Raw genomic sequence first — 144,179 nt, 5'->3', positions numbered from 1 at the left:
GATGAAGTCTAAGACTTTCTGCATTACCTCAAAAAAACATTACAATAAATGACAGGTCATAATTGAAACTTCTCTATCTCTCTATTTTTGTCTCTTCCAACAAAATTGAAACCACGGTAAAGCCTGAGGTGACAGTGGAGCTTATCTCACAGAGCAAGAGGAAAAAGAAACGACACCAGGAAAGGAAAACGTCAAGCAACTTTATTAAGCCCACAAATACATGTCACATTGAGCTTAGCTCAAAGCTAAACCGTCTGTATGCATTTTGTCCACTGCTTCCTCTTGATCTTTACAAACGTGTTTAAGCTTTTGTTCGAGGTGCTTTGGATGGAGGCGATTAGACAGTCTAAGAAAGAGAAAGACGGCTGTTCCTTGAAGAGGTAAACTTGGAAATAATACCAGAAGACTTGTAGGCACATGTATTATTTTTGCAAACTAGACGTCAAATAGCCCTTTTTAATACTTGTTCTATTATTTTATTTCATTTTATTTTATTATTTATTTTATTTTGGTTGTATATTTAGCATCAGTGTTTCATATTATTGGCTGATTCTCACAAAGAAATTTCTGGGTTATTTTTTACTCCAATATCAGAAGAAAAAAATAAGCTTATTTCAGAATCATTAAGAATTGTTTTACTACTTAACAATATTTTCATGACAGTTAAGCAAATGTTCACCCAAAATTGTCATGACTGAGATGCAATAAAATCAATGATGGATTTTTTTGTTTTGTTTTGTTGTTGTTTTTTTGTTTTTGTGTGTTTTTATTGTTGTTGTTTTTTTCAAAATCAGCATGAATTAAATTCATTACAACAAATTACAAATTGTACATTTCAACATGTAACTTTACATTTGTTATACATATGCTGTCAAATTGATTAATCACGATCAATTTGAGACTCATTAAACTCCATAAAAGTTTATAAACTTTTGTTAAATGTGATTAATCGCGATTAATCGTGATTAATCGTTTGACAAGACTAATTTAAATGACAAAATTGGTGCTGTCGAATCGATTGATCGCGAATAACTGCATATAACACAAAAGTTTGTAAACTTTTATGGAGTCTCATGAGTCTCAAATTGATTAATCGTGATTAATTGCATCTAACATAAAAGAGTGTGTACATATATATATATATACACACACACACACACACTATATATATATTTACAAACTTTTATGTTAGATGCGATTAATCACGATTAATTGATTTGACAGCACTAATTGAAATGACAAAATTAGTGCTGTCAAATCGATTAATCGCGATTAATCACATCGAACATAAAGGTTTGTAAACATATATAATGTGTGTGTACAAACTTTAGTTTAGACATGTTTAATCACATAAATTTGAAAGCACTAATTTAAATGTATATCATAATTATCTTTTGCATTACAGTAATGAGAATGAGATATTCATGTGTGTTAGGGTAATGACAATTGAAGCAAGGTGCTACGACATATCATATATCATATCATATATGACCCAGACATTTATTGACAGTTTCCATGAGATTCACCCTACTATTTGTTATGTGTCTTATTCTAAAAGACTTTTCCCCTGGATCCTCATCCAACCCCCTTCTCCCATTTCCTCATGGACCCCATTGACAATGTGTGACCAAGGGAATCTGGGCGTTCTTGGGCAATGGGAGTCCCCATTACCAGGCACAAAGCCCCCTGTCAGTTACCTTTTCACCTTTGGCTGGTGAAAAGGAGGCCCCGAACAATAGGGGCCGCTCGGCTGGAGATGGTGGAGTCTCATGGGTTTGGGAACTCGCTCACTCTCTGCTCGTTTCCTCTTTGACTCTCCATGTTCATTTGAGGCCACCTCAAGGTGCATTTGTTCACCCCCTCCTTCTGATAACACAGAAGCAGCCTTGCCTGTTATTGCTTTGCAGCCTTTTAAAAGAAAAGTTGCTAGAGAGACAGACAGACAATGTGTCAAGGGGGGTACTTGAAGAAGCCTACATTCTCCTGTGGGAGTACTTCCTATTAGCCCACAATGGTCCATACATTAGAAAGTGTCTTTGTATGGAAGCTATTTCCATGCTAAGTAAACTTGTTGTATTGGTGTCTTTCATCCACTATCACTACTAGATCGGATTTAACTGTGGATCAAACATCTTTTTTCTCTCTCTTGTGTATTAACTTTGTGAATCATACTGTATTTTCCATTATAGTTAATAATTAAACAATATTTCATTTCTATTTTCCAGCCTGACATAAATGGAATTTGGATATGATTTTATATTTACTATATGTAAACTAAACTGGTGCTGCAGGCCAGCTGTTCTTTGTGTGTCATGCCACTAGAGAGCAGTAATAGACCCAATGATATTTTTTCCATTGAGTTAAATTTATTATAAAATATTGCTTTTATTATTATTATTTAGTTATTTGGTTGGTTACACTTTATTTTGATATTCCCCTTTAGACATTCTGTTGACTATATGTTTCACCTACATGTCAACTAACTCTCATTAGAGTATTAGTAGAGTATTACTAGACTGTTAGAGGTAGAATAAGTTGAAATATATTTGCAATAATACTAATACTTTACTAATACTCTAATGAGAGACATGTAGGTGCAGTGTTACTTATAGTCAACAGAATGTCTACAGGGGACAATCAAAATAATGTGTTACCATTTGGTTATTTAGATTTTAGTTTAAGGCATTATATATAATTAAGAATCAGGCTAAACATGTGCACTCTGTAATATTGTTTAAGGGTAAGAAAATACAAGTCTAAAAACTTTGAAACTCGTGATGACCAGTGAACAACTCAGAAAGTTAGACTATATGTTTTGCACAGAAAAAGTTGAACCCATTGCAACATTAAGCTTCATTAGGTAGCCTACTTTTAAAAAGTCTTCAAAAAGAGAAGAAAGTGTTAAAGTCATAAACATAAGTGTGCATAGTAATATAACTCTAGTTGAGCAACAGTAAATATTTAGGCCGTGAAAGATGGAGATAGTGTTTACAGCTGTAGCGATATCTGATTCGCGAATGAATCTTTTGAATGAATAGATTCATTTGAATGATTCTGTTGAGCCGATTAGTACACTCTACTGTAAGAAAATATTTTGTTTAGGAGGAAAACTGTGGAATAGGAGCTAATGTTCACAATGTCGAAAACAATTAATATTAACAATATTAATTAACATTAGTTGGAACAATATTGCTTAAAAGGCTACTGTTGTTAGGATTCAACAGTTTTCAATTTTTCAGTGACCACAAAAATTTGATTAAAAGTGATTCAGAGTGCAAAAGTTTGACTGAGGCGGTAACAGACTTCTCAGTTTCCGTTAGGATTAGCATTAGCAAAACACAAGTATTGTTGTCCTTATCACTTTAATTTCTGTCATTATTGATTTGTTTAAAACGTTTTAATACAGTTGACGTTTAGCTCACTGTAAATAGAATTTTGATTTCATGAAACTTACCTGACAGAATCTTCTTTTAAAAGTCAACCTCACCTAAAAAGTAGCCTAATTAGTCAACCTCACCTAAAAAGTAGGCTACTAATTAAATCATTTGCATAAACAACAACAACAACAGTGGGCACAGTCTATATAAAATGTAGGGTAAACAGCTATTTTACTGTAAAAAGTACACGTAATTGTTACAATGAGACGTAGAAACACCTTTGAAGAATAACTCAAGGGAATCGGTGAGTCGGCTCTTTGAATTGTTTCATTGAACTAAAACGTTCGAGTGAACCGAGTCGCTAAAATGAATCGGACGTCCGTGTGCTAATGTTCTGACACACACACGCACAAACACACACACACAGGGAGTGAATGTTGAGTCCTGTAGAGCCAATGAGCTGGGACCGGATACGATATATCCTCTGGGACAACAGCTACTCTGTTCACCCCCTTCACTTCCACATGACGCCATTTACAGCATAAACCCGACCTCCTCTCCGGAAAGAAGAAAAAAACAAGAGCTGAAAAACTTGAAAGCAGCACAGTGTGTGCCATGCAGCCAAACATTCAACTTGGGAACCGCAACGCTTCTTCTTGAAAAAGTCTTCAGCGTTTTCATTTTTATTTCTCTATAAATTCAGCTCATTTTGTTGGATTCTGGAACTTATTTTCTTTTTGGCATAATTTGCGGTTTAACAACATAAGTTAAACTACACTACGTTCTACCTGGAATTAAATTCTGACGTTATTGTTTCGCGCGAGTTGCGCGAGAAAAATACGAGAATAAGAGGACGCGCGAGTGTTTGCTATCATCTGGATTTTTGTGAATGAATCTTCCAATGAACTGAGGAATAACCAAAGAGAAATTCCTACTAGTAGGATATACTCTTCACAACACAAATAGGGGGTTGAGGTGGTGAGATCACGGTAAGTGACCTATATCAACTTTTTGCAGAGGACTTTGACACGATTTTATTTTAGTTTAATTTATTTGCGTGTGGTTTATTTAGTCGCCCATATATATTATATGACTTTTTCCAGCGCTCATGCTCCGCGCCATTCGTGCAGCTGTGCAAATAGTTGCCATACGGATCTGTACCCTGCGTAGGCTACTTACTTTGACTTACTTTTCATTTAGATAAGTTGCGAATCGCTATTGAAAAACGTCACCTACAGCTGCACGTTTATTATTTTAATTACATATGAAGACCCACTAAACATTATAAAAACTTTACACATTTACTTTGCCTCATTTAAATTTGCGAATAAACATTGATAAACGTAATTTATATGGTTTAAAAAATAACAAATAAGTAAATAAAGTCATATGAAGGTCCACTAAATGTTTTAATAAAAACTTTGGCTGCTGTTTCAAAGAAAAAAGTTTCTCTGCTCAATGCAAGGTCCAACCAAGTTAAGTATCGTTATAAAGTTAGTATGCATGCTGATAACCCAGATCAGAAGTTTAAATAGCATTGAGGAGATAAACAGATGTTTAACAGACATTTTGCTGATGGGGCCTCTCCGTGGAAAGGGAGATTGTGCATTGATATGGTAATTTGGGGTAGTGTTATTTAGATTGAACTCAACTGGTGCTGAGGGTCCCGACTGAGATGTATGCTTTCATATATATATATCTCAACATGTGGATATTTTATTTTAAGTATTTGTGTAAAGAGCTCCGCCCCCCGCCATTGACAGCGTCATAATGCATTTGTGGATGTCACGTTATTGCTCCTGTGTCAACTATTAGATATTAAATTTGGCGATTCGAAACAATAACAATATGACACAAACAATATGAAAACGAATTTGGGCCATTGCAAACTTTTTATATTTAATGGAATGCTTTCCGCAAACATTATCCAAGTACAAAGCCAACATTGATATTTTTCCCCCTGTACGTTAGGCTACTTGCCTTTTCAATCTCTTCAAACAATTGCATTTTGGTTCCTTATGATTAAAATAATCACAAAGCAAAGTGAAGTTGGTGTGCTTTTATTTATTTTTCCTATAGGGTCAATTCAGGGTGATTGAGACACTTTCTGCCATTGAGATGACTTGGAAAAAGTGTCGAATCAACCTGAATTCACCCCTACTAGCTTTGACAACAAGTTCTAAAATGCTCTGCAAGGAATGAGCAATGATAATGGTGTTTGCAATGTTAAAATCAACACAACTGCTAAACAAAATCAACACAAAAGAATAGTTATTCAGTTATTTGTATAGCACCTTTCACAATACACACAGTGCCAAAGGCAATAACGGCAAGGAAAAACTTCCTGAGACTTTGTATAAATGTGCAGACAAGTTAAGAAAAAGGCTGTCATTTGTAGGGTATATATAGGAAGGAACATGTCTCAATCTCTCCATCACTCGTTGAGGAAGATGCTTGTGGACAAGACTTGTGGTAGATATTACTCTGCAAAGAGATCCTTCTTTATTTTTGATCGGGTAATATGCAGCACCTGAGACATTGTAGAGCAAAAATGGTTTTGAGCCTACTAAGATGTTCCTTATGAACTTGATAGCTGCAGGTGGTAAAGGCCTGTCCCATTGATGGCCAGCCTTCCAGGGCTGTAGAGGTGGGGTGTAGTTGGGAGATTTGCATGAAGGAGCCTGCCATCTGCCTTTTCTTTTTGCCTATTTGATATAATTTACATATGGTTAGTTTATGGGATTTTACTTCCCTGTACGCTCTCGTTTAACTGTCTGCCTTTCCCATAGGACTTCAGATGTGTTCAATGCCAGCCGGAGGGTTCCCACTTCAGTGTAAAGATGGAGACGAGAGCTCAAAATGGCGGCGGCAGCGGCTCCTCTGGCTTGCTGCGAGCTTTGCGTGACAGTGGCAGACCCCAAACTGGGGACTCAGAGCCTTGGGAAGGTCAGGTGCTCTCCCTGGACCAGATCAGGACCATCCGCAGCAGCAATGAGTACACGGAGGGCCCGACGGTGGTACCCCGGCCGCCAGACTCCCAGCAGAAAGTGGACTCGCAACCTTCCAGCCTGAATTCCAACTCCTCCATTGAGCTCTCCGAGCATAGAAGCTCCCCAGGAGCCCAACGAGCTGGACAGCAGACTCCTCCACAAGCCCCTCATTCGCCGAGGAGTGACGTGAGCAGATCTAACAGTGGCCCCAGCGATGGCTCACATGGTACGGCTAGGGCGAGCACAGGCAGCACCTCATCGGAGCAAAGACTTTTGGGAAACACAGCCGGGATGGTCGATCGGGTGGTGAGGGTGCAGCCTAAACGCTCAGAGCCGAAGCAGGACGAACTGAAACCCTTTGCGCCGGCCGGAGGCCAGGCCACCGACGGAAAGCACTCGAATCGCTGTGAGGACTGCGGCCGCTGCAAGTGCAAAGCGTGCACCTGCCCTCGGACCCTGCCCTCCTGTTGGATGTGCGGGCGCAGGTGCGTTTGCTCTGCGACGACGACGATGGACTATGTCACCTGTGTCTGCTGCGTCAAAGGTCTCTTCTACCACTGCTCCAACGACGATGAGGATGTGTGCGCGGACAAGCCCTTCTCTTGCAGCCAGTCGCATTGCTGCATGCGGTGGTCGGCCATAAGCGTCCTGACACTTTTCTTGCCCTGCCTGCTTTGCTACCTCCCAGCGAAGGGCTGCGTGGCACTGTGCCAGGCGTGCTATGACTGCACCAGTCGGCCAGGATGCCGCTGCAAGAACAAAGGAGTTGACGAGGCTCGGTTCCTGGAGTAGCCCTGGGAAGATAACCATATCTGGGACTATCTCCAGAGCAGTGGAACAATTTTCACAAATTGTTGTAGTTTTGGCACTGTAGACCGTGAGGTGACATTGGATTGGCAAAAACTGGTTTGAAGTGGTTTGTTTGTTTGTTTGTTTGTGTTTTGCTTTTCTCTTATCCACTTTTTCTCTCTCTCTCTCTCTCTCTCTCTCTCTCTCTCTCTCTCTCTCTCTCTTTCACTCTTTAAGGGGGGATAACGTTTGTTGCAACAACCTTCCCTGTCCTTTGTTTTAAACTGAAGTCCAGAATGTTAGCCTTATTGACATTCAGTAATATGACTGATAAAGGTGACAGACTCTCCTAACTAACTGTTTGTGAATAGTATCTGCAAAGTATGTAAATTAGCAAATGAGCTCTTTTTCTGAGAGATTTTATTTTTGTACATATAATATTTCAACTGTGAAACGCATTGTGCCAAACCAGAGGCACCTTGACAGATCCATATATATGATGCATATAAAACGTGTATAGTGTTGTACATTCGTTTCGAATGTACGTCAATCACTCTTTTGATATTTTGCCTTATAGAAGAGAAACCTTACATGAATTATCCCTACAGCTATACTTGTAAATTGTACAGTGACCCTAAGAAAAACTTTATTTTCTAATTTCAACACATTGTTTAGTGTAAAAATATTTATTTGAAGTTTTATTATTTTATAAAGTAATATTTATTTTGAGAGGCATCTTTATAGGCATCACCCCAACTTTGAGAAACAAAACCTCCTCTGTTGTTGCTGCAAAAAAAAGGGTGACAAGGGTGTCAAATCTGATGCATATGTTCACTATAAAATAGAAAATATATTAACGTTTTGAAATTAAACAATGCCTTTTCTGTGTTCTTTCTGGCCTGCTGTTGGCCTTGTTTTTAGCCTTTGTGCACAAAGACCCGTTTCAGGAAATCTACTGTGCTTTCAATTGCCTTTGTTTACCCTATGGATCTTCTGTCAGGGTCGCATTTCACTTTGCGTTTATGATGACAGCCGTGATGTTCGCAGAGCTTCGATTTCGAGGTCATCTGAAAATAAGGCGATGAAAGCGATAGTGTACGTTGACAAATCAGCAAAATAGGTGCGTTACTGAGAGATTCTATCGATGAGATCTTCCTGCACAAAAGAGATCAAGTGAAGCTTAATATAGCTCACTATAACTGCAACATTGAGTATTGAATGGTGTTGACTGTTATTTCATGAATGATCTTGCTGTAGCCATGACCACGTGGAGACATAATCTTGACTGGGAAAGTGCACAACTGTATTAGTTTGTGTTGTTCTGGTAACCAGGAATCACAACAGATCTTTAGTTATGTAATAGTCACACTGAATTAAGACAGCCAGTTACCAATTAATTAACACCAATGCATGAAACTCCAAATGGTTTGTCTTATAAAACCACCCAAACAAACTGATCTCAGATTCCTTACAAAGAAGCCCTGATCTTGGGCCAGACCTTCAGGGGTAACTTCCAGCCTCCCCTGCCAGCAGCGGATACTGGCTACATTTACTTCCATGGGAAACATCTGGCACTAGTTTAATCATTGAAGTATGCAAACCACTAGTTGACATCAGGAGGATCAGAGATTGTTTCTGTTGGCAAGCCGTAGTTTGCTACGCTCCCTCCAATCCACATTTGTGTTATGGAAACTGCCCTGTGGGAATATTAGGAGTAGATATGGTATACGCAAGATGCTTCATCAATTCTGCTTTTGAGGAAGTTTTTGCTCCCTGGATGCTCTGCAAATTGCATTGCATGCAGCTGTGTAAGGTGTGATCTCTACCCTTTTTGTATTAAAATACTCAGAAAGGGAATTTTAATTGCTAAAACATCAATGATATTGATTTATTTGAATATGGCAAAATCGCTTTAACTAAATTTGATTTTAAAGTATGGTTCTCAAGATTTGACATTCCAAATAAAGTGACATGAATTTGCACCAAAATTGGTCTACAACAACTAGGGTTGCAAAATTCCAGGAATTTTCAAAGTTGGAAACTTTCCATGGGAATTAATGTGAATAAACTTAGAAATTGCAGGTTAGCAGGGAACTTAATGCTACAAGATGAACTACATTTATCTTGGTTAAAACAACCAGATTTAATGCAAATTCAGAATTTCTATCCTGCGCATTCCTCAATCACAGGTTTTTAATGGGACTTTTTTTGGGGGGTGGGGGATATGTATGGGGAATATGTTTTTTCAACATGCATTTTTTGTTGTTCAATGAAAGAATTAAAGTTCTACTCAAATCAAAAATGTCATTTTTAAAATTTGTAATAGTTTGCATGCATATCTGCTTATGACCAAACAAAATGTTTATATGTATGATACAGTTTGTGTAAATTACCCCAAATTTCCAATCAATTCACGTAAATTCTCGTCAAGTTTCCAACTCTCATTAAGTTTCTGGAAATTTACCAGAAACTTTCCACCCTATACGCGATTATATGGTTAGTTGCATTATTAGTTGCATTATTAGTGCTGCAACCCATTTTTGGGGTATGAACCATCATTTGGAAACCACTCTTCTAAACTAAAGCAGCTTAAAAATGTCAAGGTCATGACATTGCTGCTAGAATTTTTTTTTTAGTATTATTTATGGCAAATGTGTTTAAAATAATATATTGCGATCTTGCAATGCATGCACACATTTATGAAGCTGCGTCTTGTATAGTCACAATGTAAAAGGCTGTGCCTTTTTCCCATTTTCTTCCCTGTGACATGATATGCACTACTGGCATTCGCACTGTTGGTTCAGCGTGTTGGCGCATGTTTGTTATTTTGCCGAGGGTTTGAGTGACAGGCAGCCAGCTTTCACCCCTCGCTAGGGATGAGCCCCCTTCCCCATTTACGCGGCAAAAGGTAGAGAAACAAAACCGTCCCCATCGCTCGAGTGCGTCGTTTTCCGGCTTGCCTCCCACCCATTGTTTTAAGCTGTGAATGGCAGGGCAGCGACAGGGGGTTGGTTTGTCCAAGAAAGCCCCACAAAGGGTTAAAGACATTACTTTAAATGACAATGGGCCAACAGTTTACCCCCACATTCGAACCCTTGTGTATTCACCATCTTTTCAATGGCCCTCAGTTATTTCACTGCCTCTTAAGCCTCTTCAACTACCTGCTTGGTATTCTCACAGGGCAGCCTTTGAGTGTGTGTGTGTGTGTGTGTACCAGCACGCACGCGCATGTTTCCTACTTTGCGTGCGAGTGTTTAGCAGCCGCTAAATGTGTTGTTATGGGTGCAGGCAGCACAAAAGAAGGATAGATGGGAAAAATGACACCCTTTTGAAAGAGCTGCAATTGCATGCCAAGTTCAAGAGAAATGGAGAAATATAGATTTCTCCATTGAGCAGAGAAATGGGTCAGATAAAGGCTGGGAGGGCTGACCTCAATAAACAGACAACAGACGGAACGGAACTTACTTTGTCCCAAAAATTAACACTAGTATTAAGTGCTCGGCTAGGCCGGAACGTCTAGTTATCGTCAAAAGGAGTGGATTAGACTAATGGGAAGTTGCTTCATTTTCTCATTCAAGACGTTATGTACCCCTCTATTGATGTTTGGTATGGTTTGAAAGGGTATTGATTACTTCCATCCTCATTCTAAATTTAACAATGTCAATGAGGACAAGCTACACAAGCAAAGAGAGATAGCTTTGACTGGTTACCACAGGACTAAATGTTGGGTTTGAGGTTTAACTGCAAAAAATAAAGGTTAGAAAATGAAGAAGAAAAAAAAAAACTTTGAGGTTAATAACTGAAATAAAAACATCTAATAGAACAAGATACTTGAAAATTAGTCTTAATATCTTTTGTAAGACAAGTTACTGATTAAAAAAATTGTTCACCCAAAAACAAATTCTGTCATCATTTATTCATTTTACTCAAGTTGCTTTTTTTCATGGTAAACGAGGAGAGGTTCTGAAGAATCTTCATGCAACTCAAATCCACATTCATAAATGATTTTTAATGATTCAATTTATTTTTGTGTGAGCTATTTCTTTGAGAATGGGATTTTTTGCAGTGCATTACATAATGAAGAGTCAACAGGCTGTCAAAATACATTGCATGATATGGAATATAATTAATTCACGTTTAAAGATAACACCACAAAAAAAGCTTGAAAAAGTTTTTAAGAAGTTGTTGAACTCTACAAAATCCAAACTGAAACAAAAATATCAGCTCTGGAGAGACACCCCTATTAAGCAAGAGAATCTGAAAAAAGCGAGTGCATTTGTGCAGAGAAAGAACGAGAGAGAGAGAGAGAGAGAGAGAGAGTAGGCAGCAGAGCAATTGGAAAAGCCCCCAGAGCGTCTCTTTGTTGGTTTTAGCTGGGTCCCGGCGCTCATGCCCCGTTCTGAAGCCCAGATCTATTCAGTCTGCTCATCAAGGCAGAATACTCAACAGGAAGGAAGGAAGCGGTCCATTCTTTATACGCCCATTGTCTGACCACCGGGCTTAAGCAATCAAACAGCAATGTGCCGAGAGAAAGAGAGAGAGAGCGAGAGAGCGAGCAGGATGAGGTGCTCGGTGGGGGCAGGGAACAAGAGAGCCCATGTCTGTGTTCCATCCTGAAGTTTTTATCTGTGTCTCTGGCAGTCAGAGGCTTCCCCGTTTCTTCACGGTCACAATCTGTATGCATTTTAAAACTTGATTCTTATTAAAATCAACGTTGGCTTCGTGCACAACGAAATCATTTTGTTCTTTATTTGAACTTTAGGATGAACATGCGAGCATGCAGATAATTACATGTGTTCTCAAGATAGAGCGTTTGATTAAAGTTACTATCAAGTGTGCACAAAAATGTTATTAAGCTATAAAGTGTTGACTGTTTTTCTTGCTTTAATCTGCTATGGTTCTCTTCAAACTGTCTTTGATCTGAAAGAGAAAACTGATTGTAGAATAAGACAATTTATGCTAATGTCTGCTATAGTGCCCCTTGTGGCAACGCTGGGAATACAATGCGTATGTGTGTTCTGACACAATATATTTCAGACTTTTTTGTTGAATGAAAGACAAAATTCGATATTTGCCATAAAGTCATAAATAATAAAAGTTTTTGAGTGCTACAATCTTGCGTGTGTTAATTTGCTTCCCCCATTGTAAACTTATACCGTGAAATTCTGCAGCATTCTCTCTCTCTCTCTCTTTCTCTCTCTCTCTCGCTCTGCAAACTCAAACTACATTCTAAAACTCGTCCTGACATTCCTGCCTGAATGAGCCTTCGGCTTTACCCAAAGGCAGGGGAAGATTAAGTTTCCGAGAGAAAGAGGGATGAAATTCCATAATTGCATGGTCCTTTCTCTTCCACCCTCCTTCTGCACCTTCCCACCCTTTCTCATTTCAGCAACAAGCACTTCAACAACAACAAGCACAGATCTTTCCACAACTTACATGAAATAAATTCATCATGAAATACAATCCCTGATAGTATTTTTTTTTTTTTTTTATGTTAAGGTTTACACTATACAACAATTATACTATGAATATTTAGACTAAAATTTGTATACACTAAAAAACAATTGTTGGTTTAACTTAAAAAAGTAAGTTACCTGGTTGCCTTAAAAATTTGAGTTCATTGAAATTAAAAAATTTGAGTTAATACAATGAAGGCGATTGGTTTAATCAACAGAAACTCAAAATATTATGTTATCTGAAACACATTATCTATTAAGTAGATTTAATAAAAGAAAAAGTGTTGTGATAAATCATGAAAATAATTTTTTACAGTGTATGAAAATAACTTTTGTAGCTTATTCTCATTATCTCATTATGTGGAATTTCATTTAAATATTTGATTTGAAGTCATTATTTTATTTTTATTTTTTTATGTATATAATCATTTCAAAAGAGTCCGCACACTCCACCAAAGAAGAAAAAACTTAGAAAAAACTGCTTAGTTCAGGGCTGCGTTCAGCCCCGACAAAACGCTGCAAAACGTTTTTTAAACGGAAACGGTGGTGCGTTGAACACCCTGTTCTGATGACGCATGAGTTGCAACTATGGCAGCTGAAAAGGCCATTCTTTGTGTTCTTTTTGAATAATTTTTGGAGCCTGATGAAATCGGTATAAATACGTGTTTAATACTGCAAAATACACTCGATGTTACAGTCACTGCTCTTGCCGTCCAGAATAAAAGAGAACATCCCAATCGAGTGAAGGGATTTGTGGAAACTTCTAATTATTGTGATCCAACATTTGCCTCGCATTTCAGGTGAAGGATAATCCACTTCTTACCTTCGAGACTGTGTTGATCTATATTATTTTTATTGTGAGTATTAGGCTTATCATTATTGCTGATCACTGTTGTTGTGCTATGATATTGTAATATTTACCATTATATAATCAGAGGAGTATAGAAAGTTTATGAAAGTGTCACTTCACAATACAATAGCAAAATATATAAATATGTACAGTATTTTTATGTTACATTCATACCCATTGTGCTAGCTGTCTCTTTAATACCACGTGGTTTATATACATGTTGTCGCTGACTGGGCTGACATTTCTGACACACCCACCAAACAAGAGAAAACGTATGTCAAACCCGTTGCACACCGTTTCCAAGAAACATGTCGTTCAACCCGGAAACCGTAGCAAAACGTTGCGGACCGGTTTGAGCTTGAACGTGCCCCAGGAGTCATCTTAATTTAAAGAATCACATGGTTGCATAGATCACATGATCAGTTGAACCAAACTATAACAAATAATCCAAACAAATTATTTACACATGATCTATGCAACCATGTGACTCCTTAAATTAAGATGACTCCTGAACTAAGCATTGTAAGTTTGTCATTGACTAAGGTCACATATGACCGAAACGTTTGCTCTTTTTTTCAGTAAATTTTGTTTTTTGTCTCACATTTGAGGTTTTGTCTTCTTTGGTGAAGTGGACTCTTTTGAAATGATTCATCATTTGGATATTTTTGTCTATGCACCTCATATGGACTTTTTTGAAGGTGCGGTGAGTTCCTGACTACTCTTTATGTATATATATAAAAGTTAGACAAATTTTAATATTTAGTCATGGTTGTTGAGGAAATACTATAAATTGTGCAGTTTGTTGAGGAGAATTGTACTGCTTTTGTACAAGCTTACACATTTCATTGGCTGACTGATAAAAATGGATGGGGGGAGGATAAATAAATAAATATTTACATACATACATATAATATACTTTGGTGGGACAGGAGCCATATTTAAGTTGCGCCCCAAATGACACACTTATACATTATGTACTTATGTACCCAACCGTGTAGAGTATGAATTTTATATGGTTATTTTTGTCATTCAGCACTGGTGTCTGTTAGCCCCTCCCCTCCAGTATATAATTAAACCTGCGACAGTTGAGTGCATAAAGTGTCCAACATTCCACACTTCATTTTTTCGGTTAATTACATGCATCATCCTGGTATTTAAAATGCACTTTTTCTTTTTGGAATTTTCAGTTTGAACACTCAGAATAACCCTGACAACAGTATTTTGGCAGAGACTTTTGCATGGTCAGGCATCAAAAACATTTTCTTGCACAATTGTCAACTACATTACATAATATAGCCCTAATGGGAAATCCAAGCTTCAAAGTGTGCAGCTTAACCTCAAGCTTAAAAACTGTTTCAAATCATGACTGGCGTGGAGGTACATTCACATTCTCACACACACAGGATATGGACATGATTCTCTGTCAGCGACAAGAAAGCACCTCACAAGTGTGTTTCTGAGAAACTTTAGCTTGTCTGCCATTTCCTGTGGAAACTAACCACACAATCCATCCACAGACAAACACAGCAATGAATAGACCACACATCGCATCACGTTCAGTGGCCTCCGAAAGTATTTGGACACTTTGATGCTAAAGTCACACTTCAAAATGTCATAGCATTAGATCAAAGCAAGATGCATGTCTAAACTTTATATTCTGAATTTTGGTCTCAATGTGGTTTTAAGTGAATGTATGAAGTCAATTCTCCTCGAGCTCACACAGGTGAAGTTCATTGTTAACTACGTTTCACAACCACAAAGTGTACAATGACATTTCAAACAGTGTATCTATTGTTTAATTGTTTGAAACCTGACAAAAGTGTCCTTGAGCAAACACGTTGCAAAGCCATTCACACATTTTCAGTCTAAGAGTACAAATACTTTTTTGGGCCACTGTATAAATCAACAGTTAAACTGTCCCTGAAAATTGGCTTTTAAACAAATGCAATGCAATAAAAATTGCAAATGCATGTGACATGTTAAAACTTAAATGCTAAACTTTTGGAAGAAAAATGCAAGGGGAAGTAAGCAATTATTATGCATTTATTTTTCATTTTGCTTTAATCTTGTTTTCACCCGAGAAGGTTCATCATTGCACATGCACTTACTTGCATTCATATTTCTGCACATAAAAAAGCTAGCACTCACAAAGAAAACCTCAAAATGAGCATGCACGGACACATGGCCGCGCACCGGAATCGTTGTGAATCCAGGGCATATCAATTATCTCTCTTTAAAAGAGAAAAGAGCGGAACCAGCCCGGGAAAAAAAAGGTGAACGCTGGGACAGCGGGAGAAGAAATGAAAGAAGTCTCTTTAACTTATGTAATAGGCGTCACCGCGCATTAGGATTGGAGAGAACTTCCTAAATGAACAATCCAGCCTGGAGGCAAAAGGAAGGAGGGATGGGGGAAGAAAAGAGGGATAGAAGGGCAGTGGTCTTGCCTTCGGGTTAATTGAGTTAGAGGACACGAAGGAGCCCTGGAAAAGGCCCGCGTGGTCGTTAGGGTTGGTGGGGGTACAGGACTAATTAGAGAGGAACACAGGCAGACAGAGACTGGAAGCCCAGCAGGCTTTTGGAGAGCGGGATCGTGAACTGAGAAACTTCTGGAAAGAGGGAGTCGAGGAATTTGTGTTTGCTGGTCTGTTTAGATGCTCTTAAATGAGGTCAAGTTGCATTTCATTTGAGAGATCTGATTATAAAACACTCAACATTTTGCATTTTGGTAATTCATTCTGTTAGCTGTTCTCATTACACTATCTGCATGTTCTCATGCACACTAAAAAACACTCTGATCCCCTTTAGCAACTACACTCTCAGAAAAAAAAAAAAAAAAAAAAAAAAAAAGGTACAAAAGCTGTCACTGAGACGGTATACTAGCAACATCCTAGTATCCACCCAAAACACCCTAGCAACTCCTTAGTAACCACCAAAATCCCACTTTAAAGGCCCAACCAACTACCCAGAACACCCTAGAAATGTGCGAAACCACCCAGAACACTTTAGAAACACCCTAGCAACTGCATCGCAATGGACTAAAAAACACATTAGCAACCACCTAGCAACAACCAAGAAACCACCAAAAACACCCTAGCAACTCCATATTACCCATCAAAATCCCACTTTAAACACCCAACCAACTACCGAAAACTCCAGCAACTACCCAGAAGACCCTAGCAACGTGCTAAAACCACCCAGAACATCTTAGAAGCACCCTAGCAACTGCATAGCAATGAGCTAAAAACACCTTAGCAACTACCTAGCAAGCACCCAGGACTGGTAACAATTCAAAACAACCCAGAATAGAAATGTGCTAAGACACTCAAAAAAAAAAAAAAAAAAACTTTACCAACCACTTAGCAACATCCTAGTAACCACCCAAACACCCTAGCAACTTCATAGTAACTATCAAAATCCCATTTTAAATGCCCAACCAACTACCCAAAACCCCAGCAACTACCCAGAACACCCTAGCAACTTGCTAAAGCAAACCACCTTAGAAACACCATAGTAACTGCATAGCAATGGGCTAAAAACACCTTAACAACTACCTAGCAAGCACCCAGAACAGGAAACAATTCAAGAAAACCCAGAATAGAAATGTGCTAAAACACTCAAAACACCCTAGCAACCACCTAGCAACATCCTGGTATCCATCCATAACCATAGCAACTCCTTAGTAACTATCAAAGTCCCACTTTAAATGTCCCAGCAACTACCCAGAACACCTAAGCAATGTGCTAAAACCACCCAGAGCACCTTAGAAACACCCTAGCAACTGCATAGCAATGGACTAAAACACCTTAGCAACTACCTAGTGAGCACCCAGAACAGGGAACAATTCAAAACAACCTAGAATAGAAATGTGCTAAAACAGTCAAAACACCTTAGCAACCACCTAGCAACATCCTAGTAACCACCCAAAACACCCTAACAATTCCAAAGTCCCACTTTAAATGCCAACCAACTACCCAAAACCTCAGCAACTACCCAGAACACCATAGCAATGTGCTAAAAAACACCTTAGAAACACCCTAGCAACTGCATAGCAATGGGCTAAAACACTCAGATCCCCTTAGAAACTAGCAACCACCCAAAACAGAACAGTAACCACTCATCAACAACCCGGCAACTGAATAGCAGTGTGCTAAAACACTCACACATCTCAGCAACCACCTAGTAACCACATAAAACACCATAGCGACAACTCTATAGCGACAGGCAAAAGCCCAGTTTAAATTCCCACACAGCAATGTTCTGAAGAACACCCAGAAACACACTAGAAATTGCATAGCAATAGCTAGCAACCACTCAACACATGTTAACATCCACAGGAATCTTTCTAGCATCATAGTGGTCAGTATTGCGCTGAAAAACATTTATCATATTTTCTTCAGAATTTACCATTTCTACAGAGTTTACAAATGTAGTTTTGTATGTAGTCTAGGGATGAAAATGAAGAGAAGGTCATATAAATTATACGAAAAGCTCATCGGCAGGACCTCTAGATCATGTAAACAGTGTACTGGGCATGTAGCCCACACGTCTACTGGATGTATGAGGTTGTCAGCCAAAGTGTAATCACAGTACAACACCAACACAACAGGAAAGGCAAAAGCTACACATGACTCCACTCAGAAACATCAAATGTTTGTCTCAACTACAAACACGACAAACGTTAACAAGCCCCGCCGACCTGCAACATGTCAACGTGACACAATTCCACATGTCAAATCACAACAAATTATAATGTGTCAATTGTATTGACAAATTTCTCTGAACATGCCCAAAGGAATTTTGCTCAGGGGTTGCTCTATCATCACACAGGAGATGTGAATCATGTTTCAGGTAAGTGTCAAATTCATGTATCAGATGTTCCTTATTAAAAAATTAAGAAAAGGTTTTATAAATTTGTTTTTATAAATAAATGATAAAGATTTTTATTTTTTTAATGATCACAATTTATAATGATTATTAGTTATATTATTATACTTACAATAATTATCTCATTAATTATTCTGAAATTATAAAAATGATATATATACACGTCATCAAATCGATTAATCGCGATTAATTGCATCAAACATAAAAGTTTGTAAACGCACACACACACACACACACACACACACATATATATATATATATATATTAGTGCTATCAAAGCGAATAATTGCATCTAACATAGGTGATTATATATATATATATATATATATATATATATATAAACACATTAAATATATTAGTGCTGTTGAATCAATTAATTGCGATGAATCGATTTGACAGCACTAATATATATATATATATACACACACACAGACACATATTGTATATACAGTGCTCAGCGTAAATGAGTACACCCCCTTTGAAAAGTACATTTTAAACAATATCTCAATAAACACAAAATCAATTTCTAAAATGTTGACAAGACTAAGTTTTATATAACATCTGTTTAACTTATAACATGAAAGTAAGGTTAATAATATAACTCTGAGAACAAAATTTTCAGTTTTACTCAAATTAGGGTGATGCAAAAATGAGTACACCCCACTGAAAGTCTCTGGAGCAAAGCTAAATTTTAGACTACAAATGTCTAATTTAACAAGAATTCAACCACAGGTGAGTCTAATTATTCATTACACAGGTGACCAGCAGACAGTTGACTATAAAAGGGTGTTAAAAACCCTTCCCATTTCATGCTGTCAGCAATGGCACCACATGGAAAAGAAATGTCACAAGACCTGAGAAAAAAATAATTTCTTTACACCAGAAAGGTGAAGGCTACAAGAAGATTAGCAAAGCTTTACTTATCAGTCAGAACACTGTTGCAAAAGTGGTACAAAAATTTCACTGTTCACAAGTTCACTGCAGTTATCTAAAGAAGTAGAAAGCCAAACTGGGGTGATTATTTCCCATGACACAATATGGCGTACACTGCAGAGGAATGGCATGCATGGGTGTCGTCCACGAAAGAAGCCTCTCCTAAAGCCCAGGCACAAAAACGCCCACCTAGAGTTTGGCAGGGCCCATGCTGACAAAGATGAAGACTACTGGGACTCTATACTCTGGAGTGATGAGACCAAGATAAATGTTTTTGGAATTGTTGGCTTCAAAACTGTATGGTGTCGCAAAGGTGAGGAATACAAAGAAAAATGCTTGGTGCTGACAGTGAAACATGGTGGTGGCAGTGTCCTTATGTGGGGCTGCATGAGTGCTGCTGCTGTCGGGGAGCTGCATTTCATTGATGGCATCATGAATTCACAGATGTACTGCTCTACACTGAAAGAGAAGATGCTACCATCACTCCATGCCCTTGGTCGTCGTGCACTTTTCCAACATGGCAATGATCCTAAACACACATCTAAGGCCACTGTTGTATTTCTGAAGAAGAACAGGGTAAAAGTGATTCAGTGGCTCCTGATCTGAGCCCAATCGAACACCTATGGGGAATTCTGAAGAGACAAGTTGAGCATCACTCTCCATCCAGCATCCAGTCTCTAAAAGAGGTCATTCTTGAAGAATGGAAAAAGATAGATGTTGCAAAATGTCGCCAACTTGTTCATTCCATGCCTAGAAGTCCTGTCAACATTTTGGAAATTGTTTTTGTGTTCATTGATATATTGTTTAAAATGTTACTTTTCAAAGGGGTTGTACTCATTTATGCTGAGCACTGTATATATATATATATATATATATATATATATATATATATATATATATATATATATATATATATATATATACATATACATATATACACACACACACACGTTATCAAATCGAAAAAGATCGCATCTAACATGAAAGTGCATATATATATATATATATATATATATATATATATATATATATAATTTGTCAAATATATGCTGTCAAATCACTTAATCGCGATTAATTGCAATTAATCGATTTGACAGCGCGTGTGTGTGTATATATATATATATAGTATATACTCTATATGTATGTATAGAGCGAGAGAGAGAGCAATGAATCAACTGCGATTAATACTCGCTCATCCTATGAATGAGTGAGTATTACAGTCTACAAAGGGATCATTTACAGTGGGTTGTCCATATTATGAGGTGAATTGACTGCAGAAAATCTCAAGCCCCTGACTGATACATCGTATAATTAATGACTGACTGTAAATACCACCTCCCATCCGTACCCATTCACTCTCTCCCAACAACCAGCCAGTAATACACAATGGCGTCCACAAGAGCAGGACTAACAACAGCATTTAACATAAACCCTTAAGCAGGAACAGAGCTCTTTAGCTTTGGCAAATCATTAACCAGCCCGCCACCATCGTGGCGACACCGGGACTACATGTCTTCTGCAGCTTTAGGGCTCTACGGGTGTTCTGAATCTGAAAGCACTAGCGATCCCTTTTGCATGCAAGCACACTTCCTCGCTATCTACCCCTCTCCCTCCCCCATTTCAGGCCATGTGAAGTAAGCAAATGGGACGGTCAGCAGTGGTTTAGCATGATGGTGTTTGAACCCAGGAGCTGATTGCTGTTGACTCACGCCTCACTGGAGTGTGTGCACGTCTCGGCACTGATTAGCACAGTCTCCATCTGTTTCTAAGCAGCAGCGACAGTTTTTTGATCCCATTTCCTAACTAAATGCGTGCCTTTTTATACATTAATTTGGGCCAGACATAATTTGACCGACTCGCTGATGAACAAAGTTGTTGGTGGGGTGTCGCATCTAAACTTTTTATTGGCACTTTAAAGTGTTAAAGTAGTCTTGCATGCGCCTTTCTACCAACTTTTCATGTTTGTCCTTATCTTCACAAGGGGAAAGGGGCTCTGATGTTTAAACAAGGTTGTTAAGTTTATAGGTTCAGTCTCGAGAGCCAGGGCGCCAACTGCTTCATAAACGACCACTTTATCTCAGACAAAAAAATGTTGCTAAATAATTTCTTCTTTTATGTGAGACACAGTAACTTGAGAGTAATGATGCCCACAGGAAAACACACACACACACACACACACACACACACATGAGAGTGTCTCAAACTGAACTCAGATCTTAATATGAACTCAAGAAAGACCAAATGATCTGAGCTATACCTTCACATTCATTTTACACCTCTATACACTTACTGTATTGCAACAATTATCTCATTTGTTTAAATTTAAATTAAAAATTGTATTATTATTACTTAAATTACAATTTTTTTTTTTTGTAAACCATGGAAAAAATTGTAAGTTAGGAATGTAATAACACACAAAAAGCTGCATTAGGATTCATGTCCATAGCATAAACACAGAATTTAATAGGTTTTGTATAAAACACTGACCATGAGCAACAGTAATAATGACGTTTGGCGTGCCACCAACCATAAACTGTAACTCGAAATACTATCACTTATGATATCTGAACAAAGCATAATTCAGGTGCTACAAACATGCTCAGCTTGCTAAAAATTTTTGCATATATGCAAATCTAGTAGCTATGAAATCCGTTAGAGATGTAGGACACATGATGTGATATGCAAACATAACCTCAGAGCATAAAACCACTCTTTCATTTTGAGATCACTGTTCTATCTCTTCCAAACCGTGCGTAAGTCATGGCTCCCGGCATACGAGTTCCCCTTTGAAAAGACCCATTGAGACACGAGTTATAAACTCGAGGTACACAAACCTGCAAGCCAAACACGGTCACATAACCACTACGGTAAAAAATTACCTTTTTAAAGCAATGCTGAGTGAGTTGCTCAAACTAAGAGGAGGAGTATGTTCAGTATAAAACAGGTTGTGTTAAATACAAGTTGGGCAGCTACGATAATGAAAATATCCTTCGTCACAAGGGCAATAAAAATGGGTCAGGCCACATTTCTTTGACAAACACTGAGACGGACAGCCACCCAGTCATTCAGCAAGTAATACACACAGACTTTCTTCAAAATGTTTCCCCATACAGAGTTACTTTCCATAAAGTATTGCACCACGCTTGTTTCTTAAACGGATTTCCCATGATCTGCAACTAAATTCAATTAAAGCTTCATAAATCTCGGAAACTGGGATTAAACTCAAGCACATGATTAATGGACCTGTTTTATTAGTGGTTTCTCCGTACAGCTGTGGATCCCTCTGTCAGCCAAAGTTTAATAATTGTGTTTGCTAAGGCAAGCATCACTATTACTATTGCTCATAGGGTCAGGGATTTGAACAAACCCTTAAGTATTATGTAATCCTAAGTATTAAACTTCAACCTGTATCTCGTTCCATTCCATGTATGCTGTGGACATGAATGATATATTGTGAATCTTCTTGAGGAGGTGTGCTATTACTTCTATAAACAATCAAACCTGGCAGAAAAATTAAAAATATTGCAACATGCTTAAACCACTCAGAACACCTTTATCAAAAGCATAGCAACACCCTGGCAACCCCCTAGTAATTCTCAGATCATGCTAGTAACTGCATAACACTGCACTAATAATCACTCAGAACACCTTAGTAACACCCTAGCAACTGCATATGTTCTAAAAACAATTAGAACACCTGAACAATCACCTAGCAACACCCTAGCAACCTCCCAGCAACTGCATAGCAATGTGCTATAAAACAGTCTAGTTAATTCAATGCAATTTTTAAAGATCCAATACAGTCCTTTAAAGGAATAGTTCACACCAAAATGAAAATTATCCCATAATTTACTAACCCTTAAGCCATCCTAGGTGTTTATGACTTTCTTCTTTCAGCCAGGCACAATCAGAGTTATATTAAAAAATATCCTGGCTCTTCTCAGATTTGTAATGACACTGAATAGTGCCGAGTTTTTGAAGCTCCAAAAAGCGCATCCATCCATCATAAAAGTAATCCATACAACTCCAGAGGGTTAATAAAAGGCCAGTGGCTATTTGAAAATAGCGATATATTCTATTTACACTATATAAAAGTAGCAGTTATTTGCAATAAGTGCAAATAGTTGTCAGATGCAATTTATTCTCAGTATTGTTGTACATTAACAGGATGCAATAATAACAGTGACAAATGACTATATTTATTAAAATTATAAAATGGATGCCACCTTATTGGGACAATAAAGCCCTCCCTACACCTACATCTACCCCTAGCCCTACCCAATAAATACTTTATTATTAAACGCTCGTTAGGTGCTTTATTTCCACTTTTCAAATATTTTCTTGATTTTTATTGAAAATAAAAATCAAGTTAGTGTAAATAACCATTGTCATGAAGACAGGATATTTACACTTAGTGTAAATAGACACTCCATAATAAATGCCTTCTAAAGCAAAGCAATTGTTTTTTGTAAGAAAAATGTCCATATTTAAAACTTTATAAACTTTATAAACTGTAATCACTGGCTTCCGGTAACGGATGTACACACATTCAAAACAGAGTAGAGTTTCGGTGGAAGGGTGACCTCTGACCCGACCCACTGCTTCGCTTTAGAAGGCATTTATTAACCCACACTAAAAACCCGAATAAGTTGGCAAAACTCAAAAAATAAAATTTTTAGTTAAGAAATTCAAAGTTTAAGTAAGCAGAACTGGCAGATTTTTATTTTGTACTCATACATTTTAATTGTTCTTAACTTGATTTGTTTGAGTACACTCATACATTTAACTTAAAATTTCCATGTAACCTCAATGTGAACATTTTTTTTAGTGTAAACGTAGCTGGCTATAACAAGCTACACTGTAAAACCCGTTCAGAGTACTCGAAATTATTGTAGACACTGATTCACTGAAGTAAAGCTACTCAAATCTTTTAAGTAAAGAATAATTATAAATAACAATTAAGTCAAACTGATTTTTTTTTTAATTTTAGTTTTATTTAAAGTTTAAGTCCACTGTACTTAAAACTATTGTACTTTCTTATTTTTCAATTATTTTGATGCAGTGGTTGTGTAAACAACAAGTAAACAACTCAAAGATTATTTTATACTACCCAAATTCAGTAATTATAATTTAATTAAAATATTGAATAAACTAACACCTAATCTTTACAGTTAAGTTAGCAACAGCGCACCAGCATGTACTAACCATCAAAGAGACTATCACTATTTACTTGCATGACCTACTAATCACCACGCAGTATATATAGCCTTGATGTTTCACAGCCCATTTTCGACCTAACCACAGGCACTATTCTTCACCACGATGGTAACCCTAAAAAACTTCAACATCACAGAAATGCCTTTAAATACCAAAATAACAGAACATTAAACAATAACACATCTTTCCCTGTATAAATCTTGTGAAAAAACACACAAAATAACACTCAATTTCAACACTTACAGAGTGTGACGCAAAGCATACTGGGAACTTGAAATCTGCTACAATTCAGTTTAATGTTGAATGGATTCTTCTGATAACATCAGTTACGTCGGTAACATCGGTAACGACGTGATATGGATGACGTCACTTTATATCGTTCAGTAAACTTAAAAATAATAATTTAAGTATAAGCGTTTACTCAAAAATGTCGAGCTACACAAAAATAAAACTAAACTCCTTGTTCAGAAAATGTAATTGTTTTAAGTTGCATCAATTACTTAACATTAATTGCAGCGTACTCAATCTTTATAAGTTAGTAGTACTGTTCGGGTTTACAGTGTAATTCATAAAATGCTAACATGCTAATTTGGTAACATGTTAACAATAGCATGGTATGGCACTTGCTGAATGAGTACAACAATATAAAGCATTTAACATACTTGCTCTCAAACCAAGCTGCATGCACCACTTGATACCATGATAGTAACTCTCCAAAAACCCACATTAACAGACACTCTTCCAAATTAGCATAACAAAACATTAATCACTCTCCCACTTAACATTAATCTTGCACAAAAACATTATATAACACTTAATTTTAGCATTTACTCTCCCTTTCGAGTGCCATGGGCAAAGCATGCTGGGAAATAGAAAACCCAGCCCATTTTCAGTTAAACTTTAGTTCGTCAAAATTAAAAAGAAAGGTTCCTAAAACTCAAAACAATGAAACAGTTCAGTTAACTTAAAATATATCAGTTCTGTGAACTTGAAAGAAAAAGAAAGTGCTAAATACTCATAAAAGTTTATTTGACTGAACTAATTTGTTTAATTTAAGTTTGTCCTACTCAAACTAATAAATTATTTTGAGCATTAGGGTTTACAGATTACTTTTATGATGGATGGATGCACTTTTTGGAGCTTAAAAACTCATTACAAAGCTAGGAAGAGTCAGGATGTTAGTTAATATTACTCCAATTGTGTTCGGCTGAAAGAAGAAAGTCATTATACACCTAGGATGGCTTGAGGGTGAGTAAATTATGGAATAATTTTCATTTGTGGGTGAACTATCCCTTTAAGAGTCTCGTATGTGTTAGCATTTCACCCTATAGTGGACACAAAATAAATTGTCAGGAAAAAAAATAAGTTAAACCCCTCTTGCACTGTTCTTGTACGGCTCTGACATGACAAAAAAAAAAAAAAAAACAGCTTCTCTAGTCTACAGGGAGGGTGTAACAGAAAACAGATGCAGCAGCCAGAGCAGTCCGGGATAAGGGATTTGTGAGTGTCACACCATTCACCTTCGCTGCAAGAGAGAACCTGTTAGTGGATAGGAAACATGTCCTCAATGAATAGGTGGAAGGATACAGGGTGGAGACAGATAGGTTGGGGGTTTATAGACAGTTAAAACCAGGCCCTCAATTCAAAATAAAGCTTAAAACAATTATAAAATAAAAAAAATAAAAAAATAAAAAAAGACTTTATTATTATCGTTATGAACTCACTTATGTGGCTCTATTAGTGCCTACATATTGCCAAGCTACTTCTAACAAGCACAAAACAAACACAGCACACAAAAAGTGGATAAAAAAGTACATTTTAATAATAATTTTGATTTACAATTTTAGGTATTGAATGAAACATACAGTAAGTATGTTTATAAATGATCCTGTCTGCCTTTTTTCCCCACTGAGCTTGTTTACAACTTTGTAGCTTTGTACTGTCACCTATAATGTTTATGTACGCAACATCTAAGCAAGTTAACTTGAATGTTCAAAAAGATTATTAAAATTACAGCTTCAACTATAGATGTAAAAACTGTGACAAAGAAAGAAACAGAGAGAGAAATAAATGGTAATTTTGAATTTAATTTAATCTGAAATGTAAATGCATTACAGATTTCTTCATTTGGCTGAAGTGAGTAGTTACCGACTGACATGAAATTACAAGCAAAAAAAAAAAAAAATGGTTGCGACTATAAAAAACAAGGTTCCTACCTGCATTTCCGACCTGTAGCAAATTTACCTGCATCAAGTTCTGTGATATACACTTAGTAGTTTATATACACTTAGTAGTGTATTTCCACACTTCTAGAAGAAATCTGGTCTTAATGAAAATGATTGCACGTTTACTGTATGCCATGGGCTCTACAAATCAAGCAAGTAATAAACAACCCTAAATGTTGATGTTGTGTAGATCTGCTAAACCTCATCATCTCATCACAGGAAACTTACACAACCCACGCATGGTAAAACTGCACATGCTTAAGGGTACGGCATTGTCTTTTCACATGATAGTGTCAAACAATTGTTTTACATAAAATGCATGCATTTTAGAATCAAACTGTGGTAAATATATAACCCCCTAAAATATTTGGACACTTAAGCCACACATTTAAAAATGTCTGAATGTCATTGTATTACATTTCACTGCATATTTGGTATTTTTAATCTAACACAAGCACATTCAAGCTAAACATTTCACAAAATTTGTAGAGCTTAACTAGCTAAAACTAACAAATTTAAAGTATTTGTACACTTTGTGGTAGTCGAAGGTTAGTAGGAGATTACACTGTGGTGAACATGATCCTGGAACAACATTGCAATCAACCAATCAGATTTGAGTTTTGGCTTACAGCCACACTATAAAAAAGAATTGTTGGTTTAACTTAAAAAAGTAGGTTATCTGGTTGCCTTAAAATTTTGAGTTCAATGAAGGCGGTTGGTTTAATCAACAGAAACTCAAAATATTATGTTATCTGAACCATGTTATCTGACTTGAGAAAAGAAGAAATGTTATGATAACAAATCATTAAAATAATTTTTTACAGTGCCGGGTTAGGTGCTTCTGCATCCTCTGATTTTAGGGAAAAGTTAGGTTAGGTTAAGTTAAATTAGGTAGGTTTAGGTTTAGGGTTAGGGATAGGGTTATGACTAAATTTTCAGACAGAAATGTTGTTCCAGGATCAACAAAATATGTTCAGGAACATGTCTTACTTGGCAAAATCACGGTGACCGATTACACTGCTAGGGCAGCTGTCTTAATGTATTTATTAGCTATCGCAAAACACACCAATTGATTAAAAGTCAGTGCAAAAATAGCGAGAAAAGGCAGTGCTTTCTTCATTTGTTTCCAGGTAACACATAGAATTCTATAAATAAATAAACGTAAAGAGAAATGTCATTTATATAATCACCAGAGGTGCAATTTGTGACTGAGCACATTCATACGCAGCACAAAAAAGTGACGTTTCGAGTGGTTTCCTGTGATGTTATTATATCAAACCAGCAATTTCCGAGAGGATTTGGGGCTGCTTCTCCAGGTCCTCAGGCACCAGGGAGGTCCAACCCATCCTGCCAAGATGGTCTGCGGGGAAAGCTGGTCCCAATATCTGCACACATGAAAACATTCCTCTGTTGATTTATTTTTAGACCTAATCTCAAACAGATTTCCACGTTGAGCAAGTCGGCTGGGACCGAGAGAGGTTGCGCCCAATCCGTGGAAGCACGGCCCCTCTGAAAATGAATGTTATTCTGTTTTTCTGCTGGGGATTTGAATTCTGTCACTTTCCACTCGTTTGGTGGTAAGCCAGCTAAGCCAGAAAAAGCTGTAGTTTAAAGGACAAGCAAGCAAAAGATTTGTTTGTGACACTGGGAAAAGAGGACTGGCGTGTTGGAATGTGTAAAGTACTTTATTATTCCCACATCCCCATGAAATATCCTTTCACAGCTTTGTGTTGGATTGTTTAAGGCACTGAACAGTACATTTCTTTAGACATAATAACTACATTTTATAAAGTGGTTTGTGCTTGAGCAAAATGCACTGCCACAGTTCTAGGCTGTTCTGGGTGGTCTCACTCTCCCTGTTTACACCTGGTATTAAGATTTGGTTTACACCTGGTATTTGCTGTTTTGGTCGATCGGATCATAAGTAGATGAGGGAGACACATTCCTGTTTACACCTGGTGTTTTAATCCATCACTTTTGTCCACTTTCAACCACTTCTGTCCTGATTTCTTTGAGGGGAGGGTCTAGGGGAGGGCAAATGTATGAGTTTCTGCTCTGATAGCAGCAAGACCAGCTGAACTTTGTGAGTGTGTGTTAGAAATTAGTAATGGTGAAAGAACATTGTGCTTGGTACGTTTTTCATCTTTAAACCAGACTTGGGTCTTCAGCCAACAAAGTTTAAATCCTATCTGGCTAGTGCGCTTCCCATAATGTTTACGCATTAGGTCAGTAAGCGGAGAGTAGGCAGACTTTTGTGGCTGTTCGAACACATTCGTTCACATGAGCGTCAACGAAAGCAATCCGGTCGAATGTGTTTTTGACTACCTCTGGAAGTGGTCAAAAGTGGACAAGCTCGAAACGTTTTAGACCCCGTTTACACCTGTATTTAGCGTCGTCCACTTTTGATATGATCGACCAAAATGCATCTTAATACCAGGTGTAAACAGAGCCTTAGTGGTTCCTTACTAGTCCAAGTCTAAAGAGCCAATCTTCAGTTCACTGTGATATTCTAATCCTAGATACGCCTTGGGTCCCTGCTTCAAAGAAAAGCTAGACTTTTTGCTTGTTTTATTATCCACCAAATTATCAAATCATAATAAAAATCTTCAACAAACCACAAGATTTGAGGTGTCATCCATCCCCATAGCTCAAACCCATAACTCGGACAAGTTACGCACCAAAATTTAGTCCTTGGGGCTAGAGGTTTGTTGAAATAAGTTTGAGCAAGCACCATTAATAATAATTTGCAGTCAGAGGTGCTAAATATGACCCCAGGTACCCCATGTCCTTTGTCCCTCCAGGCTCACCTTGTCAGCCTCCCAGACTTTGAGGCAAAGCCGTGTCAGAACAGCACTCGTGCCTCCAACTAGAGGAAATTGATCTCTCAAGTCTGTCACACAACTATGAAGGGGCCAGGGGCTCAAGAGTCAGGTTACCGGAGGCAGGTGCAAACCCACCATTGGGGCCACGAATGGCAAGTGAGGTGAGGAAGCGTGACTTTCCTGCTTAACATTCCCCGCTAAGTGTCCTAAAACCTGGTCAAACCCCTTAAACCTTACCACAACTGGTGCAGACTACACATAATAATGTCTATGCAGAGTATTCCCATTGGGTTGGCCCTGCAAAAAGAAACTCGCAAATAGTATGAAAGATGGCCAACATGCTTTAAATTTCTCCATCTCCGGTATACCTGAAGAAGGGAAAAAAAGGACCCTCTCCTGCCAAAGGTATCGTCTGCGAAATTAGCACAGGTGCAAGGTTTCGCACAACAAAGGACTCTTTGTAAGTAGCCGTGATCATGTTTTGTGACTGGGTTTCAATTTGGGAAAGAAAATGTAATATCTTAGAGAACAAACATGGTTAGTTTGAAAAGCATGATTGCATTATCTCGACAGTGATAGTCTACAATTAACACTGGTTGTTAAGAAATAAGTCCCGGCTTACAATATCATCTGCACATCGGGAACAGAAGCATGGACTTTTCTGGAGAGAGGCCAATCCAAACAGAATTCCTTGCGCTTGGCATTCCAGCTTGATTAATATGGAAGGTAGGGTCAGACGGTAAGGTTTACTGCACAAATATAGTTACACAAATGGCAAGACATTATTTCAAGTGCATAAGTGTGGTTCTTTCCCCAACAAATGGTGCCTGTCAGCATTAGTTTTGGGCTTTTAACAGGACTCTCTTTGATTTCTGTTGTTTTTACACTATGTTACGATCAATAGACCTGCAGCTAATTCAGCCAACAAGTGGTAAGTGTTCAGTGTTTCTCCTCATTGACACACATGGACCGGAGTTCCACGATGTGGCTGCTTGCAGCCAAAATAGGAAGTCCCTGTGGCGAGACAGCCCCATGCGCTCAGGCTGGAAAACCTCTCAACAACATCCTGTGGTCACCTGGACACTATGACCCAGAAGAAAGGACTCCTTAGAAAGCGGCCCTAGCAGTGGAGTCTTGCCCGAGGGCCCCTAAGGAGGAGAAGACATGCCATTTGGTGCGTGGAAAGGGAGGAAGGCTTTGTAAATAACGTCCCTGGAATCCCAGAGCCTGCATGCTTTAGAGTGCACTCCTCCTCCCTGAAAAGGCTGAAGGGGAAGAATCGGATCACAGGCAGCCTTGGGTTGTCACCTGTCTGGGATGTAAGGGGGATGAATGAAGACTTAACAGCAAATTAAAGAGAAGGAAGAGAGAGCGGGACAAAGAGAGAGAGAGAGAGTCAGAGATGGAGAGATAGAGAGAGAAAACCTCCCAGGTACTCTGGTACTTAATTACTTCTCAGAGGATAAATATTTCTTTAGTTACAGGGGTAGAGAGACAAAGAATGAAGAGCTGTTCCAGGAGTGATTATCTCTCCGTTTCAGGTGTTTTTGAACATATTAAGAGTTCTCGTGTTACTGCTGGATAGCTCCCAGAAAAAAACACACTACTGTATGTTAAGTGGAGATTAGAATAACAAGCTGGCCAAATGACGATATAGAACCCTTTGAGGCTTAATTTTCAAGGAATTTCTCACCCAAAAATTCAAACTCCTCTACTCACCCTCATGTCATTACAAACCCTTTTTTTCTTACTTTTTTTGCAGAATGCTGACTGACGCTGTTTCCAAACAGCGGAAGTGAATGGAGCAAGCAGCTGTTGAGCACAATAAAACTGCCAGAATATACATTTGCAAGAAAAAGTATGTGAACCACTTGCAGAATCTGTGAAAATGTTAAAAAATTTAACAAAATAAGGGAGATAATACAAAATGCTATTTTTTATTTAGTACTGTCCTGAGTAAGATATTTTACATAAAAGATGTTTACATATAATCCACAAGACAAAAAAAAAAAAAGCTGAATTTATTAAAATAAACCCATTCATAAGTATGTGAACCATTGATTCTTAATACTGTGTGTGGTTACCTGGATGATCTACGACTGTTTTTTTGTTTTGTGATGGTTGTTCATGAGTCCCTTGTTTGTCCTGAGCAGTTAAACTGAGCTCTGTTCTTTAGAAAAATCCTCCAGGTCCTAAAGATTCTTCCGTTTTCCAGCATTTTTTGCATATTTGAACCCTTTACAGCAGTGACTGAATGATTTTGAAATCCGTCTTTTCACACTGAGGACAACTGAGGGACTCAAACACAACTTTTAAAAAAGGTTCAAATATTCACTGATGCTCCAGAAAAAAACATGATGAATTAATAGATGGGGGGTGAAAACATTTGGAATTTAAAGATCAAGGTAAATTGTATTTAATTTGTCTTTCAGGAAATATACAAGTATTTTCTGTTGCTTCCGAAGGGCAGTACTAAATGAAAAAAAAAAAAAGATATTCAAGCAAAATAAGAAAAATTTGTACATCTTCATCCTGTTCAAAAGTTTTCACCCCCCGACTCTTTATGCATCGTGTTTCCTTCTGGAGCATCAGTGAATGTTTGAACCTTTTTTAATAGTTGTGTTTGAGTCCCTCAGTTGTCCTCAGTGTGAAAAGATGGATCTCAAAATCATTCAGTCACTGTTGTAAAGGGTTCAAATATGCAAAAGATGGTGGAAAACTGAAGAATTTTTGGGACCTGGAGATTTTTTCTGAAGAACAGAGCTCAGTTTAACTGCTCAGGACAAACAAGGGACTCATGAACAACCATCACACAACAAAAAAACAGTCATAGATCATCAAGGTAACCACACACAGTATTAAGAATCAGTGGTTCACAAACTTTTGAACTGGGTCATTTTAATAAATACAGCTATTTTTTTTGTCTTGTGGATTATATGTAAACATCTTTTATGTAAAATATCTTACTCAGGACAGTACTAAATAAAAAATAACATGCATTTTGTATGATCTCTCTCATTTTGTTAAAATTTTGCACATTTTCACAGATTCTGCAAGTGGTTCGCATACTTTTTCTTGCAACTGTATTTAAAGGAGACCTATTACGCAAAATTCACTTTTACATGGTGTTTGAACCTAAATATGTGTCGGCAGTGTGTGTACACAACCACCCTAATGGTAAATCCACCCACTCCTCTTATTTTAATCCCCATAAATCATAAGCAGTGTCTCTGAAGCTTTTGTGGTGTCATATGTATATTACGCTGCTTTCACTTTATTTCACGTGAGCGTAACCGTGATAAAGATGATAATCAAAACCAAACAGATGTTTTGTTAGTTTTTGGCAGAGTATCCGATGCATGAGCTGTACAAGCTCCGCCCTCTTCTGGAAAGCGGGTGGGGAGCAGCAGCTCATTTGCATTTAAAGACACATGCATTAAAACAGCATGTATTTCCTTCCACTCAAAAATGGGCATTTACAACATGGTATAGTGTTGTATTTTGAGCTGAAACTTCACAGACACATTCTGGGGACACCTGAGACTTATATCTCGTAATAGGTCACCTTTAATATATATTTAAAATCTGCAAGCAGTCTTAATAAACAACATCTGAAAATAAAATATGGTATATATATATTATATTATATTTTGGTAACACTTTACAATGAGGTTCATTAGTTAAACATTAGTTAATGTATTAACTAACATGAATTAACCATGGGCAATACACTTGTTACTGTATTTACTAATCTTCGTTAACGTTAATGAAAATACAATTGTTCATTGTTTGTTCATGTTAGTTCACAGTGCATTAACTAATGTTAACAAGATTTTAATAATGTATTAGTAAATGTTGAAATTAACATTAACAAAGATTAATAAATGCTGTAGAAGTGCAAGTTCATTATTAGTTCATGTTGTTAATTAATGGACCTTATTGTAAAGTGTTGCCTATATTTTTATGTATTTATATTTTTATATATGTGGTATATTATATTGTGTGTATTGCTGGTTAAAGCGTGATTCAACCAAGACCCCATCTGACTGTCCATGAGAATGAAATCATAATGCCTGGTGGTCCTGTCTGTTTAGCATCGCCACAAAGCAAGTGAATGTCTATGATTAAACTTTAAGAACAACATTTTCATCATCTGTTCATGGTAGCAGGCCCCGTGAGGGACAGGCATTCATATGGAAACTGTACGCAATTATTTACAATCCAAAGCCATTCAGACTTGGGTGGAAACCATGTGTTGGCCCCCCATGGTTTAAAGCTTCCCCTTCCTGTCCACACTAATAGCCTATTCATGGCAATGTGCACCTCTGAGACTGTTGGCTGAGCTGTTATTGGCCTTTATGAAAGTAAAATGAATAAGGCGCATAGGAAACTATAGTGGGCTGCCGATTTGCAGAAGTCCAACCTCATTGTGGTTTGTCTGTGCAGGGTGGAAACATTACACTGTGCGAGAGGTTCCACGTTTTGCCGTTTCATTTGTTACAGTGCAAACTTCATTTGTGATAGTCAGCAATCTCTGCAGGCCTTATTGCTAAGTTGCATATTTTAAAGAAAACAAGATTTTTATTTTTTTTGACAAATTGCAAGCAGTGCTTACCCGTGCAAAGTCACCCGAAAAAGTCGATGCAAGGGAGTTGTGGGTGGTTGCCAGGGCTTGCTTTGCAATTAATAAGGCATTCTTGTTGGTTGTTCCCTGGTTGCTAAGGTGTTTTTTTTTAGAATTTGCTATGTAGTTTCAAGGGTGTTATGGTTGCCAGAACAATGCTAGATGGTTGCTAATATGTTCTCTGGGGTTTTTGGTGCATTGCCATGCAGTTGCTAGCAGGGTTATGAAGCATTCGAAATTGAATTGAGAGGGCCTTTAAAATTCCAGTTCAAATCCTGAGTTTGAATCAATGTAACAAACAGAATGGAAAATTGTGAATATAAGAAAGCAAAATTATGACTAACTACAAAAATCCAAAGAAATAGAAAGTAGAAAAACCAAGTTTGTCAAAAACAATCAATAGTGATTTTTGCCTTAGAAAATTAACTGATTTACAGATTTCCAATCACAAGTAGAAGGAAAAAAAAAAAAAAAAAAAACATAATTCTAGAAAGACTACACTGTAAAAAAGAATTGTTGGTTTAACTTAAAAAAGTAAATGTGTTGAAAGCGGTGTTGAGAATGACCTCTTTGTGACAAACGTTTATTGCTGTCAGTGCAGTTAACTTGACATTTCTCTGTGCTGTGAGCCAACACAAGGTCCTCAGAAAGCAGAACGTCTGCTGAACCATCTTTACAGGACAAAAGCCATTCAGAATTGTTAAGAAACCGGACCAGAGCAAACCTTTTCTCTTCTCTTCAACTCCCTGAACTTTTTTGGACGTTCTGAAGCGGCTGCCCTAAAACGGGGACACCAGATGCTGGAACAAACCGGCCGCTTCATTCTCACAATGCCACAGATTGTTGGTGCCCATTGCTTCAGAGGAGGAGGAAAGGGATAGGGAGAGGGGGAGCGTTGGGTGGCAGAGATGAGACTCTGCCAAGTGGCAAGGCTGCCAAGTGTTGGTCTGGTGATGGGCGGAGCCCGCCCACAAAAGGTGGGCGGGGGACATGTTGCAATGTGAAGAATAAATTGATTTAGAGGACTGTAGAGACCATTGGTGGCATTTGGGAGCATCTTATAATAATGTCCATAACAATGTAGGGACATGCAAGCTTTTGCTATAACTTCTATTAGATATTGGTTACTAATAGAAATAATTAGTGGTGTTCGCTAATGCAAGCATCAATATTTCTATATTTGCAACAGTCGGGCTCCAGAAGTAAAAACTCCATTCATTTTCTCCATAGGGAAACTGATTTTTAACGATAACTTACAAACTTTTCAACACAGCCTTACTGTGTGCTATGAGGTTGTTAATTGATACTATTTGCTTCTGTTGAAGCTGTCGTCCCACAATATTTCAACTTAGTTTTATAATAACCATGTTTAATATCGGAGTTTCACTGAATGTTAGTTCACTACTAACATTCGTAGTGAAAAACTACATTACCCATGATGCTATACAGAACATTCCACCAATCAGAGAATCAAAACAAGGAAAATGCATCAAAAGATCTATTTAGCCCCGCCCACTCCCATGAAGCACTGCGAATGACATAAAAATATTTAAATATATAAACATATTTTAAAATAAACTTAAACTATGTTGTTTATAGAAAATTTGGACTACAAGGCTCAATTCATATGGATTGTTTTTACAATCTCTTTATGAACTTTTTGAAGCGTCAAAGTGTCAGTTGCGTAGCTGTCAATGGAGGGACGGAAATCTCTCAAATTTCATCAAAAATATCTTTATTTGTATTCCGAAGATGAATGAAAGTCTTACAGATTTGGAACGACATGAGGGTGAGTAATTAATGAAATAATTTTCTTTTTTTTCTTTTTTTTTTGGTGAATTAACCCTTTAAGGGTGAGCTCTTTTGACCTATTTTGTGTTTGCAAACTGCAATGACGTTTTTTGTGGGCGGAGCCTACCTGGTTGTACCGGCTACAACCCAAGTTGAGATAAAAAAGGACAAACCCAGCAACTGGGTTGTTTTAACTCAGTAAATGGGTTGTTTTAACCCAGCGGTTGGTGTTAAATAAAACTGTCCAGCACACATTTTACCCAACCACTGGGTCAAAACAACCCAATCGCTGGGTTTGTTAATTTTCAACCCAACTTAGGTTGTTTTTAACCCAGCATTTTTAGAGTGTATAATACATTTTTCTATGAACCACTTTTCATTTAAAGATTTAAAAATGACTGCTAAAAAATAGTTGCAAGATAACTAGCCAAACAGAAACATCAGGTTAAAATGTTAAAGAACTCTGCCTTCATACATTACAGCAATGGTGCATAACACGAAAGCTAATTCCTCATCTAAATCCTCTGAGTGGATCTGAAAGGCGTAAGCCCAGACCTGCGGTACAGTGGGACTTATGCAAACGGAGGCTGTTCTCTTCCACCCTGCCCTCCCTCCCTTACCCCCCCTCCCCCCCAGCAGCCGTTCAAACCTCTCCATGCTTAGGAAGTTACTTATTAAGAACCAGCGTCAGCATGCAGTGCCAAGCTCCTTTTTTCTCCTCCGCTGCTTTGGCTTCTTTTCCCGTTTCAATACCCACTGTCGTTGCCTTGTGTTTTTTGGGTTAGGAGGGGCGGTTGAGGGGGGAGTGCATGCTTGGAATGTTAGCAAGCGTCCTATTCACTCTAGGGGAGTGTTGTAGAGCAAAAAAGAAAACGAATGGAAAAAAGCAAGAGAGAGTGGGAGAAAGACAGAGCGAGGGAGGACAAAATGCCCACAACAGACTTGATGTTGATCGCATTAATGCATTGGAGTGCTGGGTATGGTGTAAATGATTGAAAGTGCTTCCAGAACTTTTGCCGTTGGCGTTGACAAAGCCGGCTCTGTTTCCTCCCGCTGCACTGCAACCCCCTCCCCCCGAACGCACATACACACACTCACACTTGATGGTTGTTTTCTCTCAATGTTTTTTTCAGGAGGGAATGGATGCGGTGCACGGAGAGGGAATAGAGCCAGGGTCTGTCCGCCAGGGATCGAGCCAGGGGCCTCAGTCAGGGGAGGGTGTGTTGGGGGGACCTTTTCGAGATGCTGAAGAGTGAGCAAATGAGGCATGGATGGGTCAGATGGGTTGAGAGAGGAACCGGGTTTGACGAGAAGGAGGGGAGATTACAGGTCAGGGCAAAGAGTTGGAATAAATTAAGTTCTACCGCGGTACAGAATGGTACATTGTTAGCGCCAACAGACAGACAGCGGATGAACAATCCTAGCTTTGTGTCCGGTACTGGCAGAAGGCAACCTCTCTCTTTTTCCCCTGATTTCTCTCTGGATGAATCCACTTTGGGATCCTGCTATCTGTGGCTGCATTGCAGCGTTTATAGAACCAGCTGAACAGAGAAGAGAGAGAAGTCAAATGACATGCAATAAAGGAATAGTTCACCCAAAAAATAATTTAACCATCATCAGGAATATTGGAGTCCACTGACTTTCCAAAAAAAAAAAAAAAAAAACTTGTTAAAAACCTAAAAACATTATTCAAAATATCTTCACACTTTAGCAACTGTATAGCAATGCCCTGGCAACCACACAAAACACCCTATTCCATAGTGACCAGACAAAGCTACTACCCGAACACCCTAGTGATGCCATAGTAACCAAACAGAACACCTTAGCTGGGTGTTTTTATTGTAACACCATAAAAACACCCAGAACACCTTAGCAATTGCATAGCAACGCCCTGACAACTACTTAGAACAACCAAGCATAGCATGGCATAGCAACCACTCTGAACACCTGAGCCCCCTCTTTAGCAACTGCATAGCAACACCCTGGCAACCACCCACAGCATTTGCCACAGTGGCAAACAACCCACAACCATAGTGGCCAGATAGAACACCTTAGCAAAACACATAGCAACTATCTAAAAACGTCTTAGAATACTTTAGCAGCCACATAGCAACACCCTGGCAACTAACCAGAACACCCTAAAAACAACATAACAACCTGTTAGAACACTTAAAGGGATAGTTCACCCAAAAATGAACTCATTTACTCATCCTCATGTTGTTCCAAACCTGTATGAGTTTCTTTGTTCTGTTGAACACACAAAAAATTTCTTTTAGCAGACAGTTAACGGTAGCCATTGTCTTCCTCATTCTAAAAACAACTCAGTACACCTTAGAAATGATTGCAACATCCTGACAACTATTTAGAACAATACCACAACTACTTAGAATAATGCCACAGCAACCACTCTAAACATCTAGTAACCACAGAGCAACACCCTGGCAACAACCCAGAACTCTGTTGCATTTTTGTGAGTTTTACACTGGAAATGCATTGAAAATGTATAAAAAATCAAGTGCTATGTCTATAAACACTATGCAGTGAAGTATCTTGTTTACATATCATTTGATTTGCATGGTGTCTGAATGCAGACCACAGTTTTGGTTGCTGACAGCTGAAAATGATAGCAAACTACAACCCGTTATTGTATGCAGTCATTTTTTCCATCTTTCCAGAATGATAACCATCACCACCGCAGCTGTTTTTGCATATCCTATGCAAAATGCATACCAACTGTTGCTGCGCACGTTGCTTTCTCAACCTAAAGACAGTACCTTTGATACACCAATTCATTTGCATTATGGAAAATAACTTGTGGATTCAGGCTCTACAAACAAATGTCACTTCAAGGCTGTAGTATGTGTGTGTACACTACGCTACCCCTTCTGTATAAACACATTGTGTCCTTGGACGCAGAATACATGCTGTGTCTAGGTTCGGGGCAAATGGATTCACCACGTGGAGTCAATATAATTTACTTGGGACTGTTACTCAAGGGAGTGGGGATCCATATTAGAGAGTTTAAAAGCTGGAACAACATTACTATCTAAATGTGCACCAAAGACGGACAACTTTTATGCGATATTGTTCCATGGCCTTTTCTGTTCAGAGAGATGTTGTAATCATGGAGAGAAAGGAAACAAAAGTTAGGGATATTATTTTGTACACAGTTCTTAAGAATCTGCGCAAATAGTGGATTTATTTTTTTATCTGTGGGCTTATGAACTCCAAATTTCGTAAAATTGACTTGGACGAACAATGTGCAAATGGAGTCTTGACAGTGATATTCCAAACAACTCTTCATAATATTTTTTTTTACTTTTTTGAAATGCACATCTGGTTAACACATATGTTCCATGTTCATTTGTTGCACAGATGAGGCCCTCTGTGTAGCACGTGACAGATGCAAGTCTGAACGCAAATCACAGTTCACACATTATTTATTGCAACCAGCCGCTGGCATACTTTTGCACTGAAATCACTCACATGTGCTTAACATGCATGAATATGGCACACGCAGTTCCCACACTGATTATAGAAAATCTACGATTGAAATGTCCAAATGAGAAAATCGCACTGTAATAAGCATAATAGCAGGAATTCTGTGTTACTAAAAGGGATTTTCAAGTCTGAAAATCACAAGATTTGGCCCAGATAGCAAAGTCTTTAGAGAACTGCCCATCAGACAGTAATGAGGAGAAAACGCTCTCAAAAAAACAACTGTGATGAATATTTCTAAATACTATTAAATGTCTAAATATATCATTTATTGTGAAATTAATTTAATTATTTATCCACCCTGATATCATTGTCTGTATAACACAAAAAGAGATATTTAGCAAAATGTTCAAGGTGCGCTTTTCTATACTTTGCATACAATAACCAGTCAAGTTTCAAATATTTATATATTTCTGATATAATAAATAAATTCATACAATAAACAACTGCAAAATCTGATGGTTATTACAGACTCATAGGCCTGGTTTCATAGACAGGGTTTAGATTAAGCCAGGATTAGGCTTAGTTTAATTAGGACATTTAAAGGGTTAATTCACCCAAAGATGAAAATTCTGTCATTAATTACTCACCTTAATGTTGTTCCAAACCTGTAAGACTTTAGTTCATCTTTGGAACACAAATGAAGATCTTTTTGATGAAATCTGAGAGCTTTCTATCCCTCAGACAGCTACGCAACGACCATTTTGACGCTTCAAAAAGTTCAAAAAGAGATCGTAAAACTAATCCATATGAATTGAGTGGTTCAGTCCAAACTTTCTGAAGAGACTCGATCGCTTTATACACTGAACAGACACGTTTGAGCTTCCGCAAGAAATAATGAGGTTCATTCTCGTGTTACGCATCACGTTTGAGCTTCCGGAAGAGGTTTGTTCTTACACGTCAAGCAGGTTCGGATGAGCTTCTGTTTATGTTCGTTAATCAATGTTTATATGTGAATAAAACCCTAAATTCAATCTGTTCATCATATAAAGTGATCATGTCTCTTCAGAAATCTTGGACTAAACTGCTCAATTCATATGGGTTAGTTTTTAAAATGTCAAAGTGCCATTTGTGTAGACTGTCAATGGAGGGACAGAAATCTCCCAGATCTTCATTTGTGTTCCGAAGATGAACGAAAGTGTTACTGGTTTGGAACGACAAGAGGGCAAGTAATTAATCATATCATTTTCATTTTTGGGTGAACTATCCCTTTAAGTAGCTTTTATTAATGTGCCTTAGAAAAAAAAAATACTGTTGTGTATCTTGAGAAAAAACAATGGCACTGACATATTTCAAGATATGTCAGTGCAAGTTGTTTTCAGTTAAATCAGCTCAAACATGCATTTTAGTCTGGGACATAGGCTTAAGTGGGAAAACCAGGGGTTAAAGTTATTTCAACATAAACTTTGTAGCCTATTTCCTTGCCATTAATCTCTTTGGAAGTAATTCATCTGAACAATATGCTTCTTTTATCTTGACTTTGGTGGAGATGCTGTTATAAAACTGATAACCCTTTAGCCTTTTTAGTGCATTTCCCTTGTCTATTGTCCTAGGCTTGTGTAGCCCAAGGGAATGCCATTGTTTAAGTGAATACTACAAAGAAAAATCCTGCTGTTAACCTTATTTCAACCCCAGTGTGATGAGCATTCTAAGGTCATCGCTGGTGTGTGACTAACCTCTGAGCTAAACAGGCAGATTTTATCAAAAACAACTTGTGACCGATGTCTTGCACCTCTTCCTTGACTTAGTGAAATAACTTCCATTGATCATCTGATAAGCATGTGGTTGTGTTTCCAAATTAGACGCTACAAGCTTTTCTTCATTAAGGGCTGTTAACCTTTTGACCTCAGCAGTACATATGCTGATGCCTTTCTCACCAAAAACATATGTTGTACCAGAGCCCATCCTCAAGATGCTTTGGGTTTCTCAAGAAACAACAAAACTAGAGGGTTTGTAATCTCGTGGCCCACAAAGACTTACAAGTGATTGAATGTTGGAATCATTAATATAGGCAAAAATGGTTGATCAATATGGGTTTTTATGTTGTAAAAATATAGTACACACTACCATTCAACCATTTGGGTTTTTTTTTTTTTTTTTGCTTTGTTTTTTTAAAGGAATTAATACATTTATTCAGCAATGAGGCATTAAATTGGTCAAAAGTGAGAGTAAAGACATTTATAATGTTACAAAAGATTTCTATTTCAAATAAATGCTGTTCTTTTAAACTTCCTATTCTTCAAATAATCCTGAAAAAAAGAAAATGCATCATGGTTTCCACAAAAACAAAATTAAGCGCAACTGTTTTCAGCATTGATGATGATAGTACTTTTTTTTTTCTTGAGCAGCAAATCAGCATATTACAATGGTTTCTGAAGGATCATGTGACCATTATTTTAAAATATATTCAAATAGAAAACAGTTGTTTTAAATTGAAATAATATTTCACAAAATATCTGTTTTATTATTTTTGATCAAAAACATTTAAAAATCTCACATGCCCCTTAATTACAGACAGCAGCTGTAGATGGGGGAGGAACAGGGGAGGAGGAGTCAAAAACCATGGGAAGGCAGAGGGAGGAAGTTGAGAATGGAATTCCTCAGGTGTATGGCTGAGCCTGGAGCTTTAACAAACATGCAAACTATACAGTGAAAGAAAAAGGTCATATATATATATATATATATATATATATATGCACCAAGTTACGTCATGAAACTCTAGATGGCGCAGGCTGATGGGTCCTTAACGCAAACAGTGCTTGAAGTGGGAAAAAAAGTGCCGGTACTCCTGAGGGTTGAAATGTAAGAAGTGCCGGTATGCAAGAAAGACTGAGGGTACGCTACAGTTTAAAATATAGAAGTGCAGGTACTGTGTACCGGTGCGTACCAGCCCACCTTGAGCACTGAACGCAACCTGCTGGCATTTACATCATTAACTACACGGCACAAGCTGATTGGTTCCTGTTGCATCTACAGCCAATGAGCTTGCTGCTCAACATTTAAATAGTTGGTCAGCGTTTGCTGTAGCAGTGCAGTGCACTTTCTAAAGAAACAGTCATTGTTCACGTGCCGTGAGGACTGCACATGAGCATTGGCTGGTCCAGCCTGAAAAATAACACTATTTGAGCATAAGAAACAACATTTATGAGACAATTGTTGTCAGATTTCATTGGTGATTTCAAACTGGTGAACAGCTTTTGGAGAATTTGATGTTTCCCCTTTCAAAGAGATAGGAGCTGCACTTGACTGAAATAGCTGCCCGAGAGCCATTTCAAAGATGGCCGCTGAGTGAAATGACTTGTCATAAAGAGACTTTGCTTTCTCTGCAGCAGTAGCAGCAGCAGCAGCAGCAGCGTAGCAGATATATTCCACCAACGCCTAATACATTAACACTGTCATATCCATTTCCATGCTAAACTCCTCCAAGAGTTGTAATAATGACAGCAATATTTACTCAAAATTCTCTCAGTATACACTCTAAAAAATGCTGGGCTGTTCCAATTTGTGTTTTTGAAGTAAAAAAAAAAAAAAAAAAAAAAAAAAATCATTTCTGATTTCTGATCGTCAAAATAACTTTTAAATCAGTCTATATCTACACTCTAAAAGATGCTGGGTTAAAAACATCCCAAGTTGGGTTGAAAATGGACAAACCCAGCAGTTGGGTTAAATGCTTGCCCTGTGTGTTGGGCAGTTTTATTTAACCCATATATTATTTAAAAATTACTATATGTTTGGCTTAAAATGAACCCAAAATATGTTGAAAATTAAAAATCAGACACATAGGCTAATTATTAGAGGCAACAATAATAATCAAGAGGTGAACATTTATTAATAAGCAATGTAATAAATGTTTATTGTTTAATTATTATTAATTAAACTTATTAATAAATGTTCATTATTAAACATATTAATAAATGTTCATTTCCAACATACTTTGGGTCCATTTTAAGCAAGCAATACAGTCATTTTAAACAATAGTTGGGTTAAATAAAACTACCCAGCAGGTTGGGCAAACATTTAACCCAACTGCTGGGTTTGTCCATTTTCAACCCAACTTCGGTTGTTTTTAATCCAGCATTTTTGAGAGTGTAGTTTTAATGTTTGAATAATAATATATTACAAAATGTAATGATCAAAACACTCTAAAAAAAAACTGGGTTGTTTCAACCCAAATTTGGGTCAAATATGGACAAACCCAACCGATGGGTTAAAAATGTAATTAAAAAATTTAACCCAACAGTTGGGTTTGTCTATTTTTGACTCAAATTTGGGTTGAAACAACCCAGCATTTTTTAGAGTGTACTAAAAGCTAAAACAACCCTGCAGTATGCATTTGCATGCTTTAATAACTCTCAAGATTAGGTATTCCCATTTATCAATATATAATTTCATGTTAGGTCCAGCTCAACTCTCTTACCAAACAATACAAATCTTTGGAGGAAGCTGCGGTGCGTATAGCTCAGTGACAACAGGCTGTGCGTGTCTGTGTGTTCGAAGGGTCACAGAGACCCCTCTATGACCAGTCAGCCTGGAGAGCAGGTGGTCCTTATCATCGTCTTTCCAGTTTGACTGGGACACTCGCCACATTGTGCTCCGCCAAGTTTTTAAGCAGCACCTGTGGGATCGCTGGCCCCCCGGCTCAAACATGTGGCGGTGGAGTAGACCGAAGGGGAAGTTTGACAAAAATGTTTTGGAGCAGTTGTGCTTCAGCTGAACGGTAACTGGACAAAATACAATAACAAAAGTCATGTATCATTAACTGGAATCAGCCGTGTCTTATTTTTTTTAGTTTAAATGTATTTATTTATTTACTTACATGTTCTTTTATTGACTTTATTTTTAATTTAGATTTAGAAATGAATTTATATATTTAATTTATTTATTTAACTATATTCATTTATTGATTTATCTTGGCCCCTAGTAACTGCTTTTTGTATTCATGTCTCGCACACAGGTTTGGAAGCATCATTAACAGTGTTTGCACACCTTTGCATAATTACATAATTTGCATATGACACCCCTATGATGCTACGAGTTCTTTGTATTACCAGCACAGACCAGCTATTTTATTATAACACGGAACAGATTTGTGGTATAACTGTTATTACCACATGTAAATACACACTGTCACTCAAAGATTCAATAGAGCATAACATCCAGTATATCTGCAAGCGAAACATGAAAGAAATACTGGTTCACATTTGATTATCTTCATCATTTCATTGTACTGATTCTTAGTTAAAGGGTTAGCTCACCCTCATGTGTTCCACACCCATAAAACCTTTGTTCATCTTCAGAACACAAATTAAGATATTTTTGATAAAATTCGATGGCTCAGTGAGGCCTGCACTGCCAGCAAGACAATTAACACTTTCAATGCCCAGAAAGCTACTAAAGATGTATTTAAAACAGTTCGTGTGACTACAGTGGTTGAACCTTAATGTTTTAAGTGAAGAGAATACTTATTGTGCGCCCAAAAAAACAAAATAACGACTTTATTCAACAATATCTAGTGATGGGCGATTTCAAAATACTGCTTCATGAAGCTTCGAAGCTTTACGAATCTTTTGTTTCGAATCAGTGGTTTGAAGCGTGTATCAAACTGCCAAAGTCACGCCCCCCCAGTGGTGAACCACTGAAATTTCGAAACACTTATGACGTAAGGAAGCCTTGTTTACTGAAATCACGTGACTTTGGCAGTTTGATACACGCTCTGAAACAAAAGATTCGTAAAGCTTCGAAGCTTCATGAAGCAGTGTTTTGAAATCACCCATCGCTAGATATAGTTGAATAAAGTCGTTATTTTGTTTTTTTGGCGCACAAAAAGTATTCTTGTCGCTTCATAACATTAAGGTTGAACCACTGTAGTCACATGAACTGTTTTAATTATGCCTTTAGTACCTTTCTGGGCATTGAAAGTGTTAATTATCTTGCTGGCAATGCAGGCCTCACTGAGCCATCAGATTTTATCAAAAATATCTTAATTTGTGTTCTGAAGATGAACAAAGGTCTTACGGGTGTGGAACGACGTGATGGTGAGCAATTAATGACAGAATTTTCATTTTTGGGTGAACTAACCCTTTAACCTGCAAGGAAAACTGATTCTGTTTCCGCTAATGCCTGGTAACATGCAATGTTGCATTGCATTACAAATTGTGTTGACACATCTCAGAATGCAAAGACATGTGGAATTGCATAGTTATTAAATGCATCTTGCATTCACTCCTAAAAAGAAAGGTTCCAAAAGGGGGGTTTTGCAGCAGTGCCATAGAAGAACCATTTTTGGTTCCCCAAAGAACCTTTAAGTCAACGGTTCTTAAAAGAACATTTTTTTTGATGCTGTTGTTCTGAAGAACATTTTGATCATCTAAAGAAACTTTTTCCACTATAAAGAACCTTTTGTGCAATGGAAAAGTTCAATGGATGTCACAGGTTCTTCATGGAACCATCAATGCCAATAAAGAACTTTTATGTAGAGTTTAGCAAGAATCTCTCGCATGCGCATATTTGCACAGAGTATGTTTTGGGTATGAAATGTTCAAAAGCGAATTTTAGCACAAATGTAAAGTTATATTCATTTTAGAAAATTCGACTTTGGTCCCTAAAGGTTGTCAGCAGAGATCTAGGGTATCTTCACTCTTGTAGTTCGGTTCTTTTGGTCTGGACCAATAAAGAAAGAAAGAAAATGAAAAAAAAAAAAAAAAACACAGTCCATTTATTATATATTCACCCGCCAACCTGGTCAAAAAAAGCATGGGCTAGTTTTGGACTAGTTTTGAGCAGCAATTAGGCGGGTTTTGTTGTGAAAACCTGGCGACCCTGGTCATTCCTATGATTTTGTGCTCACATCCAAAGTGTGGCACATAAAGCCGCCTCTCAGTGCTGAATTGAGTTCTTTTTCGCTGCTTATTGCGCTTAAACAGTCAAATACACACAAAATAATGTCAAAATGCCGGTCTTGATGAGTATTCACGTAAACACAGTTATGTTTGTGAACATAAACAGTTGAGAAAGAAAACGCATGTGTAACAGTATAATGGATCCGTGCGTCAGGTCTTAAAGTGACAGCAGCCTAATATACCTGCTGCCAAATTATGAGATAATATTAAAAAATATCTATATGGCAGTTTTTCCCCATGGTATTAATGTCAAAGCTTTGGCCAGTGAAAATGCTGAGTGGCTAGTAACTTTGAAAAACCACTAGCCACAGTGGCTGGAGAGCCCTGTATATTTCTGCCTTTGTAGATACTTGCCACTCAGATATGCTAAATAATCATCTTAAAGTGTTGAGATGTTAGGTAGCTCATTTTCTCCTGAAAGTATCATGCATTCTTCATATCATCGCTACACTTCTGTTAAACATCACACTGTACGGAGACTCTAATGTTGGTCCAAACGTGCCTCGCTCCTTCACCTCAGTCCTCTGATAAGTGGAAAATTGAGTTGAGGAAATGAAGCCCAAGTTGATTTTGGGTAGTTTAGCACCACTGTAAAATTGGTGTTCATTTGGTACCATAATTATGCTCAGGAAAGGACAAAAATAGCCTTACTTGTCAAATTATTAATGGCCCTATAAGTGCGAAGATAAAAGTTCCCCTGTTCAGACTGTGTTTATTAAGAAAACACAGAGGTGGGTTGTGAAGGGTTTAGCCACCAACACCATGGCGGTACAAGCAAGCCTTTGCCACGTGTTATGTTCTGCCTCATAAATATTGTTACAAGCCAATGATCAGCATTCAACTTTTAAGTTTCCTGTGTTATTTCAAAACTTAAAAATAAGTTAAATTCAGAAGAGTGTAAAACTGACATTCATAAAATCAGTAAACCACTAGGGCTAGACAATATTTTGACTATTATAACATATATATCAGAATCAGAAACACTTTTATTGCCAAGTGTGCTTGCATATACGTATATATATACATATATATGATAAGCCGCTGGTAAAACTGTTGGTTCAAATGAATCAGTTTAACACCCATTTAATGATTTAACTAATAAAAATGTTCCTGGAAGTCTCAGTGTGGCAAAAAAAAAAAAAAAAAAAACATCACTATCACACATCACACATTATAGGTCCTCTTTAAAAAAGCAACTAATTCCTTTACTTGGTTACTTTTTATAGAAAGTTATGCATTCCGTTACTTTTGCATTGGGCTTGGCTTGCTTGTTTTTTAATAACAAAAATAAGTTCTACTTTTGGCAAATGTAAAGGCCCTTTGAAATGAATAAGCCTCAGACTGAAGGAAATGCAAAGTCAAATGGGAAAACCAAGTAACTTGCGGTACTCCAAAACTAAACAGTAATGCCTTACTTTACTAGTTACTTGGAAAAAGTAATCTGATTATGTAACTCATGCTACTTGTAATGGGTTACCCCAACACTGCTACTTTATGATGAGACTTTTATTACAACTTTGGACATCTTTAAACAGATCTTCATTTGAAATAACGCTATACATCTGAAGTTGCATGATCATTATCACCATGCAATCTAAGATAAGTTTTAAAGATGCAAGGGCTGTAACACAGAATGAACATGAAAACGTTTCCTGGCTTTCTGGCACAAAGTCAGTATAAGAGAACGACTACACAAAAAGCCGCCAGTGACTGATCTATGGTCAGTATTTACTTTCACACTACTCACACAGTCTTTTTTGTCCCTCTATAAAGTCACATGCTGAGTTGTGGTGAAGTGTGAGTCAATAAATGGGGTAAACGGAACGGTTTTCATGTGTGTTTGTGAAATATCACACCCGATAAAAAAGCAATTCATAAACTTTCTGGGAACTAAAAGCGGATGTTGGTCATAAAGCTGATTCATCTGTTTAACTGATTCATCATTCACGTCATTGGCCATAGGCTACCATGTTCTCTAGATATCATTGAAAATCATCAATAATTAATACTTGCATTCTATGTAATTATCTTTCATGTGACTCTTATAAGTCTTTAAATATTTAAGCTATTATATGTGTCTTATTATATAAACAGGCTTCTAAAGCAAGAAATAAAAAGGAATATTTAGCACTACTATCTTTAGAAGCCTGTATATATTGCATTCTAAATATATTCATAGAAAAACAACAAATTCATCATGACTTCTAATACATTTTACATTTTTAACTTGTATGTTCCCTAAACAAAGACCTATTCATAATTATGCTTTACATTTCATGTGTTAAATATAATATTGTATCATAATTGTGTACAATTATTTATGAAACCATCTAATGCATTACAATGTCCAATATCTTCATATATACAGGCTTTTACCAGTATGTTTTGAACTACTCAGTTAATTGGATATATGAATGTTATGCCCTGAAAGTGTGAAAATTTAGTCCTCATTATATTCCCCCCAAAATGTTTAGTCAATACTATGCCCATTAAATTTTGCACCTTTTCCTTTAATGAATAACAGTACCTTAAACTTTACGTATAAAGTACAACAGCATAAACGTATGTTAACTCTTTTTGCATACCGCGTGTGCTGAACCAACCAAACTGTAGCCATTACACTGCTTACAAACAAAGAAACCATGTTGAATGAGCTACAGGACTGTGGTTTTTACTGTGGATTTGGCCTCCACCGATGATTCATTGTTTCTGTTAACATATACCGCACCGCTAAGTTGTTATACAGCCTTAGACACATTACACAATGATGTCAAACAATAATCATTTGTCCTCTTTGTCAATACCACAATGCCTGGCGAGTGGGAGGTTTGTGGCAAAGGTTAGCCAGGTGGCGTCTTCTAAACAGAGTGTAAATGTTTACAGACGTTACGGCCTGTTCGCTTAGCATTATTAGGGCATGTACGCTAAACAACACGCAGCTGAAACATTATTCCATTTTCGGTTTATTTCACTATTTTATGTCACTATTTTGTCCTAAAGATGACCCAGCTCGACCCAAGCGCGTCTGTATCCCCAGAAGTCAGAAAGAACTAATTGAAGAGAGACAGGGAAAGTTGTTTTTCTTGGGACAGCTGCACCGAGCTGGTCTGCACTGTCTGTATCAGATGTCCCCCCACACATCCTAATACAAATATTGTGCGGCAGTTGCCATGGTCACGACCAGGCAACAGCTGGCGGGATTCAGTTCACCTAGAACCTGTTCCTGTTGGCGTGAATCCAGGCGCTCCGAGCTGGAGCTTCTTACCACTGAATAGGAGATTCCACGGAATATTTGTTTTGCGTTTTAATTTTTTTCCATGTTTTTCTCGTATGCCGTCTGTAGATGCCTGCTGCTAATGTAGCTGTATATATATATATAGATATATATATATATATATTGTACATTGATTATTAAAATATTGTTATAATATAATAGTATTATATATATATATATATACACACAAACATATTATTATAGATAAATATATATAAATACATACATGCATATATTACTTAATGAACTACTACATATATGCACTATTATAGCTATATTATAATCAATGTACTGTATGTGTATATATAGGCCTATATATATATATATATGCACATATTACTTAATAAACTAATGTGTATATATATATATATATATATGCACATATTACTTGCAAAGTTTTACTGCTTACATTTAGCTCAAAAAACCTCAATAGTTTGTTTAATGGCAGCTTACACTGTGACATTTGTGACAACATGCCCCACTACATGTGTAAAATGAATATCCAGAGAGATTATTAATTTCTTTCTTTTTATCAGTCAAGACTTTAATGTGGGTTTAGCTACAGAAAGTGACTTTTAAGCAAAGGGTTAAAAAAAAAAAAGTATATAATATTTTTAGTGGAGTAAAAGGTGTGACAGCTAGCCCTGGACTATAAGATACAGGACCAAAAAAAAAAAAAAAAAACTATTCAGCCTAAAGTTGCAAATAGACCCAATAGTTGCAAATGCACAACTTACATCCATTCTTTAACTATAGGCAACTAACAACACTGTTAGATCTGAACTAACCACATACACTGTCTTCACCAGATACTCATCATTCCCTCGCTGAAAAGAGTCCAAGTAATAAATACATTTGAGGAGGTGCGCAAGTTCCTCACCGCAGAGCCGTCTGCTCCTATCGCGCGCGCAGGGTTCAGGTTACGGTTATCGGAAGGAATCTACGAAAAAAGCGGAGCCAAGCGCAACTGCTCATCATCAGGACAGATTAACCTTGTCAAGCGGGGGTGTACCAGGAAGCGAAGGAGAGAGAGGGAGACGGAGAACGAGAGAGAGAGAATGGCTGGCAGGCAGGCAAGCTGGCTCCACTGCTAACTCAACACCACTGAGGCCTTTCCTCACTCCTGAGGGAGTGCAAACACGCGTCTCCTTTTACAGCCTCTCCTGTGCCATTACACGCGCATATATCCTCCCAGAAAAACATGCGAGCATTACACCCTCCTCTCATTCGGCCCGTCTTTATTTTCACACTGCTGTCATGGCGTAATATTTAGTTACGTTTTTGTTGCTGTGATGTTATCGCTGAATGAGTACATATCCTAAAGTCGCAAGTCATGAATCAACAGCTCGCATTTGAGGGGGAAAACAGTCTGGATTAGTTTAATTTAGAGTTTTAAAAAACTGTTTTTTTGTGTGACATATTTGTGACCCTGGGCCACAAAACCAGTCATAAGGGTCAATTTTTTGAAATTGAGATTTATACATCATCTGAAAGCTTTCCATTGATGTATGGTTTGTTAGGTTATTTGGCTGAGAGACAACTATTAGAAAATCTGGAATCTGAGGGTGCAAAAAAAATCTAAATATTGAGAAAATTGCCTTTAAAGTTGTCCAAATGAAGTCCTTAACGATGCATATCCACTCAGAAAAATATACATTTTTGATATATTTACTGTAAGAAATTTACAAAATATCTTCATGGAACATGGTCTTTACTTAATATCCTAACGATTTTTGGCATAAAAGAAAAATCGACAATTTTGACCCATACAATGTATTGTTGGCTATTGCTACAAATGCAACTTATGACTGGTTTTGTGCTCCAGGGTCACATTTGTGTAAATTGTCAATAAAGTGATAATCAAATCAGTCATTTTACAAAAGTAACTACTAGCAAAAAGTGATTATTTCTCAAAAGAAAGTGACTTCTTTTGCAAATATCTAATTAGCGAAAATACTCAATTATATCTTAAGTTTTGTGGTTATGATGTTGTTGAAAGTGCTGTCACTGCTATTAGTGAACTAAACTTCATTTACAGTGTTTATCCAATTGATTTGTCCAATGTATTTGAATTGACCAAATTAAAAAGTAATCTCAACTTTTGGGAGTAAGTAACACTCAATTTAACTCACTGATCAATTTAATGCATCCTTGCTGAATAAAAGTATAAATTTAAAAAAAAAGCAAAAAAGAATCTGACCTCAAACAGACTAACTACCAGGAACCATTTCATTTTTGATCACATTTCACACCAAACTGCAGAAATCTTGCTGAAGTGACAGGACGACCCTCAGGTCAGAGTAGTAAAAGCTTTGGCGCTGCGAAGTGACCTCTACAGTCCCTTGTAAGCATTCAAAGCTTAGAAACGCACATTAGCAAAGCTTTACATAGCAACAAGACAAATCTTTATCGTTAGCAAAGCTGAGGCGATTTATTAAATCCAACAGCTGCATTGCCTGTGATGTCGGCCTCATCAGATGTGTCCAAAAATCGTAAAACAATAAATTTTATTTGTTTGCCAAATAGCACAATCCTCAATAGCTTTGAAAATAGCACTGGTAAAACATATGGCCGGCGTATTTTTAGACATATGTCGGACAGAGCACATTATGACACTATTGTAAACATGGACTTTGAGGCACAAGTGTAACAAATTTGGAAGGAAATATGATTCATAATAAGTGATGAGTCCAAAACTCCTTGTACACTTGTTGTTTCAACAGCCAAAGACTTTGGGTTTTTCAAGTGCTTTTTTTTTTTTTTTTTTTTTTTTTCAATCTCCCATAAAGGGGACCTATTGTACAAGATGTACAATAAATCTCTGGTGTCCCCAGAATATGTCTGTGAAGTTTTAAATTAAAAATACCCCACAGATCATTTATTATAGCTTGTCAAATTTGCCCCTATTTGGGTGTGAGCAAAAACACACGTCGTTTTTGTGTGTGTCCCTTTAAATGCAAATGAGCTGCTGCTCCCAGCCCCCTTTCCAGAAGAGGGCGGAGCTTTAACAGCTCATGCTTCGGTTGCTCAACAACAACAAAGCTGGAGAATCTCACGCAGCCAAAATGAGGATTGTCAGTAACAGTTTTCAGCCTTACATTGTTCAAATCGGAGTTGACACTGATGGAGAGACTCAGGAAGAAGTTACAACTTTTAGAATGAAACTGGACGTTTCTGAATGGTTAGTGGATAAATTTATGTAGTTGCTGTGGAGTTGATTCAACTCATCGACTAGCATGTGCCGTCATGTTAATCTTTTGTGCAAATCCAGCATTGAATTGACCCTCATTTGTGAAGCAGTCCGGCGTAAAATGACGGCATGGTAACAACACTCTACTACAACAACTCTTCCTCTTCTCTAAAGCAGCCCAACATGACCTCACCCCCTTTGTTGTGTGTTCTCGGGGGCAGGGGTTTATGTAAATTTTAGGGTTTGTGATGTCACCAACCCGGGAAGAAGCTCGTTGTAGTCCCTACCAGCCGTTTGTTGTAGTCCTTAAAAAGTGAATTCTGTAAAAGAAAATATCTCCCTTTGCATTAAACTTTGAGCGTTGTAACTTTGCAGATGTTGTTTATGATCAAACAGCAACATTACACACTAACTAAAGTTAAAAAAAGTGAAATCATAATCAACCACCCCTTTAACGGATGTCAGGAGATCCTTGGAGTAAAACTGAACTTTGCTGATCTCTTATTTGCACTGAAAGCAGGCATACGGCCAAACAGTTTGCGGTTTTCTGTCAATGATCTAGAAAAGGCACGGTCGTCCTTGCCAGAAAAACAAGTGAAAGCCAAGCCACTGTGGTGCTTTTCTTGCCCACTTGAAAGGCAGTGGATGTGCTCTTCATTCCCACCCCGGTGTTCCCTGAAGGTCCAAGAAGGCATAGGGATGTCAGGGTTTATTCGCGAGAAGAAAACTACAACTAAATAGCAACATGTATAACATGCTTTACTATTACATTTGTTCTTAAGCCTATGCGTTCTGTTCTTCGTCAAGATGATAGGTTTTGTTTTCAGCCTGTTTTTCATCGAATGTGCTGTTGAATGAGACTCAACGAAAGCCTCTTGCGAGAAGCGTGTTGAAAAACACAGGTGGAAGTTTTTCGAAGCATCTGACAGGCTGTTGACAACGTACAAGAGAGGTGTGGCACCGTGCCATGCTGGCCCCGGGCGGCACTTACCCTCAACCCATCAACTGTGGGCAAACGCCTCACGCTCTAATCAACACACACACACACACACACACAGAGAAAGAGAGAGAGAGAGACTTGTGTTAAAGGGATAGTTCATTCAAAAATGAAAATTGTGAACATTTTTAGGTGAGCTATGCCTTTAAAGAAAAAATGTCTGGTAACACTATTTTGATGGTCTCCTTTAGACATTCTGTTGACTATAAGTAACATTTCACTAACCCTCATGTCAACTAACCCTCATTAGTAGATTGCTTAATATCTGCTAACACTTAAAGGGATAGTTCACCCAAAAATGAAAATTTACTCACCCACAAGTTGTTCCAAACCTGTATAAATTTCTTGTAACACTATATTATATTAATAGAATATTGGCTATTTATTAGTACATATTAAGCACATAATGCCTTATTCTATTCTTAATCCTACCAATACCTAAACTTAACAACTACCTTACTAAATATTAATAAGCAGTAAATTAGGAGTTTATTGAGGGAAAAGTCTTAGTTAATAGTTTATATGTGTTCCCTATACTAAAGTGTTACCAAATTTCTTTGTTCTGCTGTACACAAAGGAAGATATTTGGAAGAATGTTTGTAGCCAAGCAGATCTCACCCCCCATTGACTACCATAGTATTATTTTTCCTACTATGGTAGTCAATGGGGGACGAGATCTGCTAAAATAAAAGATGTGTATGATTTGCAGCAACAACAACAACAAAAACATGCAACCAAAAAAAAAAAAAAAAAGAGAGAGAGTTTGAGGAGACATGATAGCGATTATTAGCGATTAGAGGTGTAAAGATACACTCATGTCATGATACAATACTATCACGATACTGAAATCACGATCCGATGTTCGTGACACTTTAAGCCAAATCTCTCAGGTATCATAAAAAAATATCTACATTTGTGTTTGAAAGATAAATGAAAACCTTATAGGTTGAAAGCATCATGAGGGTGAGTACATGATGACAATTTTTGCTTTTGGGTGAACAATACCTTATAAATACATCAAGCTGAGTCTTGGATAAAACTAACTCTATTTCGCGTTACATATCGTTCACATCACCGATATCATCACATTTTTACATGGTGATATTTCGATATAACAATATATCGTTACACCCCTATTAGCATCTATTCGATCTGCATAATTCTGTTGGTTGTTGGCTGTACATTCAACATCAAATTGTATATGTAATATAAAAATATGTAATATTTTGCACATTTTATGCAAGAACAACAAAAATAATGAATATAATAAAATAAATTTATATATATATATATATAAAATTTTATTTGGAATATTTATAATTAATATTTTTTATATTTTTATATATATATATATATATATATATATATATATATATATAAAGGAATAATTTTAAAAAAAAATGTAATTTTTGGTGTCATTTGTTTTTAATTTTTAAACAAACACATTGTGTGTTTTCCTCTTATTTAAATAAAGTCTCAACCTGCATAATTCTATATCTTTAACTAATTTTGTGAAATACTGTATGCATTGTTTTGCATATTTTATGGAAAAACAAAAACAATAAGTAATCAAATAAATAAGCATTATGTAAAAGGAATTAATTAAAAAAAAAATACTCTATGCAAATTACGATTACATAACCATGCAGTGACTACCAATGAGAGCAAGTTATGCTTACTGGCAACCAATATTATAACCACTGTCTTGGCCAAGGGGGAGAGATGTGACCAAACTAAATGAAAATGAATGACTTCTGGTTGCTTTTGTTAGAGTAGGTCACTATGAACGTCCCTTAACCCTGTCATTACAAACAATAGCGTGTGTAAAAATTTTATTTATTTTTTGGATGCAAAGAGATTGCTCCTTGATAATCAATGAATCTGTCTACATTGCAATAGCAGGAGACATTCAAGCCATCGTTTCTTTACATTCAGTGCAACAAAACTAGATCACTGGAGCAATGCTATTTGGTTGCAACGCTAGTTTGCAGTGTCATTCCTTACAATGAATCTACACTGCAAATGAAGAGTGCAATATGACCAAACTAGATGTGCTGATTTCATGTGGTTGTATCGTGCCACAGTGTGAAGGCCCAGCAATTCAGACTGAATGGGGGGAAAAAAACAGGCAGGCTGTGAGTGCAGGTTGAGACCCAGCCCCTGACATTCCTATCTGTACCTGTGCATGCTGCGGAGTGACTGGAGGTGTGCCGGAGCTTAAGAGAGCCACTATTTACCCGCTGGGCCGGAAAGCCTCGAGGAGGAGGAGGAGGAGAGGCCAGTGGGTGCATTACTCTGTTTAGACGTGGCCAGGAACAAAAAAAGGCTCTGAAAATGCTGCCGACAGCAATTGTCAGCATGGCCCTTGCGCTTTCTCTGACACACACACACACTGCAGTTCACATTCATTCTCTCTTTTCTTAATGGATACATGTGACAGGATTCGCTTTGTATCGCTCCTGCTAGAAACAAACAAAGACATCAATTTAATATAATAAATAAATAGCATGATACTAATTTTGGATGTGGCACCATGGTGATACATTTCTTTAAACAGCGTAGTTCCATGATATTTTTTGACCTACCTTCGAGAAATTAACTTTTTATTAAGGGACAATATTTCTAACCATTTAAACACTTCGTATGACTTGCTTTTATTTAAAATGCATCCTTTAAATGAAGTCATCTGCATAATTATATTGGTTGTTGCCTATAAAATCAACATCAAATAATGTTATGCATTAGGTAATATTTTACATTTATTTATGCAAGAACAACAAAAAATAATAAATCAAACCACTAAATATAAATAATTAGAAAAAAAAATTATATATATATATATATATATAAATTTTTTTTTTTTTTTTCATTAAAAATAATTAAAATACATATAAAAAACATTTTTGATGGCAATTTTGGTCTGAGCATTTTTTAATTTCTGACTCTGCCTTGGAGTACTGTAAATATAACAATGGCATATGAATATAGTAATCTTTCAGTACCATGGTGTGTGTGTGTGTATTGTGAATGATTGTGAGCAGGGAGCCATCCATTCAGAAGAAAGGACCGGAAAAATGCAGTGCCGACCGGAAAGGCGTTATGTAAATGGGTCACTCATTAAAAGTTTGTGTGTATGTGTGTGTTAACTATATTTTTCTCTACAAAATATGATAGTTTGTGTTACGGTTTTTGTAACTTGGTTTTCACCAGCATTGCCATTAAAAATAAATCAATTAATATGTTTCTTAAGCTTCTCACGTGGTTTGAAGGACAATAAACTATTATTGTTTTAGAGTAGTAACAAAAGCATTTTTGGTAGAAACTATGCTTTGTAAGTAATTACAGTGGCATTGTATAATTTTAAATAAAAGTAATGAGAGCAATATCAACATGAAATGGCATATGCAACCAATGTTAATTCTGTAACGTGACATGTGAAATGGAATATTCAATTTTGGAGGGAAAAAAGATGACTACTAGGCTTTTGGATCAGTATGTGAAGCATAATTTGGCTATAAGTTACATTATTTTCCCCACCCACATGACCTAGATGATATCAGCTGAAAAGAAAGAGTTTCAGACATGGAGCAAGTGCATTTTGATGATTTTGAGATTAAAAACAATAAGCAAACAAGGTCCATTTTGGCCACATTTACATTACATGGTTAAAGTGACCGAATTCTGATTTTTATATAATTTTATATAACTGCTTTCAAAGGAAAGTAGCTAAAACTGGTCGCTAAATGTCGCTAGATGTCGTCATAATGGCGAATCCACTGGTCTACTTAAATACAAATAATAGAGCCTTGGAATTTAGATAAGGTTTGTCCAAGAAGTTGCTAGATTTGTCGCTAGGCTTTTGGAAAAAAGGGCAGGGAAGTTGCGAAATCTAGCGACAAAAATCACTAAATTGGCAACGCTGCAGATCGGATATGAGCCACAAACATGTAAACATGGAAAAAGCACATGGATTCTGAAATTCTCAGATCGATTTCAAGCCTCATTCACATGTGGAAATAAATCTGATATGAATCTGATAAATGTGCATCTGCGTCTGCCATGTAAGCTGACAGATCGGATATTGTGGCGAATAACGTCAACTCAGATGGGCGCCAACCGCGATCACATGACACAATGGCGCAATGGAGGACGAAGGCTCAACCCAATGTTTTGCTGACCTTTAAAGATGATACGAAAAGCAAAAGCTTGCATTATCATTTTGTCTACGTCCATTGCAAACCGCGCCGTTTTTACTTCCTTTTCGGCCTAAGCTTTTCCGGGTCAGTATATCTGCTGGGTTTGTCCATTTTCAACCCAACTTGGGTTGTTTTTAACCCAGCATTTTTTAGAGTGAGCAATTTAATAAATGTTTATTGTATTGTATTGTATTGCATTGCATTTATTATTATTCATTAAACTTATTAATAAATGTTCATTTCTAACATACTTTGGGTTCATTTTAAGTGAGCAATACAGTAATTTTTAAACAATATTTGGGTTAAATAAAACTACCCAGCATGTTGGGCAAACATTTAACCCAGTCGCTGGGTTTGTCCATTTTCAACCCAACTTGGGTTGTTTTTAACCCAGCATTTTTTTGGGTGTACCTTGGGTTGTTTCACAAAATGTATAGTGTAAATGCAGATATCGGATATGGGTAACTTTTAAAAGAAGATGTAAGCTAGTAAGTCATCAAAAAAAAAAAATCAGATCAATTGGGCATTAAGACCTGCGGTGTAAATGCAGCCTAAGATTTCATGTTGACATTAAACAACAGGCCCAAATAAATGTACCCGGGAGTATTTTTGAATTTTATTGTCATTATGCAAGACAAGAGAATAAACATAGCACACAATGATCTCTGTCATTCAGAGAATATCCAAAATCATTATTCCAACAAAAATAGTTTGGTTGTTTTACATACATTTAATAAATGTAAGTAGATTTTTTTTGTTTACTGGATTAGTCATTTGTAACCAAGTTAACCATGCATTTCTTTTAATATCTGATATTGCTGAAGAGGCTTGTGATTAATAGAAACAAATGACAGTAGCATTCAGCCATTCAAGTAACTAAAATCATCTAGGCAGATCACAGCTTGAGCAAAGTCACAACTTAAACAATAACAATAACCATAAAAAAGGGGGGAAATGAAGGTGCAAAAGGCAAATATATATTTCAGGATAAGTACAAATTCCATTTCCAGTCTGAAACACATCAATGAAGTTACTTAATCATTTACTATAAAGTTAAGCGAGAGAAAACTTAAGAAGAAGAGAAACGGTGCAATTATACATCACCATTAGCTTGACCGTTTAGCTAAATTCTATCTAAACTTGGTATATTAATACTGCAATGCAATCAAATTTGCCAAGGCCTTGGATGCAACAAAGCAATGAGAATCAAACTAGTCTAGTTTTATCATCATCTAAGACTGCTAACCCATTTTGGTAAAAGACATTGCATAGGATGTCTTGGCTGCATATTTCTAGTGATCTTTTGCAGTTTGTTCGACCCAAGTACACAAATCCAATACTCTGCATGCAATGTGTGGGAATATTAACCATTAAAAGACTTTTTTTTTGTCTTCTTGAAGTAATCTAGTAGTAAACCAGCAGTTTATGGGCTGAGGCCAACTGGGAAGTAATGATGTGAAACTCATTCAAAGTTCAGAAAAACCTTCCATTTTCACCAAGTTCAGTTCAGAACATTTGGCAGAGATACTCGCTTTATTTTTTTTTCTCTTCTTCCTCTTCCCCTCAGTGGGATCCAGTCCAGTTCATTTGACGGGTTGCAAATCATCAAGGAATTTCACATTAGGGAGGAATGTTTTGGTGAGGCGACCTTGAAAGAGACAGAGTGAATGAGAGTGAAGCTTGTTTTTTGGAGGTTTGCCACGACGGCCTTCATTGTGCAAACTGCATATAAGCAAGGTTATGAGAGCCATTATCAATGAAGCAAATTACATCCGGCTTGCATGTCCAAGTTAACAAAAGCATAATCACTTCTTGTGTTGTTCTGGAACAAATTCAAGCTGAAAATGTGTTTAACATGCTGAGTTACTTCAATAAAAGGCACTTTTGCAATAGGGTAAAACGACACAAATCATGTTATTTTGCTGTGAGACTTATAAGATATATTAGATAAACTACTTGCTGATATAAAATGAACCTAGCATGAAAATAGGGCCCTATGATTTCTGCAATGCAGAAAACGTGGATGGAGTCGCGGAATCCGGAATTTACCGTATAACGTAGAACATCACGGAATTTGTCAATTTTTTGTTGAATAAATAAAAAGTAGGCCAGTACACTTAAATGAAATCACAAAACAGACTAGTGTCTGTGAATATTAAACCGCAAAAAGATTATTTAAATATGAATCCTGCATGTTCCGTGTCTGTGTGAATGAATGGCGCAGACGTGCGGTTTAATTTATCACACACATTGAGACGCACGTGACACAGTGTTTTCATCCTCTGCCGACTATATGAGGACATGAATGCATGAACTTCATCTCCAGAGCTGCCCTGAGAGTCACTTCATCAGCATTTTACCGTTTCATTTGAGAAAAACTATCGCTATATTATAAACACACAGAAACTCAAATGTCTTCAGGGCAACCTGTCAAAATAAAAGTTCGGTTTAACTTTAAGAAATTGTGACAAATATATTACTGTTGTACAGTAGAATTTAGCACCGTCTCTCAATGTAATAATACTAACACTTATAAAAATAATAATAATAATAAATTATTATTAAAACTTTATTTAAATTTCCTTCCATGTTTTAATTTTAACAGTAAAGCTATGTTGTGCAAAATGTGGTATCAAATTTGTCATGGGGGGAAAAAAAAGTAATTTTTGTTGAACTTTTAATAAATTGTTGTTAAATTGTATAAATTTCATGATTTCAATTAATTACACATGCTTTTTGATTACTAAAATTTAATTTAATCATTAAAATGAAGTCCAAAAAAATTAAAATGGGACAAAAACGGAATTCAGAAAAATTTAAACGGAAAAACTAAAACAGAATTTGGGAAGAAATTACACAGATTTCATAGTAACTATTTTTAAACAAATGCATCCTGACATAAAATGGACATTTTGGTCTGTCCCAACTTTAACATTCTCAACTCTTTTCTAAAGCTTAAAATCAGACAACAATGCCATTATTACATAACCTGTTGAATTTATATTCAATTATTTGTACAAAGAAGTATTTGTAATTATTATCTCATTTTAAATAACTAAAAACATTTATCTGCATCTCACATTTTGCATGCAACTCTTGCACAATTTCCCCACACTGAAGAAATGAAACATTTCATAAAATTGCAACATTGCGATAATATTTGTAGTAAATGATCATAATTTATCATAATAATCTTAGCAAATTTTACATAAATTGTAGTGTTGACTGTATTCGTCAAGCTCAAACAGAAAGTTATTGTAAAAATGATCTAACAAATATTTTTGTTTTGTTTATGAGAAATATAGATTCGGCAATAATTACACTACTAGTTTAATTTAGGCTAAATCTGCCTGTCAACTTGTTGCACCAAACACATAATGTGTTGCTGTCAAACAAAATCAAGCCAAGTCAGATTGTTAATGCATAAATCAGCCTAAAGGCACATTTCAGAAAGACAGACTAAACAAGACGGAAAATATATATCGTTTTATTTTTATATTTATATATTTATTTTTTATATTTTTTTAAGACCAAGTACATATACATACACATTGATAGAACATATCGGAGATATCTCAAACATCAAAAGGTCTTTATTGTCCAGTTCTAGTCGCGTGCAATTTCCCAGAATGTTTTAAATACACTGCTGCTATTTCCATGCTCGGTTATTATGCATATTAGGTCATTCCTGACTAAAGAGGAAGTGTTCCTTCTCAAGGCAACATTCAACAAACAACATAACAACCATAGTAATTAGGCTCACCACAAAAAAAAAAAAAAAAAAAAAACTGCATCAGTTTTGGGTGTCGAATTAAAGTCTCGAGTAACAGCAGCCAAATATTTAACCAAAAAAAAAAAAAAAAAACACAGGAGCGCATGCTCGTTTGTCCCTTTACACCACAATTAAACAAATCTATAGACTGATATCAAATAGTAGAAAAGTCTTGCATTAAAGTATAATAGAATCCTCAAACATTTTCAAAACTAAACAATCTTTTAATGCATGCACAAAATTTGTTTAATTGATGAAAACTTAAATGTTCTTAATTGGGGTAAAATATATATATTTTTTGTAAATTCTGACTAGTTTTGTTGAACGAACAATGGCAAATGGGGTAAAGACAAGGCTTGAAATTGCGACCATTTTAGTTGCATATGCTCCCTAAATTTAATGTTTGCGACCTCAAAATACATTTGGGAGCATTTGTGTGAGTGCAAATAATTGTTGAAGTGCGACCGGTTTTCATCTCTCTACAAAACGTTCGCTGTATTACTGCACAGTATGTTCCTGCTGTGAGCTGATGCAGTAACCGGTCCACCGTTGTGTCACATAACCAATTAAACTTCATCTTTACGTTCTTAAGTTTAAAGCAGATTTTAGTTTGGTTAATATTAGCAGTCATTCACTCCCTTTCACGGCGCTCCGTTGTCACGTGACAGGGAGCGAACTATCGCGCAAAATACAAAGAGCTGAAAAGAACACTGTTACACAGGGCTCGACATTAACACTTTAGTTTTTATATTTAAAACATATGATACAGTTAAGCAACATTACACAACCAAGAGTAGGCCTACAGTTTTCCTGAATAAAACCATCACGATTGAAAATGTATCATACAACAGTTCAATAAACCGTAAAAAGTAGTTCCAAACAAAGATCACAGCAGAACCATCTCGCATTTCATGACAACACAATCATGTTTTCATTACTGAATGATTCAGCATTTTGAACGAATCGGTTCAGTCAAATTCAATGACCCATTCATAAACAACTGCCTCATTCCTGAATGAATCATTCGTTTGAATGAATGACTCAATGACTCACTCCTTCAAATGGTCACCTGCTGCCACCTACTGGCGGTTTAGTTTCTTCTTTAAAAGTATCATTCTTTCCAACATTTCTTATTTGTATTTTATTTTCAAAAAAAATTAAAACAATCTCATAACATTATTAATTCCGTTGTAATTTTTCAGTGTAAATTATTTAAATTATTTGACTGTAACAGCCCTATAGTGTCTTATTATTCTAATTGAATTTACTGATCAAATTTAAGAATTTAAAATAAAAGATGAAGCAATAAGATTAAAGGAAAATCCCTTTATAGAGGTAAAAAAAAAAAAAAAAAAAGTTAATAAGTAAATATCACAAATATGCAGATTTAAATGTCAAAGCTGAATGAACACTGATGAGAATATTGCTTCAGAATAAATTATTACAACACAAGAATCCTATTTTTTCCAGTGCTCCTAAATTTTTGCTGGTGCTCCTAACTTTTTGAAGTTGGGAGCACCAGTGCTACCAAGTAAAAAAGTTAATTTCGAGCCCTGGGTAAAGAGTTTGAGAAACTTGTTAAAAATTGTTCTTTTTGCTTTAATAATCAATCATAATGAATAAAATCAAATCTAAATAAATAGTCATTTGTGTGTGTATATGTGTATGTGTTTGTTTAACAATATCCTCACCTTTAATAGAGGAGGAAGAAGCGAGTTCGGAGTGAAGACACCATGCTTTCTGACATGTTACGCACTTTTAGGTAGTTCACAAACCCTCTGAAGAACAGCAGGAGTCCTGGAGTGGATGCAAGACAGGTCAAAGGTCAATAATGGGATGTTCTAAAGAAAAATGTGAGGGCTGCTTGCTACTCACATCCACCAGACAGAAAAACCTAATTGCTTACAGAAGAAACAGCATGCCTATCTGCTTTTAGCAAACACCACTACTTGCATATCCACAAAGAGAATATAAGAGGGCAATGCAACCTTATTTCACACAAATACAGAATTCACAAAGGAATCCATTACAGCCTCATCACAGCAGCAAGGACACCAACGCAAAGATAATTGCTTGTTAAAGGGTTAGTTCACCCAAAAATGAAAATAATGTCATTTATTACTCATCCTCATGCCGTTCCACACCCGTAAGACCTTTGTTAATCTTTGGAACACAAATTAAGATATTTTTGTTGAAATCTGATGGCTCAGTGAGGCCTGCATAGCCAGCAATGACATTTCCTCTCTCAAGATCCATTAATGGACTAAAAACATATTTAAATCAGTTCATGTGAGTACAGTGGTTCAATATTAATATTATAAAGAGACGAGAATATTTTTGGTGCGCCAAAAAAACAAAATAACGACTTATTTAGTGATAGCCGATTTCAAAACACTGCTTCAGGAAGCTTCAGAGCGTTATGAATCAGCGTGTCGAATCATGATTCGGAAATCATGATCAATCATGATGAAGGAAATGTCATTGCTGGCTATGCAGGCCTCACTAAGCCATCGGATTTCAACAAAAATATCTTAATTTGTGTTCCGAAGATTAACGAAGGTCTTACGGGTGTGGAACGACATGAGGGTGAGTAATAAATTACATTATTTTCATTTTTGGGTGAACTAACCCTTTAATATTATGTACTCTGTGTGTTGTCTTGTAGTCAGTCAACCAGCAGATGGTGCTAGAGTACTGTAGAAAATATGGCTGGTGACTGAATCAAACCACCTCAGTAACTAACACAGATATGATCAGATCTTCAAACTGTTAAAGTCCTGTTTAAGGTCTTACCAAGAACGAGGAAAATCCACCAGAGCCAGTACTGCCCATTGAAGTATCCAGTAAAGTAATCTGAAAACTGAAAAGAAGAAAAATACCATCAAGTTTAATGCTGATTGAATTCACACTCATAACGCATCATGTTTGATTCAGTCATTTTCACTTAAAGTTTTCCACTGAACTTATTGAGAGTTTCTTATCCTCCTATGTGGGTTTTGAGATAATCGATAACAAAAAAACAAAACAAACAAACAAAAAAAAATAATTAAAGACTCACCCTCACAATGAGGATCCACTTAATGAGAGAGAGGCCAAAGCCGCAGATGGCACCATATCGGCCAGCAATGGTGTTGGTCAAACAGAAAGACAAGCAAAACCCGATCCAGTTGAAAAGAAAAGCCACTGGTTACAGAAACAGAGAGAGAAAGAGAGTTGCGTTAATGAAGAATTACATGAAATATATACTGTATACACACAAGTATCCTAAAGTACTCGGGAAAAACCTTTGTTTTTAAATGCTGAAAAATACAACTTGAAAAACTTCTTAATATATTACAAAAATGGTGATGCTTTGTTAATGAAAGAGTGACTAATCATTAAATTAAACATGACTGGACTGCCCAACTGATCATGCTTTACTGTGTACGGAATAACGTGACGTGCAATACACCACAACACCACCAGATGGCGCGCAAGGAGCACTAATGGTGCACAACCACACACAGAGGCTGGCTGCATCAGAAATCACATACTCGCTTGAGAAGGTACTTATTTTGAATAAGTTATTACTTTGTGAGCACCAATAGTAGGTATGTTCTATATTATATGAATGTGTGAATGTAACCCGGACGTACTACATCCACCATGTTGTCAATGTCACGTTGCATCGCTTCACTGCCATTCACAAATCCTCTCCCGTGGCCTAAAGCATCCATCGTACGCACACTTCAGGATCTCGCCGGAAGTAGTAGGTCATCCTGATACTTTTTGCCTATGCTTTTGTGAATATGAGCATACTTCTTTTGTCACATACTGTTTTTCACCTACTAAATAGTAGGGAATAATGCGATTTCGGATGCAGCCTCTGTGTTCTTAAAGGATTAGTTCACTTTCAAATGAAAATTAGCCCAAGCTTTACTCACCCTCAAGCCATCCTAGGTGTATATGACTTTCTTTTTCTGATGAACACAATCGGAGATATTTTAATAAATATCCTGACGCATCCGAACTTTATAATGGCATTGAGCGGGACCGAGCATGAGCTGAAGAACATGCTTCCATCCACATCCATCCATCATACACGTACTTCACACGGCTCCGGGGGTTAATAAAGGCCTTCTGAAGCGAAGCGATGCGTTTGTGTAAAAATAAAAATATCCATATTTAACAAGCTATGAAGTAAAATATGTAGCTTCCGCCAGACCGCCTTCTGTATTCAACGTACAAAGAAAGTGTAAAACTCTTGCAGTTCAAAAAGCCTATGCTACGTCCTACGCCTTCCCTATTTAACTTACGGAAAAAGGTTAACTGACGTGACGCCAGTTTACACTTTCTTCATAACTTGAATACAGTAGGCGGTCTGGTGGAAGCTAGATATTTTACTTCTTAACTTGTTAAATATGGATATTTTTTTTACACAAACGCATCGCTTCGCTTCAGAAGGCCTTTATTAACCCCCGGAGCTGTGTGGAGTACACGTTTATGATGGATGGATGTGGATGGAAGCATTTTCTTCAGCTCATACTGGTATGAGCTGAAGTATTGGTATTGCTCACTGCCATTATAAAGCTTGGATGCATCAGGATATTTATTAAAATATCTCAAGATTGTGTTCATCAAAAAGAATAAAGTCATATACCCCTAGGATGGCTTGAGGGTGAGTAAAGCCTGGGCTAATTTTCATTTGAAGGTGAACTAATCCTTTAATGGCATACTACACAGTATATACTGTGATCTGCATATTTTTTAACAAAAAAAGTATGCGAAGCAGTATGCATTATGAAATGATAAATGCTTTAACCTGTCATACACTAAAAGGTTGACAAAACCTTACTAAACTGCATGTTTGATTCAATCCAGTCATCATTTGTTATTATGCATTAATGAAATTTAGAGAATGCTATTCCAATCATGAACGTGTGGGTACCATAAACAGTCTGCATGACTTACTGAAGAAGGCCAGCATGAAGATTCCATCATTTCCCACCCTCAGCTGATCAGCGTCACTGAAGTCATCCCGAACCGGAAAATCCTCATCCTTTTCAAGTAGATGGATAAAGAGAAACATTTACAAGTGTTTTAGAAGCATATTAGAAGGCAAAAGTGGTTCAGAAATCATCATGGTTGTAATGTGACCACAATGTTTACATATTAGCAACTGGACCAATCTTGATAAACAACCGTGTATTAAAATGGTATGTAGATGTTAGCCAATCACAACAGAGGTCATTAACATATAGAAGGTACAGAAGCAAAAACAGTATTTAAGTGTTTAAGGGTCAAAGAGAAGGTGGAAAATATGTATGAAGGACTGAATAAAGGTCTTAATGCATGAAAACCTTGACAAAGCATTGCAATTTCCTCTATTGAATTCACTGAAAAAAGTCACTTTAATAAAAATTAAGACAACGACGTGGTGATGTAACTCTTAATTCCATAGCTTTTTCAAAGCTTGATTACTTTCATTTCATCAAACACTTTCATCCAAGGACAGGGACAGTCCCTTCACAGCAACTCTGAGGTTAAGCATTTAGTTCAAGGGCACGTGTCCACAGATTTTCTGTGAAATTCTTTTTTGTTTTGCTTTTAGAGGAGAAGTTCACCAGAAAATAAAAGATCTGTCTTTTACTCAACCTCATGTTGTTCCAAATCCCAAATGACCACAAAATGAGTTCTTTTGTATAATGTCTCTGCTCTTTTCTGTGCTGTGAAAGTGAATAGTGATCAGCTGTTTAAGATCCAAAGAAACAAAACAAAAAACGCCATAAACATATCATGAAAGTGGTCTATACAGTGCACAGCATAAATGAGTACACCCCCTCTGAAATTACTCAATTACTTAGAAGACATGTTAGGGTTCTTTAGAGATATATTGTTCCAGTAAGTCTGCTTAATCAATTACCAAAGAAGCTTGTCAAAATTATTCAGGAAAATAAGATTTTCTTATCAAGGTGAAAAAATGTTGTGTAGCAAAAATGAGTACACCCTTCTAAAAGTTACTAAATAAAACAAAATAAAAATTTTCTGGTGTAAGTTTAAGGCAATGTTTGATCAACAGGTAAGTATGTTGAACCAAAACATTTAAAGAGAAGTAATTTCTTGACAATTAAAAGTGTTATATAGCCCACTGAATCATTCTCAGACTTAATGCTGACAACAATGGAACCACTTGGGAGAGAACTGTCAGGAGACTTATTTCTTAGCACAAAAGAGGACAGTGGTACAAGAGGATTACCAAATCATTGTTTTAAGTGTGAAAATATAGCAAAAGTAACACAGAAATTCAAAAACAATGAACTTGTGACAAGGCCCCTGAAATAATCAGGCCTTCATTTTAAGCTTTCATTTAGTGATGAGGGATTTTTTTGCTAGACAAAGAGCAGGAGAAATACCAAGCGAGTGTCTCAGAGCCAGCAAAAGCTATGAAAAGAGTGACTGTTTATCTCACTGAGTAAGATTCAGCCTGCAGAAGCGACATGACAGGTTGTTGTCCATGCTGGAACTACCTACTGTAGCCAAAGCACAATAAGTCAGTTAGCAATTTCCAAAGCCCATATTTACAAAATATAGATTCTGGGAATAAATACTCTGGTCTCATGAGACCAAATCAATCATTTTGGATCTAACAGCATCCAAAATGTTATGGTGTTGCTAGAGGAGGAGTACAGTGAGAAGTGCCTGGTTCCCACAGTAAAGTTCAGTGGTAGTAAAGCTCTTATTTAGGGATGTATGAGTGCTGAAGGTGTGAAGGAGTTGTGCTTTATCAATGATGTCATGAATTCCCACACCACTGTGTAATTTAATACACAAACTTGAAACGGAATATGTTACCCTTTCCTCATTCCCTGCATTGTTGGGCATTTTTTCAACATGACAATGAGGATATGCATTCTCCCAAGGTGAAAAACCTTCTGTGGACATGCATTGCACTCAGTCTTAACAATCTTGAGCGCCTGTGGGGGATTCTGTAGAGACGAGTTGAGCAACACTCCCCATTAAAGATCAGGGCATTTAAGGAGCTCATCATCCAGGAGTTAAACAGGACAGATGTGACAATTTGTCATGAACTTGTACACTCCGTGCCAAGAAGAGTCAGAGCAGTATATTCAAAGTTATGGAGGGCATACTAAGTACTAGAATATTATACATTTGTTGAATTAAATCTAGGGTGTACTCATTTCTGCAATCCTTAATTTAAACAAAATTGACTAATTTACTTATTTTATGGCTATTAATGACATATATTTCTGTTTTTATTATGTATATGTTTCATACATTTTAGTTTTGCCATCTTTCCATGAATTGTATTAGTGATCATAAAGAAAATGCATCTTTTTTATTTGTTCAGAGGGAGTGTACTCATTTATGCTGTGCACTGTACCAGTGGAGACATTTTAATTATTTATTAATAAACTAGTGTTTTCTGAGTCAGTATCGGCTGCAAAGATGAAGTTGACGATGCTGACCCGTCATCTCCGCAGTATAGTGAACACGCCTATGGAGAGAAATACACCTTTCATTAGGAGTATTTCTTTTCAATTTGAATTGATTCATTTAAAAGTAGACATTTCAAGCTTTCTATAGATATATTTATCATGTCTGTGAGGCAAGTAGCCGATATTCTGAGTTTCGGTTCATTTTTGTGATGCACTCAATTTCACAGAGACCGAAATGGCAGAAAGCGCATCCTGATTGTTTTCTGTATTTTACAAAAGCACAGCATTTTCTTGTTATTGTGAGTTTAAACAAATAAAAGTAGAAACTTTACAGTTTCGAATGCTGTATTACTCTTATCTGCATGACCAAAAATGATGGGAGTATTTTAAATTGTTTCCACTGGTATCAGGAAAAATTCAAGTGATACTTCAGCTTCCTCCTTCCGCACAAACACTTGGATATGCGCCTAATAATAGTGCACATTTATCTAGGTTAACATTAGAGCGTGATTTCACCACAAGATTTTTTTTCTGTGACTAACCGACTAATAAAATTTTGGTCAACTAAGCCTCTCCTAGTCAACTATTAGGGGGCAGTCCTAGTATGAATGACCTTTTGCACAGCATCAAGATTCTCCACAACGTCTCTATTTGTGTTCCACAGGGATTGGAATGAAATGAGGGTGAGTAAATGGCCAAATCTTTGTTCTTGTGTGAAGTTCTCCTTTATGATTCAGCCTACGCCTTTGGTAGCGCCCAGCCCAGCTCCACATTGCTACCGCAGCTCAAAACAGAGCTGCTGCGGTTGTATAACAAGCAAAAGTCTTGAATAATGCTCTAATTCATTCTTTGTTTCTGTAGTGGTTTCATAACCGGGCTCGAGCACTTGGGTGCTTGCTCTCTCCCTCTTTCTGCATGTCCTCATTTTGCATTTACAAAATAATAATAATACATTTTTCTTGAGCACCAAATCAGCATATTAGAATGATTTCTGAAGGATCATGTGAGGATCATCTTTTGTAATATTACAAATGTCTTTACAGTCACTTTTGATCAATTTGATGCATTCTTGCTGAATAAAAGTATCACTTTCTTAAAAAAAAAAAAAAAAAAAAAAAATCTTAAGGATCCCAAACTTGTCAATGGTAGTGGATGTTTAGTGCTACATAAATTAGGACTTCATTCAAACATAACATGGACATCACCTTGGGACTTGCTGTGTGGAAGTCATAGCAAAAAAAAGTTAGTTCTGAGAAAAGCATCATTTGTCTGCAGATGTCAGTTGGTTTGACATTCAGTTATCTAATGCAATGACATTCTTAAGACTGCCCAAATAATACATTTTGGGGCCACATTACATAACACTTCTTGATCTGAGCTCAGAGAAATCAGAGTATCTGATGGATTTAGGTCATGGTTTTCACGGCACACCACATCCTCAAAACGATTCTCCTTATGTTACTGCTAAAAGCAAATCAGACACGATTTTAAATAAAAATCAAGAGACGCCCCATTTAATTTTGGTCATCATCAAATCATACCAGCACTACTACAGCATCTTTCCTTTGAGGGAATGATTTGGACTCTACCAAAGCTGCAGTGGAAAGTTGTGCGAATCGAGGACTTGGAGTTTTGTTCTGCAGAACATGTGGGCGCGTAGGTGGATGAGATACTCACTCGTGGAATGACCTCCACCGCCGAGGCAGCCATGGCTGCTGCTTTAGCCTTCTCTGCCTCATCGTAAGTGGGCAGAGACGTGGCAACGCTGTATGGTGGAGGAACGGGAAATTCCCCCGGAAATGTGCTTTCTGAAAAGCGATAAAAACACAGGTCAAGTCATAGATAAGCCACACATTTCTAGCTATGAGTATTCTGCGGGAGCAGTATTTCAAAGGAGTGCTGTATTGATGTTGCTTAGTCAAGAATCACTGTTACTATTACTCATACTTGGAGATCAGAATAAAACCTATAATAACACAGCAGCATAACGAGCTCTGCAGTGATCAGGCTTACAAGTTTCTCCTTGCGGATGATAAAACAACTAAGAGTTATGCTGAGAATTTCATTAGACTATCTTCAAAACCTGGAGGCTCTTTAGACTTAGGCAAATAACTAGCCACCTAGCAACCATCCAGAAAACCCTAGCAACCGCACAGCGTGGTACGGTTTGAAAATTTCCCACTGGGATCGGTAAGATTTTTTTAAAATGTTTTTGAAAGAAGTCTCATGTTCACCAAGGCTGCATTTGTTTGATTAAAAATACAGTAAAAACAGCAATACTGTGAAATATTATTAGAACTTAAAATTTAGTTTTCTATTTGAATATATTGTAAAACGTAATTTATTCCTGTGATCAAAGCTGAATTTTCAGCATCATTACTCCAGTCTTCAGTGTCACATGATCCTTCAGAAATCATTCTAATATGCTGATTTTTGTGGAAACTTAGATAAATTATTTTCAGGATTCTTTTATGAATAGAAAGTTACAGCATTTATTTAAAATAGAAATCTTTTTATTATAAATGTCTTTACAGTCACTTTTGATCCATCCTTACTAAAAACAATTATTAATTAAAAAATAAATATATTAGTGACCCCAAACTTTTGAACACAATAGAATGCGTCTAAACTGTAACCAACAATGATGACGACGTAATATTTGCATACTGAATTGTGATTGGTCTTCTATTTCAATGTTTAAGGTGCACAGAATCCACATTGTGTTTATTTTTCATTCACAGCAACAAGCTGAGCGTCATAACGGCAAGTGATGCATCATTTCATTTATGCACACTGAAAACTTTTCTATCCTATTGCCGTCTTGCATACACTATAGCCTAAATTTAGTCTAGAATTGCTAATCTAGTAGATTCCTGCTTCACTTCTGTATTCTGGAAATAATAAGGTGTCTGTACCTGGTGCAGCGGTAGCTCCGAGCGCCACACTAGCATAAGGAGGAGGCGGAGCTTCTGTATCCACCACGGGGTTGCTGATGCCTAACACAGCGGCAGTGGCCTGGGAGGATGTGGACGGCTCGGCGCCGGCGGCCCCTTCGGAGGGGTCGTCCTCATTGTGCAACTGAGGAAGGACAGAATCAAATGTTCAAATTAAGTGTTAAGTTCAAAATAAAGTCACCTAGGATGGGCAATAAACGATATCATATCAAAATTGCAATAAAATTTCGCATAAATATTAAATTAAAACACCAGGTGTAAACAGTGCCTTTGAGATACTGTAAACTAAAATGTACTTCTCAATGTAATAATAATATTATTTCTAACTAATATCAATGCAACCAAAATATTTTTTAATTCAGGTTTTAAATTTATACAGTTCTGTTGTGCAGCATATTTGAAAAAAATAAATAAATAAATAAAATAAAAATACAATGCTTTGTTAACACAGAATCAAAAAAAATTAAAATAAAATGAAAAACACAGAATTTAGGGAAAATAAAATGGATTTCATGGAGCCCTAAATTAAAAGGTAGCTACTCTGTGGAGTTTAATTGTGAACAAACAAGTTTACATGTTTACATTCATTCTCAATGTCTAGGCTAACAAATATGTGGAAAGCTTTTCCTTCCACAATAATGGTAAATGATTAAAGTGATAAATATTGATATCGTATGATATGGAAAAAAATATTGTGATAATATTTTTGGCCATATCACCCAGCCCTAAAGTCACCATGAAACCAAAACTGACAATTTAATTTTTTTTAATGAAATTTTGCAGTGTTTATTTTAAATCATTTATCAATGTACATCATTATTTAATTTTTTTTTAAATTCATATGCCTCATCCTCTACACCAAAATAACTTCCACTCCCTCTTGCAGTGACATCTCTTCTCTTCTCTGATGACTTGTTTACTGGCAGGGCAACATGTCACTCACATGAGCTCAACCAATAGCAAACCACAACCATCCAATCAATTCCAATTGGACAAAATCAAGTCCCGCCCTACATTTTTCTCCTTCAAGAAGCCGTTTCACTAAGATATACGTGTTAGCTGAGTTGACACCATGATGTACTCAACGAAGGGAGGATATCATCTAACACTTCAAGGAACTCGTCAACAACTTGAGTAAACCACTTAGCCTCTTGGGTTGCATAATCTTACTGCCCTCGCCCTACAATTAACAAAATAATTTGTAAAGCTAAACTTCAAGAAAGAGGTGTTGAAACAAATAAAACATTTAGCGTCCAAACAGAGCCTTAAATCTAAATCCACATGAAGTAACCTGAAAACGTCTTCCAAGCATTGAGGACTCGTGGTAATACGACAGTTCAAGATTGCAAGGGGACGTATTTGGCATATCAGAGTGCAGTAGGATGCACACTTGTCTGCCAACAAAGTTAGGAAACAGCGAGATTCACACAGTAACAGGAGAGCGACAGTAATGAAAACCACGAGACTGAGGCACAAGGCTGTCCCTTCAGCTGCACCTGTTTGATGTGACGTTAAGAAGCAATCGTCCAAACGGGGATTCGGCCTGGTGAAAGTAGTCTGTTTCACATTCGTGGCAGTAATTCAGTGCACTTACTAGGACAATCCTCTTAGGTTGAGTTGATGACTCAACCAGAGGCCCCCGGCTCAATGTTTTAAATTTGATAATATATTTTTTTTTTTTTTCTGAAGAAAGACAAACATAAATAGTAAATGAAAGGCAAAATATTAAATTCCATGGATAAATATTTACTGATTAACCCACTATTTTGTAGAGGGAGGTCAAAATTACAATTTTTTTCAAAATAATTATCATACCTGTCTGTAGGGATGCACAGATCATGATTTTTCATGGCCGATTCTGATTTTTTTAAAGCAAATTTGCCGATTCGGATAGCTGTTTTTTTTTGTTTTTTGTTTTTTTCTTCGTATGTTTGTTTAAGCAAATATATTTGAGCAATTTTATTTGAATTTATTTTATTTTCTTCTCCCACCCCAAACTGAACGATGGCTGAAACTTTGTATTACTAGCACTTCTTGTGTTTATTGCCTCTTTAAGATGAATTCCTTAATTGTAAGTTCTTTGGATAAAAGCGTCTGCTAAACGAATAAATGTACTGGCAACAGAAAAACCTCAAAATGTAATTAGTCTGACTCTTGTTCAAACTCTATTGGTCACATGCTGCTAAGTGCTAATAAACAATAAATGTGGTAAATGCAGAAAATAACTTCAACTAGTGTTTACAACTCATATATTATCCTACAAGACTCAGCAAAATAAAATAAAAAAAGCAAGCTGCGGACTGTACAGATCTGCTTGGATCAAGTTGTGACACAATCTTTCACTATGCCACACACTACCTGATAATATCCAAGGCCTCCCGACACGGCTGAGAGCCACAAAGTCTTTGCAAAGGTCAACGCTCTAAGGTTCAACTCTGCTATCCTCTACGAAATGGCATCAGAAACGGGATTAGAGATCCAATGAGGGATGAAGTGAAGAGAATGATTATACCATGAAGCCACATCAAGGACAGTGAGCACACCAATGGTGAATGGGCTTTCTTACTCTGCACTGAGGACAACCAAAAGACAAACTGAATTCCCAATACAAAAACACAACAACTGACCAGGGACAAAGCAAGCATCTCAAGTGGTTTGCAATGGTCTGTTAGAAGAACTATATCAGACTGGAGATAAATGGTACATCTTATCTGTGTTATGACTAAGACTGCAAAGAATCAGCGTTCACTGAAAACTCTGAAAAGTGCTGACTTGATGTCAATTGAAATATCTGGACCAACTTATTAAGTATGTCACTTTTGTTAACATGGAATGAAGCAGCAAATAACAAAACTAAAGGGATGCACTGGCATATCCTTGTACAATACATGCCAATAATTTAAAGATGACCTACTATGCTTATATATATATATATATATATATATATATATATATATATATATATATATATATATATATTTTAGGGATGCACTGATGTATAGGCCACCGATATTTATCGGCCGATTTTTGCGCTGCTGTCTGCGCTTTAAAGTTCATGAAATAACAAAAGATCACACACTATTCTTGACTAAATAACTTCTGTAACTTTCATAAGTGTAGCGGACCCCATCGGAATGATGACTAAAACTTTACTGATGTTTTATTAAGTTTTTTTGCGTCCGTTTCACTCCAAAAAAAAAAAATCACCACAAAAGCTAACCAATACAGAGCACAAGAAGAGCGCATTAAAGGGTTAGTTCACCCAAAAATGAAAATAATGTCATTTATTACTCACCCTCATGCCGTTCCACACCCGTAAGACCTTCGTTCATCTTCGGAACACAAATTAAGATATTTTTTGTTGAATCAGCGGTTCGGAGCGCCAAAGTCACGTGATTTCAGCAGTTTGGCGGTTTGACACGCGATCTGAATCATGATTCAATACGCTGATTCATAACGCTCTGAAGCTTCCTGAAGCAGTTTTTGAAATCGGCCATCACTATATAAGTCGTTATTATGTTTTTTTTGGCGCACCAAAAATATTCTCGTTGCTTTATAATATTAATATTGAACCACTGTACTCACATGAACTGATTTAAATATGTTTTTAGTACATTAATGGATCTTGAGAGAGGAAATGTCATTCCTGGCTATGGAGGCCTCACTGAGCCATCGGATTTCAACAAAAATATCTTAATTTGTGTTCCAAAGATTAACGAAGGTCTTACGGGTGTGGAACGGCATGAGGGTGAGTAATAAATGACATTATTTTCAATTTTGGATGAACTAACCCTATAAACTCTCTCTCTCCATTGCATTATCATCAACATACAGCGAATTACTCAAAACACTTATTACAACTAACAGTAAATAAATACATACAGATCTTATGCCTTTTCGGGGGTGCTTAATAAACTGACAAACTTTAAATCTGCAAAATATCTCATAAGAACTGCGTGCTCTCCATTACCCTTATAGCCCCGTAGACTAGAAAACCCGTCAAAATAAGAGTCCTGCCTTAGTAAAGGAGGTCTCATACATATTTAAAACTTACAAAAAAATATTAAAATGTATACAAAAACAAATTAGAAGATTAATCACAATAAAGTCTGTTACAATAAAGAGGGATTAATATGTATATAATTTATACAGTAAAGAATATGCAGTGTTATTTTACATTTGTTTACTTTATTTCTGTACCTAAAAACTATTAAACCTACCTAAAAAGCACTGTTTATTTCATATGTATCTTTGTTCTGTTGTCTTTATGTAGGCCTGCTGAATGTTAAATGGATCCAATCCACGTTCATTAAAATTATTTGATGATGCAGCAATAAACCTGCTAGTATATTTTAATGCAGGTTTTTTTGAACTTTGCTGATTTAAAACATGAACAAAATACTATCTATTTTAATGACAAAATTTCAAATAAGAGAGGAAGTGACAAATATCGGTATCGGTCGGGCAATAATTGTTTGTTAAAATCAGTATATATAATATATATATATATATATATTCAACTTTCTTTAGTGTGTAACGTTGCTGTTTGAGCATGAAAACTGTCTGCAGAGTTACAAAGAGACTCCAAAGGGAGTTATTCTCTATATCAGTGTCACTGTTTCTGAACTCCCTGAAATGCCTTGATTGTGGCCTTGAGTTTTCCTCTTGGAACATACACATCACAATATTCCTCATTTAAAGGGATAGTTCACCCAAAAATGAAAATGATGTTATTATTTATTCACTCTCACATAGTTTCGAATGAAAGTCTTAGGGATTTATCTTTGGATCACAAATTATGATCTTTTTGATGAAATCTGACTGATTTCTGTCCCTCCATTGACACTCTGACGCTTCAAAAAGTTCATCGAGAGATCGTAAAACTAATCCATATGAACTGAGCAGTTTAATCCAAATTTTCTGAAAAGACACAATGTCTTTATATGATAGACAGTTGCATAATTGCAATTCTGCAGTGTGCTGACTAATGAAGAGTTCAAAGATAAAGTGGGAGACAGTGATATCATGGTACAAGTATAATAAACTGGATAAAGATTAAGAAGAACTCGTGCAGCAAAGGTTGAGCTATATGAAATATTGCAGGAAGCTACTTCTGAGAATGGCTGTACCACACGAACCACCAGCACCTAAATATCGACGTACCTTAAAATGGAAAGACCAGCAACGCCTATTTGTTGACACATCTAAGAAGTGCTATTATGCGGTGGTTGCTATAGCAACATTCTAACATGCAGCAAGATCAAAAAAGTTTGTGACTAAAGCAAACCGCTTTTTTTTCCTTCCTAGAAATGATGAAAAGACTTTGAAAACATACAGAGGCCTGCTGGATGAATTACTCAACGCTCCAGGAATTGAGTTTCAGTTGCTGTGCTCTTCTCTGTAAATGAAAATATATCAGAAAGCTCTCCTCGTTATATACAAAGACTTTAAAAACAGAAAATGATTTTTTGATGAAGCATAAAATAACATTAAGTTAAGACTGTAATACATTAGCCTTTTTCCCTGGTAATTAAGCGTATACCAAGAACCAGATGTATACTCTGAATCCAAAGTCTACAATTTGTGTGGTCAGCACACAACAACTCTGTACATGTTTACCTAGCATATATATAAACACACACTCAAAATACTATAGTCCAAATTACCATGGTAATTTTTGTAAGGTGCATATCTTAATAATGTTTGTATTGTATGTTTATAAAAGATATTATTTTCTGGGACTCTTCACAGAACCCTTTCCAGCTGAGCAGTGAGTCACCAGATTTCCAAAATAAACAAAACGCACTGGATCCAGATTACCAGGCCAGTGCTCTATTGTTCAGGGTGGAAAATACACACAAACTTGTGATTATAATGCACTTTTGTTCTGTATGATACAGTAGAAGGTTGTAACTCCTTGAAAACCGAGTGAACTGTCCACCAATAGGGCATTATATTTGCATTTTGCACCCAATGTCTCAAAACACAGTCATGACCCCTCAAAATGCACTGAAATGCTTTAAAATGTGTTTAGCCTAAAAATCCCAGACACCTATGTCTCGGCGAGTATCCTAGTGAACATAGTCGGTTATGTCTTCAGTTGAGAAAGAAAATGCATGATCCATGCGTCGATTCACATCCTAATAATCCTGCTGCTGTGCCATCTGTGTTTTTAATGTTAACCAAACAACAAAGGAAAATAAAAATCACTCACTGCTCTTGAAATTTAAAAAGATATGAAGACTATGCAGTGTTATTTATTTGATTAGACTACTTTTTTACTTTTCTGTACCTGGAAACTACGGTTAGGCCTCCCTGAAAAGCACTGTTTATTTCATTTGTGTCTTTGTTGTATTATATATTTATTATTTGTGCTAATTTGATTATTTGTTCTTATTTTATTACTGACTGTTTACTTGTCTTTAAAAACATAGGCTATTTAAATTATATTAGTTAAGTTAGTAGTTTTAACCGTAGTATCAAAATTGGAATAGAGGATTGTGAATTTTCATTAGTATTTAAAATATTGGTGTCATAACTGCCTGTTTTTGTTTCATGGCTGGTAAAATATTGTTTTGGTCAGTACATTTTCTTAAGTCACCAGCCACTGGCAAAAAGTTAGTGTTAGGCCCTGAAGAACAATTTAAACGTGCGTACAATGCATTTTAGGGCCCCAAAACATGCCTATAATGACTAAAAAGTGCCTATGTGGCTTTAAATGTTTCAAGTTAACCTGTGACAACTCAAACTGCATTGGAACACACCAGTTGTATGTTTCAATCCACCAACTTATTTAAAGCAATCATGTCTCTTCAGAAAATGCGGACTAAACCACTCGATTCATACGGATTTGTTTTACGATCTCTTTATGAACTTTTTGAAGCATCAAAGTTTCAATTGCGTGGCTGTCAATGGAGGGACAGAAATCACTCAGATTTCATTAAAAATATCTTCATTTGTTTTGAAAATGAACGAAAGTCTTATGGGTTTGGAACAACATGAAGGTGAGTAAATGATGACAGAATTTTCATTTTTAAGTGAATGAACCTTTAAATAATTCCCGCCCAAGGTATATGCAAAAATGCCCTCCATTGACAGCTATGCAATTGAAACTTTGATGCTTTAAAAAGTTCAATCCACCAACTTATGATGGAAACACATCTACCGAATAAATCTCTTGTAACAAAAAAGTCATGTGACTTGGCAGCTAGTGAGAGGTATGACTGAATTGATGAGGGCCAAAACATAAACAACTTCATAACTGGACTAACCAGTGAACCGGTTTCATTACAGAGCATCTCAAATGTTGGTTTAGTTATTCTGAAATCCTTGAACCAAAGTCATCATCATGACCTGCAGAACGATCTCACACGACTGCGTTCCCAAACACCAGGCATCCACCTCCAAACCCAAGATAACATGACAGTGTTTATTGCGTTTCATCAGTTATGATGTATGAAAAAAGAGCCATAGTGGCTTCCCAAATTGCAGCAACGCCCATTTTTATTACAGATATTTTGCTCCAATTTCCCAGGAATTGACTTTTTTTTTTTTTTTTACTATTTTAACACATGCTAACGTTCCATTTACACTTACATCACCTTAAACATTCCAAGTTACAACTGTGCCAACTCTAACTGAATTGGAACACATTGGGATTGGAACGACATTGGAATGCAAGGCATCAAAACTGAATGATAAAATGCACCCAATGTCCCATACATGTTTCAAAATGCGTTTGAACGGCCCAAACATTTAAAAGGTTCAGAGTGCACCTGTGAAAACTCAAACTGAGTTGGAACGCACCAGTGGTGCTTCAAAATTGAATGTAAAATGCACTCAATATGTCTGTGAGCTTCCAAATGCATTTGAATGAATGCCCCCAAAACCATCTATAATGGCTTAGTATGTACTTGAACATTCCTCAACGCACGTATGATGCCAGAGAACCTTTTTACAGGGACAAAACATGTTGTCTCACAATGTTTTGAGATTTTTTTTTCTTTACTATGGTAAAACTGTAGTATCCATTTTTTAAAGATTTATTATTTTTGTTTCGATGGTTTTATTACAAATTTCATGCTTAAAATATGGCAGAGTAAAAAGATGGTAAATTTGTGGTTTTACTACAAAACAGCATGAACTACGGTTACTATAGCCACTGTATCCTATCTCCAGCTGGGATAGGAGCCGTTCAAACAGGACGCGTTCTTGACCCTGCGTTAATATAGGGCGACAATATTAAAGTAGTTCAAGTTTGCAAACGCGTCCATTCAGTTGAAGACCGTTTTGCGGATTTGAACGCAAAAAAGCGTCTTGTGTGACTGCCTCGGTGAAGGTGTGTGTGATGATGCGGAAGTCACGTACGATTAAAGGTAGGCGGATAAAATGACAGTAATCATCAGCTCGGACAAGTCAGTGTATTGTATAACATGGCATGTTTGATCGACTTATATAACGACGGGCCATTTAGACTTACCACTTGGTAGCGGCTCGCCGCCTGGTCCATTTTCATATACGGCCAGCCCAGCCAGCGGCGAATAAAACCAGTAAATCCTTGATTAATTCAAATTAAAGGCAGCTCCCGATCTTACTTGCGACCATATGACACGAATAAGTCATACACAGAGACCGTAGTTTTTCCCATTTACTCAGTAGACATGATTTAACGCGAAAGCTCATGTAGATGCAGTCGCGTCCCACAGCAAGAAACAAAGCGAGTGGGAGGAGATGTCCATGACGCAGCCGTGACGTCGCAGTGTGCGCGTCAAACTGTTTTTATTTATTGATATACAGAGATATGTATACAGAACACATATAATTATATTTGCAAAATGATTACATGTGCTATATATTCTCACCAGTTAATGAAGGGAGTTTAGGAAAAGTAAACTTTGTTATGATTTTTATGTAATTCGAGCTCTGTTTGTTTTTGGAAAAACTGGCAGAAGTTTATACCTTTTTCTCCTTGAATATTTGTCCTTGTAATGCACATGACCTTCAAGATGACCTGCCTAGAAAAGTAAGCTATGTAAACATTATCCAACATTAATTTGAGAATTTTGATGACACCGTTACTTCACTGGCCAATTTCTATCTCTGTGTATTTATTTCTTATCTGTGAAATTATATTTAAGAGGTCAAAGAACAGTGCAGTGATCCTTTAGTGTCAACAACTATACCAGATTGCAGTTCTGAAATAAAGCATACATATCTCCATCTACTGGACAGATAATGCAAAAATTGTGATAATGCAAAAATATGACAGGTTAAGAAGTATGCAATATATATATATATATATATATATATATATATATATATATATATAATTCTATTATTAATGGAATAATAATATAATTCTATTATTTTTAAGATTTAAAGTTCAAACAAAGACAGAAAGACATGCATCAGCTGTCAGAAAAAAAAATGTTTGAGGTTATTTGGAAAAAGCTGGACAAAAAGTAAAGATACAAACAAAAAACAAACAAATAATCTTCTTTAATTAAGTTCTTTAAATTTGTATGAGTTTGAGGTGCGATTATTGACTTTGGAGTCAAATCATCCGGTATCTCAAATGTGTTTTATATAAAAATGTACAATAGAACAGAATAATATAACGCAATCACAATATTATAAGAGCCATAGTTGAATATAAATATGTAGGCTAATTTATCTAAATATTTTTCAAGAGCAGCCAAATACTTACATACTTTACAAAAAAAAGTGTATTATTATTTAATGTATATTCAGTGATGTAGTAGTAGATACAAGTAATTCGAAAATTGGATGTGTTCTAAAATGAAAAGTGACACCAGATAGCCTAAAGATTTATAAGCATCTTAGCTCATTGCATTTCGCAAACTATTGATGTGATTGCTTTTACAGGCACTAGAGGGCCACCTTAGGCAGGGCCATAAACATGACTGTTTGTTGTCATGCAATGAAGTGGTGAGAGACCCAGCAGTCTAATAAAACGAACAATACCGCTTTGACTGCCATTTCCACTAGTCTGTCTCCAATAAAACATCTGGATGGAAAAGCACTAACAAAAGCACTTTTTAGACATAATACTTTTCCCCCACAAGGACCATGACATTGATTAACAAAAAACCTAATAAAGTGTATAAATCCTAGACATGGGTAGTTCGACACCCAGTGTCGAAACACGTCTTGAGTTTTTGACACAATAGTGCTTCGAAACAGTGTCCGGTGTCATGAGAAATCGAGTCCCCCCAGGAATTGGGTCTCCTTTCGGACCCTGAGTGATCCCACGGGTAGGCTAGTATTTTTAGCACTTCATTACAATTCCTGCAAAATCACGTTATGATTTATATTGTTTAAAATGCGTTATAATGACCATTAAAGTATTTTAAATTACAGTTCATATACTAGTATATAACTGAAGCTATAGGTTGTGAAATCAAGCATTTCTCATTCTTACTGTTTTTTTTTTTTTAAGTTAGCTTACGTACTAGCATAGCATACATCTACCCGATTAGCCTGCACCACGCATTTGAACTTACCCTACATATATATGTTAAATGTGCAAATATTTCAGTTATTATAATAACTGTGTAATCAGTTTCTTTAATTATTCTTGTCATTTTTTGTATTAATGATATTAAAAGGTCATCTAATGAAATAATTTACATTAGGTATGTCACGGTATATAGTATTTTTATGTATTATTTGCATTCTACGTTATATTATGTATATTACTATGCAATGATGTATCAAGTGTAAGAAGTTACATTATATTAGGTATGTTTTTTTTGCATCGCAATTACATTTCAAAATAATGACATTATAGTGTAAACTTAGCATGACAATTAATTTGTTAAAAATGTATTATAGTATTATTATATACTGTAGCCTACCACATTACTATTATTGTGTGAAATTATTATTTAATCACTTTTACAGAACATTAAAAGCCCGTTGAACCAATGGGATCACTCAGGGTCCTAAAGGAGGCCCGATTCCTGTGGGGGACTCGATTTCTCATGAAACCGGAGCATTGCTTGAAATGAGGCTGTCACGTGACCTGTGGAAATTAAGCTTCCTTACCTCACTATCATGTCACGCCAGGCTCAACCGATCAAATATTTTCTAAAGCTGGGGATGTTATTAGTAAAAAAAAAAAAAAAAAAAAAAAAGCCACTTAAGTTCCAGCACAGCGGTACAAGTAATTCTTCAATAAAAATATGTAATTGCATTTGTATTTATGTTTTTTTAACAATGTGCATGTTTGTGTGGAAGAGGGGAAACTATGAAACCGCCTGCAAATGACCAAGGAAAAATGCATTTAATCATTCTTTTAACTAAATAAATAAAGCTATACTGTGATAAGATGTTTATTATAATTATTATCATCGCTTATTAAATTATTTCATACATCATTTTGGAAAATTACCAACTTTATTGGGTGGGTGGGCCCACCCGTAGCTTCGTCACTGCACACAAAAAAATGGTGCAATGAAAAATCACATTGGCCTAATTTATTGGTGTATTAAACATTTTATTTAGAAGGTAAAAAGACAAAAGTGTGATGCGAGTAAAAATGAAGAACAGTCTTTCTGTGCAAAATACAATGAAATTTGCAAACACACACATGTGCTGCCAGCGCCGCCATCTTGCTAATGACATGCTTACAAATAAACCTCACGATGGCATCCCAATTAAAAACATCTGAATGACACAGGTGGTGTAGGAATTTTTATTGACCACCAGATGGCGAAGTAGAGCACTGTGTCAATAGCTTCGAAGCACAAACGTAGTTTGTTTTAAAAGCTTCATTGCTTCAGAAGCCTCGTTCAGCACATCCCTAATAAATCCTAGAGGGGCAGTTTAGTTTTGAGCATATAAACAAACAAAAGAACTAGGGTAAAGGTGAAGACCAAAAGGAATGACACAGACAAAGTAATTTAGATAAGTTAAAGAAATAAAATATTCTATGAAATATACAACCAGAACAAAATTAACCAAATGAAGGACAGTGTAGAATACTGTAGCACAGCAGTCCATTTGTAATAGGCTAGTTGTGGTTTTGCACCAGCAGTTACGGGGTTAATGCGGGCAGTTCAGGGAGTGTCGAATGAGAATTTGAAAATAAAAGTGCTGCGTAGCTGCTGTGCTCAGCGTTTGTCACATTAGAGATCAGTTAGTTAGCTGTAGGCCAAACTGTCTGAAATAGCCAGAATCTGCAGTTTATTTCTCCCAATGTTCACACTTTTATAGCATTAAAATGTTTTTGTTTTCGTGCTTAAAACGTGTTAACCTGCGGGAGGACATCGGCGAACCTAAGCGGTTTCCACTAGTAAAATTACTGCTAGTTTAATGTAAAAGAATGTAATAGAGCCTTTTCACATTTCCGGGTTTCTCAAAAGCGGAAGTCGTCATAGTTGGGTAAAATTCTACAGCATTGAATGAGAGAATACATTAAATATATTTTTTGTGTTTCCATTTGCTCAAATAGCAAAAGAAAAACTCCACAATAGTGTTTTCACAACTTTCATAAATAGTTAAAAAATAGGGAGCGATTGATAAAGGCAGTGAGAAGAGAGAAAGACGTCGTTTTAACTGTCACTCCCATAGCTGCTGTATTAGAAACATGCTCACAGCAGCGTTAACTAAGTTTTTGTAATTTGATGCAAAGGTAATGTAATACTGAGTATATTGTTATAAATGTACATATGTTTTTTTTTTTCTTTTTGTTTAAATGAAAATATAAAAAAAAACTTTGCAGGATTTACGATATTGATGACCGTTAAAAAGCGTCTATTAACTTCTTTAACGCTGTTAATATTTGGTTAACAAAACGAAACCATGTACGTTTAAATGCTAGTGAATAAAAGGACACGATCCACTCTCGTGCCTCTGCTCAGCCATGGTGCATTGTCATCTGCGTCTCGAGCTGATGACGTAAATTCAAGAGAGGCGTGGTCAGGCCCGTTATACGCGCACCAGTTTGACTACACCCTCATTTCAAAACAGTGCCATAATTTGAAAACAAACAAAAAAGTGAAGAGCAAAAGGATTGCGAGCTCACCCTTGACTGAAACGCAGAATAAAAGGAGGTTGCAAATGAATTAGTAGGTATGGCCATGGAAAAATGTGTTGCAAAATGTAGATGAATAGGATCAAAGTTCTTAAAGGGATAGTTCACCCAAAAATGAAAATTCTCATTTATAGCTGCTATTGATTTTTGCAATTAATTATATTTTATTTTTGCTCCATTTTATTTTTATTTTGCATTTATTTTTGTTTGCAAAAAAGTAATTTTTTCTCTCTCGATACTTTATTTTTCTTTTGGAGTTATTTATTTTTTGTTTGCATACTTTATTTTTCTTTTTTAATTCTTTATTTTTATTTGCATTTAATTTTGATTTTCCTTTTGCAATACTTTATTGTTTTGCAATGATATGTTGCATGGATTTAACTCCTTATTGCACCAGCAGTTACGGGGTTAATCCAAATGGCGCTCACTACAGCAAGCCCCCCCCTCTCTGGACCTAATGGGTGGAGCTTTTCTATTCCAGTTCCACCTCTCTGGACTTAATGGCTGGAGTTATGTTTAGCGATAGGGTTATACTAGGGTTGTGGGTGTGGTTGGACCGTCTAGTTTAACCCAGAGCCGTTAAATAAGTTTTTCAACGGCTCTGGTTTAACCCATCACTTCCACCGAGGGGGAGCTGGACGTCAAGCTCCGCCCACTGGCTCTGCAGTGAGCCGCCTTAGGGAATTCAGGAAGTGTCGTATGTGAAAATATTAGTGCTGCGTAGTCTGCTGTGCCCCTTGTTTTTCTGCTTTCTGCATTAAAGCTTTTAAAGAAGAGCTCCTTTGTTTGGCTTTCTTAAGACATTACAATGCCTTGATGTTGTTAGGTTGATTCAGTAGGCTATATAAAATGTATGAATAAAAGCACAAGTTAAATTGTAGAAAATATGTAGCTTAATAGACATAATACATCACATTATTTACTCTGAATTTATTTTCATGAAACAGTGATGATTTGCATGCTTTTTATGTATTTTGTGTCTAAATATATTGCTTCACAGTGTCACAGGAGTGTCAGGTTGCCCCTCCTCTTTGCTGTAGTATAAAATCAAACTCCTGTCAATGAGCCAGAGACTGTCTCACTCATACCACATTGTAGGTACGCAGTGAGAGACAAGTGTTCTTCAATTTCCCGGCGAAATCTAAAACCAATCTAAAGCAAAATGGTGAGTAGAACATTATTTTTAATAGTTAAATATACTGTGTTAAAGTTTCTTTGCCTGTTAGTAAACATATTAAGCAGTCATGCGTTTAAACTATGCGCAAAATTGCAATATACATGTGCGAATATAGCATTGTTTCCATCCAGTGAGTGGAAAAGAACAATATCGTCACTTCCTGATGAACTGGCGTTAAATATCACTGTAAGTTGACGCAGTAGGAGAAGCCACTAACGTTATATATAATATAGGCCTATAACATACTATTTCTATAAAGCGCGCGCAGACTAAATGCGGCCATTTTATATTTCTTTCTCATGCGGATGCCTACTGTTTGGTAACGCGGCCGAGTAAGACAGTTCTGAGAGGTAATTATACCAAAACACGACAGATTTTGCTCAGGCATTTCAGATTATAACCAAACCAGCATTTCAGATACTGCGCAACGAGTCGGTCAGCTCGCTGGTTGGTCCAGTTATGCCGTCCCATCTCGAAGTCACGTGTCTTTTTTTGATGCGCATCAAATAATTTATTCGGTAAATGTGTTTCCATCGTAGTTTATGCGTAGGTTTTATTTGCTAATAACACATTTCTGACTCCGTTAAGCGCATAGGTTTTTTTATACGCATTTTTTTAGAATGTATGCGCATCTTGGCGTTTCCATCCAACGTTTTTAATGCGACATCCCAAAGTGCGCATGGTGCATGGAAACAGCTAGCCTACTTAGCTAAGGATATACGCATAGCATACGTTTGATCTTCTTAATAACGGAGTATTTTGAATTTTAATAATACATTAACAAAAAATAACAGAATTGAAAAGAAGTCTAATGCGCTATGACTCATGAATTATAATTACATGTCAGTAAAATAAGGTGTGTAACATTTGCAATTTCTGTGGATAAAGATTTATACAACATACAAACTGCTAGAGGTAATAAGCATTTATACAACCAGAATTTTGAGTATTTTACCATAACTAGCCTCGTTTTCTCGCATTTTACTGTGTTTCTTTAAAAAGTGACAACTGAAATTGAGGCTTAATTGTTAATTTGATCCGTTTTATATGCCATTTTATTTTTATAGCTAGATTTGACCATACTTTACCACTACTTCATATTTCCAGTACTATAAAAAACTACTGAGAGATTTATGCCTTAGGCGCTTAAGTGTGATTATGGGTGTGTTTGTGATTTTACTGAATGCTGTTGTGGCTCCCTGCCTCAGTATGTCCCATGATCCAGAAAAAGACACAAAGATGTTCATGCTGATTGAAAATATGCATAATAATAATAATAAGAGTGGTGATAGTTTGATATGACTGTAAGGACATCATTCAGTTTGCTGATTCATAGTTTGTGAATCTTCTAGAATCTCAAGCTTTGGTTAATTGTGCGCCAGTGCTCATTTGAAATAAACCTATGTATATTGCAAAATGGATTGTAGTGCTAACAATCCATGTTTACAACCAATGACCTGTTGTAGGTCTCCAAGCCTGTTTTACATGGAAAATATATTAGAATCATGTGTGTAGGAGTTTGTTTGTGCTGAATTCCAAGGACAAATGGTTCTCACATTCTAAAGGACACCGTCACACTCCTGAGGCCATTGTGTTTTTCGTCTTTTGGTGCTTTGGATGCCAGCAACAGTCAGAAATCTTGTGAAACCTTTCACAACATTTCTCAAGATTTCTGACTGTTGTCTTCTGAAACCAAGTTGGCTCTCAAAAGCATGGAAATAAGGTTCGGATGTGAAATTGCTAGTTTATTTCTAGTAGCTCCGAAAAAGCATTTCTATTCTTTCCTTTACAAATCATGAGGTGAGGTCAATTGCCTCCCAGTAAAGTTAACAATTAACAAACCCTAGTCTCTGTCATATCTCACCTTACACTTTGTAACCATAAGTCTTATTTGCTTTTTTTTTTTTTTTTTTTTTTTTGCAATCATTACACAGAATAAGGCTAACTTACATGAATAAGTGAATTTGTGCGTATAAAATATATTTTAGGGTAATTATTTCCTTCTTAACGTCACCATGAAATTGACAAAGTGTATTTAGAAAGTAAATTCTAAAACTAAATAGGGTCGATTTTGATGGTCTGATGATTCGTGCACATTATTTTAAAGAAATACTTTTTTTCTTCTTTTTTTTTTTGTATCTTCATCAAATAACGCTCCACCCTCTGAAATGACTTTCTTTTTTTGCTAACAACACCTTGGCCATGTCAGCTATTATGTTAACAAATAAAAAAAGCTATTAGCTAGTTTCCAATGTTGAAAGTCAAGGAATTGGAAAAATAGTGATTGTCTCCAAACTGGTTTCTATGGAAGCTTGTTTCCGCCACTAAATAAAAAATAAAAATGGTAATTGTGACTTTTTATCTTGCAATTCTGACTTTTTTTTTCTTAATTGCGCGATATATATATTCGCAATTTTGAGTTATAAAGTCAGAATTGTGAGATATAAACACAATTCTGAGTAAGAAGTCAGTCTTTTTTTCCACAGAATTGGATTTTATAACTCGCAATTGCGAGTTTATATCTCACAATTCTGAGAAAACAAGTCAGAAGTGCGAGATATAAACTCACAATTGCGAGAAAAAAAGTTTATATCTAACAATTCTGACTTTATTTCTCATAATTGCAACTTTATATCACACAATTCAGAATTGCGAGATAAAAAGTGGCAGTTGTCTTTATCTTTTTTTATTATTATTATTCCGTAGAGGAAGCAAGCTTACATAGGTTTCCCAAACACATTTATGTTGCAATTTTTTTGAAAGAGGTTAAAAAAAAAGTTTTGTTCTGGTTTTCTGTTGCCATACATTACAATTTCCTCATATAAACTGAGAGAATAAGAAATTTATGGGACAACAGAATTTGCAGAAGTGGAAAAAAAAAAAAAAAATGCAGAAGGATAACATATCACCTCCCTGTGGGGTCAGAAGATGAGCAAAAAGGGTTCATGGGTTGGTGTTGGAGGGTTTGGAGGGGGGAGAATAGCTAGTGGGGAAAGATGACCTGTAACAACCCATAAATAACTTCTAACCTGGCTACCATGCCCAAACTAGGCAGTCCCATGTGCCTGTGTAATGTACCACCACCCCCCTCCCCACTGACTCACCAATAGGCAGAAAGGGACAGTGGGGTAAAAATAGTGACCCAACCCCAAGAGAATGAATTCAGAGGAAGAGTCATGCCGACAGAGGAGAAGCAGAGTCTGGATATTTCTTCTCAGGCTGATGTAGGCCATCTCTCTGGAGCGCAGGCACAGATTTAGGGGCTGAATCATTACAGAGCACTATTACTGCAACCATGTGACTCATTTTTGCACCGGTGTCTTCAAAATTTGAATGCTTAATGGCAACACCTACATTTATGCCTTTGGCAGACACTTTTATCCATACAATTTGCATTTTATAAGTCCATGCATTCCCTGGGAATCAAATCCTTGATCATTGTATTTACTGCCACTTTTGATTAATAAAAGTATTAATTGAAAAATAAATAAATAGATAAACTGACCCCAAACTTTTGAACAGTACTAGATCAGCACATTCCGCTGTCTCATGAATGTATTGTAATTGTATGGTCATAATCAATTGTTTTGTTTTTTTTTCCATCATTGATTTTCAGCACTCTTTTAACCTCCACTTTAGGACATACTGTAAATTCCACATTAGGGTGCAGCTTGCTCTGTTGTCAGATACAAACGTGTTGGGGCTGTTGTCGACACCTCAAGCCTTTTCATGCTTCAGACTTGCTAGGGTGTGTGAGAGGAGCGAGGAAATGTTTGGAGAAGGTTTTTCTTATGTATGTGTGAAGAGAAAATAACGGCTATGAAGGTTAGCAGGCCTGTCTGCCATATGTGGAGGCGTCGCATCGTAAACGGTTCCCAGGTCGGGTCTTTCAGGGAACTCCCTTTCCAAACAAACAGAGGTGTTTAACATGCCATAGTATGAATTCAAGGCTGGCTTTAGACTTTATCTCAGGGTTGTCATCTAGATAAGCACAAACCCATGACTGGCGACAAACACAGGCTTTGAGTGATCCGGCCAGTATTTTTGTTCTGTCCTGACTCCTGTCAGCTGCAGGTGTCCGTCATCTGTGACTGACATTGTGTAATAAACCTACCTCCCACTGTTAAGAGCCTTTTTTGCTTCTGCCCCCTGGTGGGCAAAACAAAAGTCTGAAAAGCAGCTGCATTTTTTTTTTTTTTTGTGTGTGTGTTATTGTTAAATGCAATCAGTATATTTTATATGCATCTTTATTGGATGAACATTTACCAGAAAAGACAGAAAAGAGTATACATGACTGATTTTATGGAAGCTTGTTTCCGCCACTGAATAATAAAAAAAAGTTAATTGCGACTTTTTTTTCTCAGAGTTGCGTTTTCATCTCCCAATTTTGACTTTATAACTCTCAATTGCGACTTTATATCACGCAAATCTGAGAAAGTCAGAATTGCAAGAAAAAAGTCAGAATTGCGAGTTTATATCTCGCAATTCTAACTTTATTTCTCACAATTGCGAGTTTATATCACACAATTCTGAGAAAGTCAGAATTGCAAGAAAAAAGTCAGAATTGTGAGTTTATATCTCGCAGTTCTGACATTATAATTTGCAATTCTGACTTTTTTTTTCACAATTCTGTTTGTGCGAATTTATATCTCACAATTCTTTCTCACAACTGTGAGTTTATATCCCACAATTCTGACTTTATATCTCACAATTCTGAGAAAAAAAGGAATTGCGAGATAAAAAAAAGGTCGCAATTATCTTTTAAATTGTTTTATTCCATGGCAGAAACAAGCTTTCATATGATTTAGATTTTCATATTGGGTTTGGAAATTATTTTGATTTCATATTGACCGCTAAATGTCCCATCAAGGTTGTTAGTTAAGTTTAGGAGGAACACTACAGAAAGTATCGTCACCTATTATGTTATGTTTGCAATGCCATGCAGCATTACTCAGTTACTAATAATCTGTTTCCTCTCCACAGCGTGAATGTATCTCTGTCCACGTTGGCCAGGCTGGCGTCCAGATGGGCAACACCTGTTGGGAGCTGTACTGTCTGGAACACGGTATCCAGCCCGATGGCCAGATGCCCTGCCACAAACCAGTGGGTGGCCATGATGACTCGTTCACCACTTTCTTCAGTGATACTGGAGCTGGCAAATACGTACCACGTGCCATCTTTGTAGACCTTGAACCAACGGTCATTGGTAAATATCGTCATGGTGTTACATTAAAGGCAACAAGCCATAAGAGGTCATGCATTTGTCATTTTACCATGTTTAGCTTAACGCTGAGTAAAATCATTGCAGTGCCAAGCAGCACTTTGCATTTATAATAGAAAGAAAAAGGGACAGCACACTGCTATAATGCTTTCACAACATTTATTAATAATAAACCATTTTCAACCATTTCAGTCTTCATTGGGCAGTGAAAAATGTTGCATTTATAAGCAGCTAGACAAAAGACACCAGTGCTCAATCGATTAATTACATTTATTATCACAATAAACAATCATTTTGCAAACTGATTGCAAATTAAACACCATTTTATTTACAGAGGGATGGGGGTCAAGATCCTTGTTATTTTAATATAATTTATAAAGTATTAATATTTTGAAATAAAATATTTTAAATTTTCATTTTAATGTTAGTTTAAGTTTTAGTAATTTTGCTAAACTGATACAGAGTAGATATTTTAAATATATAGACATTATAATTTATTTTAAATCTTTATAAGATAACGGTGTTTAATTATTTAAATTCAGTGTAACTTTTTTTAAAAAATTATTAATATATAAAAATGTTCATAATATATTATTATTATTATTATTATTATTATTAGTCACAATAGTCCAAAAATGAAGATGAAAGCAGGTTAATAAAAACAAGGTTTATTTAAACAGACAATAACACTTGAGACAGCATGCCACTAAAACACAAACCATACTGAACAAATGAAGAGTGCACAAGGAGGAACTTAAATACACAATGGTGATAAACCAAATGACGAACAGCTGTGATGATTGAGTTAGTGTCCATGGAAACAGATGAGTGGCGGGAAACTAAACAGGGAAACATATGACTGAATATAAACTAAAAGTCCATGTAAATGAATTTAACAGAACATAACTGTGACAGTACGCCCCCTCTCAGAAGGCGTAAGAGATGAAACGAGGTAGGCAAAGGTGGAGGCTTTGGAGGCGGACGAGGAGCAGGCGAAGGGCTGGAAGAGGGCAGACAAACAGGCAGGAGAGACCAGGGTGGCAATGATGGAAGGAGTGGCCAGGTGGTGGTGACCCAGAGCATATCCAGAATGAAAGCCCACGGCGGAGTCGATGGAGGGAGAAGCCATGATGGCGACTTAACAGACGACGACCAACAGAGATGAGCCGTTAGAAGTGGAGTCAAGGGAGGGAGATGGAGAGCCGACGGGTGACACTGCTGGCTCTGAAGACCAAGGCAAGGGTGCAGCGACGAGCGCTCGAGGTGGAGCCCAAGGACTGAGGTTGAGCCGGTGTAACAGAGGCGGAGCCAGAGGGAAGGAGACTGAAACCGTAGGGGTGGAGAGATGGAGCGCAGCGGAAGGCTCGCAAGTCCGTGGCGGAAGCAGAGTGACGACTGACCAAGGAGGAGCTGGTGGGATGAGGGAACTTGGTGGAGTCGCAAGGCCGAGGGTATCTGGTGGAGCCAAGGGTGGGAGGAGCCAAGGTGGAGCCGACGGGCCGAGGTGGTGCGAATGGATCAGAGGCGGAGCCACAAGATCCTTTCGCTAGGGTGAGGCTGGTGGTTGCACGGCCTGAGGCTTCACATTGCAGCAAGGCGTTCCCGGAGAGTACGAAGGGCTGTGGGCATCCAGCAGATGTGGGGCTGGAGGCCTGGCTGAGCTTTGAGGTGAAGGTGACAGAGGTAAGCTTGACATGATCAATAAGGGTAATTCCCCTTCCCACAGTTCAATGAAACAGTCTCAGTGCTGTCTTGAAACAGCGATGACGAACAACAGACAAATGATTCAGGGTGGGTAGACACTCTCCAGACATCTGATGATGGCCTCCCTCCAACTCAGTCCTTTGGGGCCTGGGAGGTCCACTGGTACCCCTTTTCCACCAACGCAGTTTAAGTGCTGGTTTAGAGCCAGAGCCTAGTTTCTTTGTCTTTTGACACCCGAAGCACCAGCTCTGAACCAGGAAAAGTGGTTCGTAAGTAGCACCAAAAAAAACGTTTGCGAAGGAGCTGGGGGCAGGGTTACCATGACCAACAAGACGAACAGAAACTTGTTGTGATTGCCATTTTTGAAAAAGCAGCTAATCGAGCTAATAGCAGCTCGATTGTATTCTCCGTCTATACATATTACGACGAGCTGCACAGACGCGTTGGATTCGCCATGTTTGGATGCCGATATAGGTTCGCAAAGCAATGAGCATCAATAGTAATGCAACGTCCGCCATTGTTGATGGAAGGCATGTTCGAAATGCATCAGAGCTGCGTGGACCGATCGACATGTGACATTGGAGTGCTGCAGGAGCGTTTGGAGAGCATACAACTCCTTGTGCTTTTGGATCGCTCTCGCGGTGCTTTGATGTCATGGGCTGATCGGTCTGCGAGAAGCCGTTGCATCACGTACTAACGTAGTGTGTTTGTGTTTGGCGCTGCCGCGCTAGCATGACAATGACATAAGACCTGGCTCTGTGGTGGCTCTCTAGCCCGTGGAAAGGCAAACTTGTTCTTAGAAGGCTCATAACTCGAACCAGCTCCGAACCGGCAATAGCACTGGCTCTGAACTAGCACCCGGTTCATGCTGGTGGAAAAGGGATATGGGTGGTGATAATTGGCCCCAATCCAGAAGAGACTTTTGTCTCATCGTCATGGGTGGAATTGATGGCAAGACTGCAAAGCCGCAGCAAATAGTCCATAAAGCTCAGGGCACTCTGGGCCAAAGCAGTGATCTGAGCTGCAAAATCCATTACTTGGTCTAGTATTCTGTCACGGATAGTCCAAAGATGAAGGCAGGTTAATAAAAACAATAACAAGGTTTATTTAAACAAGACACTAACACTTGAGACAGCATGCCACTAAAACACAAACAATACTGAACAAATGAAGAGTGCACAAGGAGGAACTTAAATACACAATGGTGATAAACTAAATGACGAACAGCTGTGATGATTGAGTTAGTGTCCATGGAAACAGATGAGTGGCTGGAAACATGTGACTGAAGATAAACAAACTAAAAGTCTGTGAAAATGAATTTAACAGAACATAACTGTGACAGTATTATTTTGTTATAAAATTATAATTATTGAATTAAATCTAAATTATTAATATTATAATAACATGACCATGGGCAAATCTAGTATGTATCACTGATAATTAAATGTTACTTTCTTTTTTTTTTTTTTTTCTTTTTTTTTCCCCCCCAGAGGGATAGAGGTCGTGAACAGTGTTATTTTAGTATTCATATGCTATTATAGTATTAATATATTTAATTATCTTTTGGTTTTTATTTTTATTTTAATGTTAAAGTTTTAGTAATTTTATTTTAAGTATTTTTTATCTATTTAGCTTTATTTTTATTTCAGTTTTAGACTTAGTAATTTTATTTCAGTTATTTGCCAAAGCAACATTTCTAATTTTTAAGTTTTTGTTACATATAAGTTTTTCATCTAATATTTAGATTTTTTATTTCAGCTTTATTTCAAATACCGAAGATTATTTATAATAGTGTTCGTTTTAGTTAACAGTAACAACACTGTTCAGGGTTTGATGATTTTTTTTTTTTTTTTTGCTCTAACTTAATATGGTACTTGTTATTCTTTCAGACGAGGTCCGCACAGGCACCTATCGCCAACTGTTTCATCCTGAACAGCTCATCTCAGGCAAAGAGGATGCAGCGAATAACTATGCCCGTGGGCACTACACCATTGGCAAGGAGATCATTGACTCTGTGCTGGACCGCATACGCAAACTGGTAATGTGAAAAAATAGTGTTACATTTACTTACAAACAGGACTTGACATTAACACCCGCTAAATGCGGGTGGATTTCAGCAGGCATGTAACGCAGTCACTCCTACTAGCCACTTTGGCGGGTTGAAGTTTATACAAAATATATACATTTTTTTCAATTGTTGTCTTTTAAAAAGGCATCTGAAATGTTGTCAAAAATATTGATTTTTTTCGATACATATTGATACCAGTACTTGTTATCCAGAGAATAGATAAACGATACCAGCTGTGCTTTCCGACAGCGAGTTGACACACAAACCCTCACTCTCTCATTTCATTTGCTCTGGATGAATATTGTTGGTGTTACAGGGTTTGAATTTCGGCGTGAGATTGCATGAATTGTGCATAATTTTACTCATTCCTGCAGATCTTGTTCTAACACCCAAAGTGCGGCACATAAAGCCGCCTCTCCGTACTAAATTATTTTTCACTGCTTATTGCGCTTAAACAGTCAAATAAACACAAAATAATGTCAAAATGTAGGTCTTACCTGCTGCCAAATTATGAGATAATATTAAAAATATCTATATGGCAGATTTCCCCCATGGTATTGATGTCAAAATTGTGGCTAGTAACTTTGGAAAACCACTAGCCACAGTGGCTGGTTAACATAAAATTTAATGTCAAGCCCTGCTTACAAATGAGATCAAAATAACAGAAACTAAAATGCAACTTCCCTCCCTTCTTCCACACAGGCCGACCAGTGCACAGGGCTGCAAGGTTTCCTGGTCTTCCACAGTTTCGGTGGAGGCACAGGCTCAGGTTTCACCTCCCTTCTGATGGAGCGTCTCTCAGTTGACTTCGGAAAGAAGTCCAAGCTAGAGTTTGCCATTTACCCAGCTCCCCAGGTGTCTACGGCTGTGGTGGAGCCATACAACTCCATCCTGACCACCCACACCACCCTCGAGCACTCTGACTGTGCCTTCATGGTGGACAACGAGGCCATCTACGATATCTGCAGGAGGAACCTGGATATCGAGCGCCCGTCCTACACCAACCTCAACCGGCTCATCAGTCAGATCGTTTCCTCCATCACCGCCTCTCTGCGCTTCGACGGTGCCTTGAACGTCGACCTCACGGAGTTCCAGACCAACTTGGTCCCCTACCCTCGTATCCACTTCCCGCTCGCCACCTATGCTCCGGTAATCTCCGCCGAGAAGGCCTACCATGAGCAGCTCTCTGTGGCTGAGATCACCAACTCGTGTTTCGAGCCCTGCAACCAGATGGTGAAGTGCGATCCACGCCATGGAAAATACATGGCCTGCTGTTTGCTGTACAGGGGAGACGTGGTTCCAAAAGATGTCAACGTGGCCATCGCCGCCATCAAGACCAAGAGAAGCATCCAGTTTGTGGACTGGTGTCCCACTGGCTTCAAGGTGGGCATCAACTACCAGCCCCCAACTGTGGTTCCTGGTGGAGATTTAGCCAAAGTGCAAAGAGCAGTGTGCATGCTTAGCAACACCACTGCCATTGCCGAAGCCTGGGCTCGTCTGGACCACAAATTTGACCTGATGTATGCCAAGAGAGCCTTTGTGCACTGGTATGTGGGTGAGGGAATGGAAGAGGGAGAGTTTTCTGAGGCCAGAGAAGATATGGCGGCTCTGGAGAAGGACTACGAAGAAGTGGGCATTGATTCATTCGAGGAAGATGAGGAGGGTGAAGAGTACTAAAATGTAAAAGTGTTGTTTATTTTTCTACCAGAAAAATGAAATAAAATATAGCTTAAATTATGTTGTTGTTGTGGTGGTTCTTTTAATAATTTGGTGACATTGTCAAATACAGGCAATTCCTTCCAATATAGAAAAGATTTTAGATTTTGGTTGATAATTCTTTATAGGCTAATAACTTAACCCTAATGACATTATAACATTATTATGATCTAAATCTTATATAATATCATAGATACAGATCTTATAAAACTTTTGTAAGTTTAACATCATTATTGTACTACATTTATTTTATATATGACCATTGGTTTAAAAACCCTGATAATAAAGAAACAATATCACTGCAATTAATCAATGATGGAGAAAAAAAACTATTAAACGATTAATATCCAATGTTTAATAATGGATATTGTCATCACTGTTTTAACATAAGCTTTTATGCTAATAATAATAATAATTACACTGTTTAAATTAATTTAATTAGTAGCAAATTAAAATGGTGTATACTGTATTGAACTGTAAACTATACAAAACTTTTATCTACGAAAAGAGCATTAATAAGAAATACTAATAATTAAAAATGATAATTAGATGTTTTTATACATAGACTTCTTAGACCTACACAAATTTATACTTTCATATTAAATGTGTACATTATAAACAATTTATATATATATATATATATTTAATAATTAGATTTAGAATAATATTAACAATTATACTAATTTTATGTATTTAATAATATTGGATATTATCATGACTATTTAATCATATAAGCTTTTATGCTAATAATAATAATTAAGCCTGTGTTATTTAAATTATTTAATAATTACCCAGTTAAAATGGTGTATACTGTATTGAACTGCAAATGATAATTATAATTAAACCATGCAATATATATATATATTTATATATATATATATATGTAATTATCATTCTTAAAACAACACTAATAATTAAAAATGATAATTAGACAAATGCTTTTATACCTAGATTTCTTAGTCACTTTTTATGGACCTACACAAATGTATACTTTCATATTAAATGTGTACATTATAAACAATTTTATTACATATATATATATATATATATATATATATATATAATGATTTAATAATTGGATTTATAATAATATTAACAGTTATATTCATTTTATATATTTAATAATATTGGATATTATCATGAGTATTTAATCATAAGTTTTATACTAATAATAATAAGTAGGCCTGTATTATGTAAATTAATTTGATAATTAAAATGGTGTATACTGTATTGAACTGTAAACCATACAAAACTTGTATCTACTGAAAGAGCATTAATAATACAAACACTAATAATTAAAAATGATAATTAGATAAATGCTTTTATACATAGACTTAAGTCACTTTTTATACTTGCATATTATATTATAAACAATTGCATATTAAATATATACAATATTAATAGTTTAATAATTAGATTTATAATAATATTAACAATTATAATAATTTTATATATTGAACACCCCAATTTAAATGAGTATTTGACTGTAATCACGCAAAACTGTCTTCTGGAATGCGCCAGCATTTAATGGGTTAAACCGGCAGCCGTAAGTATACGTCACTGTTACGTTTTCTTTGTACACGGAAGAAACCGGAGAAATCAGCGGAGGACAAGAAGGAGAGCGTCTCAGGTAAACAGAGTCTCGCTTTAATTCTTCAGTTAGATCTATACTGTATGGCTCGATATGAGCTTCAAGTAACTAGCTAAGAACCTAGTCTATATCTGAATATTACGGGTCTCGCTCGGTGAATACACTGCCTGCGAAAGACGCCACGTTTACTGCGGACGCGAATTCATGAATCGATCCATGTGTAGAACAACAGAGTCATGAATTAACGTGGCAAATTCACTCTAAATTAGCATAGCAACTATATTAAGTAGCATGTGTCACGTTTTCGAAAGCAACAACAGCGCACGTCATAAAGGAAAAATATAAAGAGCCAATCAGACAGCTCCGTTCTACACCGTGAGGTGAATAATTTATTTTAGTGAAAAATTGAACACTGGCAGTGGCTTATGTGAACATGCAGTATTTAACTGGCATTCTGAATAAGAAGTATAGAATAAAAAACAGAAAAATGTGAATATGGAATAAAATACATTTTGAAAACATGAATATAAGTAATAAAGTCATGATCACTTTCAGTGCCTCTCCTCCATCCATGGTTGGTCCTAAGCAATGCTCCAGAGAAAATGGGACAAGCTTTGTGTATCTGCTCGCGCAGTGTCATCACAATTGACAACAAGAGATACTTCTTCCTCCAGAAACTAGAAGAAGGGTAAGACTCCTCAACTAGACAATTCGGTCCTTAAAATACTTGAAAGCGTACTGAATTTGAGCCCAAAAATATGGTCAATCTTTGATAATTATGGATGACAATTTTCATAAATTCTCCGCTCCTTCTAGAGGTTTCAGCTATGTTGACCTGGTCGAGGGTGCACATGATGGACGCTTCTATGCTCTAAAGCGAATCCTTTGCCATGACCGCGAGGCCCGTAAGGAGGCTCAGACCGAGGTGGAGATGCACCGCCTCTTCAACCACCCCAACATCCTCAGCCTGACCTCACACACCTTCATGGAGCGTGGCGGAAAGTGCGAAGCCTGGCTGTTGCTCCCGTACATCAGTGTAAGTGGACTGTGTTCTGCTTTCCATTCCAGACATCTAAAAAGATGTGCAGTGTTTCACTTGCTGAATTGTTCCTGTGCAGAAGGGAAGTCTGTGGTCTGTTCTTGAGAAGCTGCGAGATAAGGGGAGCTCTATGCCTGAGAGTCGCATCTTGCACATTCTTCATGGCATCTGTGAAGGCCTCAAAGCAATTCATGACAAAGACTATGCACACAGGTACTACTGAGAGTACAATTCATTCATCCTGAACCCAAATTGCCTTGGTTCTGCATTAAAGATGGAAACTGTAAAGATGACTAGTTACTTAGTAGTTAGCCTACTAGTTAATGTAATTAGTAACACTTTACAATAGGTTCCATGGGATAGTTCACCCAAAAATGAAAATTATTCCATGATTTACTCACCCTCAAGCCATCCTAGGTGTATATGGCATTCTTCTTTAGTTAGTGTGTAATGTTGCTGTTTGATCATAAACAACATCTGCAAAGTTACGACGCTCAAAGTTCAATGCAAAGGGAGATATTTTCTTTTACAGAAATTGCTTTTTAAGGACTACAACAAACGGCTGGTAAGGACTACAACAAGCTTCTTCCCGGGTTAGTGACATCATTGTTGTCATGCCGTCATTTTACGCCGGACTGCTTCACAAACGAGGGTCAATTCGACACTGGATTTGCACAAAAGATTAACATGACGGCACATGCTAGTCGATGAGTTGAATCAACTCCACAGCAACTACATAAATTTATCCACTAACCATTCAGAAACGTCCAGTTTCATTCTAAAAGTTGTAACTTCTTCCTGAGTCTCTCCATCAGTGTCGACTCCGGTTTGAACAATGTAAGGCTGAACACCGTTACTGACAATCCTCATTTTGGCTGCGTGAGATTCTCCAGCTTTGTTGTTGTTGAGCAACCGAAGCGTGAGCTGTTAAAGCTCCGCCCTATTCTGGAAAGTGGGCCGGGAGCAGCATCTCATTTGCATTTAAAGGGACACACTAAAATGGCATGTTTTTGCTCACATCCAAATAGGGGCAAATTTGACAAGCTATAATAAATTATCTGTGGGGTATTTTGAGCTGAAACTTCACAGACACATTCTGGGGACATCAGAGACTTATATTACATCTTGTGAAAGGGGCATTATATGGCCCCTTTAAAAAAAAGTTAATATAACTCTGATTGATATTTTTTAATATGACTCTGATTGTGTTTGGCTGAGAGAAGATAGTCATATACACCTAGAATGGCTTGAGGGTGAGTAAATTATGGGATAATTTCCATTTTTGGGTGAACTATCCCTTTAACTACATTAACATGGACTAACAATGAACAATTCCTCTACAGCATTTAATGTTTGTTAATATCCATTTCAACATTTACTAATATATAATAGATAGCTACTTAATGCACCATGAACTGCATTTATGATAAAAGATGGCAATGTTTAATAAATAATAATAATAATAATAATAATAATAATAATAAATAATAAAAATCTTGCCACCAAGTAATCTCAGTGTCCAATTTCCTACTAAAATAAATTATTTGCAGTATATAAGAAAGCTTTTTAAAGGCTCCTTATATTTTTTTTCTATACTATTATAGTATTTTGAAAGCATACGTCTATCAGTGGACTGGTCCACGATAGACGCCTGCTTTCAAACGCTCCCGTGTGTATCTGTGTAAGCGCTCTGTGATGAGTGTCATTGATGTTTATTTACTTTGTTTTTGAAGAGTTGATCATTGTAGCCAATCACAGACGTATCTGATGAGCGTGTCAACACAATGGCCAATCAGAGGTGTTTACGAATCCGCTCAAAATTAAAATTTTAGTACCGATTGGTACCGAAGTTGGTATTTTTGACAACTCTATTTTTAATATTTTTAGTTAATGAGAACAACACTGCTGATTCAGTCTGATTTTATTGCTAAAATAATATTTTTGGCATACTATGTAATATTTTTAAGTAGTATTAATGATGAAATAGTTTTAGACTCAATAACCCAACTGTAAAATCAGTTTGAAACACAATATCCTGCCCCCAGTAAATCCCTGAAGAAAAGATGGAGTATGCATCATTCAACACAGACTGAAGACCTGAAGTCAAATAAAAATAGATGAGGATAAATGAAAGTCCCACTTATATGAATCCTAGGCAGACTTTCAATAACAGTTACACTCAAAGAGATATTATATATCTAAGTAGACAACAAAAGCTGACCTGATGCTTAACCAATGACAGAAAACCTCTTGAGGAATATCTTGTTTTCAGTCTGAAATATTTGGCTGTGTTTTCCTGTACTTATTATTTCTCTAACATGAGTTTTATTTCTGAAAACAGGGATTTGAAACCCACCAACGTTTTACTGGATGAGAACGATCAGCCTTTTTTAATGGATTTGGGCTCCATGAACAAGGCCAGGATTGAAGTTCGAGGGTCACGGGAGGCCATGACAGTCCAGGTCAGAGCAGAATAAATTTGCGAATAAATCTGCTTTTCCATCCCATGTGTTCAAGAGAACAAAATTGTTGCTTCCTGGGAAAGTGGAAGTTGCTGCAATCAGGGAAGCCACCTTGGCTCTTTTTACCTACTTTATAAATGACGAAACGCAATAAACGCTGTCATGTTATCTTGCATTCGGATGCCTGGAGTTTGGGAACGCAATCATGTACGTTACATGTTCTGCATCCCAATTTACTTACTTATACTACGCCATAAAAGTATGTACTCTCTTTGTGAAGAAAAAGTACATGCTTTTCATAAACTCATCTTGTCACAGTTAAAATCCTCCACATTTCATTTCATTTAATTTCCTGCCGTATTGGAGAGAAAAGAAGTAGCACAACATGGATCTTTCATGTGGAGAACTCTCCTCATATTTTTGCATAATGATGCATTTAAAAGTTAATGGCCAAACGGATCTTTAGAAAAGTTGACTTTGTTGTTGCAGATGAAATATAACACGGATAACATCAAGTAAATATTTTTTATCAGGTTAAATGTTGATTATTAGTCACTCAGACCTTTATCTAAACCTCTCACCGTCTGTCGCACACATCCGCTATGTTTGTAGTTTTTAACACTTTATTCATGTTTGTAGTTCTGAACCGAATCCTCCTCCAATGCGCAATGGGTTGTCAGCAATATTAGCCGTTATAGTGTGCACTGATCCACTCTTCAAAAATCTACCGGAAATAGTAGACCATCCCGGGACTTTTGCATACTCTTTTCAACATATATGCTTTGGAACACACTTATTCTAAACTCACTATTTAGGATGGATAGTATGCATATTGGGACTTGGCTCAGACATTTCAGAATGATTTGAGATGCTGTGCAATGAAATTTTTTTGTTGTGCATCAAAGGATTTATTTGGTAAATGTGTTTCCGTCGTAGTTTATATGCATGTCTTCTTATTGGTGCGATCGGTGCTTATGTGATATCCCAAAATGTGCATAAAAATAGGTGGATGGAAACATAGCATAGCATAGTAAAACAAAACATTAAATGAATCCTCTTTTGTTTACACTTTCCCTTTCAGGATTGGGCTGCTCAGAGGTGCACCATCTCCTACAGAGCACCAGAGCTATTTAATGTGGAGAGCCACTGTATCATTGATGAGAGAACAGATATTTGGGTAATTCTCTTTTTATGGGTGTAATAGTTACTGACTTTTCAGCTCTTCTTTTTCTCACTCACTCTCTCTCTCTCTCTCTCTCTCTCTCTCTCTCTCTCTCTCTCTCTCTCTCTCTCTCTCTCTCTCTCTATACACACAGACTGTTATGTCTGCACAGGTCAAATGTTGCCTTGTAAATGTTAGTAAACCTCATCCTTCATCCTTTCATCTCTGCTCCTGATCAGCGTGATGTTATGTCTATGACAGTCTGTTATGTCTGCTGTAGGTAACATTTGTTTTTTTCTGTCTGCAGTCTCTAGGTTGTGTACTATACTGTATGATGATGTTGGAAGGACCGTATGACTTGATATTTCAGAAGGGTGACAGCGTGGCTCTCGCCGTCCAGAATCCAGTCTCCATTCCACAGCCGTGCAGGTAAGCTTGAGATCTTTCAGGGCTGTTATTGTGTAAAATTCAACCTCTTTGGACCTCATTGAGAGAGGCAGCTCTTTGCAGTGCAAGATCTTTTTTTTTTTTTTTTTTTTGTAGATGATCGTCAATCAAATGTAATATATATTTTATATTGTAATATTATATTTGATATAATATTATATTTTAAACTTATTTTCCCTAATTAAAAAAACAACTACTACACATTGTGTAAATTAAATGTGGAATATTATTTTTAAATAATATTATAGTATAACATTTTCAGCTAATTTTAAATAATAATATTAATTTATATTTTAAATATTATTTTTGTATTTTAAACATTAACACATTAACACAATTACATATAAGAATGGTGTAACTTAAATGTAATTATTATATTTTAAATACTATATTATATTTTAACTATAAAATTTATTTTATTTAAAATATTATATTTTTAAATATATTAATCCGCATTTCAACTACATAATTTATATGTAAAATGTATTAATAAGGGAAAATGTTTATATTGCAATTTTAATTATATTTTCTGTTTAACTAATTTTCCCTCATTAAAAAATGCATAAACTTAAATGCAGACTATTTAAACAATATTATATTCTGTTTAAAAAATAGACTATAATATTATTTTTTAAACTTATTCCCACATTATTTTAACAAAAAAAAAAACTTAAATTACTCACTCACTTTCTTTTTTTTGTTTTTTTTTTCAAATGTGGAATATTATGTTTAAAATAATATTTATTTATTTTTAAATATAATAAAATACTGTATTTTAAATAATATTATAATATTATATTTTAAACACATTTTCCCTCATTAAAATGTTTAAATCTTTTAAAGTACTTTACAACAATTTTACACATCAAAAAAAAAAACATTTTTGAGAAAATGTTTAAAATGATGTACACTTACAAGAGATTATGAACACTAAGTTTAATAAAAGCTATTTCAGATCATATTACCAGTCAACTACTAGTCTCTTTATTTCAGAAAACAGCTTGTTATTGAACACTTTTAGTCATGAAATGGGAGGCTAGGATTTGGCACAACATTGTAAAGTTTTCTAATGGTAACATATTTTAGCCGGAGAAATGCTACCTGCCAAAGAGACATGATCCTTGTGTATACTGTATAACCTTGTCTCTATCTTTGACACAGTTATTCTCAAGGTCTTCAAACCCTTCTCAGCTCCACTATGGTGACCAATCCTCAGGAAAGGCCCAGAATCAGCTGGGTGCTTGACCAGGTCCAGAACCTTCGAGGCTCAGACGGTACAGATGTAGATACCAACAGAGTATGATGCTACCACTGAGATTTCATGCTTGTTTTCCAGTGGACTCCAGACTTTTTGGACTATGCACTCTCTCTTTCGGACAAAAATCACAAGCCTTGCAAACATTTGCTCTCTCTTACCTCAGTGAGCTCAGCATGCCTTAGTTACACACACAAATTTGTTGGTGAATCTCACATTTTTACCCCAAAATCTGTTTTGAGCAATGAAATTATCTGATGATTTTGGGATAAAATATGAGTTGGGCATGTTCCTGATTTATGCCACGCAAACCACACGAGAGGGCAAAACCTCTGTTCACCACAATGGCACCTGTTACGTATCATCAAACTGGATGTTTTCTGATTGTAATTTGGCTTCTCTGTCTTTTTCCACATTTCTTAGCTTGTACATTCTTAGGAACCAAAAAAATATTTATGACAGTTTCAACTGAGTGCTGCAGGGATGATGTCAAAACCTAAAAAGACTAATTCGCCAGTGATTCCCTCGGGATGAGTAAAATAAGCTCTGTGGTAAACATAACATGACGATACTTGGACATTTTGCTCAATGTAAATTGCATACACCCCATATCGAAAACGTACAGAGCCCCGCACATGATATGCAGGGGGGAAAAAAAGTAAATTGTGTGCACGATTTAAAGACCAATTTGCTAAATTGTGTGCACGATTTACTATTTCGTTCCCTGGATTTGAAATCATGCACACGATTTACTATTTCATTCCCTGGATTCGCTAAATCGTGCACACGCTTTACTATTTTGTTCCCTTAATTTGCTAAATCGTGCGCATGGTTTACTATTTCGTTCCCTCTATTTTCTAAATTGTGCGCACGATTTACTAATTTGTTCCCTCGATTTGCTAAATCGCGCCCAAAATTTACTAATTCGTTCCCTCGATTTGCTAAATCGCGCCCACGATTTACTAATTCATTCCCTCTATTTATAAATCGTGCGCACGATTTAACCTAATTTTTTTTTCCCTGCATGGCATGTGCGGGGCTCCATAAAAACGCAAATTTTGAAGCTGTTATGTTTATTTTAAAAAATGTTTTTAATATGTAACTAGATAAGAATGTTTGGGATGGGAGTGTGTGCATGTTTACGTTGTAGAACAAAACGTCCAAGTATTGTCAAGTTATGTTTACCACAGACTTTATTTTACTCATAAATTGAAAAACCCATAGGAAAATCTCGAGGGAATCACTGGCGAATTAGTCTTCCGGGTTTTGACGTCATCCCTGAACAACTCTATCGACATTTTAGCTGTTTGAAATGTAATTGACATTAGTTTGTTTATTTAAACAACAGTTCTCCTGGTAAAGCAAGACATCCGAGGCTTTTTATGAGCAGAGATTTAGAGACTTTGTGTTGTAAAGGTTCAAAGATAAAACTGCAATTGGTCTTTAAATCAAGAACGGATTTCTGTCTCAGTCGTTTGTAAATGCATTCGTATGTACGTTGTAGCATTGAAAAAATAGTTCTGCTCATGTAAAATGAATGAGTCTGGAAAAAAATGGCTGAAAAATTAAAGAGTAAGTTATTAACTTTAACTCGGTTGGTTATAGCGCTCAGCTTTTATTAGCATGTGAAAGTGGTGTTCTGTGTGAGACTTTGAGAGGATTCATAATGAATGGTCATGCCTGTGAATACTTAATACTAGTTCACATTACTTTGCAAGAATGATGTGTTCCCTTTTCTCTTTTTAAGTGGTATAAATGACTGCATAAATATGAATTTGTTTTGATTTAGCAAGAAGTTCCTTTCATTGCTTACAGTATTAGGGTGTTCTTTAAAGGGAACTGTGTAATAAAGGTTGTAATGCATTTTAATTCGGCAAGAAATGTTTTGCATTCAGTCATGTTTTGCATTCAGTCATGTTTATGTTTGATGAGGCTTGGCTAGTGTGGATGAAAAAATATCCGGGTCATATTTTATCTGCAATATAAACAGAAAGAAATCGGTAATAAATTATATTTTGCATTAAAAGAATTAAAATGAAGCCTGTTTTTAGGACCATTACTTTTTTTGTTTTTGGCTTTGTGGCAACTGGACATGTTATCATGAATCACATGCTGTTTCATAATTCATGACTAAATTAACTGAAGCATTCCATATACTATATAATGAAGTCGGAATTTTATCTGTGAACAAGGACCTAAATGTGTGTGTGTGTGTGTGTGTGTGTTTGTTTTGTTTTGTTTTTTTTAAATAACATTAATAATTTTCTGATTATTTCAGAGAAATTACCTTAATATTCAGATTCACTGCAGATTTCTTTGTGGTGGCTCCTCGTTTTCACTAGAAGTTTGTTGTTTAAAAAGGACATTTTAACTTGTCCAGGTTTGTTTCTGTTCAGGAACACTTAATTATGCAAGCCTCTTAATTTATGGGATATAAGACTGGAGACATGTCTCTTGGCATTCATTAAATGTCATTTGTTTTCTTTCCTTTTATAAATGGTGAATAAAGTGTGATTTAAAGAGCGACCGATGGAATTGGTTTGGTTTTCTTGAAGGTTTCAGTGTCACCACACGGGGGAGATGTTGCTCAAGTTGTGTTGTGATCTGATCTCTAGATGTCAAGTGTAGCAAACTGAAGACGGGGTTTGGTGAGTATTGACATTTTCCAATTTTTTTGTTCATATTGATATTGATATTGATATGTAAATATGTGTCCCAAAAACAGTAATACCATGGTGTTTTAGAAACTAATACCATGTAATACTTCGAAGTACTTTGGAGTAGGCCTACAATGTAAATACGGTTGTAACCACGTGGGACAATTGAACCACCTAAACGGTTAATTCAACCCAAAATGAAAATTCTGTCATCCTTTACTCACCCTCATGTCCCGTAAGACTTTAGTTCATCTTCGGAACACAAATGAAGATCTTTTTGATGAAATCTGAGAGCTTTCTCTCCCTTCAAAGACAGTTAAGTGTTTACCACTTTGATGCTTCAAAAAGTTCATAAAGAGATCGTAAAACGTATCCATATGAATTGAGCAGTTTAGTCCAAATCTTCTGAAGAGACTCGATCACTTTATACGCTGAATAGATTTAATTTAGGCTTTTGTTCACATATAAATATTGATTTTTTTTGTTTGTTTGTTTTTTTTTTTTTTTTCATTATTATTTTGGAGAAGGGAGAATAACAAAGGAAGAGCTCCTCAATATGATATTTTCCTTAAACTGTTATGTATGATATATTTTTAATATTAGATGGTTGCTACACTTAGGAGTAGATCGGTATGGTCTAATTGTGGGAAGAAGACACTTGATAGTTTGAATTAATTCAGAATTAATAAAAACCATGAAGACAAGTATTTATACAAGCATTTTTGGAAAGTAAGCAGCAATTTATTTATTTATTTTTCTAATTCTTCTTTATTAAAAAACTGTAACCTGTTCTTTAGACAGAGCTTTTGTATTGGACATTAATTCAGAATTTCTCTGCTAATGACTTGAGGAAGGCATTCAAAAATCAGTGAATGTTTGCTGTTTTGGCTCTGAAACTGTGACATTTTAATATTGTTTATTTAGTGGCTGACCTTCACAAAAACCATTTCGTCAATGACCACCTACCGAAACCTCAACAAAAAGATCTGGTCAAACCCCTTTGGGTGGTCTACACTATTACTCGAAGGTATGAAACAATTATTACAGGCTGTTTAGGCACCTGAATTTATTATTCACAGGGGTTGTGAGGGTCAAAAGTGACGTTCTGACTCAATGTTCATCTTAATAAATCTCATCAATGACCTTACGCCACCGGCGGGGGAAAGAGAAGCCATAAACTGCATATGGACACACATGTTCACCTAGACATCGCCACAGTCAGACAGCCAACGTATAATGCACAGACGTAGATACAGTTCCAGTGGGATGAATTGCACTTTAATTAGCATTTCCATCCATGCAAACCATCCCACTTTAACTCTAGTCTGCCCTCTCTGGATAATCATTCATTATACAGAAACAATGTTTATGGTCTGGGGAGCATGTGGGACTGTCCTCCATTGGTCGGCCGTCTTTGCTTTCATGATCCCACAGGCTATGAGATGATGTCATGTTATAGTCCACATCAAGGTCAAACGAAACCTACCTTTGTTTTGTCTGAGGATAATACTTTTCAGTATGTTAATCAGCATCACTGCTGGGAAAAAAAGATATATACCTTATATGTAAGATGGATACGATTTGATTTTTGCAATGTTGTTGCTGGATGAAGAATGGATCTCCTGGTCCAAAAAATCTCCTACAAATCTTAATATTACTGTAGTGCTATCATTTTTATTATTATTATTATTATTATTATTTAAATCAGCATTAATGAAAACAGACATGTATAAATGCTTTGCAATTTAAATAATCTGTATTTTTTGCATTATAATAATATTTTCTTACACATTACAGTAATGAGAATTGAGGGCAACGATTGCTTAATTGTCCTGAAAATGTCATGCATCCATCCATCCATCCATCCATCCATCGTTCTATCCACATTCCATTCATCCATCCATTGTTCCAATCATCCATTGTTCTATCCATTGTTCTATCCATGTTCCATTCATCCATCCATCCACTCTTTGAGGATTTAGGAGTAAAACATCCACCCATCCATCCATCCCCTCTTTAAGGATTCGGGAGTAAAACATCCATCCATTCATCCCCTTTATCCCCTCTTTAAGGATTCGGGAGTAAAACATCCACCCATCCATCCATCCATCCCCTTTATCCCCTCTCTTTAAGGATTCGGAAGTAAAACATCCATCCAAGTTCCTGATAAGTTTCTCGACTTTTTCCCCTTATTTTTCCTAATCCAATATTCTATTATGTCAAAACTACATCCACCTGGTGGTAGTCCATCTTATCAACCATCTAATCCATTTTAGACCAGCTAATGACCATAAACAACCAGCTAGAAACCATGTAAAACCTACCACGACCTTACACTGGTTTTATTTGAATTTTCCGACAGGGATGCCTTGCTCATTTATATGAAATAACTGTATTTTAAAAACTAAACTTTTACATTTTCTGTAAAAAAAAAATAAATAAAAAAAACTGTCACTGTTAGTGTCACTTGCAAAAGCCTACAGTAACAGCAAAAGTAATAATCATGCATGCCTTGTCAAACACCGCTAATAAAAATACATCTTCCTGGTTGCAACCGATTGGTCACAGAGTGCTATACCAACACCATAAACCATCTCTCCTGCTTTATTGATTTGGTGATGAATCAATTAGTGAATTATTTAATTAGCCAGGGATTATGGGTCAATGTTGAGTGCCTTTGATCCTCAGTGCTTCTCTCGTTCAGTAAATCACAGATGTGCCATAAAGGGAAGGGGTAGGGAATGCAGTTTAAAATTCTTAGTAAAATTCTGTGGATATTCTATGTTGCATTGATTGGACCCTTTTTTGATTGACACTATTTCTTTGTAACGTTCATATCCGTTGTTTATTTCTAGGTTTAAATTTGATTTTGAATCTTGAATCTTGCTTTATTTGACACCGCAATAGAGGACTGGGCTGAAGTTTATGTCTTTAAAACAGTCATAGTGCAATCAGCTATAAATATACTGCATTCGCTTCAAGTTTAGGTAGGCCCGAACATTGAAATTAGCCACTAGCATATAAAAGTAAACATCGAGCGCTTTCTACGTGTACATTCAGAAATCACATCTCAAGGATAGGCTGATTATTTATTGCGGCAGGGAAAAACAAACACAGCCTTTTGCTGACTCCAAGCCAATCATAATCATCGTGACGGCTAGCTAGTCGCTTATCTTGATTATTAAGCCACATTTCGCATCTGTTTGATAGATTTCCCGCAAGCATAATAAATGCCTGTCCTGAACGCAAGCTTGCATTTAAAGAGAAAAGGCTGAGCCTTTTTCAATAAAGTTTATTACTAAAACTTGGCCTTTTTGTGTGTGTTTGAGCTGCGGTTAAAGTCGGGACAGATGTGAATTTATGGGGCCAGTCTCTCATTCTCTTACCTTCCCATTAGCTTAAGTGACACGACAAGGCCGAGGGAAATCTCAAGCAATAAGGGTGATTACTTTAAAAGATCACACAATCTGTTCATATTCCCGTAATGAGTCTGATTGATTAAACTACAGGGTATAAATATTTTACGGGGTCATGTCGCTCAACTTATTGTTGCTGATTTGCCGGCAGACAAATTGGTAGAGTCGCATTTACTTATTTCACTATGAAACTGACATTTTCATGCGGATAAAATGGCCGTTGCAGAAAGCGGAGCCATGCATAAACTCTGGATATCTTCAATGCTATGTGCTCATGACTTTGGGTCAGTGCCGTAATGGTTGGAAGATAAAGCTACACTCTTAAAAATAAAGGTTCTTTAATGCCATTGATAGTTCCATGAAGATCCTTTAACATCCATGGAACCTTTTAAGGTTCTTTATAGTGAAAAACGGTCCTTTAGATTTTAAAAATGTTCTTCCAACTAAGAAAAAAGTGGTTCTCTTAACAACTGTTCACTTAAAGGTTTTTTGGGGAACCAAAAATGGTTCTTCTATTGCATCACTGCGAAAACAACTTTTTGTAACCTTGTGTCCATCTTGCAGTGTATACTACAAGTGTACGCTTTAAAACCACAATTTTCTGAGGCTCTCTCCTATCCTTTTTCTATTTTGATACATGCAACTCCAAGGTCATGTGTTTGATTCCCAGGCATAAACTGTGTTAGTTGCTTCAGATAAAAGTGTCTGCCAAATGTAATGCAAATGTTAACGTGCAATTTACCTAATCAGGTAGACACTATGTGGAGTGACTTTCTTGACTTTAAAACCTATCCTATGTAAAACTTTTGAGGGTTTCATTGACAACTCTCAAACTGTAAAGCCCTATAGTCTCCCGTCAAGGAGCGTATGCTATTCGCCTTACACAGGAAATAAACCTGTGTAGTCCAATCTCTGAAAATGAGTAAAAAACTCACTCAGAGACTGTCCTCGATGTCCCGGTCTGGTTCAGTTTTAACAAGGCAGAGGCACCTTTCTGAGGCCAGTTAAAAATGCATTTAATCACTATATAAACATGCTGTCCTGTAGCCTCCGTGACAGAGAAGTTATGCTGTCTGTACTTGTTGTGCATTTAATCACCACCCTCATACAAACGCCCAATAAAGTGCCTTGTTTTAGTCATATTCCCATAATTTTTCTTTTTTTTTTTTCTTGCTTTTTTGTGTGTGTATGAAATTACTGTGATGACATCACTACCAAGGGGCTGATTACTTTACTTCCTCTTCATTAACTTAATTATTTGACTATCAGTAAACCCGCCTGAGTAATTCATATTTGAGAGGCTGGGCTGTAAATAACCTCTTTCTGCTGCTTTATTATGGGCTGCAGATTTGCCGTTCTCCAGCATGTTAATCAGCCTCGTGGTTGTGTCTGAATCTGAAGGCAGCTGTCTTGCTGCCCTTCCAGTCAATGAATTAAAAGACAGCAGTTTTGTATAATGGGATCTTCAATATTGATATTTGAATTCCAAGAAAAATCCAAGTGAGCATTAAACAAAGATTTGTATTATATTATATTATACACCGATCAGGCATAACATTATGAGCACTGACAGGTGAAGTGAACAACACTGATTATCTCTTCATCACGACACCTGTTAGTGGGTGGGATATATTAGGCAGCAAGTGAACGAACATTTTGTCCTCAAAGTTGATGTGTTAGAAGCAGGAAAATGGGCAAGTATAAATTTGAGCGAGTTCGACAAGGGCCAAATTGTGATGGTTAGACGACTGGGTCAGAGCATCTCCAAAACTGCAGCTCTTGTGGGGTGTTCCCGGTCTGCAGTGGTCAGTATCTATCAAAAGTGGTCCAAGGAAGGAACAGTGGTGAACCGGCGACAGGGTCATGGCTCACTGATGCACGTGGGGAGCGAAGGCTGGCCCTTGTGGTCCAATCCAACAGACGAGCTACTGTAGCTCAAACTGCTCAAGAAGTTAATGCTGGTTCTGATAGAAAGGTGTCAGAATACACAGTGCATTGCAGTTTGTTGCGTATGGGGCTGCATAGCCGCAGACCAGTCAGGGTGCCCATGCTGACCCCTGTCCACCGCCGAAAGCGCCAACAGTGGGCACGTGAGCATCAGAACTGGACCACGGAGCAATGGAAGAAGGTGGCCTGATCTGATGAATCACGTTTTCTTTTACACCACGTGGATGGCCAGATGCGTCTGCGTCACTTACCTGGGGAACACATGACACCAGGATGTACTATGGGAAGAAGGCAAGCCAGCAAAGGCAGTGTGACGCTTTGGGCAATGTTCTGCTGGGAAACCTTGGGTCCTGCCATCCATGTGGATGTTACTTTGACACGTACCACCTACCTAAGCATTGTTGCAGACCATGTATACCCTTTCATGGAAACGGTATTCCCTGGTGGCTGTGGCCTCTTGCAGCAGGATAATGTGCCCTGCCACAAAGCAAAAATGGTTTAGGAATGATTTGAGGAGCACAACAACAAGTTTGAGGTGTCTACTTGGCCTCCAAATTCCCCAGATCTCAATCCAATCGAGCATCTGTGGGATGTGCTGAACAAACAAGTCCGATCCATGGAGGCTCCACCTCACAACTTACAGGACTTAAAGGATCTGCTGCTAACATCTTGGTGCCAGATACCACAGCACACCTTCAGGGGTCTAGTGGAGTCCATGCCTTGATGGGTCAGGGCTGTTTTGGCAGCAAAAGGGGGACCAACACAATATTAGGAAGGTGGTCATAATGTTATGCCTGATCGGTGTGTATGTATATATATGAGTTTATCCAAATAGGCCTATTATCTGAACATGTGTTGATGCCTCTGAAGGGAACTTTATTCAGATTTTGAAGACAATCATTGTCACACTTTTGTTTTTCTTTTCGTTTATTTCCAGCAATTTACAGCAACACAGACAAATATAACATTATTATACTGTGCATCGACCTCCCTTGCATCCTTCAATGGAAATAAATTACACACACTTTAACTTGCTTAAATAACATTAAAGTGAACAAACACTGAGCCACATATGAATGTAACCATGACATTTAGAAATAGACATGCCTCCAGCTCTCTTCCATCACACAGGTAAATGATGCATAGGTGGAGAGACATCAGAGAAATGCATATTCATTTATAGGCTACTGCATATTTTAATGCAAATAAATAGTATGCATGTTGTATAATTAGTCAACTCTAAAACAATGAATTTCAAACTGATTTAATGTTTTGTTGTTTTGGTTTGACACCACATAAAATTACTACATGCATTTAAAATATATAAATGATGTTTTGGCACATAATGAGTGTATCCTTATAGCCTCAGGAATTGATTGAGTCATGAAAAGTGCCCATTTCATACCAGAACATCTTGACGTTTCCCAGTTGGTAATGCTTCTTTTTCAAATCTGTCATTATTTGCTATTATTGCTGTTAATATTACTGTTAACCTGAATTAAATTTTAGACACTTCTCAAAACAATATTTCTTTGGAATAATGTGCACGGTTGAATCATGCACCAGGTGTGTATTAAGAAATCAAATAGGGTCATTTAGATTCCATATTCACCAGCATTAAAAAAAAATCATATATTTTTTTTTTGCATAGCTGTAGCCTATATTTAGTTGAGGTTTACTTGTAATCAGTAATAATGAAGGAAAAGTGTTTTGCTGCAAAAACTGTACACATGTAAGCATGACACAGAACATCTGATGCTATTTACAATGAACAAAAACAATAAATTAACATGTAAGTCTTGCTGAAACAAGACATAGCTCTCAAAAAGTGTAATCAAAAGCTCTGTTCCAAAACCTAGTAATCTGCCTTACTGCCTACACAGGCAACTGCCTCACAAATAGCACACCTTATGTGAACAATTGATTCTAATGGCATTTAACGTTAGCATGTTGCGAAGATAGCAACATGATATTCTATATAGCAAATACTGGGTGAATCAGACAATTTTAAGCTGTTTATTATTATCTTTTTGCTATTGAATTAATAATACATTATCGTTCAAAAAATTGGGCTTGGATATTTTAATGTTCTTGCAAGAAGTCTCTCTCACAAATGCTGCATTAATTTTTATCAGGAAAAAAAAAAACTGTAAAATGCTAATATTGTGAAATATTATTGCAAATTATTTAAAATCTATGTTAATACATTTTAAAATCTAATTTATTCCTTTGATGCAAAGCTGAATTTTCCGGCGTCAGTCTTCAGTGTCACATGATCCTTCAGAAACCATTATAATATGAAGATTTGCTGCTCAAGAAACATTTCTTATTATTACCAATGTTGAAAACAGTTGTCCTGCTTCATATTTTGTGGAAACAATGTTACTTTTTTTTTCAGGATTCTTTGATGAATAGGAAGTTCAAAAGAACAGAATCTTCTGTAACATTCTAAATGTTTTTACTGTCACTTTTGATCAATTTCACGCATCCTTGCGGAATAAAAGTATTAATTTCTTTTAAAAAAAAAACTTTTTAATTTTATATTAAATTGCTGTCTATAGGTTTTGGAACACAGCTTAAATGTTTGTTATTTGTTATACTATTAAATGTCTACTTGTCTGTATAAGATTCTCTGTCACCTCAAACACCAATGAAGTCCCTTGTATACTTGGTTGTCTTTTCATGTGTCTTTAGGTGGCTAAATGGTTTGGCTTTTATAGTCTCAGTTTTTTCATCTTACTGTTGCCATAGTCAAACCACAGCACAGGACTGTAATGCTGCTGTGAGTTCATGCAGTCTCAGTTTCCATTTGGAAATCTTTTCATAACCCTGCCCCAATCTTCCTATCGCCGGCTCCCACCTCCTCCATGTCGTCCTCAGAGAACGGGCTGTCAGCGTGGTATCCTAACGCAGATGTGTGGTGCAGAAAGTCTGTGGAACGTGGTATATTTAGGTTGTCGTTTATAAACTTGTGTGGCCCTTCCTCCTCATCTTCTTCATCGTCCTCGTCAAGATCGTCCTCTTCCTCGTGCTCCTCCACACTCTGAGCGTGAGCCCTGCGGCCGTCCCTTCCTGGCCTCTCATTGGTCGATTTGGTCCCGCCACGTTGGCGTTCGACCTCGACCTGCGCGGCCTGTTCTTTAGCCTTGCGACTGCGTTTCCACTTCATTCGCCGGTTCTGGAACCAGATCTTGACCTGTTTTATACACAAACACAAAAGGTTATCAGCAAAATAGCTAAAGAAACAATAATCAAATAGAGAAATATAGAAAATAATTTTGGACACTACCATAATGGTGATACCAAATCAGTGTTTCCCCCCTTTGTCCAACCTAATGAGTAGAATATTGGGTCTTTCATGTTTTTGAAAGGAGTGTCTTATGATCACCAAGGCTGCATTAATTTGATCAAAAACACAGCAAATATTGTGAAATATTATTACAATTTAAAATAACTGTTTTATATTTTATTATATTTCAAAATGTAATTTATTCCTGTGATGCAAAGCTGAATTTTCAGCATCATTACTTCAGTGTCACATGATCCCTCAGAAATCATTCTAATATGCTGATTTGCTGCTCAAGAAACATTTATTATTATTATTATTATTATTATTATCAATGTTGAAAACGGTTGTGCTGCATAATATTTTTGTGGAAACCTTGATACATTTTTTTCCGGATTCTTTGATGCATAGAAAGTCCAAAAGAACAGCATTTATTTGAAATAGAAATCTTTAGTAACAATGTCTTTACTGTTACTTCCGTCACTTTTGATCAATTTAATGCACCCTTGCTGAATAAAAGTATTAATTTCTTTTCTTTTTTTTTAAATGACCCCAAACTACAATAGTGTAAATATGGTAATCATTGAACAGTAGTATACTGTATATAGGGCTTGACATGAACTTTTTTGCTCACCAGCCACTGTGGCAAGTGGTTTTCCAAAGCTACTAGCCACTCAGCATTTTCACTGGCCACAATTTTGACATCGATACCATGGGGAAAAACTGCTATATAGATATTTCTAATATTATCTCATAATTTGGCAGCAGGTATATTAGGCTGCTGTCACTTTGAGACCTGACGCACGGATCCATTATACTGTTACACATGCGTTTTCTTTCTCAACTGTTTACATTCACTTAAAACATAACTGAATGTGTTTACATGAAGACCAGCATTTTTGACATTATTTTGTGTGTATTTGACTGTTTAAATACAATCAGCAGCGAAAAAGAACTCAATTTAGTACTGAGAGGCGGCTTTATGTGCCACACTTTGGGTGTGAGAACAAAATCTGTGGGAATTAGTAAAATTATGTGCAATACACGCAATCACACGCCGAAATTCAAGCCCTGTAACACCAACAGTATTCATCCGGAGCAAATGAAATGAGACGGGTTTGTGTGTCAACTCGCTGTCGGAGAGATGAGAGAGAGAGAAAGAGCAGCTGGTATTGTTTATCTATTCTGCGGAAAATAAGTATTGGAAGCGTTTCAGATTGATATGTATCGAAAAATCTGTATTTTTGACATCGCTATTGCACTTAGTTTATTATTTCAGATGCCTTTTTTAAAAGACTACAATTGAAAAATTTATATATTATATATAAAATTCAACTAGTGGCTAGTAGGAGTGACTGTGTTACACGCCACTGCTGAAATTTGGCGGGTTGGCGGGTGTTAATGTCAAGTCCATATCAAAACTCTTGCACTCGCTCACTTTCACACTTATTTACCTGTGTCTCAGTCAGCATGAGAGATGTAGCCACTTCGAAGCGTTTGGGCCTGGAAAGGTACTTGTTCAGTTTAAACTGGTTTTCCAGCTCCAGTAGTTGTTGACTGGTGAATGCTGTCCGTGGCCGACGACATTTACCCATCAAACCGGACTGGGGGGCGGCTGTAAGACAAACAGAAGGAAGGCGGACATTAATAGGTGGTTTAAATTATAAACAGGTTACACACAAAAGACCATTAAATTGAGTTCGTTGTGTTGTTAGAATGTTTCTGTGTGGTTTCTATAGTGGTTCATATCTTTGGGTTATGGGTTTGTTCAAGTCTGCGCCACACTAATAACTGCGAATATTCTGCTCAAGTTTAACATAACTTTATGTTGATCTAATATAAACTTTAAACTAAGGGCATAAACGTTTAGCAGCATTTTTACTTAAAAGCCTGCACTAACGTCATTGCTAAAACTGTAAATCCCTTCCATATTAATAAGAGGCCTCTTGTACCTGTATATAAAAATTAAGCACCAGCCAAAAGGGATGCAAGATACTGTAATCCACGTCTAGATTATTTTTATGAGATTGTTGTCTCTTTTATATAATGTCAAGGACTTGCAGGGTTGCACACACACACACAAAAGAAAGCCTAGAATTTGTAGCTATCATTTACCATAATAGCTTTACTGCAGCTTATTGTTAAACACAGTGGAAGCAGGGCTGGGCGGCCATAAAATGCAAGAGCAAGCCATTAACTTAATGAAAATTCAATGAACGCTTTTGGGATTTTATTGATGAACTACAGTATGTTTAAGGTGTTTGTTTATAGTTTCTCTCTCGCACAAAGACAATTTCCATCGAGCTGACATTTATGGCTTTATAAAGAAGCCAAAAATAAAATTATATTATTACAGTTTGGTGTAAATCAACACTATACAGACCATTGTTCAGTCACTGTCAAACTGACTTTATTGTTGAGTTGTTGTTTCTTTAACTATCTGTGGATAATATCATCTTTCAATCATGTCTGTTAAAGATGGTAAAATATATTGGCTATTGTATGTAATTTTCTATTATATTATACATTTAAAATTTCTGCTTTCAATTTTAAAAAGCTATTTTAATTTCAAATGCATCATATTTTCCTGATACTGTCTTATCATTTAGCCACCTAGATTGTCATTTATAATTCAGCAAACTAATTTCGCCACATGTGACCACCATGATTTCAGTTTAATAATCCATCAAACAGGAGTTATAAACATCATAATTGCTTAGTGACAAATTAACTCCACATCTTTCAAGAGTCACAGGTGTGTAAGCACATCTCTCTCCCTCTGTTTGCGTTTCCTTGCCTTTGATTATGTTGAAAAGGATTTCACAAGCTTTTACAATGTTTGCTTTCAAACTGACAGTGGCGTTAATGCAACAAAATTTGGTGTATGACAGTAATAATGATGCTATAATGATGGAGGTGTACGATATATGCACTCTGAATGATTTGGAGAAAAGTGACACCTTATTCTATTTTCTTCTACTTTTTTCTATTTACATCAGATGCTGTTTTTGATTTCAGAAAAATTGTAATTTGCATTTGCTCATGTGAATTCTGAGTACAATAAAAAAAATGATATGTTGGATTTACTGAACTTTTTTATGTCAACAGGTTCCACGTAACTGAGTTATGTTGCATTTAATTAACATTATTTATTTCAGTAAACTTAAGTTTATTACATAAGGTTAATTCAGTGCCATTTAGTTGAATCAGGTTAACATTCTTAATTTGTCCAAAACTATTATGTTCAATTATTCTAAAATTAATATTAAACAAAAATTAAAAAAATAATCCAGTTTAATTGATTAGGTTATTTAGTGAATGCATTCAAGAACAATTTTTACATTATCTAAGAATAACACTGAAACAAAAGCTTTACTCTGTAAAGACTTTTCTTGTTAGGTGTTAACCAAGATGCTTTTGTTATATCCATGGCATAGCCAAAGTAGTTGTTTTTATTATTAAAACAACTTTAATTCTTGTTAGCAGGTCCTCAACCCAAGCACAAGTGCAACACTTCACCACAATGGTAACCCTAAAAACCATTAACATAACAGAAACTTTTAAAAACCAACATAATAGAACAATAACCATTAAAAAGACACTCAATTTTCTCGTCTTGCTAAAAAATGCTTAAAATAACACTTTATTTCAACATTTACTCTCTCAGTTCAGCCCCTTTGCAAAGCATGATGGGAAGTAAAAGTCCTGTTTGATTAACTCCTGGTTGGGTTACTTGATTGAAACATGTTATTTCAATATGAAAACATCAAGTTAAGTCAAAGAGTAACCGTTTCAAGTCAATTTAACTTAATGAAGCAATTACATTTAAACCAGAAACCTGATACAATGGTGTTGAATCAAAATAAATTGTTGAACAGCATCAAAAATCTTTTTTCTTCTCTCTCTCTCTCTCTCTCTCTCTCTATATATATATATATATATATATATATATATACATATACATACATACATACATTTAAAAAGTAAGTTAACTGGTTGCCTTAAATTATTGAGTTCACTGAAATTAAAAATTTGAGTTAATACAATGAAGGCGATTTGGTTTAATCAACAGAAACTCAAAATATGTTATCTGAACCACATTAATTATTAAAGTTTATTTGACAAAAGAAAAATTGTTGAGATAAATCATGATTTTTTTTTTTTTTTTTTTTTTTTTTTTACAGTGTACAATTCATATATTTACATATATGGCCTGTTCATATGTAACTGTAGATCGACGGTTTAGCAGCATTATGTTAAATGAATTATTAATTAAAGTTTACAAAGTGTTATGATGCTTCAAATTTCATAAATAAGAATAACAATTAGTCAATAATGTAATGCTTAACAGATAAATTAATGCATTCAAATAGTTATAAAACGTTCATTAATCATATATTAGATTTTCTATGAACATTAACTGATGATTTAACGATTGTTTAATGTTTAGTAATGATTTAACAAAGTTACCCACTCATCTGAATGCTACCCCACTCACAGGTGTAATCGGGCAGTCGTGGTACCATGATGCCAGCTCGTATCCAGTGCTCCAGCGGTAAAGATCCGGCCATCGCCGCCGCCTTCAGGTGCTCCGGGTACGGCTGCGTCAGCTGCGTAAAGCCCGAGTACGCCAGGGCAGGGTGCTGACCTCCCAAAGCTGAAATGGGGTACATGGGCGTCGTGTACATGGCTGGAATTGAAGTGAGTCCCGGGTGTGGGAGATTGAGCAGCCCTGGTTTAGGTATGATTCCGGTTTGGAGGTGTATGGCGCCGGGGGTCCCGCGGGGGGACGGAGTGTCGGCGCGCCTGCAGGACACCGGGCTACCCGTCGGGCTGTCGCTGCTCAGTCCAGGTGATACTTCTCGTGTCCCTCGATGGGGTTCTTCAGCCAGAAGAGCGTCGATCCTGAAGTTCTTTGATTTTTCCATTGCGACGCTTCTAGGTTGTTTGGAGTTGGATAGCTGTGTTTTACGCACAGATGCATGCGTTTTAAACACGATTAGTGATACTTTCTGCTCTATTTATAACTTGTGGGAAATGAGTCTAACTGATATGCGGAACTCAGCCCATGAGACGACCAAAGTATCTATATAGTTAATAAAGTATCTCTAAACTTTTACGCACAAAAAAAAAAAAGAAAGAAAATGCGTCCAGAAAGGATACAAGCGCGTGATCGTGCTATATCACAGCTCTCTCTTGTTTAGAACAGTATCTCTGTCATCTACTCTGCTCTCTGAACCTCTCTGCTCGTTCAAATATATGTCATAACGCCGTTGTGAGCGCTGATTGGCTGCAGGGGATGTCCTGCGGGAGTAGATCACTTGACAGTTTTCTAATTAACTAATCATACTGTACTACAGACACTTAGAGATCGTCCTTGGACTGAGACTTGTCATCAGAGCAAAGACGCCCGCGGAGTTTCCAAAGTGTTTCTCGTGGCTTACAGGAACTCAATCGCACCAACTGCAAGTTTAAAACTACCCCTAAATCATCAAAAAATAATCTAAATAAATTAATAAATGACATAATAATTTCTTGTCGCGATAAATTTATTTATTTTGTAAGATTATTATGATGCTTTTACTATTTGTAATTCCTTAAAACCTGCATTTGGTGCAGGTTTTAAAATAATATAATAATAATAATAATAATAATAATAATAATTATTATTATTATTATTATTATTCAGTATCTCACATAATATATCAAATAAAAAATAATCTCACTGAGCAGTTGTCCAAGATGTACCCTACATATTAATACTAATAATGTGACCTAATATTTTTTTACGACCCGCTTATTTAATCTCGGCTGTAATATCAATATAATTGAATTTTATGACTTTATATTGTACATAGTCCGTAAAATTACGCATTAGCCTATAATAAGTCAGATGTTCGCAGCATTATATGGTATGATTAAAAAGTGTTTTGTCACATAACCTAAAAATATAAGGTGACATCCAAATTATTATCCGGTTTCGTTCAATTTTATGACTGAATTAAGACTATATGGATTTAGACAAATAAAATATGTGTAAGGTCAAGATGCTACTTAAAGTAACGGCAGCATGCATATACTTTTTTACAGTATATTAATAATAATTATTATTATAATAACTTCTTGATTATAATAACTTCTTGAACTGGATGAATTTATCTTTTCATATGAGATCTCATCACCTCGAAAATACAATTTGTTGTTCATTTTATTGGACTTATTTATTCCAGCATATATGAGGGGTATTAAGATGTCTTTTAATAAATTAATTTGAGACAGAATAGTCGGTTCGAAAAAAACACATAAACAAAAATAATTTCCGACTGACTTAACATATGTTGTAGTCGATATATTTTACACGCTTCTGTATAGGTTCAAACACAGTTTGTATTACATGGGGGAAAAACAAATAATAAAAATAGTTGTAAACCTATGTGTAATAAATGAAATACAGGCAATTCATTCAAAACCTTCATTCCATCCATGAAGCTTGTCGTAAACACCCAATAAATCGAGACGAAATGAATTGCAATTCGCAATTGTTATTTTAAATATTGCCTACATGAAACGGCGGTGGATTAATAACATGGAAAACAGTCTGCACAGGCGACGTGAGGCCGAAACTCTGATATTTTCGCCTTGACCCGAGAAGATTGGAGCATCCCGCCCCTCTATACCGTAAATGAGCGCCGGGCTGCGGTGCTGAAGCTGGCTGTGACTCAAAATCTAGTGTGCTGCCTACCTAGACAGCATGTTTGAGGAAGCGGTCTACATCCGTCATGTCTTTTTATAGTAGGCGTATATCCACCTTATTTTTAAACGCGGAAGGAAGGTGTTTTGTGTGAATGTGCGAGACTTCCGATTTATTAGCCGCTAAATAAGAATATCAAAGTAGGCTAAACTGTAGGCTAAAACTGTTTGCACTACAAACCAGCTTGTTTACAATTAAGACAATAGGCGACATTAAAATAATATGGTAAGAAATACCAGTTTGCAATATCAAGCAGCATACAAGCTGTTTTGTACAGCTAAAAATAACGAAGCAAATAACACCGAAGCCAGACTCATTCAAATTACAAATGGCCGCGCCTGCTCTTACCTAAAAAAATATGGCGGATATTGTACATATTATTACATTGTAGCCTACATCAAAAAGCAAATAAATAGTAAATAAAAATAAGTCTTTATACGAGACGTTTTTCCCATTACGATCTCTGTGGCTACCAAATAGCCTATGCTGTCCAGTTAGGCAACTCACTAGGTTTTGAGACACGGCCGTGGAGCTAATTTGCTCAAGAGAAATCAAGTGCTGTCCGCATATTCCCAGCAACCTCTACCTCTCCCTCCCCTCTACCGTTGCGCTGCTTTTATGATTTAAAAGTAATTTAAACAGCCCGGCCACTGGTAAATCCGTCTTTGGCACCCTGTGACAGAGGTGCGCAAATTAAATTGAATCAATGGCACCACCGGCCTCGTGTCACGTCCTCTCTTAAGTAGGCCTATTGCGCGCGCGCGCACACACGCATGCAGGTTTGTTGCATGCTTACCAGTGATTCATTGCAATGACAGGCATTGCTAAAATATATCTGTAACAAGAATGATTGTGATTTATCTGATATATGTCTGTATTCTTATTTTAATTTAAATGTTTAGATTTATTTTAAGATGTAAATAGATGCATGATACTGTACTTTATTGTGTTCTTTCTAAACATATCTGAATCCACGGGAAGATTTTATTGCTCATATGTTGCTCTTTTATAGCTCAGGTGACTTAATGGAGATCTTCAGTTAAGGATCAACTGTCTCAGATGTGTTCTTAAAATTGTGAATACAGTACACTCTGAAAAGTAATTCAGGGGACCTGTTACCACAACTTAAATACGTGGTTGCAAGTTAAAAATTCAAATTTATTGTTTTAATTAAACCTTTTAAGTTCCAAGCATTATTTTGTAGAGTTCTGTTGACATAATAATGTTGATCATTACATCAACTCGTCTGTAATTTAAACTTAAATTTCTGCGTTAATTGGCTTTAAAAAAAAAAAAAAAAAAAAGTTGTAGTAACTTAATGAAATTGTCTTGATAACTTCGGAAATTAGGCAGTGGATTTCTAGTTCCCAGCATGCTTTGCATAGGACTGGATAAGGAGAATAAATGTCGAAATAAAGTGTTAATTTATTTGTTTTTAGTGAAGGGAAAGACCTGTTAGTGTTTAATGCTGTTATGTTTGACATTTAAAAGAGTTTCTGTAATGTTGAAGTTTTCGTGGGTTACCATTGTGCTGAATGTAAATACTTCATTGACTCTATAAGCAATGACTGCGCTAATGCAGTGACAAATAATATCTTACTTGTTCGTTAAATATACATGTTAAATAAGTTATGTTCACATACAGCTGTTGATTTGAACTGAAATAGATAAGATTAATTGGTTCCAGGGCTACAACTCTGGAAGTTGGAGCGACTTAATTTTTTTAAGTAATCAACTTAAAAATTTGTGTTTATGCTACAAATTATTAAGTTCCTCTAACTCAGTGTAGCTTGTTGGTTGAACATAAATTCACTCAAAGTTGTCATAACTCAAAACAATTGAGTAATTTTTTTTTTTTTTTTTTGTGCCAACACATTATTTTTTAGAGTGTACAAGGCCTGTTCACACCAAGAACAATAACTATAAAGATAACTATAGCGATAACTATATTTGCGTCCACACCAACGAACGGTAACGGTCTGTTTATTCAAAGCTCACACACTGCGGTTTCAAAGTGTGTAACATGTTTTTGCAGTTCTTGTTGCATTTACATGGCCTTCACCAGCTGATGTCTTCAGCATGCTATGTTTCGAGTGAATAGCTAGTGTAATCGATCTAATCTAACAGTGAATTTAGCTGACAAAGTCAATGGAATAAAAACAACAACACCTAGTCTTTTTCACTGCAATGTCAAAGGAAGCAAGCAATGTTGTCAAAACTAGCGCTGGATATCTGAGGTAATTTTATGTTACACTGTTTGCTAGCCTGGCATAATGATCTCATCGTTAATACTTCTCAGCATTTATTCAGAGGGTATGACCGATTGTTTTTCATATATCCATTTTCTTTAAAGTATCCTTGAAAATGGGGTTTGACTTGTCAAACAATGGTGGCTTTTTTCTGGACCTCAGCGATTAACTTCTCCGCAACGTTGTCTGCCATTTTAAATGCGCGATCCCTTGAATTAGAATCTATTCTGATTGACCGTCAGTGTTTTATCATTAAAAATCTTTCTGAAAGTGATCTCAATGATATTGTTTCTCTATATCATTATCATTATAGCTGTGGTGTGGACAGTGCTATTCTTTTATATTTAGAAGGATTTTTAGAATTATATCTTTATCGTTATCGTTATCTGTATAGTTATCGTTCTTGGTGTGAATGGGCCTTAAGAGTATAAAGCTCTGCATAGCATAGTCTAAATGTTTTTGTCAAGGACTTGATGAGAAATGTTCAAGTTCAAGAAAGTGTTCAAATAGTTCATATCTCAGTTTGACCGCAGACGGGATGTTTAAGCACATTTTTGAGATCATAGAAAGTGTATTATTTCACACAAAATAATGAATGCTTTAAAATAATGTTCTGTTTCACTCTGATGTAGTCAAGATCAATGCTTATTTGAATGTTCATGTATGTATACAGGACAGACACAGCTCCTTAAGATCACACAGTGCGTTCTTGATGTGCCTTTCAAAGTCAAAGTTTATCATTTAATTTTCGGCCTGTAAACTTTAGTACCTGTCGTGTTTACAGAACATTAAAGGCCTTATCGCTGATTACAGACATATTCTGCGGTCATTATCGCAGCTCAGCAGTGATCAGACAGCCGTGACCGGCGGACGTCCTAGTGCCTCATGACCTCTGTTTGACCCTCTGTCTGAGTCAGCAGTTTCTTTCCATGGAAATAAAACGTAAGTCTGATTTAGCATGACCCAAATTCCAGTCCTGTTGGCCATCTTTATTTTGCACTATACACATATAAAACACTTTAATTACAATGTGTGGAGCAATAATAATATCCTGGAAGTAATATTTGCGTGGCCAAACACAACCCCTCACATCAGAAAACGTAAAAATCGAGTCTATTATTAGATGTTTTATTAAACGTGTGTCATTCACGAGCCCTTTCAGTGTACCAACTTTTGAAAAATTAGTGTGAGGTTTCATCTAATGCATTATACTAATTATTCGTGCTCAGGAACGATCTCTGAGGACAGGTCCTTTCTTGGCAGCGCTTCTGAACACTGATAAATATCCAGCTTTTACCTAAATGCCAGAAAGCAACTTAAAATCATTCTTTATCAATGTTTTTGTCCTCGATTTGCACCTCTCAGTGTAATTTGTGCTGCTAAACGTAATATGCTTTTATCAGGACTCATAAATTCATCTAGGCTGGCATTAAATGATGTGGCTTTATTATGTTGATCAGTTTTGTCATGACTACGATGACTCTGTGATGGGTCAGGAAGCAGTCATTCGTTCTGATAAGACGACTTCAAAGACAATTATGACACCTCCTCTGTCCTCCATCTGTAAAAATACATTCTTTATTTTTACATACAGGGTCATTTATGCAGTATATCATATAGTAAATGTCGGCCAAAATTGATGATATAAAAATCTCCCCCAAATTGATGATATAAAACAATATTCCCAAGAAAACATGTTTAAATTGAATATATATATATATATATATATATATTTGCTGTGTTCCCTCCAAAAAAAAAAATATATATATATATATATATATTGGAGAGAACACAACAGCAAATTGGCAAAATGTTAAAAAATATTCCAAGTGTTTATTGATTTTTTTTTTTCTTTAATTATAATATTTACATGTTAATATTGTTTTAATTGGTCATCAGTTTATACATTTTTCCTGTGTCCTCCTCATGCACTTTCTATTCTGTTAGTGTTTTGTAAAACCAAACGTTAGTTCTTTACCGACATCATCCTTCAGGAAGACATCATTATTTTGGAGGGAACACAACAGCACAAACATCAATAAGTATTAACAGACTTGATGAATTCTGTGATGTTTTGCAGTATTAGTTGGGTTTGTCTCACTTTTAAACATCTGTCCTATTAGATAAAATGACTGAAATCTGTGTGTTCATCTCAAAATGTCAAAAGATGGTTAAAATGGATAAGAAATGGCTGTTTATTTCATCCTGATCATTTAGAATTTGATAAACAATCAAATTATAGTTGTACACTGTTGGTTTAACTTAAAAAAGTAAGTTACCTGGTTACCTTAAAATTTTGAGTTCATTGAAATAAAAAATTTGAGTTAATACAATGAGAGCAATTTGGTTTAATCAAAATATTATGTTATCTGAACTACATTAATTATCTAAGTTGATTTTAAAAAAAGAAAAAAAATGTGATAAGAAATCATGAGAATAATTTTTTACAGTGATATTGTCTGAGCTTGGCCATATTTCAGAAAGTCCGGTATACATTTAATAAAAAATACTTCCTTAAATGGAAAGCACCTTCATTGTTTTAAAGAGTATAATCAGCCACCTGTTTGTTTTTTCCATGCAGGTAACAAACACACCTTACGCTTTCATAGATGGTGTGAGGTTTATGGCGGTTTAATGGGCCACCTTTAACAACCAGGTTTTTTATGGCCCCACACAAGGGCCTCATTGTGTGCTTGTAGATAAACAACCCATATTGTACCAATCACACACATGAAGACATAATTACTTTCACCCTGATATCCCTGCTATCTCAACGCACCATTATCTCTTCCCTTAAGAGAGAAGACTGAGGGCTTTGAAGTCTCCTTTTTCCCCGTGTATCCTCCTGCCCGTTTTCCCGCTCTCCATAATCTTTCATTATCTCCACTTACCTACAGCATATGTGCTAATTGATATTGGTTTTGCGATGGATTACAATGAATCGCCTTTGAAGCTGGGCGGCAAAGTGACATATAAAGTCAATGAGGAAGTTAAAGTCATTAGCACACAGTAAGTGTGGCCTTTATTGGCTAATTTGTCTGAGAATGGCAACCTTTGGTTGGGATGGAGTCGGGACACTTTCAACTTGTTACATAGAAGGAATCGTGACCTATAAAACACAACATGTCAAATAAGTTCAAGGCAATTTTTACAGCAATTTAACGAATTAACCTACACCATAGCACAGATTTATGTTACCTTTGGTAACCTTGCATTTTGTAATGCAAAATATTTTTTTTTATTAATTAACTTTAACATTGCATGCAAATCGCTACATAATCGCTGAATGATGTGGCCTTTGGTCTTTTGATTGCAAGTCATCATGATACTTACTCAGTGATATATCATCTAATATATTTTTAGTGGTAGTGGTGCTGTCTTCTGGCAAGCATCAGTTTGCTTACAGAGATTTGAACAAACCCTCAACCATAAGTAATAGATCACGGTGTGTTATTGGTCCCACTGTTTGTGCTACGAACACGAATAATACCTCAAATCATGTGACTTGTGTAGCTACCACCCTGAACACCCTAGCAATGCCCTAGTAATCACTTAGCAACACACTAGAAGAGCTATTTATATAAAAGATTATTATTTATATACACTCTAAAAAATGCTGGGTTGTTTGAGTAAATAAACTTGGTTTGTTTTTAACCCAGCATTTTTTAGAGTGTACACTCTAAAAACGATGGATTGTTTCAGCCCAAAATTGGGTCAAATATGGACAAATCCAGCGATTGGGTTGTTTTAACCCAGCAGTTGGGTTAAATGTTAGAAAAACCTACTGGACAGTCTTATTTAACTCAACTATTGTTTAAAAATGACTATATGTCTGGCTTAAAATGAACCCAAAATAGGTTGGGAATTAAAAATCAGACACATAATTACTAGAGGCAACAATAATAATCAAAAGGTGAACATTTATTAATAAGTAATTTAATAAATGTTTATTGTTTAATTATTATTTATTAAACTTATTAATAAATGTACATTTCCAACCTATTTTGAGTTCATTTTAAGCCAGCCATACAGTCATTTTTAAACAACAGCTGAGGTAAATAAAACTACCCAGCATGTTGGGCAAACATTTAACCTAACATTAACATTTAACTGCTGTGTTTTTCCATTTTTAACCCAACTTGGGTTGTTTTTAACCCAGCATTTTTTAGATTGTACTGTTATAGTATTTATTTATATTTTAAAACATCTTTTGTTTTTTATTTTATTTAAATATTTTTATGTTTTCAGACTAATGTAATTTTACTTTAAGTTTTAGTAATTTATGTGCTTTTGTCAACTTTTATTTATTTATTTATTTTTTATATATATATTTTTATTATCAGAAGGATATAGGAGTCTGTTATTTTAGTATTATTTATTATACTATTCATTAATATTTTTATATATTTTTAATTTTATATTTAAAATACTATTATAGTATTGAGCTTTTCTTTTTATATTTTTAATTTTCATTTTAATGTGGGTTTAAGTTTTTTAAGTAATTTTGTTGTGTATTTGTGTATTTTTATCTTTTTATTTAGCTTTAATTTATTATTGTTTATTTCAGTTAGTTGCCAAGGCCATCATATTTCTAATTTTTTTCTTTCCTTGAAGTTTTGATCTAATATTCACATTTTATTTTATTTTTTTGTTTTGTTTTGTTTTGTATTTTATTTTATTTTATTTTATTTTATTTTATTTTTTTTTTTTTTTTTTTTTTTTTATTTTATTTTATTTTTTTTTTTATTTTATTTTATTTTATTTTATTTTATTTTATTTTATTTTAGCATTTCAATTACCAAAAAATATTTTTAATAGTTTTATTTTTAGTTAACAATAACAACAATACACACTAGCAACCACCTAGTTTTCCACAAACAAAGTTTTTGTTTCTGTATTAGTTTAATCCTTGACACAGTGGATTGAATAGTTTGACTGAATAAAGCAGCTTCTGTCATTCTCAGAGAAGGGTGAGAATCATCTCCTGTTAGACATTGACCTCTCTCTGCCTCTCTAGTCTGAAAGCTTTATCTCCACATCCTACAAGAGGACAGCCCTCAGAGAACAATGCACCACCAGCTCTCTCTATTCTTCCATTGTCTCACTCACACGTTCCCTCTAATGACCTGTGAGAATTGAAGACTTCCCAGACAACAATTGTGACAGCTCACACAGCGCCTAAATGGCTTGATTAATGATATAGGCATGTTATGTTAAAATGTGAGTGTGTGTGGGCAGCAGATGTTGACACCATCTATTAACCACTTCAATTTGTCCTTGGTAAAAATTTGCATGGATATTCACGAACAGGACATCTATTTATCCATGCAGAGAGTGGGCATCAGACTGTCTGATTATGATAAAGGCTGAAAGAATAACCATCTGTTGAACCAAAATGGAAATTTCGAGAGCATGTGTTGAGTTGAAATACTCGTGAAAGAAATTGCATTTTAAAGGAACATGCAAGATCACAGTTGACTGCAACAGTGTTACATTTTTTAATTCTTAAGTTTTAATTTTGCACATTTTTTTGCACATATCTTTTATTCCTTTTCACAAAATACTGATGCAGATTATCTATTAATAAACACTTATTTTTGCACAATTCCTTGCATAATGCTATGCCTCAAAACAATTTTACCATATACGATATGTGAACAAATACATTTTTACGTTTGTATCACATGCCCCACATGCATGGCTTTTCTGACGTATAGTAAACTTGCTCAGTAGCTCATCTGGTACAGCACTGCACTTGATAAAATGGCATAGTTGCATCAGAAAATGTGTTTTTAACTCACGTTTGCTTTTGTTAACACTATTGGTTAGGTTTAGCGTAGGTGGTATGTCATTTTCAAACGCGATAGAGCATTAACCTTTTAGCAAATTGCTGCGATACATACAACCAACGTAATTCAATTTTAAAGTGAAATGTCACTGGACATTTCACTTTAAAAGCAATGCAAAACGTGCAAGAAGCTTCATATAATTTTGCAGAAATTAAAAAAGAAAGTCCACCCCCCCAACCCACAATAAAATGAAAATTTTGTCATCCCTTATTCACTCTTATGTCATTTCAAACCTGTATGGGGCACAGAACGCGTTTTTCTATTCCAATGCGCTACTTTTCCATTGTTTTTCTATGTAAACACGTGCTAGACGGACGTGTATGACCATTATGCTCGCGTCTTTTGCAGAGCCTCGCAGATGAGCACCGCGTTTTTAAGACGCCGTGTCAAGTTAAAACAATTTTAACTTTTACATGCAGTGCAGCTCATTAATGTCAGTTCCAAAACAGTGGACCAATCAGAAGAACTCGGAGGCGGGGCAAGCATTGCGAGCTTCTGTTTACAGTAGCAAGTTGGTATGGCGACTGTTTTATTTGACGGCAACATGGCGGAGGAGGCCATATCCAATGCGATTATTTTCATGTCAAAAATAGTATCTATTCTTCTGTTTGCCTATTTCTATTATTTACATTATTGTCGTTATTGCATAAGTGCGTCTCGAGACCCTCGCGTTCTGCGCTGCACTTTTTAAAAAAACATTCCTGAGCGCTGCCTCGCGTTTTTAGATGCAAAGTTGCGTTCTGTGTGAACCATCCCTGACTTTCTTTCTTCTGTCGAACAAAAAAGAAGATATTTTGAAGAACACTGTATTGATTTTCATTCAGGGGCGTTTCCTCCGAGGAGGCAAGGGAGGCAGTGCCTCCGCAAATATTACAAATTATGACATTAAAAAGAGCGCAAGTCACTCATATTTCTAAAGAAACATTGCCCAACAGCGACACCCGCAGGTAAAGTTACAGCAGGAGTCATGCCTCCCTTTCCACTCATAGAAAACCTAACTCCTATAACTCCTATAGCGTGCAGTGGGTTTTGTGGGGGGTAATTGAGAATGAATGGGGGAAAGTCACGTGACAGGAGGCAATGTCTCCATCGCGCTGTGATTGGATGTAATTGGCTATGATTGGATATGATTGGTTTGTGCGATAAATCCCGCCTCTTGTTTACATGCACGTTCCGCGCGTCAGTTTGAATGAACAAATGATGGCATCAATGGGAAGACTAATTGAAAAGTAAGTAAACAGATCACCCAGTTAGATATCACCACTTTATGTCACATCAAAATCAAAATTAAAATTGAAAAAAATTGAAATTAAAAATACATCTTCGTGTCTGTGACAGACGGTGTTTGCGGAGCATGACTGATGATCCAAAATAGTTGACTATTAAAAAGAAAAACATCAATACACACAAAAAAATGTATTGTTTAAATTGTTACTGCCTTTAGTTATTATTTTGGAATGAATGTAGAAATGCTTAAAACACTAACTTGATGAGATTGACTTGGTTTTGATAAATAGAACATTACCATACATTGTTAATGTAAAATTACAAAATAGAATTGTATTTGGTTTCTTTTTTTCTTTTTTGATGTAATGTAAAGTAATGTTTATTTACCAAGGAAGATGTGTCAACGTTAAGAGTAATGCACATGAATTTACTTATGATTCATAAATAATGTTGCTTCCTCATTTCAGAACACCACTGCACGCCACTGTTTTCATTGTATGGTCAAACAAACAGACATTTTTTCAAAATACCTGGAGAAAGTCATACCGGTTTGGAATGACATGAGGGTTAGTAAATGATGACATGGTTTTCATTTTTGGGTGAACTAACAATTTAAGATGACACAACAAGGGCTAGTTCACACAGAACGCGTTTTTGCTTTGAAAAACGCAAGACGTGGGCAGTGGAATCGGTGAAAAACGCAAGGTCTCGGCGTGTTTTTTAAAAGTTGAACTGATTTGAACTTGAGCGCTGCGTTTTTGCATTTTTATCAGTCAGATCAGGTAGAAATGACTCCTTTAATTGTTAATTTTTTGTTATCCTGTGGGCTGTGTATGTCAAAGTATATCAATATTCATCCAAAGTCTGGGTCTTTGAACAAAAAACAACTAATAATCAAGTGAATGCAGTCATGAAATATGTCAAATATGGAATATAACTGTTTCTTATGGCTAATTTTAATCAGGACCTTGTCATACATAAATGTGGACTTCAAGGGAGACATAAATTCTTTCTGTGCTATGTAAATCTGATTTACAATGTCTGGGTAGAAGTCTGTCCGAGTAGCTTTATGCCCAAATTATTGACCTGATAGACTAAGGTTATTGAGTTAAGTAGTCTAACGGTTTTGCCAATAGAAACCCTGTTGAAATTGCAACATGTGCCAGTTTTGCACTTCACTGCCGACTGTCGAGCTTTGACCACTATCGGATTGTGAAATGAAAAAATCAATTACTCAGTCAAGCTGACGAATTTTATTCAATTCCTCATAAATTGTCTGGACAACAAATGGCTTTTTGGTGGCAGTATTTCGATTGAGTGTCTGTGTCACCTTAGCTGTGATAAAATGGAGTCCAACATCTCTCTCAAGCTCTTATTGGATGAAATTTATTCATCAACAGCTTCTGAGTAAAGGCCACAGCATCGGTGAGTGGCTGCATTAGAATATAAGGGTATGGAAAAGCAATGAACCTAATATTGACTTCTGACTGAATCATTATATCATTTATGAGCACAGGTTGACACAGCTCACTACTGTATATTATTAGCAAGACAGCTGTTCCTCTTTGCTTTTTGATTAATCACTGGCAAATATACCATGCATTCATAATTTTATTTGTGACATTTTTAAAGAATGTGTTCATTTTCAGGTCATTCTCAGAAAACGGTGCCGAATGACTCCCCATGCCTTACTAACGGATACAGAATGTAGTTACATTATTTGATAGATTTTGTAGATGTTTTTGATATGTGCAATAAAAGATAAAAAAAAAAAAAATCAAATCAAAACTTCACAGAATGCATGTCTCTATTTACAACTATTACATTCACTCTAAAAAAAAAAAAAAAAAAAAAAAATATTTTTAATTAATATAAATTAATAAATATTTTCCCCATAAATTTGTAGCACAAATGACCCATCCACTTGCTCAGACTGACCCATCCACTAGTTCCCAGTCCTCTCTTGGAAAGTCTCATGAAGATAAAGGCAGTCAGCGGTGTCATTGATAGATGCTGTGGGGGGGATATAATACTCAGTTCATTTCATCAGTAGGGTTAATTAACTGGCGCCCGATTGGACCTGAGGTTAATCTGTGTGCCGAACTGACACATTGCCGTTCATCACTCTCATCACTCCATCCCCCTCTCCTCCTCCTATCCTCCTCTTTCGTGCACTCGTCCAGAGGAAGACGGGTCAATTAGTTCATGTCTTTTTACACAGATGGCCCCTTGGCCCTGGTGCCGGCAGCTAATTGACTGAAATGAGCGGCCACGCCCCCTTATAAAACACATTCAACATGTTTAATCAAGAATTGGAGGCAGTGCACACTGCCAGGCTTAAACATAAAGGATTAGTCATTGCACACACTAATATAAAATAAAAGGAAAATTAGTTTTAAGTGCCTCCCAAATGCCATACAATACCATTTTAAAGCAATTTTAATTTTATTTATGGTATTGGCACTTGTTGACTTAACAACATTTGTCACATGTAATCTAACATTCATCTTAAAGGGATAGTTCACCTAAAAATGAAAATTATCCCATGAATTACTCGCCCTTAAGCCATCCTAGGTGTATATGACTTCCTTCTTTCAGACGAACACAATCGGAGTTATATTAAAAAATATCCTCGCTCTTCCAAGCTTTATAACGGTAATGAATGGGGCTCGAGATTTTTCAAGATTATTCGTCAATACGTAATACTTCGGGTCAGAGGTCACTCTTCCGCTGGAACTCTATTTGTGTAAGACCATTACCGGAAGCTTTTTGTTCCTGGACAATTCGGTTAAATAAACGATTCAGTGACTCAATGATTCAGATGAATAAATGATTCAGTGTATTTTTCACAATACACACCCCGGATTAACCACAAACACTTAGGCCCTGTTTCCAGCTGGTATTAAGATGCGTTTTGGTCGATCGGATCACAGGTGGAGGATGCTGAATACAGGTGTAAACAGGATCTAAAACGTTTTGAGCTTGTCCACTTTCGACCACTTCCAGAGGTTGCCGAAAACACATTTGACCAGATTGCTTTCTTAGTGTAAACGCTCAAGTGTTCGAACAGCCACAAAAGACCGCCTACTCTTCGCTTACTGACCTAATGCGCAAACATTACGGGAAGTGCGCTAGCCAGCAGGGATTTAAACTTTGCCAGCTGAAGACCCAGGTTTGGTCTGAAGATGAAAAACATACCAAGCACAATGTTCTCTCTCTATTCCTGATTTCTAACACGCACTCACCACGTTCGGCGCAGTCTTTGCAGCAGAACGAAAGCTGATGCTCTCCATGTTTTTCCATCATCTCCGGTCTCGTTCATATGTAAATTGGGCTTATTTTGTCCATTAGATCGAAAGATCTGAAAAAGCCCATACATTTACCCGCCCATAGACCCTGCCCTCGAAGAAATCAGGACGGAAGTGGATGAAAGTGGACAAAAGAGACAGATTAAAACACCAGTATAAACGGGAATGTGTCTCCCTCATCTACTTGTGATCCGATCTAACAAAATGCATCTTAATACCAGGTGTAAACAGGGCCCTAGATGCAAAACATAAATGACATGAAAATTTCTGCAGTCCAATACATCTCACGAGACAGGTAAAATACTCTTGTGCAAAGCTTCAAGGAGATGAATGTGCATATGTGTGCATGTATATGTGTAAACCTGTGTATTTGTGTGTCTTGAGAGATTACACACCTCATTTATCAGAGCACTTCACCTTGTGGCAGAAGGTTGTAATCCAGAGTGGAACCATCCACTTGGTATAATTACACCCATTAAAGGTGCTGCCATCCTGAATTCCATCACCTCATTCAATGTCTTCCCCTGATCGCTGTATTTTCATCTAAAAAATTGATAGCGTATACCAAAACTAGTAATAAAGATCATTTAAGCAGTAGTAACAGTGATGATTCCAAACACAGCTAATTAGTTTTTCAGCATTGTAAGACATTCTAGAAATCAAACAGACAGCATCATAAACACAATTGCATGAAATGCATAGACATACTCAGCTAACAGGGAACGTTCTCAGAACTTTGGCTAACGTTCTGGCAAGGTTCTCTCAAAGTTATGAATATTCTTCCAGTAACGTTAATAGAACGTTCATTCAAAGTTGTCCTGGTCTTTAATAATGTTCTCAAAACATTAGCACAAATACATTATTTATACATCAATCTTGGAATCTTTTTCATCAATCTTTTTTTTCTTTTCTGAAATGTTTTATTTGAATGTTTACCAAACATTTTTAAAATGTTACTACTTGTTTCTACGGAGCCCTGCACATGACATGTAAGGAAAAAAAGTAGGCCTAAATCGTGTGCGCAATTTACTATTTCGTTCCCTTGATTTGCTAAATTGTACGCACGATTTACTATTTCGTTCCCTCGATTTGCTATATTGTGCGTGCGATTTACTATTTCGTTCCCTCGATTTGCTATATTGTGTGCACGATTTACTATTTCGTTCCCTCGATTTGCTATATTGTGTGCACGATTTACTATTTCGTTCCCTCGATTTGCTAAATCGTGCGCGCGATTTACCATTTCATCCCTTGATTTGCTAAATCGTGTGCGCGATTTACTATTTCATTCCCTCGATTTGCTAAATCGTGCGCACGATTCACTATTTTGTTCCCTCGATTTACTAAATTGTTTGCACAATTTAGCCTGCTATTTTTTTCTTGCATATAGTGATGGGCCGATTTCAAAACACTGCTTCATGAAGCTTCTGAACTTTATGAACCTTTTGTTTCAAATTAGCGATTCGGATCTCCTGTCAAACGGCTAAACTGCTGAAATCACATGACTTTGGCGCTCCGATCCACTGATTCGATTCGTAAAGCTCTGAAGCAGTGTTTTGAAATCGGCCCACCAATATATTGTTGAAAAGTCGTTATTTTGTTTTTTTGGCACACAAAAAGTATTCATGTCGCTTTATAATATTAAGATGGAACCACTGAACTCACATTAACTGTTTCAAATATGTTTTTAGTACCTTTATGGATCTTGAGAGTTTCAATGGCTTTGCTCTCAATAGAGGCCTTACTGAGCCATCGGATTTCATCAACAATATCTTAATTTGTGTTCTGAAGATGAACGAAGGTCTTACGGGTGTAGAACGACATGAGGGTGAGTAATTAATGACAGAATTTTAATTTTTTGGGTGAACTAACCCTTTAACGTTTGTATAGCCTAACCAAGATTAGGAATCAAAACTGGACATTTTGAACAGAGACCATTCAGAAATGACGTTTTCAAAACTTAATGGGAACATTAGCAAAACATTTTTAGAACTTATTTTTGTTAGCCGAGTATAGTTCATACAGTCATTTATAAACTTGTTAAAGAGGTGAAAAAAAACATTCTCTTAACGGTGCATTTTGACCATTAATATCCGTATCAAATAATATCACTCTTATCAACTGTTTGTGTCAACATTCCAGCAAGACGTTTAACGCAAATGGTTACCGCTTTCTCACTGTAATCATGATAAGTGATACTAAAAAGTAACTGGATGGATGAGTGTGTGTTTGTGTATATGCAATGAGATGAGAGGATCCAGAGACAGATAACAGCGTGTCACTCCATCTTTGCATTTGTCTCCGCACACTCCATCAATATGAAGCGGCTGTCAGCTGCCTATTTCAGGAAAATTAAACAGGCTTACGGTAAAGATGCTCTGCAAGGGAGGGGCGTGCATGAATTTATGTGTGTGTGTGTTTATAACATCTGCTTAACACAAATGCAAAAGTGCTATAAGCACTTAAAATAGACTTTGGGAGACCGCGGTTAGTTGTCACACTTTTACCGCAGTGAAAAAGTACTTCACTGCAGTGAAAGTCGATCTCTGTATAGACATTAAAAACAAATCTATTTTATATATCCTCAGTTATTTATCCCAGGTAATAAAAGGGACCTTCATGACAACATGCCCCGCTATACACTATAAGGTAAGGTAAGGTAAGGTGTGTGTGTGTGTGTGTGATTGTCAATGTTTTTGTGAATTAAAACCTATAAAATAAATTTCAACTTTGTTTTTAAGACATGCAACATACAAAAAACACACAAAAAATTTGACTTTTGACCCAAGACCTGTCCTTGTGAGACAACTAGACCCGGCATCCTCCATTTGGATGCATTTGTATGCATACATAGTAATTGTGCATGCTTGCATGACATTACAATGCAAAGAAATAGATGCATGCACACACAAACACACACACTTTTCTCGTATGAGATTGATTGCCTGCAAAGCAGTCTCATGCAGATGGCATCTCTCCTTTTGACATGATAATGGCTCTAAATTGATGAAGACATCTCACTCATTCTCTACCAGCTCGCTGACAGGCCTTACCCAAACACTTCAACCTGCTACAACCACCCATCAATCACCCACAGCCCCTCCCACCTTATGTCCAAGCACTTGTCCATTTTAATCAGCTAATTCTCTCCTTCACCGTCACCCCGTTCACCGATACAACACTGTGTTTTGCCCATCTTCCCTCACACTTAATCTGCTTTAATGAAGTCCTGATCTGCCAATTAGAAGCAATCACAGTGGAACAGAAGATAAATATAACCATCACACTAGCCAAGCTGGAGGAAAAAAACACTAAAAGAGAGACCGATACAGTAAGCAAGGACAGTTCAAGGACTTCTGCGGTTTTGTCGGAAGCTGATTTCTAGATTTGGTGTCAAGGTTGCAAGATTTGTATTGTAGGAGGTGACTTTATTATCAATGAATCAATGAATCTCCTAATGAAATGTTGGAAACCAATTGAGCATAAACCCTAACCCTAAGTATTAAACTGCATCCTGCACTGTTTGTGCTATACAGACATAAATAACACCTCAAACCATGCAGTTTTTGAGTTTTTGCTTTTCTAAGTGGCCAAACTTACAATTTTCATCTAAAGGATGATAAAACCATATCAAGAGCCAAATATCATCAGTCCTGTTTACACCTGGTATTAAGATGCATTTTGGTCGATTGGATCACAAATAGATGTTGGAGACACATTCCTGTTTACACCTGGTGTTTTAATCCGTCTCTTTTGTCCACTTTCAACCACTTCTGTCCTGATTTCTTTGAGGGGAGGGTCTATGGGCAGGTAAATGTATGTTTTTTTTTTTTTTTCAGATCTTAGATCTAATGAACAAAATAAACTTGTGCAATTTACATATGAATGCGACCGGAGACAACGGAAAAACATATGGAGAGCAGCAGCTTTCATTTCTGCTCTGACAGCCACAAGACCACGACGATCGCTGTGAGTGTGTGTTAGAAATCAGGAATGGTGAGACAACATTGTGCTTGGTATGTTTTTCATCTTCAAACCAAACTTGGGTTTTCAGCTGACAAAGTTTAAATCCTGTCTGGCTTGTGCGCTTCCCATAATGTTTACGCGTTAGGTCAGTAGGTGGAGAGTAGGTGGTCTTTTGGGACTGTTTGAACGCACTTGACCACATGAGCGTTTACACTACGAAAGCAATCTGGTCAAATGCATTTTCGACTACCTCTGGAAGTCCCTGTTTCCACCTGGTATTAAGATGCGTTTTGGTCTATCGGATCACAAGTGGATGACACTGAATACAGGTGTAAACGGGGTCTAAAAAGTTTTGACTCACTTTCCACCACTTCCAGAGGTAGTCAAAAACGCATTAATCTGGATTGCTTTTGTAGTGTAAACGCTTATGTGGTCTAGCACAAACAGTAGAACACAGTTTAATACTTAGGGTTAGGGTTTATGCTCAATTGGTTTCCAACATTTTATTAGGAGATTCATTGAGGTAGTCAAAAACGCATTAATCCGGATTGCTTTCATAGTGTAAACGCTCATGTGGTCCAATGTGTTCGAACAGCCACAAAAAGCTGTCTACTAAAACTGACCTAACACATAAACATTATGGGAAGCGCTCTAGCCAGACAGGATTTAAACTTTGTCAGCTGAAGACCCAAGTTTGGTTTGAAGGCAAAAAACGTACCAAGCACAATGTTCTCTCACTATTCCTGATTTCTAACACACACTTAAAGCGTTCAGCGTGGTCTTTCGGCTGTCAGAGCAGAAACTAAAGCTGACGCTCTCCATATGTTTTTCCGCCGTCTCTGTGCGAGTTCATATGTAAATTGTGTGAGCTTATTTTGTCCTATAGATCGAAAGATCTGAAAAAAAAAAAAAACCCATACATTTACCCGCCTATAGACCTTCCCCTCAAAGAAATCAGGACAGAAGTGGATGAAAGTGGACAAAAGAGACAGATTAAAACACCAGGTGTAAACAGGTATGTGTCTCCCTTGTCTACTTGTGATCCGATCGACCAATACCAGGTGTAAAGAGGGGCATAGAACAGAATATACTCTTTTGACCGCCTAGCAACAACCCAGAATGTCCTAGCAACCACCTAGCAACACCTTAGAAACCATCCTAGGTTTTTATTAAAAGCATCCTCAAATAATATCATGTTACATATGAGAATGTTAGCACGAGCATTCCAGGATACTCCACTGTTATGTTTCATACTGTATATAAGTGGGTTTTAAAACATATGTTGTTTTCCCCATTCTAGGCCACTTTCTCGCCTACCTCAGCGTTTTGCACTCCTCGACTAAAGAGAGTTGTGATGCATTTAAGAGCATCAATAACATCCAACCTGTGCTGACCCTGAGGCAAATAAAAAGTTATTGATTCCGCCAACCTCACGGCACCCTTAGCAAAAGAGACTTTTTGTTGCCCCTGATGAAACACTTTCATCTAATCACTTGGCAAAAACTAAAGAGGTGGACGGCTAAATAAATAAATAAATAAACAAGTAATGCCTCTGGAGATAGAGTGCACACCTTTGGAGATGAAATTAGCCTGAAGCTGTTGCAAATCAATGAAATCGATGCAATCAACTTAACTGACATAGGTGGCGCAAATCGTCCAGTTGGGGTTCGCTCGCTCACAATTCTGTCTTAATTGCCCTCCAGGGCCAAGTTTGCGCATGCCATTTGTTCACTTTAATTAAATTACAAAGACAGGTTTCCAAAAGTCGTAAGAGCGCTGGCTTGGCACAAGCCCAGTAATTAAAACGACACCCTTTTTGATTACTGGAATGTGCCCTAATGAACTCATTATGTATTTTAACCCAAACACACCAATTACTGAGCTGGCAGAAGACATGCAGCTTACTGTAAAAACTCAAGGCTTTTGCAGAAGCGAATAATTTAAGCGAGAGGTTTCTGATTTTAATGTCCACCCTGAAGATGAAGTGGTAATTGGAGCGGTGGAACAAATGCTGTGCTCTGGTGCTCATGTCGCCAACTTGAGTTTGAATCTGGCTTGTGATCCAGCAGATTTCCTCCACCAGCTCATTTTGATCACCAAATGTCTTAAAAATTAAAATTGCAATTGTTTTTACATATATTATATTTTAGATTTTGTCTAAGTTTGTTATTGCCTATGCTAATAGTATTACCTCACTGATTCTTGAGATAAGGGACAAAACGTGTTTTAAAGGTTAGTTTTTATTGCTTAATAATACATTATTTTTTAAACTGATAAATTTGTAGACAAAGGTCTCAGCAAATGAACCATGTAAGGGAACAGATTTTTCTGAACATATTTTTTCTTAGAATGTACATTTATTCACTTCGGAACTTAATTTGTGTCAACTCCATCAGACGCATTAAAAAGCATGATATTTTAATTTGATCTATCCAACAACAGTGTAAAGTCTTCAGTTATGTAATAATGGTGTTCAGTAAAGGAGCTAAGTGAAAAAAAAAAAAAATTTTGGCGTTGACAAATACTGACGGTGTTCACAACTACTGATGGTGTTGACAAATACCGACGGAGCTGACAAATACTGACGTGTTGACAAATACTGACGGAGTTGATAAATACTAATGGAGTTGACAAATACTGACGGAGTTGATAAATACTGATGGAGTTGATAAATACTGGTGGAGTTGACAAATACTGACGGAGTTGACAAATACTGATAGAGTTGATAAATACTGACGGTGTTGACAAATACTGACGGTGTTGACAAATACTACGGAGTTGATAAATACTGATGGTGTTGACAAATACTGACGGTGTTGACAAATACTACGGAGTTGATAAATATGGATGGAGTTGACAAATACTGACGGTATTGACAAATACTGATGGAGTTGACAAATACTGACGGTGTTGACAAATACTGACGTGTTGACAAATACTGTCGGAGTTGACAAAGGTCCAGCTGGGGCCAAATTTATAGTATATGTAAATAGAATCATGAAACAACATTAGAAGAATTACCATATGCAAAAATAAAACATATTAAATCACATTATATAGACTTTTTGAGAGCACTCGTGTCAACCATCAGACATAAAACCTGACAGAGTTGACGTCTAACGGAGTTGACAAAATTGAATATTTTTCCACCTTAACCATGAGTTGTACAGTGCAGCAATTTTGTTTTCTTTCTCAGTTGTAGCTGCCTTAATGAACATGTCAAAAATGCCAAGATTAATCCCACAACTATTTACAGAAACTATTACACTGGGATGACGGAGTCGACATGTTAAAGCTGTGACCACAGAGATTTCAACACTGTATAAAATATAGTATAGAGCATGTATTTAAATAATACTAACAAAATTATTTAAAAGTAAAAGCAATGAATGTCTTAAGTATCCAGATTTCCTTTAGATGTATTTTTTTAAGTATTTTTATTTTGATGAATTTATTTATTTTTAACATAAAGAGGGCATTTGTGTGTAGGACATGTTTTGTCACTTATCTCAAGAATCAGTGACCTATGTTCATGCTCAAAGCTGATATGATTTCATCTACCAAAAAATAGTTTTTTTTAAAACCTCTTTATATACAATTTTTAATAAATATAAATAAATAAAAATTTAAAATAAAAAGTATAGCAGGGGCTATGCAGAATTTCAATAAATAGGTTATGGTGAGTGAAAAATGGTATTTACAATAGAGTTTATAATTTATATTATTTAAAAATAGGCCTTTCTATCTCAAAGCTGATATGATGTATAACGATGTATACATTTATATGATTTATTAGTCTGATGCCCTAAATGAACTTCATCAGTAAAACACACCGTAGTTTTTTTTTTTTTTTTTATGACACTTGTTTGCCTTTGGAGTTTGCATCTTCTATCTATCATTCTCCTGTCATAAAAATATGTGGAATTCTTCACAGGATGTAAAAAAGCCCATATGTACAGTGGTTACAACCCAAGTGTTGTACAATCAAATCATAAATTCCACTTCCTGACTGTTTTTCAACACATTTAATGACCTGCTTCAAAGAAACACTCTATGCCTTAAAATGAGCTAGCTCGCTTTACTAATAATTATTCTATGCATTGTACATTTTGATATTTTCTAATGCAATTAATACATTTTACAGTATAGCCTAATTGTGGCTTATATGTTCAAATACTCTTTGTCTTCATTATAGGAACAGTATATGTGTGTGGTTGTGTTATCTTTATTTTACATGGCTTTTATCAGATATTTGGTAACATTACATGCAACTGTAAAAGCGCTTGTGGGATTTTTGGCGCCATTTATTGAGATGAAATCATCATGTCAATCTCTTTGTACTGCTCGTGCTCTGCTGGATCTCAAGAGGACACGTTTGAAAGGAGAAGGACAAAACGAAGAGCTTCTAAAGGGATTAAATTGCTTACAAATGATGTGACGTGTTGTCAAA

At 36.5% G+C, this 144,179-nt stretch overlaps 5 protein-coding genes across 7 annotated transcripts; 3 read left to right on the top strand and 2 right to left on the bottom strand.

Moving 5' to 3' along the window:
* Positions 1 to 3,825: 3,825 nt before the first annotated feature.
* Positions 3,826 to 8,031, top strand: spry2 (sprouty RTK signaling antagonist 2). 2 transcript variants are annotated; one of them, XM_051899469.1, is made up of 2 exons: positions 3,826 to 4,366; positions 6,175 to 8,031. In XM_051899469.1, the coding sequence occupies exon 2, from the start codon at positions 6,218 to 6,220 to the stop codon at positions 7,157 to 7,159; it is 942 nt and encodes a 313-aa protein (XP_051755429.1). In that variant the 5' UTR covers positions 3,826 to 4,366; positions 6,175 to 6,217; the 3' UTR covers positions 7,160 to 8,031. The 2 variants fall into 2 exon arrangements, with proteins under 2 accessions (XP_051755429.1, XP_051755418.1); XM_051899458.1 differs by having other exon boundaries at positions 3,830 to 4,366; positions 6,167 to 8,031.
* A 50,585-nt stretch (positions 8,032 to 58,616) lies between these two features.
* ndfip2 (Nedd4 family interacting protein 2) lies at positions 58,617 to 80,921 on the bottom strand. The gene is made up of 8 exons (XM_051908108.1): positions 80,654 to 80,921; positions 72,136 to 72,298; positions 70,898 to 71,028; positions 66,735 to 66,822; positions 64,843 to 64,967; positions 64,578 to 64,644; positions 63,476 to 63,581; positions 58,617 to 59,660 (listed from the first exon to the last, which is right to left on the bottom strand). The coding sequence occupies exons 1-7, from the start codon at positions 80,687 to 80,689 to the stop codon at positions 63,478 to 63,480; spliced, it is 714 nt and encodes a 237-aa protein (XP_051764068.1). The 5' UTR covers positions 80,690 to 80,921; the 3' UTR covers positions 58,617 to 59,660; positions 63,476 to 63,477.
* A 5,308-nt stretch (positions 80,922 to 86,229) lies between these two features.
* On the top strand, positions 86,230 to 97,138 carry tuba8l2 (tubulin, alpha 8 like 2). The gene is made up of 4 exons (XM_051907981.1): positions 86,230 to 86,396; positions 91,392 to 91,614; positions 95,223 to 95,371; positions 96,104 to 97,138. Exons 1-4 carry the CDS (start codon positions 86,394 to 86,396, stop codon positions 97,076 to 97,078), a joined length of 1,350 nt encoding a protein of 449 aa, XP_051763941.1. The 5' UTR covers positions 86,230 to 86,393; the 3' UTR covers positions 97,079 to 97,138.
* Positions 97,139 to 98,601: 1,463 nt separating this feature from the next.
* Positions 98,602 to 107,599, top strand: stk16 (serine/threonine kinase 16). The gene is made up of 8 exons (XM_051898849.1): positions 98,602 to 98,747; positions 99,264 to 99,396; positions 99,525 to 99,744; positions 99,827 to 99,960; positions 102,089 to 102,209; positions 103,291 to 103,386; positions 103,679 to 103,800; positions 104,980 to 107,599. The coding sequence occupies exons 2-8, from the start codon at positions 99,311 to 99,313 to the stop codon at positions 105,119 to 105,121; spliced, it is 921 nt and encodes a 306-aa protein (XP_051754809.1). The 5' UTR covers positions 98,602 to 98,747; positions 99,264 to 99,310; the 3' UTR covers positions 105,122 to 107,599.
* A 6,420-nt stretch (positions 107,600 to 114,019) lies between these two features.
* On the bottom strand, positions 114,020 to 121,863 carry mnx2b (motor neuron and pancreas homeobox 2b). 2 transcript variants are annotated; one of them, XM_051895101.1, is made up of 3 exons: positions 120,854 to 121,863; positions 117,834 to 117,994; positions 114,020 to 116,289 (listed from the first exon to the last, which is right to left on the bottom strand). In XM_051895101.1, exons 1-3 carry the CDS (start codon positions 121,305 to 121,307, stop codon positions 115,915 to 115,917), a joined length of 990 nt encoding a protein of 329 aa, XP_051751061.1. In that variant the 5' UTR covers positions 121,308 to 121,863; the 3' UTR covers positions 114,020 to 115,914. The 2 variants fall into 2 exon arrangements, with proteins under 2 accessions (XP_051751061.1, XP_051751069.1); XM_051895109.1 differs by having other exon boundaries at positions 120,878 to 121,863.
* Between the last annotated feature and the right edge of the window lie 22,316 nt (positions 121,864 to 144,179).

Source organism: Ctenopharyngodon idella, chromosome 1 (genome assembly GCF_019924925.1).
Source record: "Ctenopharyngodon idella isolate HZGC_01 chromosome 1, HZGC01, whole genome shotgun sequence".
In the NCBI taxonomy this organism is placed as follows: Eukaryota; Metazoa; Chordata; class Actinopteri; order Cypriniformes; family Xenocyprididae; genus Ctenopharyngodon; species Ctenopharyngodon idella.
The sequence above is the reverse complement of the archived record's forward strand: the minus strand, read 5'-3'. Positions and strand labels throughout refer to the sequence as shown.

Coding starts and splice junctions, on each gene's coding strand:
- spry2 (XM_051899469.1), top strand. CDS start 6,218: ATGGAGACGAGAGCTCAAAATGGCGGCGGCAGCGGCTCCTCTGGCTTG.
- ndfip2 (XM_051908108.1), bottom strand. CDS start 80,689: ATGAAAATGGACCAGGCGGCGAGCCGCTACCAAGTG. Junction 71,029..72,135: donor CGGAGCTACCGCTGCACCAG/GTACAGACACCT, acceptor ATCGCTTTTCAG/AAAGCACATTTCCGGGGGAA. Junction 66,823..70,897: donor CGGTGGAGGTCATTCCACGA/GTGAGTATCTCA, acceptor CTACTTGAAAAG/GATGAGGATTTTCCGGTTCG.
- tuba8l2 (XM_051907981.1), top strand. Junction 91,615..95,222: donor CCTTGAACCAACGGTCATTG/GTAAATATCGTC, acceptor TTATTCTTTCAG/ACGAGGTCCGCACAGGCACC. Junction 95,372..96,103: donor TGGACCGCATACGCAAACTG/GTAATGTGAAAA, acceptor TCTTCCACACAG/GCCGACCAGTGCACAGGGCT.
- stk16 (XM_051898849.1), top strand. CDS start 99,311: ATGGGACAAGCTTTGTGTATCTGCTCGCGCAGTGTCATCACAATTGAC. Junction 99,745..99,826: donor TGTTGCTCCCGTACATCAGT/GTAAGTGGACTG, acceptor GTTCCTGTGCAG/AAGGGAAGTCTGTGGTCTGT. Junction 103,801..104,979: donor TCCATTCCACAGCCGTGCAG/GTAAGCTTGAGA, acceptor TCTTTGACACAG/TTATTCTCAAGGTCTTCAAA.
- mnx2b (XM_051895101.1), bottom strand. CDS start 121,307: ATGGAAAAATCAAAGAACTTCAGGATCGACGCTCTTCTGGCTGAAGAA. Junction 117,995..120,853: donor GTGGGGTAGCATTCAGATGA/GTGGGTAACTTT, acceptor TTTGTCTTACAG/CCGCCCCCCAGTCCGGTTTG. Junction 116,290..117,833: donor TCATGCTGACTGAGACACAG/GTAAATAAGTGT, acceptor TGTATAAAACAG/GTCAAGATCTGGTTCCAGAA.